The sequence below is a fragment of the Hordeum vulgare genome, chromosome 1H, assembly GCF_904849725.1.
Source record: "Hordeum vulgare subsp. vulgare chromosome 1H, MorexV3_pseudomolecules_assembly, whole genome shotgun sequence".
In the NCBI taxonomy this organism is placed as follows: Eukaryota; Viridiplantae; Streptophyta; class Magnoliopsida; order Poales; family Poaceae; genus Hordeum; species Hordeum vulgare.
In genome coordinates, this window is record NC_058518.1 from 261,778,797 (window position 1) to 261,922,975 (window position 144,179).

The 144,179-nt window shown below is 43.7% G+C and overlaps 4 pseudogenes; 1 reads left to right on the forward strand and 3 right to left on the reverse strand.

Moving 5' to 3' along the window:
• Positions 1-2,086: 2,086 nt before the first annotated feature.
• LOC123398382 lies at positions 2,087-2,950 on the reverse strand (annotated as a pseudogene).
• A 16,530-nt stretch (positions 2,951-19,480) lies between these two features.
• LOC123398392 lies at positions 19,481-20,748 on the reverse strand (annotated as a pseudogene).
• Positions 20,749-47,377: 26,629 nt separating this feature from the next.
• LOC123398402 lies at positions 47,378-69,298 on the forward strand (annotated as a pseudogene).
• A 5,198-nt stretch (positions 69,299-74,496) lies between these two features.
• Positions 74,497-75,154, reverse strand: LOC123398412 (annotated as a pseudogene).
• Positions 75,155-144,179: the final 69,025 nt, after the last annotated feature.

Consider the following 144,179-nt stretch of genomic DNA (forward strand, 5'->3'; position numbering starts at 1 on the left):
TGTATCTTTAACAGTCCACTTCACTCCACAAGGGGAATCATGGATGAAGCAAATCAAGACAAACCAGGCGTACTCCTTCCCAACCATCTGAACACAAAGCTTATCTTATGATTTTCGCTACTTTCTTTAGTTTAGTGATGGGTATCTTAGGGAGTCTAAGCTCATAGTACCCTCTAAGATTGGGGAAGGGAAGTGAAACGTAAGCAAGGTTTCAAAGAAATGATACAAAATGTACCTTTTTCTCCCTCCTCTTTATATTCTCTGAAATGTTCACAAGTTTCTCGGGGTTTTGTTCCAGCCAATCCTAAGTGCTTTGATAGCATGCCAGCCGAGCGACTAGCTTTCACGTAATATGTATTTCCTATCCTAAGGTCAGCTAGTACAAAAGAAGAAAGATTTCCCAGGGTAGCAAACAAGTCCAATTCCGAGTGAAATGGGGTTCTCTTTTATTTGCCAAGTCAGGCAGGATAGTCAAGTTAGAAAATAGACCGTAAGCCATCCTTTATCTTTTCTTTCTAAGAAAGGAACAATAAATAGCTCATAGTTTCATTGCAACTTCCCTAAGAATTGTTCTTCTATCATCAGCAAGAGTTTACTTTGTTGTCGATGCATGCAATAATAGATATATTTCTATACATAGTTGTGCCAAGGCTAAGAAATAAATAATAAATGGATTCCTCCCCCTTTAGCATATGCTTGTGTAGCACTCCTATTTTGAATAAGCTTCAAGGCAAATACTAGAATATGCTTTTCTCCATTCGGAGATTTATATTCTTTCTTCTTATTTTGGAAAATAAGTTTTTAAGTCAGTGAGCAAGCCATACCATTCATCCTCCACCTCCTCGTCCATGAAGCCCGTTGACTTTCTTTTTTCGGTAAAGGCAACGTATGCCCTAAGAGCCTATTTTTCCACATCAAGGGGAAACGAATCAGTCCCACACACAACCCCAAGAGAAAAAACTGGCTGGACCCCTATTCGCGTGCCTATGGACCGACGGTTCCAAACCAGTAACTAGTGCCCCCCTATGGACCACTCCTATGTATCTCCAACATAAAAGGGAGAAAGAATATAGATAGAATATTATGGGCTTGCTCACCCTAAGCAATTGAAGGAAACTCGTATAGAAATACAGGTTTTGCTTCCACATAAGAAAGGTGGCTACAAAGTTGGCTCACGACAGTTCTCACCTCTAGAGTGTAAAATCATGGATGGAGCTTGATGCAGCAGCCACTAGATTACTACCTTTAGTGCTGGCCAATGGATGGTCCTTCTTTCCCTTCCGATATAGAAAAATGATTTATTGGCCTTCTCATTAGTGGTCCCAATTCTTAACTCCAGTATGTATCTCATATCAGGTGCCCTGCTCCTTTTTAGAGATAGATGTGTTTGGACAGTGATAACGCTTGTGATCTCTTTCTTTTTCTATTGGTTAAGGAATTCTAATAATGAAATAACTGATAGAGCTGCTAATGGATTTCATGTCCCTCTTGATCTCCATTCTTGTTGGACATTTTGACTTAGTAGCCATGTGATTTTTTCACTTTGATCCACGTACTTTATTTATTCTTTCACTACTTCATTTCGTCTCTCTTATTCGGGCATTGTATTGGAAACCATTCTTTTAACAGTTGCCATTAGAATAGCATTCCTTCCATTCTGCCAACCAACCATATCTCTTATCCCTAGCTCGACTCTTTTAGAACCAATTTTCATCTTTCCACTCACACCTGCGAAGAGCTCCCCTTCACTAGGTATGGTTGTTTTTGGTTCATAATGGTTGTCTAGGACAACCCGAAACTAGAGCACACACGGGATATGCATTTTTTCTATGGTTTGTGATTGTTGCAACCACCGGTTTCTTTTTTACTTTATCACATATTTCATAAAACGAACTCTTTGTGGATCCCCACCATAGAAGGGCAACAAGAGCTAATGGACTCAAGTTAGGGCAACAAATGATAACGACTTGTCAGGTTCGAACTGACATTATTTATATACTAATTAAGACCTATATTCCATGAAGGAGTCACAAAACTTCTATTAGTTTCTTATCTAAAATTCCATCTATACAGAGCATATGTTGGTTTAGAATTCCTCGGGTTCATTGATTAACTTTTGAAGTTCTAGTTTTTCTAGTTTACTCCTCTTTTTCTCGATCGAGCTGCTTTCCCTCATTCTACTCGTCCAGCCCTCTTCACGAGCTTGTATAATCAATGCCACATAGATAGAAAACTCGATTATCGAATATATAAGGAAAGGGACGATGGTTTGGCACCAGATAACCAGGGTGTTGAAAGAGCAGCTGTGAAAAGCGGAAAAACCATCAAAAAACGATGATCCGTGAAGGTTTCCACAGAAAGATCCCTTGGTTCTCGCAAACAGATAACAATTACAGGTATGTGGGATCATACCAATGGAATGAACGAAATACGAACAATTAACATAATATAGTCATAAATCTTAGGTTGTAACTTGATCATGATCGAATTTGTTGATGTTGCACCCACGAAGTAGGGAAAGTGCCAAACATAGGGAACTACCTCGGGAGGAGTTAGGAGCAGGAACAAGGAGAAGCGAGAACCACTTAAATGGAGGATTCTATTATATTTATGCCTTTGTTCCCCATAGCAACTCGGGTTGGAAAGCACCAAATTTGATGACTTATTAAGGGAAAGACGAAGTAAGAGCATGCTATTGAAGATGTTGCAACATATGTCGGGGGGGGGGGCTCCGTTGATTGTGTGCAAACAAAATACGAGTCTAAAGGTAGGGTAATAAAGGGTTTAGCTAATGGAGAAATTGACTCTTCCGGGAACAAGTAACGCGTAAACCATGTTAAACCAAGACCAATGAATATCCTAACGGAACGGATTCAAACTTATCCTAGAAAAGTTTCCGGTGCAAAATTCAAAAAATGAGTAATTCAAAGGAAAAATGAATTTGAGGCATGTGCCAGACTGAAGAGACCGATTCCTTTCTCCGAGACCTTTTCGTTGTTTGCGTTAGAGAATCCCGCACCCTGTTTGCAATCAATGCAAATTAACATTGCTCAAGACCCCGAGAAGGCCCTGATAGAAGTGGGACCATCTCTTGTGACCTTTGAAGACCCTTTTACATTTCTGTAATTCCTTTATGACAAAATCCCCTGTTAATCCCCGAGCACGCAGTTGTCCAACCTCGGTTTTTAGATAGTGGTTGATTGCCCTAGATTCGTAACTACTACCCTCGCCCCCAACATATTTTCATTACGATTCACTCATTTCGAAGGTTCCTTGTGCTTTTGGTCTTCAAGAAATTCAGAATATTTATGAATTCCCATTTTTTGTGCTGGTTCAAGCGTGTTCCCCTCCAGAAAATATTTAATGGGATCGTCATGAGGAGGTGGGGCATCCTGAGCTGGTGGGGGTCCAGAATCAATTCCAAAGTCAAGTGCCAACTTCATGATCAAAATCAACTATCACCTTCTCGGGACTCGACCTGGAACTTCTTTCACTTTAATATGTCTCATTCAATGAGAAAGCATCTCATCGAAGAGTAGCACTAAAGAAGCACGCTAGACTTCCTACTTTTGGGGTTTTGAAGGTGACCGATACCTTGCAAAAGTGTGATTTGGGCCCATCCTTAGTACTTGATGCACAATGGAGCTAGTTATCCATTTTCAAAAGCGGATTTGGTGGTTCAAGAAGTATAATTATGCATATATTCTTGAAAGAAAGATGAATGGAAATTCGTGTGGACATAACCAAAACGAGGGCTAGTAGCAATTTTCTCAAGAATTGCCCGTGCAGGCGGAGGACAAAGGGTCTTGATCTCACGAAGAATCAGTAGTTGTGTTGTATATTGACTAAGCTTAATACCATTTTCACTACTTTTGGCCACAGGAGAGATATAGTTTTTCTTTAAATTGAGTCCAGACCGATTACTTATATAAAATGACTACAAAGCAAGGCGAAATCATGGAGAATTCAATACTGACGAGAAGGTATTAGTTAGTGGGTGCAAACGAGCTTTTCCAACGAAGCTAGTGTATGACATTTATGAGACAAATAAGCTAATTATGTCATTTTATAAGAAAACAAGCTGATTATGTCATTTTATAGGAAAATAAGGTAAGTATATGACATTTATGAGCTAACCATGGTTATCATGCCATTTGTGACCTAACTAAACTAATTATGTCATTTTGGAGGAAAATAAGGTAAGTATATGATATTTATGAGCTAACCAAGGTTCTTATGCCATTTTTTGATCTAACTAAGCTAATTATGTCAAATTAGATGAAGAATAGGAGGAGGAAGGAGAGGAAGAGGAGGAAGGAGAGGAGGAGGAGGAGGAGGACAAGGACAAGGACAAGGAGAAGCAAAAGGAGAAGAAGAAGGAGAGGGAGGGTAACAAGGAGAGGAAGGAGAAGAAGAAGAGGAAGAACGGGAATAAGAAGAAGAAGAAGAAGAAGAAGAAGAAGAAGAGGTAGAAGAGGAAGAAGACGAAGAAGAGGATGAGGAAGAATAAGAATAAGAAGAAGAAGAAGAAGAAGAAGAAGAAGAAGAAGAGGAGGAGGAGAATAAGCTAAGTATATGACATTTATGAGCTAACCAAGGTTATTATGCCATTTTTGACCTAATGAAACTAATTATGTCATAAGTGAACTAAATAATCTAATATTGTCATTTTGTAGGATAATTAGCTAAGTATGTCTTTCTTGGGGAAAATAAGATAAGTATGTGGCATAATAGGGCTAACTAGCATGTACGAAGCTAAGTATGCATTTGTTAAGAAGAACACTAGAGAAAACTTACCGTCATCATCATCACGGATGTGAATCACTGGGGTTGCTCGGGCGGTTTCACATGGACAAGGTTGCCTTGGAAAAGGGTTGTGCGGTGCGTCTCGGGAGTTATTCTGCAACAAAAGATCATTTGCAACATCTCGTTAGCATGACGACACTCAAATGTTAATACTAATAACCAGTGACCATTCAAGTGAAACTCACCGTTCCAACCACAGAAATGACTGGCATCGATGGAGCGGTCGACCGGTCTTCTCGCACATAGACTGCACATTAGGTTTTGGAAACACAGTCATATTAGTTAGTAATGAAATAGACATTACATGCATGATTTGGCTAATATATAGAAGAAACTTACCACAAGGAGATCGTACATGGCCCGGTGAGCCACCTCATTCCCTGGCCTCTCCTCCTCCAACAACCAAGACGTCTTATCTTCCATGGCCCGAGCCCTCTCCGTCGCCACCTGATCCTCTCATGTAGAAGCTCCTGAATAGCAGCCTGAGTTGTCGCTCTCTCTCTCTCTCTCTCTCTCTGAAGAGTAGCTTGCAACACCACTCCTCATTAGCATTGTCATCATCGATGGCCACACACAAAATGTAATGGAGGAAAGTTTTCTCGGTCTATATAACTAACCTCGATGGCGAGATCGACTAGGCGTCGACGAGGCCTTATCTCCGGAGAGGAGCTCATTTGGCATGCCTTGATCTCTGAGAGAGTGAGAGGACAACGTCTTAGCCCATATCCAATGGCTATTGAGCCATGGGGCCTCTCGCCACCAGATATCATCAACAGCTCTGGATCCAAAGGTTCCTGGCTCGGGTTAAAGTCCACCCCTTTCCTCGCCTTCCCCACCTCCTTGTCTATTTATGACCAACAAGTATGGGGATCAATCGTAGTCCTTTCGATAAGTAAGAGTGTGGAACCCAACGAGGAACAGAAGGATCTGACAAGTTGTTTTCAGCAAGGAAATATCTGCAAGCACTGAAATTGTCGGTAACAAGTGATTGTGTGGTGAGATGATTCGTAGCGAGGAACGAGTAACAAAAGTAGCAACGCTGCAGAAAAGTGGCCCAATCCCTTTTGTAGTAAGGGACAATCCTGGACAAAGTCTTATAGGAGGAAAAACGCTCCCGAGGACACACGGGAATTTCTGTCATGCTAGTTTCATCATGTTCATATGATTCGCGTTCGTTACTTTGATAGTTTGATATGTGGGTGGACCGGCACTTGGGTACTGACCTTACTTGGACAAGCATCCCACTTATGATTAACCCCTCTCGCAAACATACGCAACTACGAACGAAGAATTAAGACAAAGTCGAACCATAGCATTAAACTAGTGGATCCAAATCAGCCCCTTACGAAGTAACGCATAAACTAGGGCTTAAGCTTCTGTCACTCTAGCAACCCATCATCTACTTACTACTTCCCAATGCCTTCCTCTAGGCCCAAATAATGGTGAAGTGTTATATAGTCGGCGTTCACACAACACCACTATAGGAAAAACAACATACAACACATCAAAATATCGAACGAATACCAAATTCACATGACTACTATTAGCATGACAAATCCCATGTCCTCAGGAACCAAAGTAACTACTCACAAAGCATAGTCATATTCATGACCAGAGAGGTAATGAGTAGCATCAAGGATCTGAACATAGACTCTTCCACCAAATAATCCAACTAGCATCAACTACAAAGAGTAATCAACACTACTAGCAACCTTACAAGTACCAGTCAGAGTCGCGAGACGGAGATTGGTTACAAGTGATGAACTAGGGTTTGGAGAGGAGATGGTGCTGATGAAGATGTTGATGGTGACGAGTCCCCTTCGATGAGAGGAGTGTTGGTGATGACGAAGGCGATGATTTCCCCCTCCGGGAGGGAAGTTTCCCCGGTAGGATCGTCCTGCCGGAGCTCTAGATTGGTTCTGCTCAAGTTCCGCCTTGTGGCAGCGGCGAATCCACGAAAAAGCTCCTCCCTGACTTTTTTCTGGACGAAACCCTTCATATAGCAAAAGAGGGGGGCAAGTGGGCCAGCAGGTTGCCCACAAACCCTCATGGCGAGGCCTGGGGGGTGGCCGCGCCATGCAGGCTTGTGGCCAACCCCTCGTGCCCCTCTGGCACTTCTTCGGCCCTGTATTTTTGATAAATCCGGAAAAAAATCCTCGTTGATTTTTACGGCGTTTGGACTTGCGCACAATAGGTATCTCAACTTTGCTCCACTTTCAGGTCAGAATTCCAGTTGTCGTCATTCTCCCTCTTCATGTAAACCTTGCAAAATAAGAGAGAAAAGGCATAAGAATTGTACCGTGAAGTGAAATAACAGCCAATGAAGCGATAAATATCAACATGAAAACATGATGCAAAATGGACGTATCAACTCCCCCAAGCTTAGACCTCGCTTATCCTCAAGCGAAAGCCTAGCTCAATAAATATGGCCACATGTTTAGGAAGAGAGGTGTCGACAAAACAAGATACGAACATGCATGCATCATGACCAAGATCAGAACAGCAATACCAACATATAATCTCTCATGCTAAAGTGATAATTCCTTCACAAAGTAAAGCATGGATCAAGAACCTTACCGAGAAGTAACAACCGATAGCCTTTATTCATTGAAGCAATTGCAATTTATCACAACATCAGAAAGAGTCGAATAAGAGCTTGTAAAGCAAATCCACATACTCAATCATTCTTCCGTTCTCTACAATTGCTACAACTCACGTGGTACTCATGAGATCAAAGTTTCAGCTGGACACAGAGAAAGATAGGGGCTTACAGTTTTAACTCCCAACTGCTTACCTCAAGGGTAATGTTAACAATAATAATTCATGAATACTTACCTCCAAGTTGACATATGAATATAGATCTTTCCCAAGCATATGACGGTAGCCAAGATAAAGGTGAAATAGGGAATTGGTGAAGATCACCATGACTCTTTCAAGGGCAAAAAGTAAAGGTACAAGATAGGCCCTTCGCAGAGGGAAGCAAAGGTTGTCATGCGCTTTTGAGGTTTGGATGCATGTCCTCTTAGTGCGGAGGAACGTCACTTTATATTGCCTCCTGTGATAAAGAACTTTATTATGAAGTATGTTGCTTTTATGTCTTCCTCATCATAGGTTCGTATAAAGCTTATTTTCCACACACTAATAGATCATACATATTAGAGAGAAATTTTTATTGCTTGCACCGATGACAACCTACTTGAGGGATCTTATTCAATCGATAGGTAGGTATGGTGGACTCACAAGGCAAAACTGGTTTGAAGGTTTATGGATGCACAAGTAGTATCTCTACTTGGTGCGGGAGGTGGAAGCAATCGTCACATGCTAAGGGATCTCTAATCATATAACATTGTTCGAAACCAAGAAAACACAATTCATTATGTTGTCTTCCTTGTCCATCATCTACTTCTAGGCATGTAATAGTTTAGTGAGTGTTCACAATCATAGATGGTGTCAGGGATGATATATTTATATGTGAACCTCTTCTTCTTTATCACTTCCTATTAATTGCAACCATGACCAAGGTCTACGTTTGCCTACCCTCAACAAGTTTCAATCCTCATTCTTTTTATATGTGAAGCCATCACTTCCCATAAGATCATTACATGATCTTTCATGCTTTTGTTCTATTCTCACTCTTTTGATCATGGCAAGAGGCAAAGCCCTTCAACTAAGACACTCTTTATTATATGGCTCACGATCTCGAATACATCGGGGGTGACACAAAGCAAAACTCAAGACTAAAACACTAAGACTTTTAATCTACTAGAGAAAGATAAAACTGAAAAAGGAAAACTAAAACAAAGGTAAAGGCAAAAGATGTGATGGTGATACCATACCGGGGCAACTCCCCCAAGCTTGGCACAAGCCAAGGGGATTGCCCATACCAATGCTCAGTTATCTTCCTTTGGTGGTGATGGTGGTGGAGTTGTTGAAGAGGTCTTGAGCTTGTTTAATTTCCACTTGAGTATAAAGTTATGCTCCCTCAGATCATCATTTTACTCTTCAAGCTTCAACACCCTTTGGCATAATTCCTGCTTACTCTCCTGCAAGAAACGAGAAGGGATAAACAAGGTCTTAGGCTTCTTCCTTGAGTCAGGGAGTCTCGACTTCTTGAACTCCACATGCGTGTGTCCAGGTTGAGGTAGAGGAGCCTCCTCTTCATCGGAACTTGTTTGTTCCTTCCCCTTTGGATCATAATCTTCTTCCTCATCAGTGGTCCAACCACAATGATCCAAGTCCCCATAGACCTTAGGATTAGCAAGGTAATCTGCCACAAAGTTGTCCCCCTCTGAATCCTGAGAAGACATCTTGACCTAGATTTGCAGCAGAAAACAGACTCGAAACGAAAAACAGAGGAAATCTGTGTGATGAAGGGGTCAGACCAAACGGGAGTATATAATGATTTTTTTCACACCAGAAGGAGTACCCTGCACGAAAACGGAGTCCCGGAGGCGCACGAGGTGGCCACAAGCCCTCACGGTGCGGCCAGGGGGTAGGTCCGCGCCGTGCAGGCTTGTCGCCTCCTCGCGCACTTTCCGGACTACTTCCAATTTTTGTATTTTTTCAAATATTCCAAAACGGAGAAATTTCTTACTGGAAAAGTTTTGGACTCTGTTTTCTTACCGAATCACATACCTCTTCATTTTCGGAGTCTGAAACAGGCTGATAAATATCTCTTAGGTATTCTTCCGGAGTTATGGTATTGATAATATTGCTTTCAACATTTATAGGAGTACCTCAGATATAATGCTTGATTCTCTGCCCATTTACCACTCTCGGATAATTACCTTCCGTGTTGTTGATCTTGATAGCACCGGAACGATATACTTCCTCAACAACATGGGGACCTTCCCATTTAGAGAGAAGCTTGCCTGCAAAGAATGTTAAATGAGAGTTATATAGCAAGACATAATCACCTACGTTAAACTCACACTTTTGTATCCTCTTATCATGCCACCTCTTAACCTTCTCTTTGAACAGCTTGGCATTCTCATATGCCTGAGTTCTCCACTCATCAAGCGAGCTAATACCAAATAACCTCTTCTCACCGGCAAGTTTGAAATCAAAGTTGAGCTCTTTGATTGCCCAATAAGCTTTATGCTCAAGCTCAAGAGGTAAATGACATGCTTTACCGTACAACATTTTGTACGGAGACATGCCCATGGGATTCTTATAGGCAGTTCTATAAGCCCACAGTGCATCATCGAGCTTCTTAGACCAATTCTTTCTAGACCGGTTGACAGTCTTTTGCAGAATTAGTTTCATCTCTCTATTACTTAGCTCTACTTGACCACTGGATTGAGGGTGATAGGGAGACACAATTCTATGGTTGACATCGTACTTGGCGAGCGTTTTACGGAAAGCACCATGAATGAAGTGTGAACCACCATCGGTCATTAGATATCTAGGGACTCCAAATCTAGGGAAGATAACTTCTTTCAGCATCTTGATAGAGGTGTTGTGATCAGCACTACTAGTGGGGATAGCTTCTACACACTTAGTGACATAATCAACAGCAACTAGGATATGAGTATACCCTTTGGATTTTGGAAAAGGTCCCATATAATCAAAGCCCCAAACGTCAAATGGTTCAATGACAAGTGAATAGTTCATAGGCATTTCCTGACATTTGCTAATATTACCTATTCTTTGACATTCGTCACAAGACAAGACAAACTTACGGGCATCCTTGAAGAGAGTGGGCCAATAGAAACCTGATTGCAATACCTTGTGTGCAGTTCTATCTCCCGCATGGTGTTCTCCGTAGGCCTCGGAGTGACACTTCTGTAGGATCTGTCCATGTTCATGTTCGGGTACACAATGTCTAATAACACCATCTACTCCTTCCTTATAAAGGTGAGGATCATCCCAAAAGTAATGTCTCAAGTCAAAGAAGAATTTCTTCTTTTGTTGGTACGTGAAACTAGGTGGTATGTATTTGGCAACGATATAGTTTGCATAATCAGCATACCATGGTGCAGTACGTGAAGCATTGATGACATCCAATTGCTCATCAGGAAAGCTATCATCAATAGGTTGTGGGTCATCAAGAACGTTCTCCAACCTAGACAAGTTATCTGCTACTGGGTTATCAGCACCCTTTCTGTCGACAACGTGCAAATCAAATTCTTGTAGCAAGAGAACCCATCTGATAAGTCTAGGTTTAGCGTCCTTCTTCTCCATGAGGTACTTAATAGCAGAGTGATCAGTGTGAATAATGACTTTGGAATCAACTATGTAAGACCTGAACTTTTCACATGCAAACACGACTGGTAAAAACTCCTTCTCTGTAGTGGCATAGTTTGTCTGGGCACTGTCTAGAGTTTTACTAGCATAGTGAATAACATTCAACTTCTTATCGACTCTTTTCCCTAGAACAGCACCAACAGCATAATCACTAGCGTCACACATGATCTCAAAAGGTAAGTTCCAATCAGGTGGTTGAACAATAGGTGTAGTTATCAAAGCCCTCTTAAGTATTTCGAAGGCTTCCTCACAATCATCGTCAAAAACAAAAGGAATATCCTTTTGTAAGAGATTGGTAAGAGGCCTAGAAATCTTAGAGAAGTCTTTGATGAACCTTCTATAGAAACCAACATGACCAAGGAAACTTCTTATACCTTTGATATCTGTGGGGTATGGCATTTTCTCTATTGCATCAACCTTAGCCTTATCGACTTCAATACCTCTTTCAGAAATTTTATGTCCTAAGACGATGCCTTCGTTAACCATAAAGTGGCACTTTTCCCAATTCAAGACAAGATTGGTGTCTTTACATCTCTGTAAGACTCGATCAAGGTTGCTGAGGCAATCATCAAAGGAAGACCCGTAAACGGAGAAGTCATCCATGAAAACCTCAACAATCTTTTCACAAAAGTCAGAGAATATAGCCATCATACATCTTTGAAAAGTGGCAGGTCCATTACATAAGCCAAAAGGCATACGTCTGTAAGCAAAGGTACCGAAAGGGCAGGTGAAAGTGGTTTTCTCCTGATCACATTGTGCAACTGGTATTTGGGAGAAACCAGAATATCCGTCTAGAAAGCAGAAGTGTGTGTGTTTGGACAACTTTTCTAGCATTTGGTCGACAAAAGGCAAAGGGTAATGATCTTTCCTAGTGGCTTTATACAATTTCCTAAAATTGATCACCATCCTATAGCCAGTAATAATCCTCTGTGGGATCAATTCATCCTTATCATTAGGGACAATGGTAATGCCTCCCTTCTTTGGAATGCAATGCACCAGACTCACCCAATCGCTCTGAGCAACAGGATAGATAATACCCGCTTCCACGAGCTTTAGAATTTCTTTTCTCACTACTTCTTCCATCTTAGGATTTGATCTTCTTCGATGATCACCAACTGGTTTGAAGTCAGGATCAGTTTTAATCTTGTGCTGGCATAGAGTGGGACTAATGCCCTTAAGATCATCAAGAGTATATCCAATAGCAGCACGGTGCTTCCTTAGAGTTTTTAGTAACTTCTTTTCTTCATGCTCTGAGAGGCTAGCACTAATTATAACAGGACATATCTGTTTTTCATCAAGATAGGCATAATTAAGAGTATCAGGCAACTGTTTAAGCTCGAACACAGGATCACCCTTTGGTGGGGGTGGATCCCCAAGCAGTTCAACAGGCAAATTATTCTTAAGGATAGGATATTGTTCTAAGACAACTCTATCTATCTCATCCCTTTCATCCATATGCATATCATTTTAATGCTCAAGCAAGTATTGCTCTAAGGGATCAGTAGGAGGCACGGCAATAGAGGCTAAGGCAATAGTTTCATCCCTACTAGGCAACTCCTTTTCATGAGGTTGTCTACCAAACTTAGAGAAATTGAACTCGTGTCACACACCTTCAAAGCCAATAGTGACAGTTTGCTTCTCACAATCAATATGAGCATTGACGGTATTAAGAAAAGGTATACCAAATATGATGGGACAAAAGCTATCTTGTGCAGTAGCAAGAACGAGGAAATCAGCACGATACTTCGTTTTACCACACAAGACTTCAACATCCCTAACAATTCCCACATGGGAGATAGTATCTCTATTGGCAAGCTGAATAGTGACATCAATGGGCTCTATCTCAACAGGTGCAATCTCATCTTTGATTTCATCGTATAAGGATTGAGGTATTGCACTAACACTAGCACCCACATCACATAAACCATGATAACAATGATCTCCTATCTTAACAGAAACAACAGGCATGCCAACAACATGCCTATGTTCGTCTCTAACGTGAGGTTTAGCAATTCTAGCAGCATCTTCACAGAAGTGAATATTATGTCCCCCAACATCGTCGGACAGAAGATCTTTGATAATAGCAATGCTAGGTTCAACTCTAATTTGCTCAGGGGGTGTAGGTGTTCTAATATAGCCTCTACGTATCATAGTTGAAGCTTTATAATGATCCTTTATTCTAACAGGGAAAGGTGGTTTCTCAATGTAAGCACTGGGAACAACAGGATCATTATAGGCAATGACTTTCTCTTCAACTGGATTGGGTTTAACTACGTTGACTTCTAAAGGAGGATGATATTTAAACCACTTCTGTTTGGGGAGATCAATATGAGCAGCAAATGATTCACACAATGAAGCTACTATCTCAGAGTCAAGTCCATACTTAGCGCTAAAGTCACTAAAGGTATTTGTCTCAACAAAGGATTTAACGTAATCAAACGTGAAATTCATACCTGACTCCTTACCTTCTTCAAGCTCCCAATCTTGAGAGTTGCGTTTAATTCTCTCCAATAAATTCCATTTGAAATCAATATCTCTCTTCATAAAAGAACCGGTACAAGAAGTGTCAAGCATGGTGCGATCATCATGAGAAAGCTAAGCATAGAAGTTCTGAATGATAATTTCTCTCGAGAGCTCATGATTCGGGCATGAATATAGCATTGATTTAAGCCTCCCCCAAGATTGAGCGATGCTTTATATGTCACGAGGCCAAAAATTATAAATATAATTCCGATCACGATGTACTAAATGCATAGGATAAAACTTTTGATGATATTCCAATTTCAACCGATTGTAGTCCCATGATCGAGTGTCATCACATAGCCTATACCATGTCAATGCCTTATCCTTCAAAGATAAAGGAAAGACCTTCTTCTTGACCTCATCCTCGGGCAAACCTGCAAACTTAAATAAACCACAAACTTCATCTACATAGATTAGATGCAAGTCTGGATGTGATGTTCCATCTCCTCTAAAAGGATTAGCCAGCAGTTTCTCAAGCATACCCGAAGGAAATTCAAAGAAAAAAATTTCAGTAGGTGCAGCAGGTTGAGGAGCAACTATTTGTGCTTCCTTCGTGGTGAAGATACCCTGAACAAGCCCCTCAAAGGATTAGTATCCATAGTGACAAGTGACAATAAATTTCAGCACACTATATGAATGTTTCCTTACCAAGTTCCACTTACCAAAGGCGCTTCACTCCCCGGCAACAGCGCCAGAAAAGAGTCTTGATGACCCACAAGTATAGGGGATCAATCGTAGTCCTTTCGATAAGTAAGAGTGTCGAACCCAACGAGGAGCAGAAGGATGTGACAAGTGGTTTTCAGCAAGGAAATATCTGCAAGCACTGAAATTGTCGGTAACAAGTGATTGTGTGGTGAGATGATTCGTAGCGAGCAACAAGTAACAAAAGTAGCAACGGTGCAGAAAAGTGGCCCAATCCCTTTTGTAGCAAGGGACAAGCCTGGACAAAGTCTTATATGAGGGAAAATGCTCCCGGGGACACACGGGAATTTCTGTCATGCTAGTTTCATCATGTTCATATGATTCGCGTTCGTTACTTTGATAGTTTGATATGTGGGTGGACCGGTGCTTGGGTACTGCCCTTACTTGGACAAGCATCCCACTTATGATTAACCCCTCTCTCAAGCATCCGCAACTACGAAAGAAGAATTAAGACAAAGTCTAACCATAGCATTAAACTAGTGGATCCAAATCAGCCCCTTAAGAAGTTATGCATAAACTAGGGTTCAAGCTTCTGTCACTCTAGCAACCCATCATCTACTTACTACTTCCCAATGCCTTCCTCTAGGCCCAAATAATGGTGAAGTGTTATGTAGTCGACGTTCACATAACACCACTAGAAGAAAAACAACATACAACACATCAAAATATCGAACGAATACCAAATTCACATGACTACTATTAGCATGACTTATCCCATGTCCTTAGGAACCAAAGTAACTACTCACAAAGAATAATCATATTCATGACCAGAGAGGTAATGAGTAGCATCAAGGATCTGAACATAAACTCTTCCACCAAATAATCCAACTAGCATCAACTACAAAGAGTAATCAACACTACTAGCAACCTTACAAGAACCAATCGGAGTCGCGAGACGGAGATTGGTTACAAGTGATGAACTAGGGTTTGGCGATGAGATGGTGCTAATGAAGATGTTGATGGTGACGAGTCCGGGAGGGAAGTTTCCCCCTCCGGGAGGGAAGTTTCCCCGGCAGGATCGTCCTGCCGGAGATCTAGATTGGTTCTGCTCAAGTTCCGCCTCGTGGGGGCGACGAATCCACGAAAAAGCTCCTCCGTGATTTTTTTCTGGACGAAACCCTTCATATAGCAAAAGAGGGGGGCAAGTGGGCCAGCAGGTTGCCCACAAGCCCTCATGGCCCGGCCTGGGGAGGTGGCCGCGCCGTGCAGGCTTGTGGCCAACCCCTGGCGCCCCTGTGTCACTTCTTCGGCCGAGTATTTTTTATAAATACGGAAAAAATCCTCGTTGATTTTATACGGTGTTTGGAGTTGCGCAAAATACGTATCTCAACTTTGCTCCACTTTCAGGCCAGAATTCCTATTGCCGGCATTCTCCCTCTTCATGTAAACCTTGCAAAATAAGAGAGAAAAGACATAAGAATTGTACCGTGAAGTGAAATAACAGCCAAAGAAGTGATAAATATCAGCATGGAAACATGATGGAAAATGGACGTATCATCTATCACGAGCTTGTTGTGGGAGGCGATGTTGGTGAACTTATCTGGATGATCGAGGTCAGACTTAGAGAATGCCTTGGCCTTCTTGTAGGAGACAGTATCGGCCATGGCATAAAGGTCGTGCACCTCTCGCACCTCCATGTTATTGTGATGCGCCTAAAAGAGAGGAACAAAGTATTATTAAAGGGGTCAAGCTAGCATGAAGAATGAATTGCATAAATCATGAAGCACACCACATACCCAGTTCCGCCTGAACTGATATAAGTTGGCGCTGCCTTGATGATGTGTGATGTCAGCTATGCTAATGCACAAAAGTCCTTCCAATGGCGCCAGAAACAGGTGTGTCGACGGCACCATGAATCCTTCAGCTGCGGCTACGCCTTAAGGGACTTCCTAGGAAAGTATGCTAAGGATTTCCCCCGTGGCCTTGGAGCCTTGCGTTGGTGTTCCCTTGAAGCGGAAAGGGTGATGTAGCACAGTGACGGTAAGTACTTCCCTCTGTTTTGAGAACCAAGGTATCAATTCAGTGGAGGAGTATCTCAAGATCCTGCACAAACTCAAAAGCTTGCTCCCAACACTATGAAGGGGTTGTTAATCCCTTATAGATTGTTTGCCAAGTGACAACTGAAAGCAACAAAGTAACAAAGCAAAGTAAAAGCGGAGGTGTAAACGATGGATGTGAATAGACCCGGGGGCCTTAGTGTTTACTAGTGGCTTCTCTCATGAAAGCAAGTAGACGGTGGGTGAACAAATTACTGTCGAGCAATTGATAGAACCGCGCAAAGTCGTGACGATATCTATGCAATGATTATATCTATAGGCATCACGTCCAAAACACGTAGACCAATACTTTCTGCATCTACTACTATTACTCCACACGTCGACCGCTATCCAGCATGCATCTAGTGTATTAAGTCCATAGGAACAGAGTAACGCCTTAAGCAAGACGACATGATGTAGAGGGATAATCTCAAACCAATGATAAAAACCCCATCTTTTTACCCTTGATGGCAACTAATTGATTTGTGCCTTGCTGCCCCTACCGTCACTGGGAAAGGTCACCACATGGTAGAACCCAAAACCAAGCACTTCTCCCATTGCAAGAATCATAGATCTAGTTGGCCAAACAAAACCCAAGACTCGGAGAGATATACAAGGATATCAAATCATGCATAAAATAAATCAGCAAAGACTCAAATATATATCATAGATAATCTGATCACAAATCCACAATTCATCGGATCTCGACAAACACACCGCCAAAGAAGATTACATCCGATAGATCTCCATGAAGATCATGGAGAACTTTGTACTGAAGATCCAAGAGAGAGAAGAAGTCATCTAGCTACTAACTACGGACCCGTAGGTCTGAAGTGAACTACTCACGAGTCATTGGAGGGGCGATGATGATGATGAAGAAGCCCTCCAACTCCAAAGTCCCCTCCGGCAGGGCGCCGGGAAGGGTATCCACATGATATCTCGCGGAAACGGAAGCTTGCGGCGGCGGAAAAGTATTTTTGAGGCTTCTGTGATTTTTTGCGAAATATTTGGGAATATATAGGCCAAGGATCTAGGTCAGGGGGCATCAAGGGAGGCCACAAGCTTGCCCACCGCCGCCTCCCCCTGGTGGCGGAGTGGGGGCTTGTGGGCTCCCTGGAGCCCACCTGGCTTGGCCCAAAGGCCCGCTGATCTTCTTCCGTTCGGGAAAAAATCATTCCGGGGTTTTTCTTCCGTTTGGACTCCGTTCCAAAATCAGATCTGAAAAGAGTCAAAAACACGGAAAAACAGGAACTGACACTTGGCACTGAATTAATAAGTTAGTCCCAAAAAAGATATAAAAGGTACATAAAACAACCAAAGAAGACAAGATAACAGCGTGAAACCATGAAAAATTATAGATACGTTTGAGACGTATCAATGTGGCACACCAATCATTTGGGCATGCCGATCCTTCGCATTGTCGTGGACGGATCGCCATTGGCCTGTGCGCCACTCATCCACCAACGCCTCCCAACGATAGATTTTATCCGCACACCATCTCGGGGGCACCTATAAGTTAGTAAAGATAAATTTGAGCGCTATGCCTACAAATAAAATCAAGTAAACTAAGTAAAAGGCCTTAAGAATAGGTAATTATCTTCTTGTACTGCTCCTTCTTCAGAAACTTTTCGCGGCACGACGACTTGTCCATCTTAATACTACGTGATGTGTCGGGGATATACCCCGCGGTGTAACCCGTCTTGAAGTATGACCCGGCTGAGACTTGGCGACTCACTGGCGATTCATTAGTGACCAGGCGGGCGGCTCATACATGGTCCGGCAGGCGACTCAGACAAGCGACAATGGCCCAAGGCCCGGCGTGCACCCCGACATAAGGTGTCTCATAGAGAGGCCACGAGAGCCAGCTCACAGAGAAGGCCCAAGAAGAGGAAAGACTCCCCCGAGAAGGAAACAAGACCCGGATTAGGATTCAAGAGAGACTAGTCCTAGTCCTACCCCGAGTAGGAGTCTACATGTAAAACCTACCCCTTCTACCTATATAAGGAGAGGTAAGGCACCCAAGAGGGACAAGTTCAAGTCATTAGAGATAGACAGATTAGACATCCTCGAGATTAGAGGTAGCGATTCCTCACTCTTGTAATCGAGATCATCATCTTCATCAATGAAACACAAGCATGTCGTAGTCTTTTACCTCCATCAGAGGGGCCGAACCTAGGTATCCTCACGTCTCTCGATTCCGACCAACCCCTCTCAAGCCGCCACATAGTTATGATGGCACAACACCTAAGTCCTTGCATGAGGACATATTCCGTGACAAAACCACGACATTTGGCGCCCACCGTCGGGCTTGATCGTACAGTGGTATTGTGTTTTTGGAGTAATCCATACCAGGGATTGAGAGGCTCGCGATTCGCCAGATGAAAAAGAGTCGGCTTGGAAAGATCCACATCAACTCCGAGTTCATCAGTCAAGCTTCATCGACACCATGCATATGTGTGCCGGGCTCCGGAAAAAAAATTCTATACCGCACACCAGCATCAGGTCCCGAGACTTGAATCATGCCTAAGACCCAACCAAGCATAGGTGTTTAGTCGGAAGTGCAATCTGGACAGCTGCAAACAAATAAACGTAAAGAAGGAAGGAATCCAGATAGTATATAAGACGGATTTGATCTGTTTTCGGATACGGTGATTTGCTGGCAAAAGCCTAGAGGTCTTTATTGTCTCAGACCAAAACGACCGAGCGTAAAATTTTCTAGGGTGTGTTTGGTTACATTGCCAATCAAGCTTGGCCCAACTAGCCTCACTCTAGTAAGCCGGTTTGAGGGGATGCATGCAAAAAGACCCCACATGCACATAATTTGGTTGCCTGCATGTACCTTAGTTGTATGAGACAACCTTTTTTGACCTGGCGTTTGGTTGCCCGTATTGCTTTAGGCGCACATATGACATGGTGTTTGGTTGCAACATGCATAAGTTGTTGTCACTACTTCTAACTAGTGTTGAGCTTACCACACACAATCTGAACATGTAGTGCCAGCTAGTTAAACAAATGACAGTTTATCCTAACTACTATCAAATGACAGAACAAATAGGTGATAGTTCATCGGTGTTGCTGTTACCGGATCTTCCTCTTCCTCTTCCTCTTCTTCTTCTTCTTCTTCTTCTTCTTCTTCTGCTGGTGTTGCTTCTTCTTCTTCCTCTTCTTTAAATCGTGCACTGACCTGTGTTAAGCAACATTGCCTCAGCCCACTCCAACCTTTTGTTCTTCCAAGCGTCATTGTCAAATGCCTCCACACCATGTACGGAGCTAACAACAAGGTCAGGCTCGACCTCTTCCTCCTCAGGAACGTGTTCATCAAAACCCCACTGGAGGATCCAGTTATGCAGAATGCAACAAGAAATAACAAGCTTAACTTGAGTGGGGTATGGGTGGAATAGCTTCTGATCCAAGATCTTAAACCTATTCTTCAGATCTCAAAATGCCCTCTCAACAGTTACTCTAAGGCTGGAGTGTATGAGATTAAACAACTCATGTGCAGTCCTAGGATAATTCCTACGACTAAACTCGTTGAGATGGTACCTGGTTTTCCTGAAGGGTGGAAGAGCATCTGACCGACATGCATAGCCAGCATCTCCAAGGTAGAACTTGTCGTCGGGAATTTTGATCCCATTAGGTCGATTCATATTGTCACTGAGAATGTTAGCATCATGCGCTGACCCCTCCCAGCCAGCCAACACATATGTGAACTTCAGATCAAAGTCAACAGCAGCTAGCACATTCTCGCTTGTGTAGTGCTTCCTCCCCCTGTATGCTGCAGACTGTGACCTAGGAACTCTGACAGTGACATGAGTACCATCTATTGCCCCAATGCAATCCTGAAAATGGCATCACAAGCCTATGTTAGTTCTCAACTTGAACAATACAAGCATATCAAGCCATGAAAAGTGTATATTGTCAATGCTCACCTTGAAGTATGGATACCATCTTGGGCTTCCTCGAATCTTGGTGGAGTCCGGCCAGATGGTCTCCTGATCATCTCTCCTCTAAGCTCCCCAACAGCAAAAAGCACCTCCTTGAAGTACCTAGAGATGGTCTCCATTGATCTCCTGAACATGTTGTGAATGACCATGAACCTCTGGTTATGGCCAACAACATGTAGGAACATTGCCACTTACTCTTTCACACAGGTGTTGATGTTATCTTGTAGCAGCCCCCTGGTCCTAAAGGTCTTGACAAGCCTGGCAAATGGTGCTCTTTTCATTCGAAGCATCCACAGAGCCTCGACGTCGTTGCAGTTGTAGATGTAGTTTAGATTTTGGATCCTCTCATGATCCCAGATAAACATTGGACCATAGAGGATCAAAGGTCTCTCAACACGACAAACACCTCTCTCCTGTATGAACATGACCAATGCCTGAATCACACATATCAGTGTTGCTGCCTGAAATATCAGACTCATCCATGCGTACATAACCTAGTTGACATCGACGGTTCGTTCAATGGGAAATCGATCCTACACCTTGTCAAACGGCCTAACCACCGACCTAACAAAGAGGGGAGGGGTTCTGCTTACCGGTATCCAAAACGAGGACGATGTAGGGGGGGCCATGGCCAACAACAACGGGAGCATCAGATCCGCTGCAAACGTCGTCGCCTCTTCCACCACCGCCGCCTCTAGCGCAGATCTGAAATTGCAGTCGCCGCTGGTGGTGAGGCAGTAGGAAGAAAGTGGATATGGGTGAGCGAGTAGAAAGGGGGGTGAGGCTAATTTGACGCCGGGACGGCGTGCCGGATTTCCCATCTCCCGCCATCCCCCTCACCCTCGCGTCGCACCCGTCCGTACGACCTCACGCCGCACTCAGCCTGGCTCGCGAGAAACTGCCGATCCACGCGTTTCCAGTGAGCCAGGCTGTGGGATGCTTTGAGGGACGTGCCCATATGGGACCGTGTCTGCCAGCAAGCACCAGAAAGAACCACCGAAAGGATGCTCAAGTGGACGCATAGGTTCCACAAACAGCCTTTCTTTGTTTGAAATCTATCAAATCAAAACACCGGGCGTCAGTGGCAAAGATAATTAGGCGCCATGTTATCAGCTAACCTGCACAGAAATCAATGTCAGAGACAAGATGTCATACAACCATGACACCACCACTTTATGTAAGAGCAAGTACGATAGAGCTGAATCAGCTCGCTATAAGGAATAAAGTAGTATATTTTTGCTTAGTTGAAGGAGAGAGAAGGTAAGCGGGCTCTTAGTTAAGAGCCAGCTATAGCACGTGCTCCTAGGCACTTTGTAAGAATGAAAGATGAACCATATAATAAAGGAAAACACTTCCTATCTATAGACTGATAGGAGACCAACGTCAGACCAATGGACTGGCCTTCATTCAGTTGGGATTGAACAATCACAGATTGTGCATGCACGTTAAAAAAAGAGAAAAGAACACCCCCTCGTCCAGAAACAAATATATGCCCATAACATCGCCCTAATCACTCTCCCGATATTCCCGTTGATTCTAATCTCTTCCATCTCGCACACAGTGCCTAGATCCCCTTCTCCCATGGCCTCGCATGCGCCTGCCTCCTCCTCTCCTCGAGCAGCACGGCCAGTTCCTTCCCTTCCTCCGTGCAAGAGCATCACTCCTCCATACGTGGCGCCATGCCCATCTCCAACCGGGTGTCCGCAGTCCGCTGGTGTTGTTGCCTAACCATGCTGCGGGAGGATCACTAGATGGCCGGAGGAAGTGAAACCGGTTCGACGAGGTTGCACGTCGGTGACCTTCCATTCCTCCGATCTCCATATCTCATGGCGACTATGCATGTCTTCCAAGCAAGGCCACCAATCCCGCTACCCTAGGTACTAATTTGTCTTATTTCTTGTCAATTTCGCAGTTCAAAACTGTAAAATGCAAAACAATTGATACTCTTGGAAGTAGATTTATCACTCTCTTACCTCCTCCATGACTCATGACGCTTGAGGCTGTAGAGTATATACATCCCAAGGACGACATAGTGAAGAAGATCGAGGGGCTTGGGCAGGGGCACTGCAGCTTCTACCCGTCAGCGCAATGGATCACGCCTTCCATGGATCAGCGCCATGGATGCAATTTATATGAACTAGTGTAACTATGATGAAATATTTTTCTTTTTAATGGAAGTGAAATAATATTCTTTTTGGAAGCAATTCTATCTAGTTGGTGGAAACAAGATTATGATGCTTCCTAAACATGTGAAATTAATATTTTTCATTTTTGACAAAAGAAGGTTCCAAGCAGTCGTCTAGTCGATGGAAGCAAGATCATGATGCTTCTAAAACATGTGGAATACTTTTCCTTTTTGACGACACAAGTTTCGAAGCAATTGTCTAGTCGATGGAAGCAAGATGATGATGCTTCCGAAGCATGTGGAATATTTTTATTTTTTGAGAGAAGAAGGCTCGAATCAGTCGTCCAGTCAATGGAAGCAAGATTGTGATGCTTCCAAAACAAGTGGAATATTTTACTTTTTGACATAAGAAGGTTCGAAGCAGTCATCTAGTCGAAGGAAGCAAGATCGTGATGCTTACAAAATATGTGGAATATTTTTCCTTTTTATTGGAAGAAGTTTCAAAGCAATTCTCTAGTCGATGCAAGCAAAGATCGCGATGCTTCTGAAAGATGTGGAACATATTTCTTCTTTTTTTACACAAGAAGGTTTGAAGTAGTTGTCGATGGAAGCCAGATCATGATGGTTTTGAAACATGTGAAATATTTTTCTGTTTTGACAAAAGATGGTTTGAAGCAATTCTCAAGCATATAGAAGCAAGAGCATGATTCTTCTGAAACATGCGAAATATTTTTATTTTGGATGGAAGGATATTTGAAGCAATTCTCTATTTGTTTAGTCGATGGGACAAGATCTTGATGCTTCTGAGACATAATATGCCGACATGACAAAAAAAACAAAAATATTGGAGCAGACATTGACAACATAAGCAAATTTTCTAACTAATGTAAACACAACTAATTACAAACAAAATTACAAGCGCATGCATCTGATGCAAATTTGGTGTTGCCATGTTGGTTAAAAGTTTTGCTTCCTGAAAAGCAAGTTTCCTAAAACTGCAAGTTGCATCCTAAATGCAAGGACCAAGAATGCATATCCTCAAATAATTCCGTGTAATTAACGACCCACTTAACGGCGTGATTTGTGCAGACAATTAATGCTGGATTTTGTACGTAGAAAGTAACTGTCCAAGCTTGTTTCCAGGGGTCAGAGCACACATCAGATTAAATCAATCGAAGGGCTCATGACAGGTCTGCTGGAAGGTAATCTGATGCCTAACGGTGCCCTATAATAAATAATTAATACACTTTTTAAACCAACTATTATATATGTTATCTACAAGATGAGGTATAGGTAAAATGACATGATCTTACAGCCCGCAGCCGTGTCTTGCTCTAAAGGGGAAGAAGAGAACAACCCAGTGCCCACGGAGAGAGGCAATGCTCAGTAGATTCATGGTCCAAATATCCAATCCAAACTGCGGTTGCTATGAATATTATACGCCGAAATCAGCACGTGAGTCAATTTACTGCGAGAACAGTTTTATGCCATGGATATGGGCCAAGCGCCCCTAGGCTCAGCTGGTGTCCATGCAGGTCGCCGATGTACTTCGCTCCGCCGCTGGGTGCTCCGTCTCTCCATTGAGTCGGCCTGCTGCTACCCCTCGTTATGAGTTCTTGCGCCGCTTGCATCGCCGCGCACAAGCCGCTCCGCACACCCCGCCTACTCCACCTCGCGTGATGGCCCGCACCTAGTCTTACCGCTGCCCGCCATGGCCTCGCCCGTTCGACGAGCCGCCGGCCACGCCTCACCCCCTAGCCTGCTGCCATGAGCCGCCGCATACGCCACTCGCCACACCTCGCGCCCCGAGCCAGGTCTCCGTTGCGACCTCACTGTGACTCGCCACTACTCCCCATCGCCGAGCCGCCTGGGCTGCTCTGCCGCGCCCTCGGCTTCGTCGCACACAAGCCGTTGCGCCTCGCCTCCATCCGCACCCACGGGCCGCCTTCTCTGCTCTGACGCGCGCAATCAATAATGACGTTTCTGTAGAAGCCAAGAGACGAACGAGTCAACGGACTCTAAACCGTCAGCCTGTACACAGATTTTGCATAAGAGTTTACTCTAACTTGCAAAAAAGGCAGCACCGTCCATTCATGGATCATCAGTATTCCCTAAAAAAAAGTCAGGTGTTATCCTTCCTATCAATTTTTTCAGTCTACATTATTTATCCAAGAACAATTATTTTGCACTGCAATATGTTATGCACAATGTTTTTTCAGTATAAAGAAGACGTTATATTTTGCACATGAAGATCGGCGAGCATCAACGGCACCGCAGCCGACTCGCACATCCGCATTGGTTTACAATGCCACGTGTGATTCACGTGACCGTGTCGGCCTCCAACGCCGCGGCCTACCCCCGCATCCGCATCGACTCGCCGAGGTCGCGTCCGCTCGCTCGAGCCGCCCAACGGACGTGCATGAGCCGCCACCCCAGCGACCTGGTCCATATCAAATATGTTAGAAGATTTTCTGATGTTCATCCGTAAAAATTATCAAATGCTATCCGCTTTATTTATTCTATCAATGTAATTTTATTTTGAAAACAATTACTTTGTCCAACAATATTTTTATGCAGGGCAATTATTCATTATCAAAGTGGTACGATACCGCGGAGATGGAGGCACGCTAACATCAGTCTGGACCGGCGTTCGTCCGTGTCTCACTACGCCGGCTTACAATGACGTGGGGAACTCTCATGTCCGCGCGACCAAGACTGCTTACAATGACGCGGCCAACTCTCACGTCCGCGTAACCTAGACGACTTACAATGATGTGGCCAACTCTTAGGTCCGCGCGACCAAGACGGCTTACAATGATGCGGCCAACTCTCACGTCGGCACGACCAAGATGGCTTACAATGCAGCGATCGATTCTCGCGTCCGTGCCAAATCGCCGACAACTCTCGCATTCAACTCAACACGGCGGTGCAGTGCTCGCTTATACAAGCCGTCCAACAAACACGCGCAAGATGCCGCCCTCCGGTGCGAACGACATCAACATATTGGTGTTGTGCTCGGTTATACGAGCCGCCCAACAGACACGCGCAAGACGCCGCCCTCGCGGTCCGACGACATCAACATATCGGTGCAGTGCTCGCTTATACAAGCATCCCAACAGATGTGCGCAAGCCGCCGTCCCCATGGTCCGTTTTCCATCAACATATCGGTGTAGTGATCGCCTATACGAGCTGCCCAACGGACGCATGCAAACAGCCCCCGCGGCCAGTTTCCAACGACGTTGGAGCAAAGAAAAAGAATGAAATGCCATTCATGTCTTATACAACATCATCAAAACACGCACCAGTCCCTACTCGCGCCTGGTTGCTCAATCAATAACGCATTGGTCAATACTATCTAGTTCAACATATCAAAAGAAACAGGAGAGTTTGTCCTAAAGGAAACATCCTTGGTGAAGCTACAATTTGAGCCGTCCATCATAGAGTCGGCAATTCAAAGCAAGCGGCATAGAAAAAGGAAAAATGGCCATGGAGGAGCCAAGAGAGCCGGACTACATGAGAATAAAGCATGGGCCAAGAGATATATGCACTCAATTTTTTCATGATATTTGCCAAAGACATGTGATGAGCATCACAAAGGTCATCAATTCACTACGTCGTCTCGAGTCTGGATAAAATCCATCATTCAAACCATCAACATTATGCCGACTTATGTCACAATCAAGTATGAAGACTCTCAAGCTGCCTCCTTGAGTCGACTTAAGACTCGGGGACTACACAGACATGGCTCGGCACATTCAACTGGGCTGAACAATTCAAGATTCCCGGGTTACTACAGGAAATTTAAGCCGGTCCCGGGGGTTGTTGCCTCATTAGCTGGAGATTTAAAGTCGCCCAAGAGGACGAGCCGACATGATGCGATCGTTCAAATATGGGTGCCCTGCCTCGTTGGCGGGTTATTTTAAAAGCCGCCCAACAGGATGAACCGCTGTGAGGAGCTCATTCAAACATGGATGCTTTTAGTATCAAAGAGGATGAGCCGCCACGCTACGATCGTTCAAACATGGATGCTGATAAGACAAAGAGGACAATTTGCCATGATGCATGGTTCAAACATAGGCACCAGTTGTGGTCAGGAGTATCAAGCCGGCTTATCTGGGGCTACTAGTCCTTAGATTGTTTAGCAGTAATAGCATTGTCTTCTGCAATCCTATGCTCGGCTTTTTCCTAATCATAGGCCACTTGGGGGCTGCTAACTCATTGAGTTCAGCTTTCTCACCCTCTTGGCTTGCGAAAAATTACCGCTTTACAATGGTTATATTGGACTGTATGCCTTTGTGACTCCCCTTATTGGCCCCATGCACTCTTGGCGAGTCAATCCATTGCGGACCCTAACCTTGTCAAAGTTAAAACATTGAGGTGCCATGTGAGAGCCGGCATATGGAAAATAGACAAACCATGGGTTCATGAAACCTGCTTAATTGAAGCCTAACTTGAGCCTGATCCGCGAGTCTAAATTATAAAGGTTATTGCACAAACCTATCTCCGAGTATGACTAGAGCCTTTCAAACCCGTCTACCTTTCGTGACTCACGAAGTCGGCCTATTAAAAGTGACTGCATGTCGTATTATGGTGTTACCATTTCTCAGAAAACCGGCACTATTCTATCATATGCATGCATCATCGTGCATTGCATCATGCATCATACATACATATCATGTCGGTCTTCAAACCAGGTCAAAGCATAAACTTCTGCATGAGCAAATAAAATTTTGATAGCCAATATGGCTGGATTTTCTTCATGGTTTATCATAACCATTGTTAAATGATTGGGGTTTTTAAGCCAGCTAGGAAGAGTTGACTATTTTTGAAGAGTTGTCCTATCACATATAATGTCGGGTCATCTAATTCACTGACTCTTTGATGTTTTTTCAACTTGTGCTGTGTAGTAAACTACAACTCTTATGGATTTCTCAAACATATATTTGTCAGGTTACATTGCAACCACGGTCAAGGATTTCTTTTATCACAAAGGCATCGTCAGTTCACAGAGTGGATATGATTTTATTCTACAATGGAAGGAATAGTCCCAAGTCGCTGCACGCATATGACCCGACACTTGGGGGCTACATTAGTCAAATCAAGATTACATTAAAGTATGAAAGTTCCATGTCCCTGCAAGCATGCACCATGACACTTTAATAATGCAAACTACTTTGTCAAATCATCACATCATCAACAGACCCGGCTATCTCAACGAGATAAGTCGGCCCTTGGGGGCTACAGGTCGCTCTTTATTCAAGTATGGATTCAAGGAAGAACCAACTCATCATTTTTATAATGACCCGACACTTGGGGGCTACAACATTCAGTTACTCAAACAGATTATGAGGTCCAAATTGAAGACCTGGGCCATCACTCACTAATGAGCCGGCCCTTGAGGGCTACAACAGTTGGAGCTTTATAAATATAAGATGATTACAAGTCCGAGGCTGCTGTAGGCAAGACAATCCGATACTTGGGGGCTATAGCATTCAGTTGCTCAAACTGATTACGAGGTCCAAATTGAAGACCCTGCCCATCACACACTGATGAGCCGACCCTTGGGGCTACACCAGCTGGAGCTTTATAAATATAAGATGATTACAAGTCCCAGGGTACTACATGCAAGACAACCAAACACTTGGGGGCTACATGGTCAAAGATATTATTGCAAATCACCAAGTCATCACGAATTGATAAACTTGGATCTTGGGGGCTATAGGTAATATGGATATATCAAAAAAATTCAAGAGCACTTTCAAGATGTCAATTCTGAGCGAGACTAGTCTCATCGTCATAGAGGTGAAGCATTGAGAGACTGGCTCAACATATTTTTATCTAGTTGAAGCATTGAAAGACCGGCTCAACACCACATGGATTTATTTATCACTAATAATTTGATCAAATCAATTGGAGTTCATTTGTCTAACCGGGCATTGCCAACAATCATGACCCGACATTATCAATCATAACCCGTCAACTTCGACGATTGCAACCTGACAAGTTCTAAACATCCTCAAGCCAGAAGTATTCAAAGCTAGCTGAGCACAACAAGGATATTTTATGTATAATATTTTCATCAAGCCAAAGCATTGGAGGCCGAGTCAATGGCATATGTATTTGATTACAAAGGACACGTACCTGCAAGATGATTTTGAAGACGGCTCAAAGAAACCAGGATTTTCGAGGAGCTACTTCATTGAAATAAGGTGTCCAAGGAGCAAGCCGGTCCCTTAAACATATTTATTATTCTTATCTCAGGAGTTTACGATGAATAAATTCAAGCTAACCCGGTGGCTAGTGTCGGGGATATACCCATGCGGTGTAACCCAGCTTGAAGTATGACCAGGATAGGACTTGGCGACTCACTGGCGATTCATTAGTGACCTGGCGGGCGGCTCATACATGACCTCGTAAGCGACTCAGACAAGCGACAAAGGCCCAAGGCCCGGCGTGCACCCCGGCGTAAGGCGGATCATAGAGAGGCCAGGAGGGCCGGCTCACACAGAAGGCCCAAGAAGAGGAAAGACTCCCCCAAGAAGGAAACAAGTCCCAGATTAGGATCCAAGAGAGACTAGTCCTAGTCGTAATCCTAGTAGGACTCTACATGTAAAACCTACCCCTTCCACCTACATAAGGAGGGGTAAGGCACCCCAAGAGTGACAAGTTCAAGTCATTAGAGATAGACAGATTAGACACCCTCGAGATTAGAGGTAGCGATTCCGCACCCTTGTAATCGAGATCATCATCTTCATCAATGAAACACAAGCAGGGCGTAGCCTTTTACCTCCATCGGAGGGGCCGAACCTGGGTAAACTCGTGTCTCTCGATTCCGACCAACCCCTCTCAAGCCATCACATAGCTGCCATGGCTCGACACCTAAGTCCTTGTATGAGGATGCTGCCTCTTGAGCTTGCGTTGGTTTTTTCCTTGAAGATGAAAGGGTAATGCATCACAGGAGCAGTAAGTATTTCCCTTAGTTTGAGAACCAAGGTATCAATCGAGTAGGAGAATCGCGCTAAGTCTAGAGTACCTGCGCAAACACAAAAGAGCTTGCACCCAACGCTATAAAGGGGTTGTCAATCCCTTCAAGATTGATTGCAAAGTGAAATCTGAAGGCGGAAAGTGCAACGAAGTAAAAGTGTAAGGCTGAAAATATGATGTGAAGTAGACCCGGGGGCCATAGTGTTCACTAGAGGCTTATCTCAAAATAGAAAATATTACGGTGGGTGAACAAATTACTGTCGAGCAATTGATAGAACCGCGCAAAGTCATGACGATATCTAAGGCAATGATCATACATATATGCATCATGTCTGAGACAAGTAGACCGATACTTTCTACATCTACTGCTATTACTCCACACATCGACCACTATCCAGCATGCATCTAGTGTATTGAGTTCATGACGAACAGAGTAACGCCTTAAGCAAGATGACATGATGTAGAGGGATAAACTCAAACCAATGATAAAAACCCCATCTTTTTACCCTTGATGGCAACAACACGATGCATGCCTCGCTACCCCTTTTGTCACTGGATGAGGTCACCGCACGGTATGAACCCAAAACCAAGCACTTCTCCTATTGCAAGAATCATAGATCAAGTTGGCCAAAGAAAACCCACAACTCGAAGAGAATTACAAGGATATGAAATCATGCATGTAAGAGATCAGAAGAAACTCAAATAAGATTCATAGATAATCTGATCATAAATCCACAATTCATCAGATCTCGACAAACACACCGGAGAAGAAGATTACATCGGATAGATTTCCATGAAGATCATAGGAACTTTGTATTGAAGATCCAAGAGAGAGAAGAAGCCATCTAGCTACTAGCCATGGACCCGAAGGTCTATGGTGAACTACTCACGCATCATCAGAGAGGTCATGGTGTTGATGAAGAAACCCTCCGTATCCGAATCCCCTTCCGACAGGGCACCAGAACGTGCCCCAGATCGGATCTTGCGAAGACAGAAGCTTCCGGCGGCGGAAAAGTATTTTCATGGATCTCTCGCGCAGTTTTGGATTTTTATGAATTTATAGGCGGAAGAGGTAGGGAGACGAGCCACAGGGGGCCCACAAGCCTGCTAGGCGCGGGCCCCCCGGCCGCACCTAGGGAGTTTGTGGGGTCCCTTGGTGGCCCCTTCCTTGCTTCTCAAGTCTCGTGCGTATCTTCTGTTCCGAAAAAAAATCTTTTTGGAAGTTTTATTTCGTTTGGACACCGTTTAAAATCCTCCTCTGAAAAGGGTCAAAAACATAGAAAAAATAGGAACTGTCACTTGGCACTGAGTTAATAAGTTAGTCCCAAAAAAGTTATAAAAGGCATACAAAACATCCAAAGTTTGACAAGATAATAGCATGGAACCATAAAAAATTATAGATACGTTAGAGGCGTATCACAGGACATATGCCGTGACAAAACCACGACACGATGCGTAGTAGTCTCAAACAGCCTGGACCCGAGCCTCGTGGCGTAAGTTCTGTAATAGGCGCTTGCACTCGGTTTTGATAACCTTGGTTGCGGCCTCCTCATATCCCTCCTCACATGTGTAGAAGATCAGCAATAAAATGAGACAACACTGATTATTTCAATAACTAGCTATATTGTTAATTTTAGATTATGTAAAAAGAGAAATTACCCAAAAGTTGTTGATCACCATCTCGACCCTCGTGCGGCGCAAGACACCATCGATCAACTCCTCCGGCGGGGCCTGGACATCCTTGTAGTGCTCCCAGCTAAATCCTAGTTGAGGAACGTGACCCTCACCGGGCAACGTGACAAACCCCGGGATTTTCTTTTCGGAAAAGCACACCGAGGACGGTGTTCGACTTGTGGACTCCAAGGGGGTGATGGCAACCCTTGTAGTATGACAAGGTCAATGCATTAGATATTTGAAGAAACGTAAAAGCAAAAGGTACAAAAAGAGTAAATCCACTTACTTATCCCCAGCAAGCCTAATCAACAGCCTCTACTCACGGATCGCCGACATGGCCGGGAGACGTGTACCGCAACGTTGGTACACAGTGCCCCCAACCACCTCGCCCTCACTATCAGTACACTCATCCCCGCTGTCGGCATCAAAACCGGAAGATCTCGGGTAGGGGGTCCCAAACTATGGACCTCAAATAGATGGGTTGCAGGACAAAGGGGAGATAATGTTTACCCCTTGGTTTGGTCCCTCTTGAGGAGGTAAAACCCTACGTCCTACTTGATTATATTCATGTGGATGATGATTACAGAGTCTACCTCGAGATCATGTATACTCAACCCTAGGTGGAATCCTCCTTCTACATGGACGAGGACCCCCGATTTATATAGTCACCGAGAGAGCCTCGGGTTACATGCAACTGACCTAGACTACTTTTACTTGGTTGCCATGCCTGTCTTCGAGGTTCTCCTTCTTGAATACGAGACGATCGCATAGCCATCCTATGATAGGCACAACCCATCAGGCCTACCTCTTCGAAGTAAGCCAACTACCCGAGGACCCCTTAATTCCGGACTCCCTCAGCAGCACCCAAATTAGCCTTCAATGTCGATATGTGTGTTCTTCAAATGATTAGGCCCAAAGAGTTCGTCTTGCAAGACGAGTTCCTTCGTCTCCTCCGAACAAGAAATTATGGTCTTGGTCTTCGGCTGGCTCACAACTACTGAAGCATCACGGGGCCCACTGCTTTTAATTCTGCACAAAGACTGAGAATATTTCTCGATTATCACGCGCTTTTGTAGAGGATGACACCTCACGCAATCCTTAATGGAACCGCTCCTTATAACAAGCGGGGGGTAGCGCCCTTTATAAACAGATCTAAATCCGTCTCGAGGCCCCATCGCATCTTCGCCTTGCCAAGAAACCCTAGAGCTCCTAATACTGCTGGGATCTTGGGTGGCTCCTCTTTCCGCCACCTCGATCCTCTTCTGGATGATTGGGCTAGTTGCTTTGTCTCCATCATCCGCCTGCGTGAGCTCGAGACGCAGCGATATCTCCCCCAATCAGATCTTGCACCCATTCGTGTCGGGGTGAGCTTCATTAATGGGAAGGCCTTTGCAGGAAGCTTCCCTTCCCCACACGGGGGAGAACGGGTTTGCCATGTTCCCTTCCTGCTGCAAGGGGTGGGATTCCCCATTCTTCCCTTCTTGAGGGGTTTATTGGAATTTTATGGTCTACAGCTCCACAACCTCACTCCTAGTTCCATCCTCCATATCTCATGCTTCATGGCTTTATGCGAGATGTTCTTGGGTTGCGAACCCCACTTTGATCTCTAGAGAAGGTATTTCTGCGTCCTTCCTTGAACCACAGTGTCGGGACCCCGATCCTAGGCCATAGGAATCTAGCGAGTAACACATCGCATCTCTTTGCGGTCTCACGCACGGTTATCCCCACGCCTGCAGCCTTACCTTAGCCGGGACAGTTTGCGCCTTTTGACTCGCGTATGCAATTGTGTTGCTAGCAATCCAATGACAAAGAACCCGAATCGACATGTCTAGTCATAAACCAAAGTGGTAGTTTCGCACAGGGGCATGCATACATGAACGAGCAAAGCAGGTGTCGGTCACCAGCGAATGTAGACGAGTCGTAGCAAGCTCCAAGAAATCCATTACATCGCGTGACATTTCCGCAACGGGGACAAACACAGCAGCTAAGAAGGACACATGCCGGTCAACCAATGTGTTCGGAGCAGTAGTTAACTACCATGGCTTGTTGGATCACAAAGGGGCATTTCCCTGTAAGGAATGCTACTCTACCGCTAGGTAATCGAACCCCATACATATCAAGTACAATACACGCACGCATGGCATACCGATATGTATAGATACATTGATGGCATCACAACATAACCATAAACATACAAACTTTATTTAGAAGGCTCGGAAGAGCCACACACATAATATTACAAGGTAGGGGTCTCACGACCCATCATCACAAGTCATACACACAATTCTGACAAACCAGCGGAAGAGTAAAGTTGTCTGAGTACAGACAGAAGGAAAGACAAAGGCACATGGCCTAAATATCTACAGACCCATCCTAGGGCCAGATCGTAGCTGGGATACCAGCTACTCGTCGTCGTCGATGTCTAGGTAGAACCCACCATTAGGGTCATTAACAACCTCTGCAAAAATTTATTAAGCAAACGTGAGTACAAAAGTACTCAGCAAGACTTTAGGATAAACTATCTAACCATGCAATGTACCAATAAGGAATTATGGGGTTTCATGCGGAAAGCCAGCATTTGACTCATGGCTAGACAACTTGCATTTTTAAATAGTTTTGACAACTTTGATTTATCGCACACGAGTCCACTAACACCACAACAATACTCCATCATGGAATCAATCCGTCTCCATACGGAAATGCCGTGCACGACACTCACGCTTATCTTGACAATTTTATGAGTAGCCATTATAGTTATCTATGAACAACATATGTCTCCAAGTAGTCCATATCCGCAGACGCGGCTATTTGAATAGATCATAACCCTGCAGGGGTGTACTTCTTCACACACGCTCTCGCCACTTATCGCCATGTGCACGTCATGCACCTCGGCAATCTTCAAGCGGAAGCCCAGCGAGGGAGTCGGCCACGACCGTTAACCACTGTAATACTTAGTCCAGGCCTATCGCCTATCTGAGGGTAACCCGCACGGAAGTCCGGCCGAGGTTTCGGCCACGGCCCCAAACAATGGGCGCAGGGTAACCAAGCCCACCATCCGGGTGCCACTTGGTACACCGTGCCACTGCCTACCGCATCATATCCCACCTCTCAGGTCAGCGCTACGCACGGCCTCCAGCAGGACTATAAACACTAGAAACTACTTGCAACTCCTGGACCGAGTACTAGGCGGTTAATAAGTCGAGCGGGGTCATATTTTAGGGCCCAGCATGTGGTAGTATCTCATCTTGGATTACATACACGGAACTCAGTTCCTAAAGACGGTTCCAATGAGACAACCCGCCATATACTCCTACATAGCCTTTCACCGGTACCTTTACCAAATCAGGTTCAACACACAACCTTTACTTACTAAACACATTCTCACAATTCTGTTCATCACCCAGATGACAGACCATACACAACTGTAAGCATAGCATGCATAGCAGGATAATGCATATCATGGCTCAAGCATCTACCAGGTATGCTAGGTTGCAAGGTTCAGCTATTTACTGTGTCAAAGACAGGTCATGCTAAGGAAGTGGGTTCAACTAACGTGGCAAAAGCATTTGAAGCATTTGATCCTAATGCAATAAGTAAGTGCAGGAGCGAAAACATGGGATTTATCGGGATGATCAAAATGGTTGCTTGCCTTGTTGCTCAGCAGAGGGACAATATCCGTCAGTCGGATATTCGGTGGAATCCGGAGGAGCGGGGCCTACCGGTAAGAACAATAACAATCAAGAACAATCATATGCAACAAGATGATGCATGAGCATGGCATAAAAATGAAAGGTGGTAGGCTAATGTGACTACCATTTCTTAAGTTGAAGTTGATTTGAATCAAGATTCAAATATCACTTCAAACAAGGTATTTTCAAATACCCTTTTAATTGATTCGACCTGATGCTCAGGTAATCTTGTTTTAGCATGCATGAAGATGGTATTTTGAGGTGCTGATTGTTCCTGATCATTGTTTGGTCATAATTTTGAAGTGGAATTCAAATGGATTTCAAATTCCAAATCTATATTAATTAATATGGTTATCCTAATCATCATTTAATCTGTTTGGTGATGTTAGCATTTTCAAACATGTTTGAAAATACAAAATCAGATTCCTTGGATTTTTCTGATACTTTTTCATATATAAATTATTTTCATTGGAGTTACAAATTATTTTCTATGATTTTTAGAAGTTTTGGGCATTTTCTGGAATACTTTTAAATCAGAAAAACTCTTTATTGCGTCGTAACCACGTGAGCATGGCGTCAGCAGGTCAACTGACCTGGTCAGGTCAAACCTGACAGGTGGGGGCCACTGGTCAGCGTCTCAAGAGTTAATCCCGTGCTGACCAGCCCCTAAGTGGGTTTGACCCACTGCTAGGGCCCACTGTTAGTGGCTAATTAGCGTTAAACAATCGGGATTAGGCCGGCCACGTCGTCCCCCGCCGGAGACTAACCGGCGGCGACTAGATCCGCGGCGGATCTTCGCCGGAGACGCATCAAATCGCGTTGTGGTGCTCGGGATCGAGTGGCGAGAGCACTGGGATGATCCCCAGGCTCGGCCTCATCCACTACGGGCATCAGGAGGGGCTGAGGGTGGCCGGAGCATGCCGGCGACGAGCCGAGGTGGCTGCCGGAGCTCGGGTTCATGGGTCTCGGGGCTAGAGTGCCGAGGAGAGAGGGGAAACAGAGGGGAAATGCTCGCAAGCTCACTGTGGAGGCAAAGCTGGGCTCAGACTGCTCGGGGAGGGGTTATAGCCGGCGATCCACCGTCGATTTGCCGGCAGCCGAAGGTTGAAGACGACGGCACTGGGGGCGTTGCAGGGCTCGAGGAGGACGGTTTCGTCGACGTGTGTGTCGAGCTCGACGTTGCAGAGAGGATGGAACAATCGAGAAGGCTTCCCTGTGGCCAGAGAGCTCGGGCTCCTCGAGCTCAAGCTTCTGTCAATGGCGGCAGGAGGAGAGGGAAGAAACCGAGAGGAGGGGGAGGAATGGAGAGCGGGGATGGATAGGTATGCGCTCGGGGTAGTCATCCCCGTTGCCGCGCTGTCCTGGGGGGCACCGGAGGTCGCCACGGCGAAGCAGGAGGTGGAGGGGCCGCCGTGGTCGATCTCTCCTCTGCCAGCAGACACAGGAAGAAGACGACCCTGCCCTTGGTGGGCTGGGCCTCACAGGTGAGCGTAGCTTACATTTTTCTTTCATTTTTTGCTATTTCTGTTTTCTAATTTACTTGCTGATTTTATTTGCTATTTATTTTGGCTTCAAAAAGCAATTCAAAAATTAGTTTGAAAAGCCCTGAGTGATAGTTGGAATATTCCCAACTACTCCTCAGGTTTGCAACATTTTTGAAACTTGAAAATATTTGAATTCAAATTTAAGTTTGAATTCAGGAGCTTTCTGAATTAAAAATAAACGCCAAGGTGTTTTTGAAAATAGTTTTCTCCCCTGATAATTTGTTTTCAATATTTATCAGAAATATTGAACTTTTAAGAAGGCCATTTTGGGTTCCTTGATTTTGACAAGATTTGAATTTTCCTTGAATTAGAAGTGGCTAGGGTTTTTGGCTTTGAGTTTCACCACTTCTTTGAGTTTGTTTCAATTTCTTGAATGCAATGGAAGAAAACATGAGCACAAATACTAAACCCTAGTTAGGGATCCAGGGATGTGACAACTCACCCCCACTCAAAAGAATCTCGTCCCGAGATTTAGAAGTCGTCGGGAATAGCGCGAGATACTCAAGTCGGAGACGATCCTCTCTTTACCATGTTGCCTCCTTTTCAGAATGATTTGACAATTGAACTTTAAGAAACTTGAGATTTTGATGTCGAGTTGTACGCTCAGCTTGATCAAGAATATGCACAGGGTATTCTCGGTATGAAAGGTTATCTTGGAGATCAAGCGTTTCGTGGTCCACTTCACGGATAGGATCCGAAAAGCAACGCTTGAGTTGCGAGACGTGGAAGACATCATGAACCTTGGAAAGATGCGGAGGAAGTTCCAACTGGTAGGCAACTTCTCCTTGTTTGGAAAGAATGCAAAAAGGACCAATGTAACAAGGAGCCAACTTGCCCTGGATACCGAATCGATGGGTACCCTAGAAAGGTGTAACCCGGAGGTAAGCCGTCTCTTCAATTTCAAAGGTCACAGCCTTATGATGACGATCATATTGGCTCTTTTGACGAGAGTGAGCTGTTTTCAACTTTTCATGAATAATGCGAACGTGCTCTTCTGCATCCTGGATCATATCCGGGCCAAAGAGTTGCCTCTCTCTGGTTTCTGACCACTTAAGAGCTGTTCGACATCTTCGTCCATAGAGAACTTCAAAAGGAGCTTTGTCCAAGCTTGATTGATAACTATTGTTATAAGCAAATTCAGCGAATGGAAGGCACTTCTCCCAATTCATACCGAATGATATAACACAAGCTCGGAGCATATCTTCTAGGACTTGATTCACTCTTTCTACTTGACCACTTGATTGAGGATGGAAAGCAGTGCTAAAAGATAAGTGAGTCCCCATAGCATTCTGAAAACTTTCCCAGAAGCGAGAAGTAAAGATACTTCCATGGTCTGAGTTAATCTCCAGGGGAACACCATGAAGAGACACTATTCGAGAGATATATAACTCTGCTAGCTAGCTAGCTGTTATACTCTCATGAACTGGAAGAAAATGAGCTACTTTGGAAAGACGGTCAATGACCACAAAGATAGCATTATTTCCTTTCTTGGTCTTGGGAAATCCGGTGATGAAATCCATACTGACTTTATCCCATTTCCATTCAGGAATAGCTAAAGGTTGAAGGGTGCTAGCAGGCATTTGATGTTCTGCCTTAACTCGACGACAAACGTTGCAGTTTAGCAACGAACTCAACAATTTCTCTCTTCATCCTAGTCCACCAAAACCTCTGGCGTAGGTCATGGTACATCTTAGTACTACCAGGATGAATGGTGAGAGGAGAATCATGAGCCCCCTTAAGGATTAATTGCCTTAGATGTGGATTCTTAGGAACCACTAGACGATTCTGGAAGAACACAACACCTTGATCATTCATGGAGAATTCATTAGCGTTTTCGCTAATAATATTCTCCTTGATCCGTGATATACCCTTATCACGCTTCTGCCATCTATAATTTGATCCTTAAGAGTAGGATTCGCCACCAGGGTAGAAAGGAATCCTTGAGGAACAAAATGGAGATTTAACTTCCGAAATTCCTCAAAGAGATGTGGTTGACCTCGTTGTAGCATCCAATTGTTACAATAAGACTTACGACTTAGTGCATCAGCCATAACATTGGCCTTCCCCGGGGTGTAAGTTATCCCTAAGTCATAATCCCTGATCAACTCAACCCACCGTCTTTGCCTGAGATTCAAATCCGGCTGGGTGAAGATATATTTCAGACTTTGGTGATCGGTGAAAATTTCGCAACGATGACCATGCAGGTAATGTCGCCAGGTTTTAAGTCCATGGACTACAGCTGCAAGCTCAAGATCATGTGTGGGATAATTATCCTGATGTGGACGCAACTGTCGAGATGCGAATGCAATCACATGACGATCTTGCATGAGAATGCCACCTAATCCTTGTCGCGAGGCGTAGCAATAGCAACACAGGTGCGAAAGTCACGCGTCTTTTCAGTTCCTGAAAACTATGCTCACACTGTGGTGTCCACTCGAACTTTTTATCTTTCTTGAGGAGTTTAGTTAGAGGCTTCCTAACCTTGGAGAAATTCTTGACAAAGCGGCGACAATAGATCGCTAGACCAAGAAAACTCCTAACTTGCTTAACCGATTCAGGTTGAGTCCAATCAAGGACAGCTTGAACTCTCTCGGGATTGACAGCAATACCCTTACCAGAGATTACATGACCTAGATAGGTCAGTTATGGTAACCAAAATTCACATTTTGAAAACTTGGCATAAAGGCGATGCTCTCGAAGTTTGATCAATACAAGCCTTAGATGCTCGACATGTTCTTGTTCGTTCTTCGAGTAGATGAGAACATCGTCGAGGTATACTACGACGAATTTATCCAAATACTCCATGAAGATTGAATTCATCAAGCGAGAGAAAGTGGCTGGTGCATTGGTTAAACTGAAGGACATGACGGTGTACTCGTATTGGCCATAACGAGTGACAAAAGCCGTTTTTGGAATGTCCGCGTTCTAGATCTTGATTTGATGGTATCCTAACCTCAAATCCATTTTTGGGAAGACTGAGGATCCAGCAAGCTGATCATACACGTCATTGATCCTGGGGAGCGGATACTTGTTCTTTATGGTGACCAGATTAACTGGTCGGTAATCTACAACCATCCGATCCGTTCCGTCTTTTTTCTTGACAAAGAGGACGGGACAAGCCCAAGGAGAAGAGCTAGGATGAATGAAACCTTTATTCAAGGCCTCATCTAGTTGCTTCTTAAGTTCGGCTAGCTCCAAGGGTGCCATCTTATATGGTCTTCTTGCTATTGGAACAGTTCCCAGAACAAGATCTATCACAAACTCTACATCTCTGTTAGGTGGAATTCCTGGCAGTTCCTCTGGAAAAACATCCAGGAAGTCACGGACTACCGGAATGTCTTCAAGTTCCGGAAGAGGGTTGGCATTGAGGGAAGAGAGTTGGCATTTGGCAACTCGAGTAGAGACATTGACTATCTCACCCGAGGGATGGGTAAGATGAACATTCCTGGAATGAGTATCAATCTTGGCATAGTGAGGTGACATCCAGTCCATACCCAAGATGATATTGATATCTGAAGATTTCAAGGCTATCAATGATGCTATAAAAACTAACCTGTCTACTAGAATCTCATTGTCATAGGTTATCCTGGAGGTTTGCCACTTACTACCAGGAGTTTGGACAACCAATGGAATTGGCATATCACAGAAGGACATGTTATGCAACTGTGCATAACTTTCTGAAATGAAAGAATGAGAAGACCCAGTGTCAAAAAGAACAGACGCTGGGTGATGATTAACAAGGAGCTTACCCAGTATGACGTCGGGATCCTGTGCAGCTTCTTCTACTGAAACATAGTTCACACGACCACGTGCAGGAGTTGGCTTCACATAGTAAGCTTTGCCCGACTTGCCTTGCCCAACGGACTTTCCGGGTTGCTTGGCACCCACATTCTGAGTACACTCATGGGAATAGTGCCCTGGTTCTCCACACTTGTAACAGATAAGCTGATTGGCACGTGGTGCAGCATTGCTAGCTGGACCACAATAGGTTTTTGCTGGAGGGTTGGTCTGATTCGTCTGAGGCGCCACATAGGATGGCCTCGGAGTGTATCTTGGCGGCAGAGAACTATTTGGAACCCACAGCCTGCGTTTTGGAAACGCGGAACCAGATGACGAGCCAAAGTCACGGGGGTGCTTCTTTGTGGCTTCATAGTCGGTATGACCAGTCTCGGCACTGATCGCCTTGTTGACCAGGGCTTGGAAGCTTGTACATTCATGGAGGCGCAAATCACGACGAAACTCAGGGCTCAGACCCTTACGGAATCTTGCTTGTTTCTTGGCATCAGTAGACACCTCCTCTGTTGCATAGCGGGCGAGGTTACTGAACTCGCGGCTATAGGCATCCACGGTCAACTTTCTCTGGGTGAATGCACATAACTCCTCTCTCTTTCTGTCCATCAGGCCCTCTGGAATATGGTGCAGACAGAAGGCTGCACTAAAGTCTGCCCATGTAGCTGCTGGTTCAGCAGGACGCATAGCTTCAAAGTTCTCCTACCATAGATTGGCGGGTCCTTCCAGAAAGTACGCCACAAAGGTCACCTTGCCGGCCTCAGAAACATTCGCAGAGCGAATCTTACGTGAGATACTGCACAGCCAATCATCAGAGTCGAGGGGATCGATGGAGTGATGGAACTTTGGAGGATTTACGTTCACAAAGTCATTGAGGGACACGGCATCATTCCTAGGCCGACGAGTCGTATTTTGCTCAATATGCTCTAACAGTCGGTTGGTCTCCCTTTTGTTTCTCTCTGCCTCAAGCATAACTTCCGCCAGAGAGGGCGGGTGAGGCAGTTCTTCCTGCGACGCTTGACTACCCTCGCCTTGCTCATGAGCAGGGGCACGGTTCAACCTCGTGAACACCATCCTGACAAACAAACGCATAGCTTAGACCAATATCATCAGCAATACTAGCTATCGATTAAGAATGCACTGAACACATGGAATGCGGAAATGAATATCCGAACAGCATGGTAACAAGCAACTGCTATATATACACCATGGTTCATACACACCATTACACAGTTCAGTACAACCTTAACCGAAGAAAAAACTACTGAAAATATGAAACTACTAATCAGAGGCTTCCAAGCTTCATATACATTATTTATCTATGCCTCTGGAATTCATTTCACGACACAACCATACTTCACAAGTCACACAGGACTGTGAAAGTACAGCTACTACCATACTATCCTTCCACTCACGGTTCAGGCATCCGCATAGAACATCTCATAAAGATTGCCTCCATGGCCTGGAAGCTCAACCTGCGGATCACGAAATATTCCAACCTGAGATCCCTGGGATCCGTAAGGACACGGATGTGGCCTTGGACCCCTGACTGGTGGTAGTAGAGGTCCCCGAAGAGGGGTGACTCCTCCTATAGCAGGCCAGTCAACATGAGCTGGAAGATGGTTCCTAACAGGGTCCATCATCTCCATATCTCCATACCCTGTCTGAACTACAGGTGGCATCTGCGTCAAAGCCGTCCACAGACGGGCACGTGTAGCATACAGCTCCATACGAAGGGCACGAGCATCCATGTCTCTATTCTCTAGCATCTCAGCAGTGGACTGCAGCAGCGGATCCTCCATAGAGGAATCAAAGTAGACCCCACTGAGGTATCCTTCTTCACCTGGCTGAGAGGCAGGAACATAGCAGAACTCTGAATTCTGCAGCAGTGCATGTCTAGCCCTCATGATGGTCGGCATTGAATAGGCAGCATCTTGTACTGCCATGTCAATAGTGACTCCCAATCCATAAGACCAATGGATTGGCTCCTCAGCTCCAGGGTAATATGGGAATACCCTAACAGTGCAGAGGTACTGGCTCTGATTAAAATCCCGGTACTGCTCCTCCATTGTGTACTCTGGCACCAGCGGTAACCGGACACTGACATCATCCTGACTAGCATGGTCGTATGACCCGACACATCAATGCACCTAGTCAGACGAACCATATGACGAGAAGGACGGCCAGGCATATGAAAATAGAGAGTAATGCAAAGCATTAGAGCTCTGAAGACAAAATTGGGCAGCATAACGGCTGTAAATGCTCAAAAACAATTTTGAGACAACCCAAAAAAATAGGATAGCGTAACCACTCAACTATCAAGTTCAATTCTGTGATCATCAAAACTTACTTCCTTTCCCTAGGGATAAAAGAAACCAAAAATAACTCTCGACCCGTTGTCCTATAGTCTACCGATCAGGAACACGAGCCTAAGAGAAGGTAAGTAACCTAGTCCTTAATCCCCGCAGAAAAGACGAGGATGACCAGAATAGAATAACTTGAGAAGAGAACAAGAGTCTTACGTTCCCTTCCACAAACAATTCCCTTATATATAACTAAATCAATTCTAGACTCAACTTCGACCAGTTTGGCTTAGTAATCCCATAGTCAGTCAGGCTCTGATACCAACGCTGTCGGGACCCCGATCCTAGGCCATAGGAATCCAGCCTGTAACAGATCGCATCTCTTTGCGGTCTCACGCACGGTTATCCCCACGGCTGCAGTCTTACCTTAGCCGGGACTGTTTGCGCCTTTTGACTCACGTATGCAATTGTGTCGCTAGCAATCCAATGACAAAGAACCCGGATCGACATGTCTAGTCATAAACCAAAGTGGAAGTTCCGCACAGGGACATGCATATATGACCCAGCAAAGCAGGTGTCGGTCAACAACGAATGTAGACGAGTCGAAGCAAGCTACAAGGACACCATTACATCGCGTGACATTTCCCCAACGGGGACAGACACATCAGCTAAGAACGACACATGCTAGTCAACCAATGTGTCCGGAGCAGTAGCGAACAACCATGGCTCGTTGGATCACAAAGGGGCATTTCCCTGTAAGGAATGCTACTAAAGCCTACGGCTAGGTAATCGAACCCCACACATATCAAGTACAACACACGTACGCATGTCATACCGATATGTATAGATACATCGATCGCATCACAACATAACCATAAACATACAAACTTTATTTAAAAGGCTCGGAAGAGCCACACACATAATATTACAAGGTAGGGGTCTCATGACCCATCATCACAAGTCATACACACAATTCTTACAAACCAACGGAAGAGTAAAGCTGTCTGAGTACAGACAGAAGGAAAGACAAAGGCACATGGCCTAACTATCTACAGACCCATCCTAGGGCCAGATCGTTGCTGGGATACCAGCTACTCGTCATCGTCGATGTCTAGGTAGAACCCACCATTAGGGTCATTAACAAGCTCTGCAAAAATTTATTAAGTAAACGTGAGTACAAAAGTACTCAGCAAGACTTTAGGATAAACTATCTACTCATGCAATGTATCAATAAGGAATTGTGGGGTTTCATGCGGAAAGCCAGCATTTGACTCATGGCTAGACAACTTGCATTTTTAAATAGTTTTGACAACTTTGATTTCTCACACACGAGTCCACTAACACCACAACAATACTCCATCGTGGAATCAATCCGTCTCCATACGGAAATGCCGTCCACGACACTCACGCTTATCTTGACAATTTTATGAGTAGCCATTATAGTTATCTATGAACAACATATGTCTCCAAGTAGTCCATATCCGCAGACGCGGCTATTTGAATAGATCATAACCCTGCAGGGGTGTACTTCTTCACACACGCTCTCGCCACTTATCGCCATGTGCACGTCATGCACCTCGGCAACCTTCAAGCGGAAGCCCAGCGAGGGAGTCGGCCACGACCGTTAACCACTCTAATACTTAGTCCAGGCCTATCGCCTATCTGAGGGTAACCCGCACGGAAGTCCGACCAATGTTTCCGCATGGCCCCAAACAATGTGCGCGGGGTTCCCAAGCCCACCATCCGGGTGCCACTTGGTACTCCGTGCCACTGCCTACCACATCATAGCCCACCTCTCAGGTCAGTGCTACGCACGGCCTCCAGCATGACTATAAACACTAGAAACTACTTGCAACTCCTGGACCAAGTACTAGGCGGTTAATAAGTCGAGCGGGGTCATATTTCAGGGCCCTGCATGTGGTAGTATCTCGTCTTGGATTACATACACGGAACTCAGTTCCTAAGGACGGTTCCAATGAAACAACTCGCCATGTACTCCTACATAGCCTGTCACGGGTACCTTTACCAAATCAGGTTCAACACACAACCTTTACATACTAAACACATTCTCACAATTCTATTCATCACCCAGATGACAGACCATACACAACTCTAAGCATAGCATGCATAGCATGATATGGCATATCATGGCTCAAGCATCTACCACGTATGCTAGGTTGCAAGGTTCAGCTTTTTACTGTGACAAAGAGAGGTCATGCAAAGGAAGTGGGTTCAACTAACGTGGCAAAAGCATTTGAAGCATTTGATCCTAGTGCAATAAGTAAGTGCAGGAGCGAGAACATGGGATTTATTGGGATGATCAAAATGGTTGCTTGCCTTGTTGCTCAGCAGAGGGACAATATCCGTCAATCGGATATTCGGTGGAATCCGGAGGAGCGGGGCCTACCGGTAAGAACAATAACAATCAATAAAAATCATATGCAACAAGATGATGCATGAGCATGGCATAAAAATGAAAGGTGGTAGGCTAATGTGACTACCATTTCTTAAGTTGAAGTTGATTTGAATCAAGATTCAAATATCACTTCAAACAAGGTATTTTCAAATACCCTTTTAATTGATTCGACCCGATGCTCAGGTAATCTAGTTTAGGATGCATGAAGATGGTATTTTGAGGTGCTGATTGTTCCTGATCATTGTTTGGTCATAATATTTGAAGTGGAATTCAAGTGGATTTCAAATTCCAAATCTATCTTACTTAATATGGTTATCCTAATCATCATTTAATCTGTTTGGTGATGTTAACATTTCCAAACGTGTTTGAAAATATCAAAATCCGATTCCTTGGATTTTTCTGATACTTTTTCATATATAAATTATTTTCATTGGAGTTACAGATTATTTTCTATGATTTTTAGAAGTTTTGGGCATTTTCTGGAATTCTTTTAAATAAGAAAAACTCTTTATTGCGTCATAACCACGTCAACATTGCGTCAGTAGGTCAACTGACCTGGTCAGGTCAAACCTGACAGGTGGGGGCCACTGGTCAGCGTCTGAGGAGTTAATCCCGCGCTGACTAGCCCCTAAGTGGGTTTGACCCACTGCTAGGGCCCACTGTCAGTGGCTAATTAGTGTTAAACAACCGGGATTAGGCCGACCACGTCGTCCCCCGCCGGAGACTGACCGGCAGCGACCAGATCCGCGGTGGATCTTCGCCGGAGACGCACCAAATCACGCTGTGGTCCTCGGGATCGAGTGGCGAGAGCACTGGGATGATCCCCAGGCTCGGCCTCATCCACTACGGGCATCAGGAGGGGCTGAGGGTGGCCAGAGCATGCCGGCGACGAGCCGAGGCGGTTGCCGGAGCTCGGGTTCATGGGTCTCAGGGCTAGAGTGCCGGGGAGAGAGGGGAAACAGAGGGAAAATGCTCGCAAGCTCACGGTGGAGGCGAAGCTGGGCTCAGACTGCTCGGGAAGGGGTTGTAGCCAGCGATCCACCGTCGATTTGCCGGCGGCCGAAGGTTGAAGCCGACGGCACTGGGGGCGTTGCAGGGCTCGAGGAGGACGGTTTAGTCGACGTGCGTGTCGAGCTCGACGTTGCGGAGAGGATGGAACACTCGGGAAGGCTTTCCTGTGGCCAGAGAGCTCGGGCTCCTCGAGCTCAAGCTTGTGTCAATGGCGGCAGGAGGAGAGGGAAGAAACTGAGAGGAGGGGGAGGAATGGAGAGCGGGGATGGATAGGGACGCGCTCGGGTAGTCATCCCCGTTGTCGCGCTGTCCTGGGGGGTACGAAGGTCGCCACGGCGTAGCAAGAGGTGGAGGGGCCGCCGTGGTCGATCTCTCCTCTGCCAGCACGCACAGGAAGAAGACGACCCTGCCCCTGGTGGGTTGGGCCTCACAGGTGAGCGTAGCTTAGGTTTTTTTTCTTTTTCTGCTATTTCTATTTTCTAATTTACTTGCTGATTTTATTTTCTATTTATTTTGGCTTCAATAAGTAATTCAAAAATTAGTTTGAAAATCCATGAGAGATAGTTGGAATATTCCCAACTACTCGTGAGGTCTGTAACATTTTTGAAACTTGAAAATATTTGAATTCAAATTTAAGTTTGAATTCAGGAGCTTTCTGAATTAAAAATAAATGCCAAGGTGTTTTTGAAAATAGTTTTCTCCCGTGATAATTTGTTTTCAATATTTATCAGAAATATTGAACTTTTAAGAAGGCCATTTTGGGTTCATTGATTTTGACAAGATTTGAATTTTCCTTGAATTAGAAGTGGCTAGGGTTTTTGGGTTTGAGTTTCACCACTTCTTGGAGTTTGTTTTAATTTCTTGAATGCAATGGAAGAAAACATGAGCACAAATACTAAACCCTAGTTAGGGATCCAGGGATGTGACACAGAGGGACCGCAATCCGGGAAGTGGACAGAGCCGAAGTGTGGCGTATAGCCGCCACCGGATACCCAATTGGGACTTCGAAGAAGGAAGTCAACGACTGATCCTCGAAGTGATTTTATATCGAGGACGTTCCCCTATTCGATCCAATTTGGAGGGGCCTTCCCGAATACTCCATAGAACCTTTGAAAAAGAGTTATAGCTGGAGGCATAAGAGTCTCTCCAAATTAGAGAGTTCCGAAGTAAAACAACTATCCGCTAAGGTCAAGGTGCTTTCTCATTGTGGGCTAACCATCATTGATGTGATGGGCACAATGATTACCCAGTGCATCGAGCCGCTACAACAACGCACACATCCTTTGTGGTGCTACAGCAGGACAAGCGATTCCACTCGATCTAGAATGTTAGGACTGAAAGACTAGAAAGCCTTAGCACCCATCCTAGCCGATCTATTCAAAGGGGAAAAAGAAGGTCTTAACCGCCCCTTCACTAAGGAAGGCTAATCGACATACAACCCCGTTGAATACATAAGTATGCTCATGTTCAAAGTTTCGGGCGTTCACGCCCTTTACCGTTGGACTTATAACTTCTACCCCTTCCTTGCAGCATTGGAAGCGCTCGATCGAGAAGGTGAAATGTCCCGCGCCTCATCCTAAGGATTATGCCCATGACGATTATCCCCGGTTTCATGAAGACCCGGACGTTTCGATCACTTTCGAGGGCGGGGTGTTTTACCACGATGGAATTGACGAATAGAGGGTAGCCCTTGTAGCTGACTACCCTAGTCCCCTTCCCTCTTCGGGGAGTAAGAGAAACACGACGGCCCAACAAGGGCTGCGCCTAAGGGTAGTCGGAGCACTCGCCAGATTACTCCCCGAACAAGATCAGCTGGGGTTTTGTCGAATGAGGACAGAATTCAGGAACAAAGGGTGGCGGGAGAAAATCCATCTGCTGCTCCACCGGCAAAAAGTTATACAGACTAACTTATATTCCTTACGAAGATATGTGTCCTTCCATACTTTCATGACCCTTGACCCACTAATGTAGGAGATGTGCGCAATCTTCCCCGCCCGAGGACGGTGTCGAGGTATTAGGTAGTCAACCAAACCCCAGCGCGTCGGTGGGCACCAGACTGCCAAACACGGGTCCAATCCCCGAGTGTTTGGATGAACTGTCAGTAATGAACTCCGAATACGGGAGTGCCATGAATCATCGGCAGCAGAAGGAGGTTCTACGTCATTCGGTATTTTTCGAACATGAGTTTATTGCTCTTAGTTTGGACGATGCGTACCTCGGAGTCGTGCGAGCCGAACTTAAAGAAGTGGCCGGGCAAGTGTGTGCCCACGTGCAGGTAAGTTATCGACCTTAAAATATCCGAACAAAATTTCGGACACAGTAGCCCCCGAGCCTTAATTTGGTCAAGATGGCCGAATTAAGGGTCACCAATAAGTAATGTATCGATCTGCAGGCTTTGAAGCAGGAAAACGAGAGTTTATCCAAAGATCTCCATCAGAGACAAGCTGATTTAAAGGCTAGTAGGGCCAAGCTAGAGGATGTGGAGAAGTTTACTAGAGAAGCCCATGGTAAGGGAGTTTATATAGCTTGCCCTCGTGGACATTATAAGTCTTTGATCGGTGGATAATACATCGCGCGTCGGTTTGATCTTCGGGAGCTGCTTGCATAATAGATAAGCAAGGAAGGGTTCGGTCTATGGCGCGATTATGGCCATGACCTCATGGGCCGTGGGTGTTTCTTTGATTGAAGACCCGCCGTTGACTTAATCGGCATGCTCGGTCGTTGGGGGTACCACTAGCTCTTCGCTATCAGCCCCTATGTGGATCATCTCATCTTGCCATACTACGGTTGGCTTGAACCACCGCTCCATAAAGATGTTGCTAGGGACGGGGTCACGCTTTGCACCTAAGCGGGCGCGAACGTCCGTTGCTTGGTTGTTGTCTCTTGAGACATGGTGGAACTCTATTCCTTCAAATCATGATGATATTTTGAGGACATAGTGTAGGATCAAAAGTATGTCTAGAGGGGGGTGATTAGACTACTTGACCAGATAAAAACTAAGCCTTTCCCAATTTTAGCTGTGAGCAAGTTTTAGCAATTATGGAAAGTCAAGTACACCCTACACATGCAGTTCTAAGAGTATAGCAGCGGAATATAAAACATGCAAGTGTAAAGTAGAGGAGTAAGGTTGGAATATCAAACACATGAGGTTGACACGGTGAATTTTGGTATGGTTCCCATAGGTGGCGCTATCGTACGTCCATGTTAGTGGAGACTTCAACCCACGGAGGGTAACGTTTGTGAGAGTCCACAGAGGGATCCACCCACAAGGGGACCACGAAGAAGAGGTCTTGTCTATTCCACCACGGCTTCGGCCCACGAAGGACTAGCCATACTCATGGTAGATCTTCACGAAGTAGGCGATCTCCTTGCCCTTACAAATATCTTGGTTCAACTTCACAACACGAAGTAGGAGGCTCCCAAGCGACACCTAACCAATCTAGGAGGCACCACCCCCCAAAAGGTAGTAGATGTGGTAAAACAATGAACTCCTTGCTCTTGTGCTTCTAAAGATAGTCTCCTCAACACAAAATCACTCTCTCACAGAATAGGCACGGGTAGGAGAGATTGATTTGGTGGAAAGCAACTTGGGGAGGCTAGATATCAAGTTTCAAATGATTGGATTGGAATATCTTGGTCTCAACACATGAGTAGGTGACTCTCTCTCGGAAAAAATGGATCTGGCAATGAAGTGTCTGCTTTGAGTGCTTCTCTCTCGAATGAGAAGTGGGTGAAGGGGTATATATAGGCTATCCCCAAAATCTAACTGTTACACCTTAAGTGACCAACTCGGTGACATAGAAGTCATGAACTCGGTGGTACCAACTTGCACTAAAGGGAGAAACTTTTGAATCATGGTGGAACCGATATACACAACTTGCTGACACCGAAAAGGTGGCTAACAGTCAGATGACACAACTTGGTGACACCGATACACAAACTCGAAAATTCCGATTTTGTGTACTGAAGGAACAGAAAGTTGGTCACCTACTAGGATGAAAATCGGTAGGGCCGAAATGAGAAACTTGGTGGCACCGATTTTGAGTATGAGGCTTTGGATAGAATGGTTATGTGGAAAAAGGACTGAGTGTTTTTGGTGGCTATCTTTGGTCGCTTGAGAAACCAGTTCATTTTAATACCTCACCCCCTTTTAATAGTATTGGCTTTCCTATGGACTCAAAAGTGATTTCCTACAAATATAAAATGAAAAGTATTCTAGCTTGAAGCTTGGGACAATCTTATTCCTTTCTTGCATCAAGGGGCATCTCCACATAAGCCTTTAGCCAATGCATCTTTTGAACTTTTCTGAAATATACTTGGATAAACATATTAGTCCAATGATGCATATGTTGTGATCAATTATCAAAACCACCCTAGGGAGCAATTGTGCTTTCACAGCATTCCTATAAGCCGCCGTTTTTGGATTCTTTGCATTGAATTTGCCGTTGATTTGTAAAATGGAAAGATTAGAGTCTTCTCGCACCTTGATTCGCTGAATGCCCATTGAGGCCACCATTCGAAGACCGTGTAATAGGGCTTCGCATTCGGCTATGTTTTTTGAATCGTGTACATGATTTGTAGCACATACCGAACATTATCCCTGGTGGGGGATGTGAGAATCACTCCATACCCCAGTCGAGTTGGAGTTTTGGACCCGTCAAAATACATGGTCCAATGAGCATAAGTGTTATACTCTCTAGGGAGTTCAGCCTCGGTCCATTCAGCCACGAAGTCGTCCAGGACCTGAGATTTAATGGACCGTCGAGGTTTGTAGGTGATCTCGAAAGGCATGAACTCGATGACCCATTTTGCTATTCGACGAGTGGAATCTTTATTGTTTGTAATATCGTTTAGCGGAACTTCCGAAGTCATAGTGACTGCACAATCCTGGAAATAATGCCGAAGCTTTCGTGCTGCCATGCACACTGTATAGGGGATCTTTTGGTAGTGTTGGTACCTGGTTTTGCATGGGGTGAGAACTTCAGATACATAGTACATCAACCTTTGAATCCGTAGTTGTTGGCCCTCAACTTCTCATTCTATGATGAGTATCGCGTTGACGACTTGATTGGTGGCCGACATGTATAGCAACATCGGCTGCTGCTAGTCTGGGGTTGTTGGCTAATATCGCCATGATGTCCTCCAGAGACGTTGTGGCCTCATCGTTCCACTAGAAATCTTTGGTTTTCTTTAGCAATCGAAATAGTGGCAGGGCCTTCTCGCCTAGATGGGATATAAATCGGCTTAGGGCCGCCATGCAGCCTGCTAGCGTTTCGACGTGATGTAGCTTTGTTGGTATCGCGAGCTGTGACAATGCTCGTATTTTGGCCAGGTCGGCTTCGATTCCTCTTTGCAATACAATAAATCCAAAGAGTTTGCCGACGGGGATGCCGAAGACGCATTTATCCGGATTAAGCCAAATTTCGTATTCCCGTAAGTTGGCAAAGGTATCCCTGACGTCATCCACCAGCTCGTTGACGTGTATGGTCTTGATGACCACATCGTCTACATATGCCACTATTTTTTTTTCCGATTTGTTTCCCCAAGCAAGTCCGAATCATGCGCTGATAAGTGGCGCCCGCGTTTTTCAGCCCAAACGGCATAGTGTCAAACAGAATGGCCCGTAGGGTGTTATGAATGCGGTTGTTGCCTAATCAGATTCTTTCATTTTGATCTGGTGGTATCCAGAGTCGGCGTGAAGGAAGCATAGGGAATCATGGCCGGTTGTGGCTTCGATAATATGATCTATTCGGGGAAATGGAAAGGGATCCATTGGGCAGGCTTTCTTTAGTTCTTTAAAATCAACACATAGCCGCCAGGATTTATCCTTCTTTGGTACTATCACTAGGTTTGCCAACCAGTCAGGGTGTTTAATGTCCCTCATGAACCCGACTTCTAGTAACTTGGTGAGCTCTTCACCCATAGCTTGGCGTTTAGGTTCAGAAAATCGGCGCAAGGTCTATTTGACAGGTTTGAAACCAGAGATTTTGTTCAGGCTATGCTGTGCCAGCCCTCGAGGGATTCCTGGCATGTCTGACGGGTGCCAAGCAAATATGTCCCAATTTTCACGTAGAAAAGCATGTAGTGCTTTGTCGATTTAGGGCTCCAGTTGTGCCCCGATTGACGCTGTTTTATTAGGGTCCGTCGGGTGTACCAGGAATTTGACGATTTCGTCGGCCGGTTTGAAATATGTGGACTTGGGCTGCTTGCTACGGATCACATTGTTTTTGTCCACCACGTTGCGTAGTGTCGTGAGTTCTTCTGCGGCGAGGGTCTCTCCCAGCACTTCCAAGGCGAGGGATGTCGTATTGTTTTCGGCCCGATGGGCTCTTTTGGGATCACTACTTACCATGATCACTCTGATTGGCCCTGGCATTTTGAGTTTCATATATCCGTAATGCGGTATGGCATGGAACCGTGTGAAGGCTTCACGTCCCAACAGTGTGTGGTAACCGCTGTGGAACGGGATGATATGAAAGAGTACCTCTTCGGATCGGTAATTATCGGGTGTAACAAATTCCACGTCGAGTGATACTCGTCCTATGCAGCGGGCCTCTCTCCCGAGGAAAATACCCCGGAAGGTAGTTTTGCTCGGCTCGATTCTAGATCGGTCGACCTTCATTTTTTCCAGCTTGTCCTCGTAAATGAGGTTGAGGCCGCTGCCCAGTAATCAGTACTTTGTCGAGTCTGAAGCCGTCGATTACAAGGTTTAGGACTAGGGAGGCAGGTAGCCGACCTGTACTGGGCATTGGCTCGTACTACTGGTCGGACGTGAATACATGATAGCTGTGTTCGACCATGGGTTTACCGCTGCTACATGATGGATTTGATGGATCTCACACAAGGCTCATTTTCTATGATTTTTTGAGGCGAACGTCTCATAGATCATTAAGATCTCTTTGGTTATGTTCAGCGGTGCTGTTGATTGGCGCTCCGAGGGTGTATTCGTGAGGATAGTTTCTCCAATTTTTGCGACCTGCCTGAGGACCCAAGATGCTCTAAAGCTATGGGTGGAGATTGATTCATGCGGAGCGGAATGTATGGGGCATGGCTCATCCAATAGTACGTCAAGATCGATTTAGCCCGCGTCTGAGTTCTATTTGCCCAGTTTCTGGTTGTGACCGGCCCTGTAACCGAGCGTGCACGTCCAGTGTGGATTGGTCTGGCGAGGATAGGGTCATTGCACATTTGCTGAATTTGCAAAGTACTTTCCGTGGCGCAATATTTGAGCACTATGCTCGACACCTTGATGAAGGATTGAATCCGGCGATGTGAGAGGGCGTTGAGGATTCCCTCACCATGGCAATGCTACTTGAAAGCGTGAATAAGCTCCTGCTCGTCGCGGCCTCCGATCTTGTTGCCAAGGAGGATTCTGGCAAAAAGTGGTGTACTGATTCCCCTGGCTTGAGCGTGACTTCGTACGTGCCTGGAGAGACGTGCTATTCCGTCTTATGCTCGGTATGGGTGGTGGGTGGGGAAAGATTTTGGATTCCCGTGATTTGCGTGTAGGAAACCTTAATGGTTGTGTTCCCAACTAGGTCGCGTGTTGGTCCTGACACTGGCCATGACGAGTTGTCACGGCGAGATAGATTTTGTGGACTATTGGATAAGTCCAAAAGATCGTTGACCCGGATGTAGGTCATCCTTAGCTCAGCTGATTCATTCAGGGAGCCCCTGCTCGGGCACTCGATGATCTTTGTCAGGTGCGTAATGGGTGAGATATAGATTTCCCTGTCGTCGGATCTTAATCCGATCTGGTCATAGACCTTTACTTGGTCGTTCGTCATCCCCATGACTTGCATCTGATCATGTAGCTTGTGTAACATGGGGATTTCAGTGGGGCTCACACCGCTTGATTGTTTGGGTTCAACCGGTGTCGTTGATCCCCTGGTGGTGCTCGAGGTTGTTTGCTGAGTGTAAAGGTCAAGCTGCGCTCGTGTGTGTTCAGCACTCCGAGCTCTAAGGCTGAGGTGGGGACGAAGGTCATCCCGATGGTGAGGTCTACATCTCCCGACGCCGAAGTGTCGAGGGCTGCGAGTTCCTCAAAAGGAGCTAAGAGTCTAGTTAACGAAAGATCTCCCCGGGGTCAGTGATGAACTCTAGGTTCCCGAACGTGACTTCTTGACCGGGGGCAAAGTTACCGACCAGGCTGAGGTGGCCGGCCAGATTCGCATGTAGAACCACGCTTCCGAAGGCGAATATTTTTCCGGGGACGAAGACATCCTTGTTGATGGTATATTCACTGATGACTAGGTGCTCCATCGATCCTTCGGTGATCCAATCAGTGGAACTTTCAATGAGAGCACCATTTTCGGCGTCAAAACCGGCTGATCTCGGGTAGGGGGTCCAAACTGTGGACCTCAAATCAATGGGTAGCGAGAGAGAGGGGGAGATAATGTTTACCCAGGTTCGGGCCCTCTTGAGGAGGTAAAACAATAGTCATGTTTGATTATATTGATGTGGATGATGATTACAGAGTCTACCTCGAGATCATGTATACTAAACCCTAGGTGGAATCCTCCTTATACATGGACGAGGACCCCGAGTTTATATAGTCACCCGGAGGGCCTACCGTTACTTGCAACTGACCTAGTCTGCTTTTACTTGGTTGCCACGCCGGCCTTCGCGGTTCTCCTCCTTTAATACAAGACGATCACACAACCCGACCCATCATAGGCACAGCCCATCACGCCTACCTCTTTATAGTATGCCGACTATCTAAGGACCCCTTAATTCCGGACTCCCTCACCCTCCACAGTCAGCATGGCCACCCGGCCCCTTGGTTCAATCCGGCTAGCTACCCCGTAGATCTCGAGTCTCCTCGGACGTAGCCCCTGGTACATGAGTCTCGTGGGTAGAAGCCTGTGGAACCGGAGTCTCATGGGCCAAAGGACCGTCGCCCAAGGCTCCTGGTCGAGAGTCCATGTAGCCTCCACCTCGAATGGATCCACCCTAGTAGTCATGTGCTCGGATGAATGAGTTGGGTGTGGTGGCGAGGACGGCATAGCAGTCCACCTACCTCTCCCGAGGCCACGTCATGTACCCTTCGCCTTCTTCCCTACCCAACCTCCTCTCCGAGTGGGAAATGAAGCCCATGAAGAAGCGTCCGCGGGTGTCCCCACACTGTGTGACAACACTCTATGGAGAGATCAGGGTGGAATGGAAGTACCCCTCCCGTGGGCCGTCGATGAAGAAGTACCCGCCAAGCAATCTGGACTCGTGCCTGATGACCCACAAGAATAGGGGATCTATCGTAGTCCTTTCGATTAGTAAGAGTATCGAACCCAACGAGGAGCAGAAGGATCTGAAAAGTGGTTTTCAGCAAGGTAATATCTGCAAGCACTGAAATTATTGGTAACAAGTAGTTGTGTGGCAAGATGATTCGTAGCAAGTAGCAAGTAACAAAAGTAACAACGGTGCAGCAAAGTGGCCCAATCCCTTGTGTAGCAAGGGACAAGCCTGGAAAAACTCTTATAGGAGGTAAAGCGCTTCCGAGGACACATGAGAATTTCTGTGAAGCTAGTTTTCATCATGTTCATATGATCCGTGTTCGCTACGTTGATAGTTTGATATGTGGGTGGACCGGCGCTTGGGTACTGCCCTTACTTGGAAAAGCATCCCACTTATGATTAACTCCTGTCGCAAGCATCCGCAACTACGAAAGAAGAATTAAGACAAAGTCTAACCATAGCATTAAATTAGTGGATCCAAATCAGCCCCTTACGAAGCAACGCATAAACTAGGGTTTAAGCTTCTGTCACTCTAGCAACCCATCATCTACTCACTACTTCCCAATGCCTTCCTCTAGGACCAAATAATAGTGAAGTGTTATGTAGTCGACGTTCACATAACACCACTAGAGGAAAAACAACATACAACACATCAAAATATCGAACGAATACCAAATTCATATGACTACTTATAGCATGACTTATCCCATGTCCTCAGGAACAAAAGTAACTACTCACAAAGCATAATCTTATTCATGACCAGAGAGGTAATGAGTAGCATCAAAGATCTGAACATATAATTTTCCGCCAAGTAATCCAATCAGCATCAACTACAAGGAGTAATTAACACTACTAGCAACCTTACAAGTACCAATCGGAGTCGCGAGACGGAGATTGGTTACAAGAGATGAACTAGGGTTTGGTGATGAGATGGTGCTGATGAAGATGTTGATGGTGATGAGTCCCCTCCGATGAGAGGAGTGTTGGTGATGACGATGGTGATGATTTCCCCCTCCGGGAGGGAAGTTTCCCCGACAGGATCGTCCTGACGGAGCTCTAGATTGGTTCTGCTCAAGTTCGGCCTCGTGGCAGCGGCAAATCCTCCCGAAATCCCCCTCTTGATTTTTTCTGGAACGAAACCCTTCTTGTAGCAAAAGAGGGGAGCCAGAGGGCCAAGTGGGAGCCCACAAGCCCCATAGGCGCGGCCAGGGGGAGGCCACGCCTAGCAGACCTGTGGCCTCGTGCTCGCGCCCCTCTGGTACTTCTTCGGCCCAGTATTTTATACAAATCCCAAGAAAATCCTCGTTGATTTTCACGGCTTTTGGAGTTGCGCAGAATAGGTATCTCAAACTTGCTCCTTTTTCAGGCCAGAATTCTCCCTCTTCATGTAAACCTTGCAAAATAAGAGAGAAAAGGCATAAGTATTATACCGTGAAGTGTAATAAAATCCCAAAAAGCGATAAATATCAACATGAAAGCATGATGCAAAATGGACGTATCAGTGCCCACCATCTTTCAACACCTGCTAGGACAAAGAGTAAAACAAATTAGTACAACATTAAAAATTGAATACATGACATGAATAATAATATGTACATATATAATTTAAGTTGGGATGCATACAAACTAATAATAGTCTGGATCGTCTATATATGCTCCGGTATCAATAAATGCATTATCATCATCACTATCACGTGTGTCATCATGAATGACATGCTCATCGGGTTCAGTGGCATCAACATGTGGAAGGACTTTCTGTAATCGGTCAACCATTGATAGGTCATTAGCAGCAGTAACCTCTTCTAGTTCCATCTTTGCTCGTTTCGGTTCAAGGGTGAAGTCGGATTCAGTCTCGCTATCTACTTCCATGTTCTGGGATGAAGTAGAGCAGTTCTTGAAACGTTTTTGAAAGACGTATTTCTTGGAAGAATTCTCCATCATATGTGTCTAGTTTAATGTGAGGTTCATAATCCTCTGCATTGGGGTAGTTGGTATAGCATGTGGCATCACTTTATAATCAACATCCCAACCATTCACATTCTCATCAGTTTGCGAGGCCCACGGTAGATAGTAAACTTGGGTCACCTGTTGAGCCATAATATAGACATCATGAACATCTAAATGGGTACTTTGTTTGATTTCCACTAGCCCTATATGTTCATGAGTCCTTCTAGTCTCCTTCGGCTATAACCAATAACATTTGACGACTACGACGTTAGGTGGGTTTTCACCATAGAACTGAAGTTCATAAATTGTTTCAACTCTTCCATAATACTCGGTACCTCCTTTGCCAATAGCAGAGACACCACAATTTGTAGATTTTCGGTCAGGCATAGATAGCTCTCTGCCAAAGGTACGAAAGCGATACCCGTTGATGTTGTATTTCTCAAATGAACGGACCTTATAGTCAAAACCATTAGTGGCTTGTCTCAATTTTGTGTCCATAGACTCTCAATTAGCCTACAAGTTTATTATGAGAGGATTGTTGCATTAGCCGCAAATTAGAGCAAGAAATGAAATGGCCCATTATTGATAATTATCTTTTGTTGGAACCAAGAGATGAAACCGGGATAGATGCCTCCATGCTTTGCCAAAAGCTCATACTCTTCGACATAATCCTATTGGATCACCGCTCCATCCTAGAATTTGGTGACGTATCAACTGTATCAAATATCCAGGAATAAGAGAAGTTCAAGGGAATTAGCAGTTGCGGAGAAATGTACCGAGAACTTAATCGATGTACGGCCACACTTGTGTTAGGTTGTTAAAGATATACAACGAAATGGTCCGCCATTCTTCGACATCCAACGTTATTTGTTTCGAAGCACCGGTTGGTGCGAGCTTCCCTTTGAATAGGATGAGGTTTGATCCACCTTTTTTAGGCTCACCATCATTGTACCGAGGCTTCAGATTATGGAAATGACGATTTCTTGCTTCGTAGTGTGCTGTCATGAAGTTTGCCACCTCCTCAGTAATGAATTCCTCAGCCATCGATGCTTCAATTCTACGTTTAGTTTTACATTTTTCTCGAAGCGTCTTCTGCATCCTATCAATTGCAAAGCACCAAATATTTTGCATGCCCCCCCCCAATCTTGCGATGGTCGGGATATGTAAAATCAAATGTTATTGGATTAAAGAATCCCGGTGGAAAGATCTTGTCTAACTTGGAGGGCAACTCCTGTGCCAACTCCTCCATGTCATCTACCATGCAAGGCGATAGTTATTTCGCACAAAGAACACGAATGAAATAGGTCAGCTCGTCCAGTACTGGCCATTCGTCCCGAGGAATAAAGCCACGAAACATCACTGACATTACCCGCTCAAGCCATACGTGCCAATCATGACTGTTGAGACCAAATATTTTCAATTTCTTGAGACTCGCTCCAATCTTAAGACTCGCTGCATACCCATCGGGGAACATCAACTGCATTTTGACCCACAAGATAATTTCCCTCATAGCTCCCCTTTTTTAGATTGAACCAGGCCTTTGGCTTCGACCAGTTCTACTTTCCTTTCGATTTTCGCATGTTTTGTAACGGTTTACCACATAGTGTGCTGATCGACTCTAGCCTTAGGATTATCCTTTGACTTCCCCTCTATGCCGAGCAATGTAGCAAAAATGGCCTCTCCGATATTCCTTTTTAGTGTGAATCATGTCGATCTTGTGTGGAAGAAGGATGTGTTTGAAGTAAGCAGACCCCACAAGCATGTATTGTGAGTCCAAGCGTGTTTTGAATTATTCCCCTTGAAATACCATGGACGCTCTAGATCAGGCTCGAGAGCGTTTAACTCATCCAGGATATGTTGGCCTGTCAACGCAAGTGGTGCTGAGTTTTTGACAACTTTACCTTTGATAAAGTTTTTCTTGTTTTTTCTGAACTCATGGCAAGGATCCAAGAACTGTCTATGCAAGTCAAAGCAAGAATACTTCCGACCCGCCTACAGCCAATGAAACTCAAGAGTTGCCTTGCATGTGGGGTAGAGGAACCTTCCATGCACATACGAGCTAGCGAATAGCTCATACGCCGGCAAGTCATGCATCAAGTACATGTACCACATATGCATTTTGAAGTTTTCTTTTCTAGCAGCGTCGTATGTCTTGAACCCATTCTCCGAAGATCCTTGCAATTCATCCTTAAGCAGCTGCATGTACACATTCATATTCTTCCCAGGATAGTTGGGTCCTGGAATTATCAATGTCAGGAATATGTTCTTTTTTTTGCATATTCCGTCTGGGGGAGATATAGTGGAATAACAAATACATGCCAACTGCTGTATTAGCTTGCCATCATAGCAAAGGGATTGAACGTATCCATGCCGCCGTAGACTCAAGGATTCCTTGGATCTACCGCTTTATGTGGATGTAATGCAACGAAGTGCATCCATGCTTCCGCATCCGATGTGTGTACCAACATGTTATTCCCATGTGCATCTAGTTTGATTCTTTTGCCCAATTTGTTCCATGTCATTTGTATGGCCATCTCTTCGACCATGAAAATACGTTGAAGTCTTGGTATGATTGACATATACCAAAGAACATTAACTAGGATTTTGGTCTACCTCTTCCCACCAATACCGTTGTCTACCACAACATACATGGAGATGGGACAATAGTTCAAGTACGCATGCTCAAGCCTAAATAAGGCACACCCATTCTCACATGCATCTATCTTCTCATAGGGCATCTTAAGTACACGAAGTATTTTGTCCGACTGCTACAGGTTTGCAGGCATGACATGGACTTTGGGTAGAAAGCATCAAAATAGTGTCATCATCGCGTCGTAGCATTCTCTGTCCAAGTTGAATTGAGGCATTAGAGGCATTACTTGTGCAATGGCATCCATCTGAAAAAGCTCGGTGTGTGATGTTTGCTGTGTATCCCTTGCAATGGCACTAGAAATAGTTGTGTCGACGGCACCAGGAATCCTTCAGTTATGGCTACGCCTTAAGGGACTTCCTAGGCAAGTATGCAAAGGATTTCCCCCGTGGCCGTGGAGCCTTGCGTTGGTCTTCCCTCGAAGCGGAAAGTGTGATGTAGCTGCACAGCGACGGTAAGTATTTCCCTTAGTTTGAGAACCAAGGTATCAATCCGGCGGAAGAGTATCTCAAGATCCTGCACAAACACAAAAGCTTGCACCCAACGCTATGAAGGGGTTGTCAATCCCTTATAGATTGTTTGCCAAGTGAGAGCTGAAAGAAACAAACTAACAAAGCAAAGTAAAAGCGGTGATGTAAACGATGGATGTGAATAGACCCGGGGGCCGTAGTGTTTACTAGTGGCTTCTCTCATGAAAGCAAGTAGACGGTGGGTGAACAAATTACTGTCGAGCAATTGATAGAACTGTGCAGAGTTGTCACGATATCTATGCAATGATTATTTCTATCGGCATCACGTCCGATACAAGTAGACCAATACTTTCTGCATCTACTACTATTACTCCACATGTCGACCGCTATCCAGCATGCATCTAGTGTATTAAGTCCATAAGAACAGAGTAACGCCTTAAGCAAGATGACATGATGTAGAGGGATAATCTCAAACCAATGATAAACCCCCCATATTTTTATCCTCGATGGCAACTGCTTGATGTGTGCCTCGCTGCCCCTACTATCACTGGGAAAGGTCACCACATGGAAGAACCCAAAACCAAGCACTTCTTCCATTTCATGAATCATAGATCTAGTTGGCCAAACAAAACCCAAGACTCGGAGAGACTTACAAGGATATCAAATCATGCATATAAGAAATCAGCAAAGACTCTAATATATATCATAGATAATCTGATCACAGGTCCACAATTCATCGGATCTCGACAAACACACCGCCAAAGAAGATTACATCGGATAGATCTCCATGAAGATCATGGAGAACTTTGTATTGAAGACCCAAGAGAGAGAAGAAGCCATCTAGCTACTAACTACGGACCCATAGGTCTAAAGTGAACTACTCACGAGTCATTGGAGGGGCGTTGATGATGATGAAGAAGCCCTCCAACTCCAAAGTCCCCTCCGGCAGGGTGCCGGGAAGGGTCTCTAGATGAGATCTCGCGGAAACGGAAGCTTGCGGCGGCGGAAAAGTATTTTCGAGGCTCCCCCGATTTTTTGCGGAATATTTGGGAATTTATAGGCCAAAGTCCTAGGTCAGGGGGCGGTCAGGGAGGCCAGAAGCCCGCCCATCGCCGCGTCCCCCTGGTGGCGGAGTGGGGGCTTGTGGGCTCCCTGGAGCCCACCTAGCTTGGCCCAAAAGCCCCCTGGACTTCTTCCGTTAGGGAAAAAATCATTTCGGCGTTTTTTCTTCCGTTTGGACTCCGTTCCAAAATCAGATCTGAAAAGAGTCAAAAACACGGAAAAAACAGGAACTGGCACTTGGCACTGAATTAATAAGTTAGTCCCAAAAAGATATAAAAAGGTACATAAAACATACAAAGAAGGCAAGATAACAGCGTGAAACCATCAAAAATTATAGATACGTTTGAGACGTATCAAGCATCCCCAAGCTTAACTCCTGCTCGTCCTCGAGTAGGGAAGTGATAAAGAATGAATTTTTGATGCTTTCATGCTACCTAGCATAGGTGTCCGTTGTAATTCCTCTTATGTGACGTGAATGTTCAGATCCATTAGATTCAAAACAATAGTTTGCTATTGACGTGGAAACAATAATAATTCAAGAAAACTAGCAAAGTAATCATGAACTTTCAAAATAACAAGGCCAAAAGAAAGTTATCCCTACAAAAGCATATAGTCTGGCTATGCTCTATCATCATTGCACAACAAATTTAAATCATGCACAACCCCGGTATTGGCCAAGTAATTGTTTCACACCTTTACTTTCTCAAACATTTTCAACTCTCACGCAATACATGAGAGTTAGCCATGGTTATAGCACTATAGATGGTGTGGAATGTGGTGGAGGTTGGAAGACAAAAAGGAGAAGATAGTCACATTAACTAGGCATATCAATGAGCCGTGGAGATGCTCATCAATAGATACCAATGTGAATGAGTAGGGATTTCCGTACAAATGATGCACTAGAGCTACAACTATGCGAAAGCTCTTAAAGAAAACTAGTGGGTGTGCATCCAACTTGCTTGCTCACGAAGACCTAAGGCAATTTTGAGGAAGCCTATCATTGGAATATACAAGCCAAGTTATATAATGAGAATTTCCCACTAGCTATATGGTGGTGACAAAACGAGAGACTCTCAATCATGAAGATCATGCTGCTTAATATGCACAAGTGTGGAAAAAGTGGTAGCATTGTCCCTTCTCTCTTTTTTCTCTTTTTTTGGGTGGGCTCTTTGGCCTCTTTTTTTTATGGGCTTCTTTGGCCTCTTTTATTTCCTCACATGGGACAATGCTCCAATAATGATGATCATCACACTTTCAACTCAAAAGTTAGAGCAACTATGACTCTATATGGAATGCCTTCGGTAGTGTACCGTGGGAATGATCTAGCATGGCATAGACATCAATGGAAACATCATGCTAGCTATCTTACAATCATGCAATGGAAATATAGACGTGGTGGCACATGTCATGGTGGTAGTTGGTTGGCAATATATCTCGGAATGACTTTGAAAAAGCCAGAATAGGTAGGTATGTTGGCTGTTTTGAGGGAGGCTAATGGTGGGTTTTATTCACCGGCGAAAGTTGCGCGGCACTAAGAAGATGGTGATGGTGGAAGGTGAAAGTGCATCTAAACCATGGACTCAACATTAGTCATGAAGAATTCATATACTTGTTGCAAAAATTTTATTAGTAATCGAAACAAAGCATTCAACGCATACTCCTAGGGGAAGGGTTGGTAGGTATAAACCATCGCGCGATCCCGACCGCTACACAAAGGATGACAATCAAAAGACTAATCATGCTCAGACTTCATCACATAGCGGTTCACCATATGTGCATGCTACGGGAATCACTAACTTCAACACAAGTATTTCTAGATCCACAACACCTTACTAGCATGACTTCAATATTACGATAACCACAACTCAAAACTAATTGAAATGAATCAAACTTCTCTAACTATTCAATGCACATGAAGGTGGAAGTTTTCGTATCCCTTTGGATAACTACCCCTTTTGAGACTACTTTCAAAGCATATATCAACTACCAATCTACGCACTGCTGTGCTCTAAAAGATATAAGTGAAGCACATAGAGCAAAAGTATCTAGCTCAAAAGATATAAGTGAAGCAGATGTGACCTGAATTGTCTACCAGAAGATATAAGTGAAGCTCGACAAAATCATGGTGTGTGCATGTCTCCCTCTCTAGGTGTGAAGCTAGGATGATTTTGACACAACAAAAACAAAAGACTCCTACGATACAAGACGCTTCAAGCAAAAACACATAACATGTGGTGAGTAAAAATATAGCCCCAAGTAACGTTACCGATGGATTGAAGACGAGAGAGGGGATGCCTTCCCGGGGCATCCCCAAGCTTAGGCTTTTACGGCATCCTTGAATCTCTTGGGGTGCCTTGGGCATACCCAAGCTTGAGCTCTTGCCACTCTTTATCTTTTTGTTCATAAGAACTTCACCCAAAACTTGAAAACTTCACAACACGAAACTTAAACAGAAACTCGTGATAACATTAGTACAAGAAAGCAAACCACCACTTCCTTAGGTACTGTAGCAACTTAAATTCTACTTGTGCTGACGTTGGGTTACTGTAATTTCAATCTTCCATGGCTAATACCCCCCGATACTATCCATAGTTTCATCAAAATAAGCAACCAACACAACAAAAACAGAATATGTTAACAACAGACCAGTCTATAGCAATCTGTATGTGTCGTATACATCTCGTACTTCAGAAATTCTGAACAATTACGACAGTCTAAAGAATTTGTGTAGCAATCAACAGCAAAAAGAATCAACTCAAAAATCTCTTACAGAAGAAAATGAAAATTATTTTCGTGAGCAGAAAGTTTCTGTCTTTTCCACCGTGACCAAACGATCATCCTCAAGACTAATCATAACGGTTTTGCTTGGCACAAACGCAAAAAGAAACACAAAAAAAAACTATCATAACAGAATTATGAAAGTGTGGAAAACAGAAAACAGAAAGAAAAGGGATAGATTCGTTAGGTTGCCTCCCAACAAGCGCTTTTGTTTAACGCCCTTAGCTAGGCATTGATAACTCAATGATGCTCACACAAAAGACAAGAATTGAAGCACAACGAGAGCATCATAAAGCATGTGAACATCTCATCTAATTCAAATATACTTCCTATGCATAGGCATTTTATAGGAAAACATATTGTCAAGACAACCAATAGTTGCCATATGCAAGGAAGAAGAAAGAGACAATAGCAATCTCAACATAACGAGAGGTAATTTGGTAACATGAAAGTTTCTACCAAAATATTTTCCTCTCTCATAGTAATTACATGTGGGATCATATTCAAATTCAACAATACATCTATCCCAAAGGATATTCTTTTCATGATCCACATGCATGCAAAGTTGACGCTCTTCAAAAATAGTGGGATTATCATCAACTCACTAGCAATTGTTCCACATAAGTGGGTCTCTCAAAGAGATTAGCTAGTGGATGAGGATCCATATCACTAGATTTTCACCAAGAGAAGATGCAAGCATATTGATGGCACATAGCACACAAGCGAACAGAAAGCAAGCGAGAGAAAAGGGAAAACGAAAAGGCAAACGAAAAAGGAAAGGAGAAAGGCACATGAAAACGGCAAATGTGAAGTGGGGTAGAGGAAAACGAGAGGCAACTCGCAACAAAAGTAAATGCAAGATATGAGTTTGTGAGACCTACTTGGATAGATCTTGATCTCTCCTCCCCGCCAATGTCGCCAGAAATACTTCTGATGTTTGCTGTGTATCCCTTGCAATGGCGCCAGAAATAGTTGTGTCGACGGCACCAGGAATCCTTCAGCTACGGCTACGCCTTAAGGGACTTCCTAGGCAAGTATGCAAAGGATTTCCCCCGTGGCCTTGGAGCCTTGCGTTGGTGTTCCCTCGAAGTGGAAAGGGTGATGTAGCACAGCGACGGTAAGTATTTCCCTCAGTTTGAGAACCAAGGTATCAATCCGGCGGAAGAGTATCTCAAGATCCTGCACAAACACAAAAGCTTGCACCCAACGCTATGAAGGGGTTGTCAATCCCTTATAGATTGTTTGCCAACTGAGAACTGAAAGCAACAAAGTAACAAAGCAAAGTAAAAGCGGAGATGTAAACGATGGATGTGAATAGACCCGGGGGCCATAGTGTTTACTAGTGGCTTCTCTCGTGAAAGCAAGTAGACAGTGGGTGAACAAATTACTGTCGAGCAATTCATGGAACTGTGCAGAGTCGTGACGATATCTATGCAATGATTATTTCTATAGGCATCACGTATGAAACAAGTAGACCGATACTTTCTGCATCTACTACTATTACTCCACACGTCGACCGCTATCCAGCATGCATCTAGTGTATGAAGTCCATAAGAACAGAGTAACGCCTTAACCAAGATGACATGATGTAGAGGGATAATCTCAAACCAATGATAAAACCCCATCTTTTTACCCTTGATGGAAACAGCTTGATGTGTGCCTTGCTGCCCCTACTGTCACTGGGAAAGGTCACCACATGGCAGAACCTAAAACCAAGCACTTCTCCCATTGCAAGAATCATAGATCTAGTTGGCCAAACAAAACCCAAGACTCGGAGAGACTTACAAGGATATCAAATCATGCATATAAGAAATCAGCAAAGACTCAAATATATATCATAGATAATCTGATCACAGGTCCACAATTCATCGGATCTCGACAAACACACGGCCAATGAAGATTACATCGGATAGATCTCCATGAAGATCATGGAGAACTTTGTATTGAAGATCCAAGAGAGAGAAGAAGCCATCTAGCTACTAACTACGGACCCGTAGGTTTGAAGTGAACTACTCACGAGTCATTGGAGGGGCGATGATGATGATGAAGAAGCCCTCCAACACCAAAGTCCCCTCCGGCAGGGAGCCGGGAAGGGTCTCCAGATGAGATCTCGCGGAAACGAAAGCTTGCGGCGGCGGAAAAGTATTTTCGAGGCTCCCCGATTTTTTGCGGAATATTTGGGAATTTATAGGGCAAAGATCTAGGTCAGGGGCCGGCCAGGGAGGCCACAAGCCTGCCCACTACCGCCTCCCCCTCGTGGCGGAGTGGGGGCTTGTGGGCTCCCTGGAGCCCACGTGGCTTGGCCCAAAAGCCCCGTGGACTTCTTCCGTTCGGGAAAAAAATCATTTCGGGGTTTTTCTTCGGTTTGGACTCCGTTCCAAAATCAGATCTGAAAAGAGTCAAAAACACGGAAAAATAGGAACTCGCACTTGGCACTGAATTAATAAGTTAGTCCCAAAAAGATATAAAAAGGTACATAAAACATACAAAGAAGGCAAGATAACAGCGTGAAACCATCAAAAAATATATATACGTTTGAGACGTATCAGTGTGCTCATGGAGAGGACATTTTGAAGACTCCAACAATTCGTAGAAGGCCTCCATCAGATTCCTCCGTCTCATCATCTGAAACTCAAGAATGATCAATGTCTTGCACCATGTCTTCGATCTCGGTACCATGTTAATCGATGCGATGATGAAGCACCTCAGCTCTGGTGCGTTGGGTAGACTCACCATGAAATGTCCACACCATATTATCACACGTAAAACCCCTCTTCTACAGGTGTTTACCCATTTCATCATTTGTCTTCTTTTTAAAGTTGTCGCACCCAGGACAGGTGAGGGAGTATGGAAATGAGGGGTCCTCAGGTAGTCGGCTTACTAAGAAGAGGTAGGCCTGATGGGTTGTGCCTATGATGGGTCAGGCTATGTGATTCTCTCGTATTCAAGGAGGAGAACCTCGAAGACTAGCCTGGCAACCAAGTAAAAGTAGACTAGGTTAGTTGCATGTAACCCTAGGCCCTCCCCGTGACTATATAAATCGGGGGTCCTCGTCCATGTAGAGGGAGGATTCGACCTAGGGTTTAGTATACATGATTTCGAGGTAGACTCTCTAATCATCATCCAAATCAATTTAATCAAGCAGGACATAGGGTTTTACCTCCTCAAGAGTGCCCGAACTAGGGTAAACATTGTCTCCCCCTCTCTCCTGCAACCCATCAATTTGAGGTCCACACTTCGGGATCCCTACCCGAGATGTGCCGGTTTTGACACCAACATTGGTGCTTTCATTGAGAGTTTCACTCATTGGATTGTTGGAGAATCTATGGTGCACCTAGTCATCAGCGAAGATATCATTAACGGGGATGTCTTCGTCCCCGGACAAATCTTCGCCTTCAGAAGCATGGTTTTGGATGCCAATACGGCTAGTCACCTCGGCCTAGTCGAGAACTTTACCCCTAGTCAGGAAGTCAAGTTAGGGAACCTAGAGTTCACCACTGACCCGTGGGAAGATCCTGCATTAACAAGACTCTTAGCTCCTTTGGAGGAACTTGCAGCCCCCGACACTTTGGCATCGGGAGCCGCAGACCTCACCACCAGGATGACCTTTGTCCCCACCTCGGTCTTAGAGCTCGGCGTGGTGAACACACCGGAGAGCGGCTTGGTTGAGAACACTCTGGAAGCTACCTCGAGCGCCACGAGGGTATTAGCAACACGGGTTAAACCCGAACAATCATGCGGTGTGAGCTCCACTGAAATTCCCATGTTGCACAAGCTAGTCGAGCACATGCAAGTCATGGGGATGACGAACGACCATGTAACGGTCTATGACCAAATCAGACTCAGATCTGACGAAAGGTAAACCTATATCCTAACAGATATCGTCGAGTGCCAGGGCACAGGCTCCCCAAATCAATCACCTGAGCTCAGGACAGTCTATGTCCTGGTCACCAATCCTCCGGACTTATACAACAGTCCAGAAAATCTATCTCGCCATGACAACTCGTTGGGGCCAGCGGTAGGCCCAACACGCGGCCTAGTTGGGAACACAGCCATCAAGGTTTCTTGCCCGCAAATCATGGGAATCCAAAATCTTTCCCCACCCACCATGGATACCGAGCATAAGACGGAAGATCATGGCTCTCCGGGTACGTACGAAGTCATGCAGAATCCAGGGATATTAGTACACCACTTTTGGGCCAGATTCCTCCTTGGCAACAAGACCGGAGGCCGTCACAAGCGAGAGCTTATTCATGATTTCCAGCTGCATTGCCACGATGAAGGCATCCTCAACACCCTCTCCCATCACCGGATTTAACCTTCACCAAGCAATCGAGCATAGGACTCAAATATTGCGCCAGGGGAAGTACTTTGCAAATTCAGCAAATGTGCAACGACCCTAGCCTCACGAGACCAATCCGGACAAGACACACACCCTCGGTTACGGGGCCGGTCACAACGAGAAACTCGGCAAAAAGAACTCAGACGCAGGCTAAATTGGTCCTTGACGTACTATTGGATGAGCCATGCCCCATACATTCCGCCCTGCCTGAATCAATCGCCACCCATAGCCTTAGAGTATGTTGAGTCCTCAGGCAGGTCGCCAAAAGCGGAGAATCTATCCTCTCATCAACACGCTTGGAGCACTGATCAACAGCACCGCCGAACACAACCAAGATCTTAACAATCTATGAGACATTCGCCTCAAAAAATGAGATAAAGAGAGCCTTGTGCGAGCTCCATCAAATCCATCACGTAGTAGTGGAAAACTCATGGTGAAACATACCTATCACGTCTCACTAGTACGACGAGCCGATGGCCAGTACAAGCCGGGTACCTGCCACCCTAGTCCTAAACCTATAATCAATGCCTTCAGACTCGACAAAATAATGATGGACGGGGGCAGCGACCTCAACCTCATTTACGAGGACAGACTGGAAAAAATACAGTTCAACCGGTCTTGAATCGAGCCAAGCACAACTACCTTCCGGGATATTGTTCTCGGGAGAGAGGCCCGCTGCATAGGACAAGTAGCGCTCGAGATGGTATTCGGTACACCCGATAATTACCGATCTGAAGAGGTACTCTTTCATATCGTCTCGTTCCATAGCGGTTACCACACACTATTGGGACATATGAAACTCAAAATGCCAGGGCCAAAGGGAGTGATCACTGTAAGTAGAGATCCCAAAACAGCCCTCCAGCCTGAAAACAAAACGGCATCCCTCGCCATGGAAGAGCTGGCAGAGACCCTCGCCGCAGAAGAACTCACAACACACCGCGCCATGGTGGACCAAAATGATGTGATCCTCAGCAAGCGGCCTAACTCCACATCCTTCAAACCGGCCGACGAAATTGTCAAATTCTAGGTACACCCGACGGACCCTAATAAAACAGCATGAATCGAGGCACAACTGGAGCCTGAAATCGACGAAGCACTACGCGCTTTTCTATGCAAAAACTAGGACATATTTTCTTTGCATCCGTTAGACATGCTAGGAATCCCTCAGCGCTGGCAGAGCATAGCCTGAACCTAATCACCGGTTTCAAATGAGTCAATTAGGCCTTGCGCCGATTTTCTAAACCTAAACACCAAGCTATGGTCGAAGAACTCGCCAAGTTACTAGAAGTCGGGTTCATCAGGGACATTAAACACCCCGCTGGTTGGCAAACCTGTGATGGTACCAAAGGAGGATAAATTCTACTGGCGATGCGTCAATTTTAAAGACCTAAACAAAGCGTGCCCAAAGGATCCCTTTCCATTGCCCTGAATAGATCAGATTATCGACGCCACAGTCGGCCATGATTCCCTATGCTTCATCGACGCCTACCCCGGATACCACTAGATCAAAATGAAGGAATATGATCAGACAACACGCACATTCATAACACCCTACGGGCCATTCTATTTTAACACTATGTCGTTCAGGCTGAAAAACACGCTCACCACTTATCAGCGCATGATTCAGACTAGCTTGTGGAAACAAGTTGGAAAAAGAGTAGAGGCATATGTAGACAATGTGGTCTTCAAGACCAAACACGTCAAACAGCTGGTGGACGACCTCAGGGAGACCTTTGCCAATTAGCGGGAATACGACATTCGGCTTAATCTGGATAAATGCATGTTCGGTGTCCCCGCCGGCAAACTCCTTGTATTTATTGTATCGCAAAGAGGAATCCGGCCAAAATATGATCATTGTCACAACTCGCGATTCCAACAGAGCTAGAACACGTCCAAAAGTTGGCAGGCTGCATGGCGGCCCTAAGCCTATTTATATCTTGTCTAGGTGACCAGGCCATGCAGTGCATCGGTTGCTCAAGAAAACCAAGGAATTCAAGTGGACCGATGAGGCCACAGCGGGTGTGGAGGACATCAAGAAGATATTAGCCAACAACTCCATACTAGTAGCACCCTTCAAAGGGGAGCCGATGTTGCTATACATCTCAGCCACCAATGAAGTCGTCAGCGCAGTACTTGTTGTAGGACGAGAAGCCAAGGGCCAACAGCTACGGATTCAAATGCCAGTATAATATGTATCTGAAGTCCTCACCCCATGCAAAACCAGGTACCCACAGTACCAAAATATTGCCTATACAATGTTCAAGGCATCACGGAAGCTTCATCACTATTTCGAGGAGTGTGTGGTAAATGTGACTTCAGAAGCTCCGCCGAACGATATTATAAACAATAAATATGCCACTAGCCAAATAGAAAAATGGGACATTGAGCTCCTGCCTTTCGAGATCACCTACAAACCTCGACGGTCCATCAAATCCCATGTCCTGGCTGACTTCGTGACTGAATGGACCGAGGTCGAACTCTCCAAAGAGTATAGCACTTATGCTCATTGGACCATATATTTCGACGGGTCCAAAACTATCGTTGGATTGGGGTCTGGAGTTGGATTGGGGTCTGGAGTGATTCTCACATCCCCCAACGGGGATAATGTTTGGTATGTGCTATAGATCTTGTACACCATTTCAAACAAAGCAGCCAAATAATAAGTCCTATTACGCGATCTTCGGATGGCGGCCTCAATGGGCATTCAGCGGGTCGAGGTGCGAGGAGACTCTAATCTCGCCATTTCACAAATCAATGGAGAATTTGATGCTAAGAATCCAAAATTGACGTATTATTGGAACGTTGTCCTCAAAATATCATCACGATTTGAAGTACTAGAGTTCCACCATGTCTCAACACACAGCAATCAAGCAGCAGACGTTCTCGTCCTCTTAGGTGCAAAGCGTGACCCCGTCCCTACCAACATCTTTCTTGAGTGGTTGTTCAAGCCATCTGTAGTATGGCAACACGAGATGGTCCGCACAGGGGCTGACGGCGTAGAGTTGGTGGTACCCCGAGTGACCGAGCATGACGATCAAGTCATCGATGGGTCTTCAATCGAAGAAACGCCCTCGGCCCGTGAGGTCATGGCCATAATATTGCCATGGACCGAACCCTTCCTTGCTTATGTGTTATGCAAGGAGCTTCCCGACCAAACCAAGGCGCGACGTATCATCCGCCAATCAAAAATTTATAAGGTCCACAAGGGCGAACTATATAAAAAGAGCACCACAGGAGTACTTAGCAATATCTAAGGAAGAAGGAAGACAACTTTTGGCCGAGGTACACGCCGGTATGGGCAGTCACCACACAGCAGCACGGGCCCTAGTCACCAAGACGCTTCGAGCCGGATTCTACTTGCCAACTGCCCGAGAGGACGCCCACCCACTCGACCAGCGTTGTACGGGATGCCAACTCTTTGCAAACAAAAGCCATATGCCCCAATAGCTCTTCGGACTATTCCGATCACTCGACCTTTTGCAGTCTGGGGTCTTGATACGGTCGACCCACTTATAGGGGGGGGCGAGAAAAAGAAATACCTCCTCGTTATGGTTGACAAATTTTCCAAATGGATCAATGCAAAGCGGTTCACCTTGGCCAAGGCTAAACGAGTAACTGATTTTATCTCTAGTGTCGTACACCGTTACGGTGTTCTGCACAACATAATAACACACAACAGATCCAATTTCACCGCCGAGGAGGTAAAAGATTGGTGCACAAACTTGGGCATAAAGCTCGATTACGCCTCCGTATACCACCCGCACACCAACGGACAAGTCCAAAAAGCAAACATGCTCATTATGAGTGGCATTAAACCTATGTTGTTGCACCCTTCAAGACTATGATTGCCAACGGGTGGAGGAGCTCGACTCCGTGTTGTGGGGCTTGCGCACCACCTCGAATTGATCAAAAGGGTACACTCTCTTCTTTATGGTGTACTGGCCAAAGTAGCCCTCCCATATGATATTATACATGACGCACCTCGAGTGCGTATGTACGAGGAAAAAGAAGCTGAGCTAAATCGGCAAGACGACTTAGATGCATTGGAAGGCGAGTGCGACATAGCTCTAGCCGATCGACTTTATATCAACCAAAAGCTCGGCACTATCAGAGCAAGGAAGTCCGGGCAAAGGCATATAACATGGGAGAACAAGTCCTACGCCTCCTTGAGAAACAGAAGTATAAACTTTACCCTAAGTGGGAGGGCCCTTTTATAATCGATGGAATTTTCACTGGAGGAGCTTATCACCTGTGCATATCCAAAGACAACCGCCTCGAGCCGAACCCATGGAATGCAGCTCGCCTTTGGCGTTTTTTATGGCTAGAGCACTATCATACTCCCCTTTTCTCTCGCTTTCCTTTTCCGGTATCACCCGCATTTTTATCTTTTCCTATAGGTATAATTAGCTGCTCTCGAGGAATGTTCGGCTTAACCAAACACCCTCGGACATTTACCATATTATCCATGTTAAACGGAATGACCAAGTAGCACCTCGGGGCTTCCGAAAGAAATTGTTCCATATATTTGTTATACCTACTTGTCATGTATACATCTCGAAATAAAAACATTGTTTCTTGCCATTTTATTCATCAATTGGACTTAAGATTCTAGCAATGCTGGGTTGCCTCTTTTGTGTGCTTACTCTCTATGTTCCCGATGTATTCAGCTAGAGGGTAAAGGGAGCAACACTGCGATTGTTATGACCGGTTCACTCGGACATATACCGCAGACGGGTAAAGCCAAAAGCTAGCACTTCTTGAGAAACAAATTGATCGGCTCGGACGATGCCAACCTATTCGACAAATTTTTCATCATCAAACCGCTGGCTGTGTTGAGTGGATAAACAGCCTCATCGACTACAACCTATGTTGTAGCCCTGGAAAAAGGAACCCATTAAGGAACTATTTTTTTTTGAAGATGTTTCTTATGCCTAGTCGTAATATAACATTATCCACCCATATAACTTTTGTCTGTTAGTACCACATGGTCGGATTGCCTAGTTATCAGAAATTTGATTCCTACCTTTGCAGGATACAAAGTACGAAACACTGCCCTGTTTATAACAGGGGAGGTAGAAGTCTATGGCCGTTTATAGATATTTTTTTTAAAATATGGAGGGAAGTGCCTTAACACACAAATATCATTAGAGGCGATTACACACTTGTAGACAGATCTAGGTGATCTATTATAACATCTAATGCATAGTCCTCCTGCAACAAGCGCGTGGCGGGCATCACTTGATCGTACACGAGACATGGAGGAATCTCCTGCCCATCTGGTCCCACTGGTCCAACTCGAGTCATTTTCTCGGGATTTAGGTGGGTAAAGCGCGTCTTCATCATAGCCCATGCCTCTCGAGCACCTTCTCGACAGGCTGAGGCCTTCCACAATTCTAAGCGACTACGGGCTCCGGTAAATTGCTCGGCAAGATCAACCATCCCTTGTGGAGGGTTTCGGTTCGGCCATAAGGCTCGGACCATACTCCGCATAGCCTTCCGCGCACGGTCATGCACAATGGATAGCTCCTTTGAAAGGTCACCCCCAAAGTAAGTGGCCTCCTTTTCAGGACGCCCAGTCAAAAGACCTAATCCAAGGGAGGAACAAATTTTCATGACCAACACAATAAAAATTGAATCAGTTCGAGGTCAGAGTTTTTTCTTACCCAACATGCTTATTTTTCATTCCTAGTTCTCTTCTCGATATTGCACCAACTGAGTTTTCAAACTCTCAACTTACTGAGCTTGTTTTTTTCTATTCCTTGAGATTGTTGTTTTCTTCATGACATCGCCTCAGTACGCACTCATCGGCTTCAAGCTGATTCAGCATATCGTTGAGCTTCTCGAGAGGCATCCAGATCTTTCTGCATTTGGCCTATTGATTCACCTGCTATAGCAATTTTTTTGTCTATTAATATATATTACAAATAAACTTCTACATATACCAAATCCACTCCCTTATCATGGGCTTCTTTAGTAAACTTCTTCAGAATCCTCTAGCTCGGCCCTACTGGCCCATAAATCAGCCTGGCTCTCATGGAGATCTTTGGATAAACTCTCGTTTTCCCGCTTGAAAACCAGCACATCGAGACATTACTTATTGTCGAACCTTAATTCAGCCGCCCCGATCAAATTAAGGCTCGGGGGCTACCGTGTGTGAACTTTTGTTAGAATATTATAAGGTTGATAACTTACGTGTAGGTGGGCAGACACTTGCCCGACTACTTCTTAAAGGCCAGCGCGCGCGGCTCCAATGTACGCATCGACCGAACTAAGAGCATTAAACTCTTGATCGGAAAATATCATATGATGTAGAACCTCCTTCCGCTGCCGATTATTCATGGCACTCTCGTATTTGGAGTTCGTTGTCGACAGTCCGTCCGAAAACTCTGGGGATCGGACCCGTGTTCGATACTCCGGCGCCCACCGACATGCTGGGGTTTGGTTGACTACCTAATACCTCGACACCGTCCTCAGGCAGGGAAGGTTGCGCACATCTCCTACGTTGGTCGGTCAAGGGTCATGAAAGTATGGAAGGACAAATATCTTCGTAAGGAATATAAGTCAGTCCTTATACCTTTTTGTCGGTGGAGCAACAGATGGGATTTCTCCTGCCACCCTTTGTTTGGGAATTATGTCCTCGTTCGACACAACCCCAACAGGTCTTGTCTGAGGAGTAGTCCGGCAAGCGCTCTGACGACCCCTAGGTGTAGCCCCTCGTTGGGCCGTCGTTTTTCTCTTACTCCCCAAAGAAGGAGGGAACTAGGGTTGTCAGCTACAAGGGCTACCCTCTGTTTCTCAATTCCATCCTGGTAAAACACCCAGTCCTCGAAAGTGATCGAAAGCTCCTTGTCTTCATGAAATTGGGGATCGTCGCCACGCGCATAATCCTCGGGCTGAGGTGCATGACATTTCATCGTCTTGATCCAATGCTTCCAAGGCTGCAAGGAAGGGGTACAAGTTATAAGTACAACAATGAAGGGCGTGAATGCCCGAAACTTTGAACATTAGCAGACTTATGCATTCAATGGGGTTGTATGCCGAATAGCCTTCCTTGGTGAAGGGGCGGTTAAAACCTTCCTTTTCCCTTTTTAAGAGATCGGCTAGGATGGCTGCTAAGGCTTTCTGGTCTTTCGGTCCTAACATTCTGGATCAAGTGGAATCTCTTATCCCGCTATAGCACCAAAAGGGATGTGTGCATTGTTGGAGCAGCTTTACGCATTGGTTAATCGGCGCGGCCATCACATTAACGATGGTTATCCCGCAATGAGGAAGCACCTTGACCTTAGCGGATAGTTGTTTTACTTCGGAACTCTCTTCTTGGGAGAAACTCTTTGGCCTCCAGCTGTAACGCTTTTTCAAAGGCTCTATGTAGTATTCGGGAAGGACCCTCTGGATTGGACACAATAGGGGAACGTCCATGATATAAAACCACTCCGAGGGCCACTCGTCGACTTCCTTCTTCGTAGTCCCAATTGGGTATCCGGTGGCGGCTATACGCCACACTTCAGCTCCGCCATTTCCCAGATTATGGCCCCTCTAGTTCGAGGGACGACAAAGAAATACCTTCTCCAAAGATCAAAGTGGGGTTCGCGACCAAAGAACATCTCGAAGAAAGCCACGAAGGCTGAGATATGGCGGATCAAACCAGGAGTCACTAAAGGAATCAGACTCTTTGCCGTCTGCCATAACGGACGGCAAAGAGGTGATCCATCGACGGCAAAGGTCTTTTCCGTCAGCCTCCTATCGGCAATGTTCCTACGACAACTTTCGGTGGCATATCACCTTCTTTGCCATCAGTCTCCCTGAAGTTAACGGCAAAGACCTTTGCCGTCAGTCTATTTCTCTGAGCAGACGGCACACATGCTTAGATGGCAGCTCACAGGCAACGCCTCCGTTAGGGCTAACGGAGGCTTTGCCGTCTGCCTTCCTCCCTCTCTATGTCGTCTGCCTCCCTCCCTCTGTGTGTCTTCTGCCTCCCTCCCTATCTTTGCCGTCTACCTCCCTCCCTCTCTTTGTCGTCTGCTTCTATGGGCCAGAACAGAGTTGGGCCAACGCAGGAATCATCCCTTTGCCGTCAGCCTCCCTGCCGCTATGTTGTATGCCTTCCAAGGCAGCGGACGACAAAGAGATTATATGGCCAGCTGTTGCTACCCCACGTTGCACAACTTGGTGCCACGTGGCACCTTTGCCGTCTGCTGCCTGATGGCAAAGGCCTTTGCCATCACGTGGCAGACGACAAAGAGCCCATATTGTCACAATTTTGTTTTGTTATTTCACATCACACACTTATATATATAATTCATAGAACATATATGATATATAGGTCACAACACATATATGATATACCTATAAAGTTCATCAATGCCATTTGTTCATCAATGTACATCCCATATAGCGAAAGAACCAACATATACAAAGTTTCATCCATATATATGCATATACATATAGTTCCACATATACTGTTCATCCATATATACATATACATATAATTCCACATTGTTCATCAACTCAAATGACAACTAGAACTAAAGCACTCCATCAATGCCAGCTTCCATGCATGTAGTACATCCAATCTGCAAAATGGGAATAAGAAAGTCAGAAGAAGAAGAACAACAACAGATATATATGACAAATAAGCTAAATTGAAGAAGAAAGAGAAGAAGCAAGAAGAGAAGAAGGAGAAGAAAAACTAGAAGAAGGAGGATCAGGAGGAGAAGGAGAAGGAGGAGGAGAAGAAGAATAAAAGAAGAAGAGAAGAAGAAGGAGGAGAAGGAGGGCTTCTTCTCCTTCTTCTCTTCTTCTTCTCCTCCTCCCTCTTCTTCTCCTTCTCCTTCTCTTCTTCTTCTCTTCTTCTTATTCTTCTTCCTTCTTTTCATTTCTCCTATTCTCCTCTTCTTGGAGCTAAATTAGCTCACTATGTCTTTTTGGAGCTAAATGGGCTAATTATGTCATTCTAGAGGAAAACAAGCTAAGTATATAATATTAATGAGCTAACCAAGGTTCTTATGCCATTTTGAGCTTATTATGTCTTTTAGGATCTTAATTATTCATTTTATTGAGCTAACCAAGGTTCTTATGATGTTTTTACCTAACTAAGGTAATTATGTTATTTTGGAGGATAATTAGCTAAGTATGTCTTTGTTGGGGAGAATAAGCTAAATTGAAGAAGAAAGAGAAGAAGTAAGAAGAGAAGAAGGAGAAGAAGAAGAAGAAGGACGAGGAGGAGGAGGAGGAGGTGGAGAAAATAAGAAGAAAAGAAGAAGAAAAGAAGAAGAGAAGAAGAAGGATAAGAAGGAGGAGAAGAACAAGGTGAGAAGAAGAAGGTGAAGAAGGAGAAGAAGGAGGGCTCCTTCTCCTCCTTCTCCTTCTTCTCTTCTTCTCCTCATCCTCCTTCTTCTTCGTCTCCTCTTCTTCTTATTCCTTCTTTTCATTTCTCCTCCTCTCCTCTTCTTGGAGCTAAATTAGCTAACTATGTATTTTTGGAGCTAAATGGGCTAATTATATCATTCAAGAGGAAAACAAGCTAAGTATATAATATTAATGAGCTAACCAAGATTCTTATGCCATTTTGAGCTTATTATGTCTTTTAGGTGCTTAATTAGTCATTTTATTGAGCTAAACAAGGTTCTTATGATTACCTAACTAAGCTAATTATGTCATTTTGGAGGATAATTAGATAAGTATGTCTTTTTTGGGGAAACTAAGCTAAATTGAAGAAGAAAGAGAAGAAGCAAGAAGAGAATAAGGAGAAGAAAAAGAAAAATAAGTAGGAGGAGGAGGAGAAGAAGAAGAAAAGAAGAAGAAAAGAATAAGAGAAGAAGAAGGATAAGAAGAAGGATAAGAAGGAGGAGAGAAGAAGAAGGAGAAGGAGAAGAAGGAGGGCTCCTTCTCCTTCTTCTCCTCCTTCTCCTTCTTCTCTTATTCTTCTCCTCCTCCTTATTTTATTCTTCTCTTCTTGTTCTTATTCTTCCTTCTTTTCATTTCTCCTATTCTCCTCTCCTTGGAGCTAAATTAGCTAACTATGTCTTTTTGGAGCTAAATGGGCTAATTATGTCATTCTAGAGGAAAACAAGCTAAGTATATAATATTAATGAGCTAGCCAAGGTTCTAATGCCGTTTTGAGCTTATTATGTCTTTTAGGATCTTAATTATTCATTTTATTGAGCTAACCAAGGTTCTTATGATGTTTTTACCTAACTAAGGTAATTATGTTATTTTGGAGGATAATTAGCTAAGTATGTCTTTGTTGGGGAGAATAAGCTAAATTGAAGAAGAAAGAGAAGAAGTAAGAAGAGAAGAAGGAGAAGAAGAAGAAGAAGGACGAGGAGGAGGAGGAGGAGGTGGAGAAAATAAGAAGAAAAGAAGAAGAAAAGAAGAAGAGAAGAAGAAGGATAAGAAGGAGGAGAAGAACAAGGTGAGAAGAAGAAGGTGAAGAAGGAGAAGAAGGAGGGCTCCTTCTCCTCCTTCTCCTTCTTCTCTTCTTCTCCTCATCCTCCTTCTTCTTCGTCTCCTCTTCTTCTTATTCCTTCTTTTCATTTCTCCTCCTCTCCTCTTCTTGGAGCTAAATTAGCTAACTATGTATTTTTGGAGCTAAATGGGCTAATTATATCATTCAAGAGGAAAACAAGCTAAGTATATAATATTAATGAGCTAACCAAGATTCTTATGCCATTTTGAGCTTATTATGTCTTTTAGGTGCTTAATTAGTCATTTTATTGAGCTAAACAAGGTTCTTATGATTACCTAACTAAGCTAATTATGTCATTTTGGAGGATAATTAGATAAGTATGTCTTTTTTGGGGAAACTAAGCTAAATTGAAGAAGAAAGAGTAGAAGCAAGAAGAGAATAAGGAGAAGAAAAAGAAAAATAAGTAGGAGGAGGAGGAGAAGAAGAAGAAAAGAAGAAGAAAAGAATAAGAGAAGAAGAAGGATAAGAAGAAGGATAAGAAGGAGGAGAGAAGAAGAAGGAGAAGGAGAAGAAGGAGGGCTCCTTCTCCTTCTTCTCCTCCTTCTCCTTCTTCTCTTATTCTTCTCCTCCTCCTTATTTTATTCTTCTCTTCTTGTTCTTATTCTTCCTTCTTTTCATTTCTCCTATTCTCCTCTCCTTGGAGCTAAATTAGCTAACTATGTCTTTTTGGAGCTAAATGGGCTAATTATGTCATTCTAGAGGAAAACAAGCTAAGTATATAATATTAATGAGCTAGCCAAGGTTCTAATGCCGTTTTGAGCTTATTATGTCTTTTAGGAGCTTAATTAGTCATTTTAATGAGCTAACCAAGGTTCTTATGATGTTTTTACCTAACTAAGCTAACTATGTCATTTTGGAGGATAATTAGCTAAGTATATCTTTGTTGGGGGGGAAAATAAGCTAAATTGAAGAAGAAAGAGAAGAAGCAAGAAGAGAAGAAGGAGAAGAAAAAGAAGAAGGAGAAGGAGAAGGACGAGGAGAAGAAGAATAAAAGAAGAAGAAAAGAAGAAGAGAAGAAGGAGGAGAAGAAGGAGAAGAAGCAGGAGAGAAGAAGAAGGAGAGCCCTCCTTCTTCTCCTCCTTCTCCTTCTTCTCTTGTTATTCTCTTGTTCTTCTCCTCCTTCTTCTTCATCTCCTCCTTCTCCTTCTCTTGTTCTTCTCTTCTTCTTATTCTTCCTTCTTTTCATTTCTCCTCTTCTCCTCTTCTTGGAGATAAGTTAGCTAAGTTTGTATTGTTGGAGCTAAATGGGCTAATTATGCATTTTAGAGGAAAACAAGCTAAGTATAATATATTAATGAGCTAACCAAGGGTCTTATGCCATTTTGAGCTTATTATGTATTTTAGGAGCTTAATTAGTCATTTTAATGAGCTAACCAAGGTTTTTATGATGTTTTTACCTAACTAAGGTAATTATGTCATTTTGGAGGATAATTAGCTAAGTATGTCTTTGTTGGGTAAAATAACCTAAACTGAAGTAGAAAGAGAAGAAGAAAGAAGAGAAGAAGGAGAAGAAAAAGAAGAATGGGAAGGAAGAGGAGAAGAAGAAGACAATAAGAAGAGAAGAAGAAGGAGAAGAAGAAGGATAAGAAGAAGGAGAAGAAGGAGGAGAGAAGAAGAAGAAGGAGAAGAAGGAGGGCTCCTTCTCCTTCTTCTCCTCCTTCTCCGTCTTCTTCTCCTTCTTCTTCTCTTCTTCTTCTTATTCCTTCTTTTCATTTTTACTATTTCAATTCAACTTATTATGTCATTTTGGAGCTAAATTAGCTAAGTTATGAAACTAGTGGTTTCACTAACCATTTTGGAGCTAAATTAGCTACGTTATGAAAATAGTGGTTTCACTAACCATTTTTCCTAGTAGAAATCAAGTAGGAGCTTATTATGTCATTTTGGAGAAAACATACCACAGTGGTCATCAAGGAGGAGAAACACTAGGGTTGCTCACGTCGGCTTTGTTTGGAGACGGTTGCCCTGGAGAAGGGTCGTGCGATGCCGCTCGGGAGTTATTTTGCAAAAAATATATTTTGCAATGTCTCAATTAGCATGATGACACTCAATTTGCAATACTAGTTTGTAATGACCATTGAAATGGAACTCACTGTGGCAATCGCAAAGAAGACGGGCATCGACGGAGGGACCGGTCTTCTCGTACATAGACTGCACATTCGGTTTTGAAGAGTCAGACTTATTATTTAGGAATGAAATAAACATTACACACATGATTTGGATAATGTAAAAAAGAAAATTACCACAATAAGCTCGTACATGGCCAGGTGAGCCGCCTCATTTCGGGCCTCTCCTCCTCAATCAACCGAGCCGTGGTGCGGTCCCTCTCCTCAGGAGCAGAATAAAGAGCAACCTGGCTTGCCAACCTCTCTTTCTCAAGAGCAGCCTTGTTTGACGCTCTCTCTCTCTCTCTTAAGAGCAACCTGCAACACCATTCCAGATTACCACAATAATGATCGATGGCCACACACACAATGAAATGGATGAAAGTTTTCTGAGTCCTTACAACTAACCTCAAAGGCAAGATTGACTAGCCATGGACGAGGCGTTATCTGAGGACAGGAGCTCGACTGGCACGCCTTGATCTCCGGGAGAGTGAGTGGATAACATATTATCCTATATCCAATGGCTATCGAGCCATGGGGCCTCCCGCCACCAGATATCATCACCAGCTCTGGATCCAAAGGCTTCCCTGTGTCCCCTTTTCCAAGTCCTCCCCTTTTCCAAGCCTTCCCTGTGTCCCTGTATTTCACGAGCTTGTGGTGGGATGAGATGTTGGTGAAGTTGTTTGAATCATCCAGGTCAGACTCAGAGAATGCCTTCGCCTTCTTGTAGGAGGCAGTATGGGCCATGCCATAAAGGTCGTATAACTCTGGCATCTCCGTCTTATTGTGATGCGCCTAAAAGAGAGGAACAAAGTATTAGTAAGGGGCTCAATCTAGCATGAAGAATGAATTGCATGAATCATGAAGCAAACCAAATACCTAGTTTCGTTCGAACTGAAGTAAGTGGGCGCTGCCTTGATGGTGTGGCACACCAACCATTTGGCTACGCCGATCCTTCGCATTGTCGTGGACGGCTCGCCAGTTGCCTGTGCACCACTCATCCACCAACGCCTCTCAACAGTCCATCTTATCCGCACACCATCTCGGGGGCACCTATAAGTTATTAGAAATAATTTTGAGCGCTACGCCTATGAATCAAATCAAGAAAACTACATACAAGGCCTTAAGAATACGTAATTACCTTCATGTACTTCTCCTTCTTTAGATACTTTCCGCGGCACTCCTTCTTCTGCATCTTAATACCCCGCACGGCGTAGTAGTCTCGAATGGCCTGCGGCGGAGCCTCGTGGTGTAAGTTGTGTAATAACCGCCTACACTCGCCCTGGATAACCTTGGCCGCCTCCTCCTCATATCCCTCATCACACCTATAGAAGGTCTGCAATCAAACGAGACAACAACGATTAGTACAATAATTATCTATATTGTTAATTTTAGATTGTGTAAAAGGATAATTTACCCAAAAGCTATTGATCACCATCTCGGCCCTCGTGTGGCACAAGACACCATCTATAATCTCCTTGGGCGGGGCCTGCACAGTCTGGTAGTACTCCCAGGTAAATCCTAGTGTAGGAACCTGACCCTCACCAGGCAACGTGACAAACTCCGGGAAATTTGTCCGGCAAAGCACACCAAGGATGTTGTTCGGCTGGCAGACTCCACTACAGTGTTTCCATCCCCTAGATAAGGTCAATGCATTAGATATTTTAAGAAACTTGAATGCAGAAGCTAAAAAAGAGTAAATGTACTTACCTATCCCCTTTAGGCTTAATCACCGGCTTCTGCTCGCGGGTAGCCGACGCGACCGGGAGACGTGTACTACCACGCTTGTACACGGTGGCTCCGTTCACCTGCACGTCGCCCTCACTATCCGTAGACTCATCCCTGCCATCAATAGAACAGCCACCCGGACCCTCGGACCAATCCGACAGCTCGGTCCGATCCGGCCAGGCACCCCATCTGGACGTCTCCACATCGGCCAAAGCGTGTGTGGCAGGAGTCTCCTGGGACGTAGCCTCAGGAACCGGAGTCTCGTGGGCCGAAGGCACCTCGACCCGAGGCTGATCCTGGACCGGAGTCTCATGGGTCGAATGCCCGTCCACCCGAGGCTCCTGGACTGGAGTCCCCATAGCCTTCTCCGCAAATGGGTCCGCCATAGTAGTCTCGTGCTCGGGTGAATGAGCTGGTGGTGGTGGCGAGGACGGCTCAACAGTCCACCTACCTCTTCCGCGGCCACCACCTCTCCGTGTACCCTTCCCCTTCTTCCCAATCTGACCAACTCCTCTCCCAGTGGGCAATGCCGCCGACGAAGAAGCACCCGCGGGTGGTGTCGTCAGACTGTCTACCAAGGCCCTACGGAGAGATAGGGGTGGAATGGAAGTACGACCATTCGTGTGGGCCGCCGAAGAAGAACCCGTCGAGCGATCTGGACCCGCGCCCACCATCTTTCAACACCTGCTGACCTGCCAGGATAAAGATTAAAAGAAATTAGTACAACATAAAAGAATTGAATAACTGACATGAATAATAATATGTACATATATAATTTAAGTTGGGAATCTTACAAAGTAAGAATCCTCATAAATAAATGCATCATCATCATCACTATCACGCATGTCTTGATGAATGACGTGCTCATCGGGTTCAACGACATGAAGTTGTGGAAGGCCTTTCCGTAGTCGGTCAACCATTGACAGGTCATCCGCATCACTAACCTCTTCTAGTTCCAGCTCTGCTGGTTCCGATTCAGGGGTGAAGTCAGATTCATTGTTGCTGTCTACTTCCATAATCTGGGGTGAAGCACGACGGTTCTTGAAACATTTCTTCGAAAGACGTGTTTCTTGGAAGAATTCTCCATCATATGTGTTTGGGTTAATGTGAGGTTCATAATCCTGTTCATTTGGGGGAGGTGGTCTAACACGTGGCGACACTTCATAAACAACATACCAACCTTCCAGATTCTTATCAGTTTGGCATGCCCACGGTAGATAGAAAACTTGGGTCGCCTGTTGAGCCATAATATAGACATCAGGAACATCTAAATGGATGTTTGGATTGATGTCGACTAGTCCTATATGTGTTCATGAGTCCTTCTAGTCTCCTTCGGCTGGAACCAATAACATTTGAAGACTACGACGTTCGGTGGGTTTTCACCAAAGAATTGAAGTTCATAAATTTCACCAACTCTTCCATAATACTCGATACCACCTTCGCCGATAGCAGAGACACAAAATTTCTAGATTTCCGGTCAGGCATAGATAGCTCTTTGCCAAAGGTACGAAAGAGATACCCGTTGATATTGTATTTCCCAAATGAACGGACCTTTTAGTCAAAACCATTAGCGGCTTGTCTCAATTTGGTGTCCATAGACTCTGAATTAGCCTACAAGTTTAATACGAAACGATTGTTGCATTAGCCGAAAGTTAGACCAAGAAATGAAATGGTCCATTATTGATAATTACCGTTTGTTTGGACCAAGAGATGAAACCGGGATAGCCGCCACCATGCTTTGCTAGAAGCTCATACTCTTCGATGGAATCATTTTGGATCACCGCACCATCCGAGAATTTGGCGACGTATTGGCTGTATGAAATATCCGGGAATAAGAGCAGTTCAAAGGAATTAGAAGTTACGAAAAAATGTGCCGAGAACTTACTCGATGTACGACCACACTTCTGTTAGGTTGTTGAAGATATACAACAAAATGTTTTGCCATTCTTCGACGTCCAACGTTATTGGTTTCGAAGAACCAGCTGGTTTTTGAGCTTCCCTTTGAATAGGCTGAGGTTGGATCCACCTTTTTTAGGGTCTGCATCATTGTACCGAGGCTTTGGATTATGCAAATGATGATTTTTGGCTTCGTAGTGTGCAGTCACGAAGTTTGCCACCTCCTCAGTAATGAATGCCTCAGCCATCGATGCTTCAATTCTATGCTTATTTTTACATTTAGCTCGAAGCGTCTTCTGCATCCTCTCAGTTGCATAGCACCAACGATTTTGCACGGGCCCACCGAATCTTGTCTCGGTCAATAGATGTAAAATCAAATGCTCCATTGGATTAAAGAAGCCCGGCGGAAAGATCTTCTCTAACTTGCACAACAACTCCGGTGCAAACTCCTCCATGTCATCTAGCATGCCAGGCGACAATTCTTTCGCACAAAGAACACGGAAGATATATGTGCCAGAACTAGCCATTCATCCTCAGTAATAAAGCCATGTAGCATCACCGACTTTACCCGCTCAAGCCATATGTGCCAATCATGACTCTTGAGACCAAAGATTTTTTAATCTTTCAAGACTTGCTCCCCTCTTTGGATTCGCTGCATATCCATCGGGGAACATCAAGTGCATTTTGACCCACAAGATAATTTCCCTCATAGATGGCCTTCTAAGATTGAACCAGGCCCTTGGCTTCGACCACTTCTGTTTTCCTTTGCCTTCTCGCATGTTTTGTAACGGTCTGTTACATAGTGTCTCTTGATCGACTCTAACCTTAGTATTATCCTTTGTCTTCCCATTTATGTCAGACAATGTACCAAAACTAGTCTCTCTGATATTGTTTTCAGTGTGCATCATGTCGATATTGTGTGGAAGAAGGAGGTCTTTGAAGTAAGGCATATCCCACAAGCATGGATTGTGAGTCCAGGTGTGTTTTGAATTATACCCCTTGAAATAACCTAGACTGTGTCGATCAAGCTCGAGATCGGTTAACTGATCCAGCATCTGTTGGCCTGTCAACTCAGGTGGTGCCAAGTTTTTGACAACTTTACCTTTGGTAAATTTCTTCTTGTCTTTTCTGAACTGATGGTTAGGATCCAGGAACTGTTTATGCAAGTCAAAGCAAGAATACTTCTGACCCCCCTGCAACCAATGAAACTGAAGAGCTGCCTTGCATGTGGGGCACGGGAACCTTCCATGCACACACCATCCAAAGAATAGCGCATACGCCGGCAAGTCATGCATAGAGTACATGTACCACACATGCATTTTGAAGTTTTCTATTCTAGCGGCATCGTATGTCTTGACCCCATTATCCCAAGCTTCTTTCAATTCATCCTTAAGTGGTTGCATGTACACATTCGTATTCTTCCCCGGATAATTGGGCCCTGGAATTAGCAACGTCAGATATATGTTCTTTCTTTGCATAATCTTCCCGGGGGGGAGATTGAATGGAATGAAAAATACAAGCCAACTACTGTATTGGGTTGCCGTTATGCCGAAGGGATTAAAACCATTCGTGGCAATGCAGACTCGAGGATTCCTTGGATCTGCCGCTTTATCCTGATGCAATCCATCGAAATGTCTCCACGCTTCCCCATCCGATGTGTGTACTGCCATGTTATTCCCATCCATATCTAGTTCGGTTCTTTTGCCCATTTTGTGCCATGTCATCTGTCTGGTTGTCTCTTCGACCATGAAAATACGTTGAAGCCTTGGTATGATTTTCATATATCGAAGAACACTAATTGCGATTTTGGTCTGCCTCTTCTCACATATACCATTATCTACCACAAGATACCTGCAAGACTCACAATTGGGACAATAGTCCAAGTGTGCATACTCCTTCCTAAATAAGACAAATCCTTTCTCACATGCATTTATATTCTCATAGGGCATCTTAAGTACACGAAGTATTTTGTCCGACTGGTACAGGTTTGCAGGCATGACATGGCCTTTGGGTAGAAAGCGTCCAAATAGTGTCATCACCGCGTCATAGCATTCTCTTCCCAAGTTGAACTGAGCCTTCAGAGCCATTACTTGTGCAATGGCATCCAGTTGACAAAGCTCAATGTGCTTGTGGAGAGGATGTTTTGTAGACTCCAACATTTCATAGAAGGCCTTTCCAGATTCCTCCATCTCATCTGCCGAATCTCGAGCATCATCAAAGTCTTGCACCATGTCTTCGATCCCGGTACCATGCTCGTTGGTGCGACAACGAACCACCTCAGCTCTGGTGCGTTGTATAGACTCACCATGAAATGTCCAAACCGTATAATTAGGCTTAAAACTCCTCTCTGCAGGTGTTTAATCAGTACAGCCTCTGTCCTGTTTTTATAGTTGTCGAATTCAGGACAAGGGCACCAGTTTGTTTTCTGGCCATTTGCAAATGCGGTTTTCACAAACTCATTGGTTTTTAGAAACCATTCTTCCGTCATCTCTTACTGACTAGGGTGACCGGTGTACATCCACGCACGATCACTCATCTTGCCTAGTTACTAAACACACAAGAAATATATTTATATATAATTGAGCATATATATTCATCAGTTAATCAAGTTCGCCAGTTTTATTACGTCCGTGCAACCTACACACTAATAGGTAAAGATAGGTCCTAATCCCACCCGAGTATGTGTAGATTGGGTTCGTTTTCCCATGCTCTCCACCGGATCGAATGCAAAATTTCGGCACCACCTCCCCACTGTTCTCCTCATACATGTCTCCGCAATAAATAGAGAGGATGTGTATCCGGAGAACAACAGGGAGGCACTGACGAAATTATGCATCGGATCAGGAACAAAGCATACAGGAAAACGAACCCAATCTACACATACTCGGGCTGTACATGGATAACGTTGGACAATTCGAAAGAATCACGATTATAACTATATGCAAATGCATGCATATTTATAACTGTAACCCTTTCGAGCAGGAGACGCATACTGGTCATGCATACTGATAAATTAATTTAATTACCTATATCTAGAAAAATATACGACCTAACACAAATATAAGACCTATATAGATGTCTTCTTGGGTTCCATAAAAAAATATTTCATGTCGTGGTGTCGTCGAGATGTCGTGTCGGGACGTCGTGTCGGGGTTCCGGGGCATCGTGTCGGGTGTCAGGGTTTCATTTTCTTCTTCATCATCTTTTTTTCTTCATATTCTTCCTTTTCTTCTTCTTATTCTTCTTCTTCTTCCTTCCTTCCTTTTCTTCTTCTTCTTCTACATCTTCTTCTTCTTCTTCTTCTTCTTCTTCTTCTTCTTCTTCTTCTTCTTCTTCTTCTGCTTCTTCTTCTTCTCTTCTTCTTCTTATTCTTCTTCTTCTTCTTCTTCATCTTCTTCTTATTCGTTCTTTTCCTTTTTCCTCTTCTTCTTCTTCTTCTTCTTCTTCCTTCTTTTCCTTTTTCCTCCTCTTCTTCTTCTTCATCATCTTCTTCCTTCTTTTCCTTTTCCTCTTCTTTATTCTTCTCCTCTCTCCTCTTTTTCTTCTTCTTCTTCTTTTTCTCCTCCTCCTCCTCCTCCTCCTCTTCTTCTTCTTATTCTTCTTCTGTTATCTACTTAACCTAGCACTAAACCTATCGCTAAACCTATATAGCACTAAATAATAAAAAAATAACAAAAACAGAGTCTACCACTAAGTAACTAAAAAAGAATCTAGCTACCACTAATTAACAAAACAGAATCTACCTCTAATTAACAAATAACCTAGCACTAATTAACTAAACCTAGCACTAAATCTACTATTTAACTAAGTCAACTAACTAAACTACCGCTAAATCTACTAATTAACTAGCCTACCAACTAAACTATATATACCACTAAATCTATTAATTAGCAAAAAAAGAAAAAATCACCTTGCACGGGTAGTGGGCAACCGGGGCGGTGGGTGACCTGGCCGGCTCGTGGAGGAGCGGGTCTGCGGGGAGGAGAGGGCAGTGGCGGACGAGGGGTGGCGGAGGGGGGCGGGTGGTGGAGAAGAGGCGACCTCCGGCGGCGGTGGTGAAGGAGGAGGTCCCGGTGAGGAGGAGGGGCGATAGTGGAGGAGGGGCGCAGGGAGGAGGGCACGATGGTGGCGCTGGGAGGAGGAGGGCGCGGTGGTGGAGAAGGGGCGAGCTCCGGTGGCGGAGGTGGATGAGGAGATCCCGGGGAGGAGGAGGGGTACAGGGAGGAGGAGGGCGTGGTGGGGGCGTAGGAAGGAGGAGGGTGTGGTGGCGTTGGGAGGAGGAGGGCGTGGCGGCGGTGGGGGTTTCGAGGGTGAGAGAGAGGGGTGGGGCGCGACGACCGTTAGGGGAGAGAGGGGTGTGGGGGTGGGGGGCGACGGCCGTTAGGAAGCACCCTCTTTGTCGTCTGCCCCCCCCCCTCCCTGACGGCAAAGAGGAATAAAGCAGAGGGAAAAGAAAGAGGTTGTTAGGGGGAGAGAGGGGGTGCGGGGTTGGCCGCCCCGACCTCTTTGTCATCTGTCTGAATGCTCATTGCAGTCAGCTGGCGGACGGCAAAGAGAATGCTAATGGCAAAGGTACTATTTGCCATCAGTCAGCTCTTTGTCGTTTGGTTTTTGGTAGCTGATTGCAAAGAGGGTCTTTGCCATCAACCAACAGATGCCAAAGAAATAACAGATGGAAAATTCTCTGATTCCAGTAGTGAGTGAGGTTGTGGAGCTACAGCCCGTAAAATTCCAATAAACCGCCCAAGAAGGGGGGAATGGGAATCCCACCCTCGCACCAGGAAGGGAACAAGGCAAACCCGTTCTCCCCCGTTCAAGGATGGGAAGCTCTCTCCAAAGGCCATCCCGTCAATGGAGGTCAGCCCGGCACGAGTGGCTGTGAGATCTGATTGGGGGAGATATCCTTGCGTCTCGAGGTCATGCAGGCGGAGGAGGGAGACAGAGCAACTGGCCCAGTCAACCGGAAGAGGACCAAGGGGGCGCAAAGAGGAGCCAGCCATGATTCCAGGAGTATGAAGAGCTATATGTTTATTGGCAAGGCGGAGATGCAATGGGGGCATCGAGACGGATTTGGATCTGTTTATAAAGGTTTCTACCCCCACTTGTTATAAGGAGCTGTTCCGTCAAGGATTGCTAGAGCCATGATTCCAGGAGTATTAAGAAATATTGTTAGTCTTTGTGTAAGATTAAAAGCCGTGGGCCCCGTGATGCTTCGGTAGCCGTGATCCAGCCGAAGACCGAGACCATCATTTCTTGTTCGGAGGAGACGAAGGAACTCACCTTGCAAGCCGAACTACTTGGGTGTAATCATCCAAATACGCTACACATCAACGTCGAAGGCTACTTCGGGGGCTACTGAGGGTCTCCGGTATTAAGGGGTCCTCAGGTAGTCAGCTTACTACGAAGAGGTAGGCCTGATGGATTGTGCCTATGATGGGCCAGGCCGTGTGATCGTCTTGTATTCAAGGAGGAGAACCCTGAAGGCCGGCGTAGCAACCAAGTAAAAGTAGACTAGGTCGGTTGCATGTAACCCTGGGCCCTCACAATGACTGTATAAACCGGGGGATCCTCGTCTATGTAGAGGGAGGATTCGACCTAGGGTTTTGTATACATGATCTCGAGGTAGACTCTGTAATCATCATCCACATCAATATAATCAAGCAGGACGTAGGGTTTTACCTCCTAAAGAGGGCCGATCCTGGGTAAACATTTATCCCTCTCTCTTCCCAGCAACTGATGATGAGGTAATGTATATACTTCTCGCTCCCTCGTTGGTTACCCAAGTGCAAGTTTGAGATGTAGTGAGTAGCATGTTTCCCTCACACAAGGACTGCAAGGTTTATCGAACCAGGAGGACTCCGAGGTTCAACAAGTAGGTGCCCTTTGCTCTCGCGCTTACAGAGGACGTGGACCTACACACACAAACAAATAACTTTGCTCCCAACGAGTACAGAGAGGTTGTCAATCTCTCCGGCCTTGTAGTTTGCAAAGGATCGATACACAAGCGTAAGAGCGATAGTGATGATAGCAACGGGAAATTAAATAAAACGGTAAATAGTAGTTGTGTAAGCAATTATGGTAATGTGGACCAGAGTCTCATGATGTTCACTAGTGATGTCTCTCTCGCAAAATACGGTAAATAGCTATGCCACATAAACAAATTATAGACAAGCAATTGACAGAATTATAAACGCAATGCGATGCTTATCATGCTCATTGGTTATTCCGAGGCTCAAAGTAAAAGGTAATAGGCCAAAACAAGTAGACCGTTTATTCATCAACATCTACTTACTAATCATCCACCTAGAGATATCTATCCAAAACATCTAGCCGGTATTAAGTTGCGAGTCCCACACAAAGTATAAACTCAAAGCAACGGACAATCGCATTAACGAACTATGCATAAGGTAAACAATACTTGCAACCGCGGTCACAAGCACCGTTGTTTTCTCCTTGGTGGCAAAAACACATCCCCTAGTCTCATGTTTCTGTCACTCAAGCTAGACACCGAGGGGCATGAACCCACAATCATGCATAACACTCCCTCTTGGAGTTACGATCTACTACTCCAGCAAAGTAATAAACGGCAATGGAGAACATGCATGAATCACTAAGAACATAAGATAAAAGGATAACCGAATATATAACTCAGAATAATCTGAACATAATCTCATAATCCATCGGATCCCATCAAACTCAACATAGCAATAGAAAGAGGATTACATATATTCCTTGATCATGTAGGGCAGCTCACAAGGACTAACCATTGAAGCGCAATATTGGAGAGAAGGCATCACATAGCTACTGGTCATGGACTCATCGTCCAAGGAGGACTACTCACAGCACGTCCGAGAAGCGTCCATGGCGGTGGAGAATCTCCCGGAGATCAATCCTCCCTCCAGCAGGGTGCCGGGAAGGGGTCTACTTGCGCTCTCGATCTCGAAAGCGCTGCGGTGGCGGAACGGTGGAAGAATTCGCGATAATGGATGTTGTGGAAGGATTTCCTCGCGGAGGAGTAAATATAGGCCAAAGGAGGGCACTGGAGGAGGTGGGAACCACCTAGGCGGCCTGCCCGCGCGGCTAGGAGCCAGGCCGCGCCAGGTGGTCGCCTAAGTGGCCCCTAGCCCCACTCTAGCCTATCTTCGGTGATTTTCAAGCTCCCTTCACGCTGATTTTTATATATTTTTTATGGAATTTTTGGGGCTTCGAAAAATTGGGTAAAAGCCCCTGCAAAAAAGACATCAGCAGACAGAAACTAGCACTTGGAGCACTAAGTCATCACCAGCACTCCTCTCATTAGAGGGGACTCATCACCATCAACATATTCATCAGCACCATCTCATCTCCAAACCCTAGTTCATCACTTGTAACCAATCTCCGTCTCGCGACTCCGACTGGTACTTGTAAGGTTGCTAGTAGTGTTAATTACTCTTTGTAGTTGATGCTAGTTGGATTACTTGGTGGAAGAGTTTATGTTCAGATCCTAGATGCTACTCATTACCTCTCTCGTCATGAATATGATTATGCTTTGTGAGTAGTTACTTTTGTTCCTGAGGACATGGGATAAGTCATGCTATAAGTAGTCATGTGAATTTGGTATTCGTCTGATATTTTGATGTGTTGTCTGTTGTTTTTCCTGTAGTGGTGTTATGTGAACGTTGACTACATAACACTTCACCGTTATTTGGGCCTAGAGGAAGGCATTGGGAAGTACTAAGTAGATGATGGGTTTCTAGAGTGACACAAGCTTAAACCCTAGTTCATGCGTTGCTTCGTAAGGGGCTGATTTGGATCCACTAGTTTAATGCTATGGTTAGACTTTGTCTTAATTCTTCTTTCGTAGTTGCGGATGCTTGCGAGAGGGGTTAATCATAAGTGGGATGCTTGTCCAAGTAAGGGCAGTACCCAAGCGCCGGTCCACCCACATATCAAACTATCAAAGTAACGAGCGCGAATCATATGAACATGATGAAAACTAGCATGACAGAAATTCCCATGTGTCCTCGGGAACGTTTTTCCTCCTATAAGACTTTGTCCAGGCTTGTCCCTTGCTACAAAAGGGTTTGGGCCACTTTTCTGCACTGTTGCTACTTTTCTTACTTGTTGCTTGCTACGAATCATCTCACCACACAACTACTTGTTACCGATAATTTCAGTGCTTGCATGTTTTTCCTTGCTGAAAACCACTTGTCAGAACCTTCTGCTCCTCGTTGGGTTCGACACTCTTACTTATCGAAAGGACTACGATAGATCCCCTATACTTGTTGGTCATCAAGGGCCCACGAGCCTGCTAGGCGCCCCCCTAGGGCGCACCTAGTGGGCTCGTGACCTCCCACGAGACCTCCTGCCTTGGTTCTCAAGTCTTCTGGGTATCTTCTGTTATGGAAGAAATCATCCCGTAGGTTTTATTACGTTTGGACTCCGTTTAATATTCTTTTCTGAAAAAAGTCAAAAACATAGAAAAACAGAAACTTGCACTAGGCACTGAGTTAATAGGTTATTCCCAAAAATGATATAAAATGGCATATAAATGCATATAAGACATCCCAAGTTGATAGTATAGTAGCATGGAACAATAAAAAATTATAGATACGTTGGAGACGTATCAAGCATCCCCAAGCTTAACTCCTGCTCGTCCTCGAGTTGGGAAGTGATAAAGACCGAATTTTTGATGTGGAATGCTACCTAACATATTTGTTCATTATAACTTCTTTGTTGTGGCATGAATGTTCAGATCCATAAGATTCAAAACAATAGTTTAATATTGACATGAAAACAATAATACTTCAAGCATACTAGCAAAGTAATCATGAACTTTTGAAATAACAAGGCCAAAGAAAATTATCCCTACAAAATCATATAGTCCGGCTATACTCCATCATCCCCAAACAATGAATTTAACTCATGCACAACCCCAGTATTGGCCAAGTAATTGTTTTCGCACTCTTACTTTCTCAACTTTTTCAACTCTCACGCAATACATGAGCGTGAGCCATGGATATAGAACCATAGGTGGAATAGAGTGTGGTGGAGGTTGTGAGGCAAAAAGGAGGAGATGGACACATCGACTTGGCGTATCAATGGGTTATGGAGATGCCCATCAATAGATATCAATGTGAATGAGTAGGGATTGCCATGCAACGGATGCACTAGAGCTAAAAGTGTATGAAAGCTCAAAAAGAAAACTAGTGGGTGTGCACCCAACTTGCTTGCTCACGAAGACCTAGGGCAATTTTGAGGAAGCCCATCATTGGAATACACAAGCCAAGTTATATAATGAAAATTCCCACTAGTATATGGAAGTGACAAAACAAGAGACTCTCTATCATGAAGAACATGGTGCTATTTTGAAGCACAAGTGCGGAAAAAGATAGTAGCATTGTCCCTTCTCTCTTTTTCTCTCATCATTTTTTTTGTTTGGCTCTTTGGCCTCTTTTTTTTCATTTCATTTTTTTGGTGGGCTCTTTGGCCTATTTTATTTTATTTACTCACATGGGACAATCCTCTAATAATGATGATCATCACACTTTTATTTACTTACAACTCGATACTTAGAACAATAATGACTCTATATGAAATGCCTCCGGCAGTGTACCGGGATGTGCAACGATCTAGCTTAGCATATGACATTGAAACATCTCGCTAGCTATCTTACGATCATGCAATGGCAAGATGAAAGTGATGGCACATGTCATGAGACGGAACGGTGGAAGTTGCATGGCAATATATCTCGGAATGGCTATGAAAATGCCATACACTACAGGAATCAGCTTCTTTGCCGTCTGCCATCACAGACGGCAAAGACTAAATCGCGGACGGCAAAGAGAATACCAGAGACAGCAAAGAATCTCATGGCCGGCAAAATTTCTGCGTCAGCCTACGACGGCATCGTACCTTCTTTGCCGTCTGTCCCCACAAAGGGGACGACAAAGCTCTTTGCCGTCAGCTTTCCATAGGAGCAGTCGGCAAAGTGTTTGAGATGGCAGCCGACAGGCGTTGCCTCCGTTAGGGGTTAACGGAGGCTTTGCCGTCTGCCTCCCCCTTATTATTTGTCGTCTGCCTCCCCCTTATTCTTTGCCGTCTGCCTCCCCCTTATTCTTTGCCCTCTGCCTCCTCCTCCTCCCCCCCTCCACTCTTTGTCGTCTGCCTCCTCCCCCCTCCTCCGTGCCCTCTTCTTTTCCGTCTGCCCACCCAGGAGGCAGACGACAAAGAGCCTATATAGACACCCCAGGATGCACAGCTGGGTGCCATGTGTCACCTTTGCCATCTGCCAGCTGATGGCACAGGTCTTTGCCATCAGCTGGCAGACGGCGAAGAGCCCATATAGTACCTGTTTTTTTGTTTTATATTATTTCACAGCACACACACACACACACACACACACACACACACATATATATATATATATATATATATGTATATATATATTTGACAGCACATTTATATAATTCACCACACATATATGATATATAGTTCACCACACTTACACTTGCCAACACATATATATAATTCACCACACATATATGATATACATATAAAATAATGTACATCCCCATATATCGAAAGAACCAACATACAAAGTATTGCACTGTTTATCCATATATACATATACATATAGTTCGACATTGTTCATCAACTCAAATGAAAACAAGATGATATACATATAAAGTTCATCCATCGACATTGTTCAACTCCATGAATGCCAGCTTCCATGCATGTAGTATATCCAATCTACAAAAATGTGAATAAGAAAGTCAGAAGAAGAACAAAATATGATCTTTTTGAGCTAATTATGTCATTTTTAGCGGAAAACAATCTAAGAATATAATATTCATGAGCTAACCAAGGTTCTTATGCCATTTTTAGCTTATTATGGCATTTTGGAGCTAAATGGGTTAATTATGTCATTGTTGGGGAAATTAAAGCAAGGATAATATGAAAGAGGATAAGAAAGAGGAGGAGGAGGAGAATAAGAGGAAATCAAGAAGAAGGAGAAGAAGGAGGAGGAGGAGGAGGAGAAGGACTAGAAGGTCCTTGTCATTCTCCTCCTCCTCCTCCTCCTTCTCCTTCTTCTCTTCTTCTTCTCCTTCTTCTTCTTCTTTCTTTTCATTTTGCCTATTTCTTCTCCTCTTATCCTCTTGTTGGAGCTAAATTACCTAATTATGTCTTTTTGGAGCTAAATGGGTTAATTATCCTATTTTTCAGGAAAACAAGCTAAGTATATAATATTCATGAGCTAACCAAGGTTCTTATGCCATTTTGAGATTATTATGGCATTTTGGAGCTAAATGGGCTAATTATGTCATTGTTGGGGAAATTAAAGCAAGTATAATATGAAAGAGGAGAAGAAAGAGGAGGAGGAGGAGAACAAGAAGAAATCAAGAAGAAGGAGGAGAAGTATGAGAAGGAGGAGGAGGAGAAGGACTAGAAGGTCCTTGGCCTTCTCCTTCTCCTCCTCCTTCTTCTCCTTCTTCTCTTCTTCTTCTTCTTCTTCTTCTTCTTTCTTTTCATTTTTCCTATTTCTTCTCCTCTTCTCCTCTTGTTGGAGCTAAATTACCTAATTATGTCTTTATGGAGCTAAATGGGCTAATTATCCCATTTTAGAGGAAAACAAACTAAGTATATAATATTCATGAGCTAACCAAGGTTTTTACGCCATTTTGAGCTTATTATGGCATTTTGGAGCGAAATGGGCTAATTATGTCTTTTTGGGGAAATTAAAGCAAGGATAAAATGAAAGAGGAGAAGAAAGAGGAGAAGAAAGAGGAGAAGAAAGAGGAGGAGGAGGAGGAGAAGAAGAAGAAATCAGTAAGAAGGAGGAGAAGGAGGAGAAGGAGGAGGAGGAGAAGGACTAGAAGGTCCTTGGAGTTCTCCTCCTCCTCCTCCTCCTCCTTCTCCTTCTTCTCTTCTTCTTCTTCTTCTTCTTCTTCTTCTTCTTCTTTCTTTTCATTTTTCCTATTTCTACTCGTTTTGTTGGAGCTAAATTACCTAATTATGTCTTTTTGGAGCTAAATGGGCTAATTATCCCATTTTAGAGGAAAACAAGCTAAGTATACAATATTCATGATCTAACCAAGGTTCTTATGCCATTTTGAGGTTATTATGGCATTTTGGAGCTAAATGGGCTAATTATGTCATTGTTGGGGAAATTAAAGCAAGGATAATATGAAAGAGGAGAAGAAAGACGAGGAGGAGGAGAAGAAGAAGAAATCAAGAAGAAGGAGGAGAAGGAGGAGGAGGAGATGGACTAGAAGGTCCTTGGCCTTCTCCTCCTTCTCCTCCCGCTTCTCCTTCTGCTCTTCTTCTTCTTCTTCTTCTTCTTTCTTTTCATTTTTCCTATTTCTTCTCCTCTTCTCCTCTTGTTGGAGCTAAATTACCTAATTATGTCTTTGTGGAGCTAAATGGGCTAATTATCCCATTTTAGAGGAAAACAAGCTAAGTATATAATATTCATGAGCTAACCAAGGTTCTTATGCCATTTTGAGCTTATTATGGCATTTTGTAGCTAAATGGCTAATTATGTCTTTTTTGGCAAATTAAAGCAAGGATAATATGAAAGAGGAGAAGAAAGAGGAGGAGTAGGAGAAGAAGAATAAATCAAGAAGAAGGAGGAGAAGGAGGAGAAGGAGGAGGAGGAGAAGGACTAGAAGGTCCTTGGCCTTCTCCTCTTCCTCCTCCTCCTTCTCCTTCTTCTCTTCTTCTTCTTCTTCTTCTTCTTCTTCTTCTTTCTTTTCATTTTTCCAATTTATTCTCCTTTTGTTGGAGCTTAATTACCTAATTATGTATTTTTGGAGCTAAATGGGCTAATTATCCCATTTTAGAGGAAAACAAGCTAAGTATAGAATATTCATGAGCTAACCAAGGTTCTTATGCCATTTTGAGGTTATTATGGTATTTTGGAGCTAAATGGGCTAATTATGTCATTGTTGGGGAAATTAAAGCAAGGATAATATGAAAGAGGAGAAGAAAGAGGAGGAGGAGGAGAATAAGAAGAAATCAAGAAGAAGGAGGAGAAGGAGGAGGAGGAGGAGGACTAGAAAGTCCTTGGCCTTCTCCTCCTTCTCCTCTTGCTCCTCCTCCTCCTCCTCCTCCTTCTCCTTATTCTCTTCTTCTTCTTCTTCTTTCTTTTCATTTTTCCTATTTCTTCTCCTTTTGTTGGAGCTAAATGACCTAATTATGTCTTTTTCGAGCTAAATGGACTAATTATCCCACTTTAGAGGAAAACAAGCTAAGTATATAATATCATTGATCTAACCAAGGTTCTTATGCCATTTTGAGGTTATTATGGCATTTTGGAGCTAAATGGGCTAATTATGTCATTGTTGGGGAAATTAAAGCAAGGATAATATGAAAGAGCAGAATAAATAGGAGGACGAGGAGAAGAATAAGAAATCAAGAAGAAGAAGGAGAAGGAGGAGAAGGAGGAGGAGGAGAAGGACTAGAAGGTCCTTAGCCTTCTCCTCCTTCTCCTCCTCCTCCTCCTCCTCCTCCTCCTCCTTCTTCTTCTTCTCTTCTTGTTCCTCTTCTTTCTTTTCATTTTTCCTATTTCTTCTCGTTTTGTTGGAGCTAAATTACCTAATTATGTCTTTTTGGAGCTAAATGGGCTAATTATCCCATTTTAGAGGAAAACAAGCTAAGTATATAATATTCATGATCTAACCAAGGTTCTTATGCCATTTTGAGGTTATTATGGCATTTTGGAGCTAAATGGGCTAATTATGTCATTGTTGGGGAAATTAAAGCAAGGATAATATGAAAGAGGAGAAGAAATAGGAGGAGGAGGAGAAGAAGAAGAAATCAAGAAGAAGGAGGAGAAGGAGGAGGAGGAGGAGGAGGAGGAGAAGGACTAGTAGGTCCTTGGCATTCTCCTCCTCCTCCTCCTTCTCCTTCTTCTCTTCTTCTTCTTTCTTTCTTTCTTTTCATTTTTCCTATTTATTCTCCTCTTCTCCTCTTGTTTGAGCTAAATTACCTAATTATGTCTTTTTGGAGCTATATGGGCTATTTATCCCATTTTAGAGGAAAACAAGCTAAGAATATAATAACCATGAGCTAACCAAGGTTCTTATGCTATTTTTAGCTTATTATGGCATTTTGGAGCTAATTGGGCTAATTATGTCATTGTTGGGGAAATTAAAGCAAGGATAATATGAAAGAGGATAAGAAAGAGGAGGAGGAGGAGAAGAAGAAGAAGAAGCAGAATAAATCAAGAAGAAGCAGGAGAAGGAGGAGAAGGACTAGAAGGTCCTCGTCCTCCTTCTCCTTCTTCTCTTCTTCTTCTTCTTCTTCTTCTTCTTTCTTTTCGTTTTGCCTATTTCTTCTCCTCTTATCCTCTTGTTGGAGCTAAATTACCTAATTATGTCTTTTTGGAGCTAAATGGGTTAATTATCCCATTTTTGAGGAAAACAAGCTAAGTATATAATATTCATGAGCTAACCTAGGTTCTGATGCCATTTTGAGCTTATTATGGCATTTTGGAGCTAAATGGGCTAATTATGTCATTGTTGGGGAAATTAAAGCAAGTATAATATGAAAGAGGAGAAGACAGAGGAGGAGGAGGAGAACAAGAAGAAATCAAGAAGAAGGAGGAGAAGTAGGAGAAGGAGGAGGAGGAGAAGGACTAGAAGGTCCTTGGCCTTCTCCTTCTCCTCCTCCTCCTTCTCCTTCTGCTCTTCTTCTTCTTCTTCTTCTTCTTCTTTCTTTTAATTTTTCCTATTTCTTCTCCTCTTCTCCTCTTGTTGGAGCTAAATTACCTAATTATGTCTTTGTGGAGCTAAATGGGCTAATTATCCCATTTTAGAGGAAAACAAGCTAAGTATATAATATTCATGAGCTAACCAAGGTTCTTATGCCATTTTGAACTTATTATGGCATTTTGGAGCTAAATGGCTAATTATGTCTTTTGGGGAAATTAAAGCAAGGATTATATGAAACAGGAGAAGAAAGAGGAGGAGGAGGAGAAGAAGAAGCAATCAAGAAGAAGGGGGAGAAGGAGGAGAAGGAGGAGGAGGAGAAGGACTAGAAGGTCCTAGGCCTTCTCCTCCTCCTCCTCCTCCTTCTCCTTCTTCTCTTCTTCTTCTTCTTCTTCTTCTTTCTTTTCATTTTTCCCATTTATTCTCCTTTTGTTGGAGTTAAATTACCTAATTATGTATTTTTGGAGCTAAATGGGCTAATTTTCCCATTTTAGAGGAAAACAAGCTAAGTATATAATATTCATGAGCCAACCAAGGTTCTTATGCCATTTTGAGGTTATTATGGTATTTTGGAGCTAAATGGGTAATTATGTCATTGTTGGGGAAATTAAAGCAAGGATAATATGAAAGAAGAGAAGAAAAAGGAGGAGGATGAGAAGAATAAGAAATCAAGAAGAAGGAGGAGAAGGAGGAGGAGGAGAAGGACTAGAAAGTCCTTGGCCTTCTCCTCCTTCTCCTCCTGCTCCTGCTCCTCCTCCTCCTCCTTCTCCTTCTTCTCTTCTTCTTCTTCTTCTATCTTTTCGTTTTTCCTATTTATTCTCCTTTTGTTGGAGCTAAATTACCTCATTATGTCTTTTTCGAGCTAAATGGGCTAATTATCCCACTTTAGAGGAAAACAAGCTAAGTATATAATATCATTGATCTAACCAAGGTTCTTATTCCATTTTAAGGTTATTATGGCATTTTGGAGCTAAATGGGCTAATTATGTCATTGTTGGGGAAATTAAAGCAAGGATAATATGAAAGAGGAGAATAAATTGGAGGAGGAGGAGGAGAAGAAGAAATCAAGAAGAAGGAGGAGAAGGAGGAGAAGGAGGAGGAGGAGAAGGACTAGAAGGTCCTTGGCCTTCTCCTCCTTCTCCTCCTCCTCCTCCTCCTTCTTCTTCTCTTCTTGTTCTTCTTCTTTCTTTTCATTTTTCCTATTTCTTCTCGTTTTGTTGGATCTAAATTACCTAATTATGTCTTTTTGGAGCTAAATGGGCTAATTATCCCATTTTAGAGGAAAACAAGCTAAGTATATAATATTCATGATCTAACCAAGGTTCTTATGCCATTTTGAAGTTATTATGGCATTTTGGAGCTAAATGGGCTAATTATGTCATTGTTGGGGAAACTAAAGAAAGGATAATATGAAATAGGAGAAGAAATATGAGGAGGAGTAGAAGAAGAAAAAATCAAGAAGAAGGAGGAGAAGTAGGAGGAGGAGGACTAGAAGGTCCTTGGCTTTCTCCTCCTTCTCCTCCTCCTCCTCCTCCTCCTTCTCCTTCTTCTCTTCTTCTTCTTCTTCTTTCTTTTCATTTTTCCTATTTCTTCTCTTTTTGTTGGAGCTAAATTACCTAACTATGTCTTTTTGGAGCTAAATGGGCTAATTATCCCATTTTAGAAGAAAACAAGCTAAGTATATAATATTCATGAGCTAACCAAGGTTGTTATGCCATTTTGAGGTTATTATGGCATTTTGGAGCTAAATGGGCTAATTATGTCATTGTTGGGGAAATCAAAGAAAGGATAATATGAAATAGTGGAATAAAGAGGAGGAGGAGTAGAAGAAGAAGAAATCAAGAAGAAGGAGGAGCAGGAGGAGAAGGAGGAGGAGGGGAATGACTAGAAGGTCCTTGGCCTTCTCCTCCTTCTCCTCCTCCTCCTCCTCCTCCTTCTCTGTCTTCTCTTCTTCTTCTTCTTCTTTCTTTTCATTTTTCCTATTTATTATCCTTTTGTTGGAGCTAAATTACCTAATTATGTCTTTTTGGAGCTAAATGGTCTAATTATCCCATTTTAGAGGAAAACAAACTAAGTATATAATATTCATGAGCTAACCAAGGTTCTTATGCCATTTTGAGGTTATTATGGCATTTTGGAGCTAAATGGGCTAATTATGTCATTGTTGGGGCAATTAAAGCAAGGATAATATGAAAGATGAAAAGAAAGAGGAGGAGGAGGAGAAGAAAAAGAAATTAAGAAGAAGGAGGAGAAGGAGGAGGAGGAGAAGGACTAGAAGGTCCTTGGCCTTCTCCTTCTCCTCCTCCTCCTTCTCCTTCTTCTCTTCTTCTTCTTTATTTTCATTTTTCCTATTTATTATCCTCTTCTTGGAGCTAAATTAGCTAACTATGTCTTTTTGGAGCTAAATGGGCTAATTATCTCATTTTAGAGGAAAACAAGCTATGTATATAGTATTCATGAGCTAACCAAGGTTCTGATGCCATTTTGAGGTTATTATAGCATTTTGGAGCTAAATGGGCTAATTATGTCTTTTGGGGGAAATGAAAGCAAGGATAATGTGAAAGAGGAGAAGAAAGAGGAGGAGGAGGAGAAGAAGAAGAAATCAAGAAGAAGGAGGAGAAGGAGGAGGAGTAGAAGGACTAGAAGGTCCTTGGCCTTCTCCTCCTTGTCCTCCTCCTTCTCATTTTTCTCTTCTTCTTCTTCTTCTTCTTTCTTTTCATTTTTCCTATTTCTTCTCCTCTTCTCCTCTTCTCCTCTTCTTGGAGCTAAATTAGCTAGCTATGTCTTTTTGGAGCTAAATGGGCTAATTATCTCATTTTAGAGGAAAACAAGCTAAGTATATAATATTAATGAGCTAACCAAGGTTATTATGGCATTTTGGAGCTAAAAGGGCTAATTATGTCTTTTTGGAGCTAAATGGGCAAACTATGTCATTGTTGGGGAAATTAAGGCAAGGAGAATATGAAAGAGGAGAAGAGAAACTTACCGTAGTGGTCATCAAGGAGGAGAAACACCTGGAGAAGGGTCGTGCGATGTCGCTCGGGAGTTATTCTGCAGAATAGACATTTTGCAATGTCTCAGTTAGCATGATGACACTAAATTATTTATACTAGTTTATAATAAAACTCATTGTGTCAATCGAAGAGAAGACGGGCATCGGCGGAGGGACTTGACCGCTCTTCTCGCACACACCCTCAAGAGTGGGTCGTATTAGTTAGTAATGAAACACACATTACACACATGATTTGGCTAATGTGAAAAAAAACTTACCACAAAAAGCTCGTACAGGGACCGTTGACCCGCCCCATTCCGTGACCTCTCCTCCTCAATCAATCGTGCCGTGGTCTGATCCCTCTCATCAAGAGCAGCCTGACTTGCCAATCTCTCTTTCTCAAGAGCAGCCTCAAGAGCAGCCTGGCTTGCCAATCTCTCTTTCTCAAGAGCAGCCTGGTTTGCCAATCTATCTTTCTGAAGAGCAGCCTGAAACACCATTCCTCGTTACCACAGTAATGATCTATGGTGACACACATAATGAAATGGATGAAAGTGTTCTTAGTCCGTAAAACTAACCCCGATGGCAGGTTTCACTGGCCGTGGACGACGCATTATCTCAGGACAGCTGCTCGACTAGCGCGCCTTGATCTCCGGAAGAGTGAGTGGACAACGTATTATCCCATCTCCAATGGCTATCAAGCCATGGGGCCTCCCGGCACCAGATATCATCACCAGCTCTGGATCCAAAGGTTCCTTGCTAGGGTTAAAGTCATCCCCTTTCGTAGCCTTCCCCGCGTCCCTCTATGCCACGAGCTTCTGGTGGGATGATATGTTGGTGAAGTTATTGGGATCATCCAGGTCAGACTCAGAGAATGCCTTCGCCTTCTTGTACGAGGCAGTATGGGCCATGCCATAAAGGTTGTACAAGTGTGGCATCTCCGTCTTATTGTGATGCGCCTAAAAGAGAGGAACAAAATATTAGCATCAAGAATGAATTGCATGAATCATGAAGCAAATCACATAACTAGTTTCGTCCAAACTGAACTAAGTTGGCGCTACCTTGATGGTGTGGCACACCAACCATTTGGCTACGCCGATCCTTCGCATTCTCGTGGACGGCTCGCCAGCTGCATGTGCACCACTCATCAACCAACGCCTCCCAACAATCCATCTTATCCGCACACCATCTTGGGGGCACCTGTAAGTTATTAGAAAGAATTTTCAGCGCTACGCCTATGAATGAAATCAAGAAAACTACGTAGAAGGACTTAGGAATAGGTAATTACCTTCATGTATTGCTCCTTCTTCAGAAACTTTCCGCGGCAATCCTACTTCTGCTTCTTAATACCATACGTGGCGTAGTAATCTCGAATAGCCTGCGGCCGAGCCTCGTGGTGCAAGTTCTGTATTAACCGCCTACACTCGGCCTCGAGAACCCTGGCCGCCTCCTCCTCATATCCATCCTCACACCTATAAAAGGTCTGCAATCAAACGTGAAAACACCGATTAGTACAATAATTAGCTATATTGTTAATTTTAGATTCTATAAAAGGATAATTTACCCAAAAGCTCTTGATCACCATCTCGGCCCTCGTGTGGCACAAGACACCATCTATAATCTCCTCCGGCGGGGCCTGCGCAGCCTGGTAGTGCTCCCAGGAAAATCCTAGTGTAGGAACCTGACCCTCACCAGGCAACGTGACAAACCTCGGGAAATTTGTCCGGCAAAGCACACCAAGGACGGAGTTCGGCCTGCGGACTCCAAGAGGGTGTACCCATCCCCTGCAGTATGATAAGGTCAACGCATTAGATATTTGAACAAACTTGAAGGCAAAAGCTAAAAAAATAGTAAATGTACTTACCTATCTCCTTCAGGTTTAATCACCGGCCTCTTCTCGCGGGTAGCCGACGCGACCGGGAGACGTGTACTACCACGCTTGTACACGGTGGCCCCGTCCACCTGCACATCGCCCTCACTATCTTTAAGCTCATCCCCGCCATCCCCGCCCCCTGAGCCACCCGGATCCTCGGTCCAATCCGGCAACTCGGTACGATCGGGCCAGGTCTCCCATCCGGGCCTCTCCACGTCGGGTGAAGCCTCCGGAACCGTAGTCTCGTCCGCCTGCTCCTGGGCCGAATGCACCTCGACCCGAGGCTGCTCCTGGACCGAAGTCTCATGGGACGAATGTCCGTCAACAACAGGCTCCTGGAACGGAGTCCCCGTAGACTCCTCCGCAAACGGGTCGACCATAGTAGTCTTATGCTCGGGTGAATGAGCTGGTGGTGGTGGCGAGGACGGCTCAATAGTCCTCCTGGATCTTCCGCGGCCACCACCTCTCCCTGTACCCTTCCCCTTCTTCCCTACCCGACCAGCACCTCTCCCAGTGGGCAATGCCGCCGACGAAGAAGAACCCACGGGTGGTGTCGACAGACTGTCTGCCAAGGCTCTACGGAGAGATAGGGGTGGAAGGGAAGTACCACCCCTCGTGCGGGGCGCCTGGGAAGAACCCGTCGAGCGATGTGGACTAGCGCCCACCATCTTTCCACACCTGGTGACCTGCCATGATAAAGATTAAAAGAAATTAGTACAACATAAAAAAATTGAATAACTGACATGAATAATAATATGTACATGAATAATAAAGATTAAAAAATATATAATTTAAGTTGTGAATCTTACAAACTAATAATCATCATCAATAAATGCATCATCATCATCACTATCATGCATGTCTTCATGAATGACGTGCTCGTCGGGTTCAACGGCGTGAAGTTGTGAAAGGCCTTCCTTTAATCATTGAAGCAATTGCAGGTCATCCGCATGAGTAACCTCTATGAGTTCCAGGTCTTCTGTTTCCGGCTCAGGGCTGGAGTCGGATTCATTGTCGCTGTTTACTTCCATGTTCTTGGGTGAAGCACGGCGGTTCTTGAAACGTTTCTTGGAAAGACGTGTTTCTTGGAAGAATTCTCCATCATATGTGTCTGGATTAATGTGAGGTTCATTATCATGTTCATTTGGGAGAGGTGGTCTGACATGTGGCGGCACTTCATAAACAACATACCAACCTTCCAGATTCTTATCCGTTTGGCATGCCCACGGTAGATAGAAAACTTGGGTCGCCTGTTGAGCCGTAATATAGACATCGGGAACATCTAAATGGGTGTTTGGATTGATTTTGACTAGTCCTATATGTTCATGAGTCCTTCTAATCTTTTTCGGCTGGAACCAATAACATTTCAAGACTACGATGTTCGGTGGGTTTTCACCATAGAATTGAAGTTCATAAATTGCTTCAACTCTTCCATAATACTCGATAACACCTTCGCCGATAGCAGAGACACCACAATTTGTAGATTTCCGGTCGGGCATAGATAGCTCTTTGCAAAAGGTATGAAAGAGATACCCGTTGATGTTGTATTTCTCAAATGAACGGACCTTATAGTCAAAACCATTAGCGACTTGTCTCAATTCGTCGTCCATAGACTCTGAATTAGCCTACAAGTTTAATACAAAACGGTTGTTGCATTAGGCGCAAGTTAGACCAAGAATGAAATGGTCCATTATTGATAAGTACCGTTTGTTTGAACCAAGAGATGAAACTGGGATAGCCGTCTCCTGTCTTTGATAGAAGCTCATACTCTTCGACGGAATCATTTTCGATCACCGCTCCATCCGAGAATTTGGCGATGTAACAGCTGTTTGAAATATCCGGGAATAAGAGCAGTTCAAATGAATTAGAAGTTACGGGAAAATGTGCGGAGAACTCAATCGATGTATGGCCGCATTTCTGTTAGGATGTTGAAGATATACAACGAAATGTTCCGCCATTCTTCGACATCCAATGTTATTGGTTTCGAAGCAACGGCTGGTGCGAGCTTCCCTTTGAATAGGCTGAGGTTGGACCCACCTTTTTGAGGGTCTGCATCATTGTGCCGAGGCTTCGGATTATGCAAATGATAATTTTTGGCTTCGTAGTGTGTTGTCACAAAGTTTGCCACCTCCTCAGTAATGAATGCCTCAGCCATCGATGCTTCAATTCTACGCTTATTTTTACATTTAGCTCGAAGGTTCTTCTGCATCCTCTCAGTTGCATAGCACCAACGAGCTTGCACGGGCCCACCCAAGCTTGCCTCGGTCGGTAGATGTAAAATGAAATGCTGCATTGGATTAACGAAGCCCGGTGGAAAGATCTTCTCTAACTTGCACAACAACTCTGGTGCAAACTCCTCCATGTCTTCTACCACGCCAGGCGACAATTCTTTCGCACAAAGAACACGGAGGAAATAGCTCAGCTCTGCCAGTACTAGCCATTCATCCTCAGGAATAAAGCCACATAACATCACCGGCATTACCCGCTCTAGCCATATGTGCCAATCATGACTCTTGAGACCAAAGATTTTTAATTTTTCAAGACTCGCTCCCCTCTTTAGATTCGCTACATACCCATCGGGGAACATCAAGTGCATTTTGACACACAAGATAATTTCCCTCATAGTTGGCCTTCCAAGATTGAACCAGACCTTTGGCTTCAACCACTTCTGCTTTCCTTTGCCTTCTCGCATGTTTTGTAACGGTCTATGACATAGTGTCTCTTGATCGACTCTAGCCTTAATATTATCCTTTGTCTTCCCATCTATGTCAAACAATTTACCAAAAATAGCCTCTCCGATATTCTTTTCAGTGTGCATCATGTCGATATTGTGTGGAACAAGGAGGTCTTTGAAGTAAGGCAGATCCCAGAAGCATGGCTTGTGAGTCCAGGCGTGTTTTGAATTATACCCCTTGAAATACCCTAGACGCTCTCGACCAGGCTCGAGGGCGTTTAACTGATCGAGGATCTGTTGGCCTATGAACGCAGGTGGTGCCAAGTTTTTGACAACTTTACCTTTGGTAAAGTTCTTCTTGTCTTTTCTGAACTGATGGTCAGGATCCAGGAACTGTCTATGAAAGTCAAAGCAAGAATACTTCTGACCCTCCTGTAACCAATGAAACTGAAGAGCTGCCTTGCATTGGGGGCATGGGAACCTTCCATGCACACACCATCCAGAGAATAGCGCATCTGCTGGCAAGTCATGCATGGAGTACATGTACCACACATGCATTTTGAAGTTCTCTTTTCTAGCGGCATCGTATGTCTTGATCCCATTATCCCAAGCTTCTTCCAATTCATCCTTAAGCGGTTGCCGGTACACATTCATATTCTTCCCCGGATAATTGGGACCTGGAATTATCAACGTCAGAAATATGTTCTTTCTTTGCATAATCTGCCCGGGGGGGGGGGGGAGATTGAGTGGAATGACAAATACATGCCAAGAACTGTATTGGGTTCCGTCATGCCGAAGGGATTAAAACCATCCGTGGTGGCGCAGACTCGAGGATTCCTTATATCTGCCGCTTTATCCTGATGCAATCCATCGAAATGTTTCCACGCTTCCCCATCCGATGTGTGTACCATCATCTTATTTCCATCCGCATCTAGTTCGGTTCTTTTGCCCAATTTGTGCCATGTCATGTGTCTGGATGTCTCTTCGACCATGAAAAGATTTTGAAGTCTTGGTACGATTGGCATATACCGAAGAACACTAACTGCGATTTTGGTCTGCCTCTTCTCACCCATACCGTTGTCTACCACAAGATACCTGCAAGACTCGCAATTGGGACAATAGTCCAAGTCTGCATACTCCTTCCTAAATAAGACACATCCTTTGTCACATGAATCTATCTTCTCATAGGGCATCTTAAGTACACGAAGTATTTTGTCCGACTGGTACAGGTTTGCAGGCATGACATGGCCTTTGGGTAGGAAGCGTCCAAATAGTGTCATCATCGCGTCGTAGGATTCTCTTCCCAAGTTGAACTGAGCCTTCAGAGCCATTACTTGTGCAATTACATCCAGCTGACATAGCTCAGTGTGCTCATGGGAGGACGTTTTTAAGACTCCAACATTTCATAAAAGGCCTTTCCAGATTCCTCCATCTCATCTTCAGAATCCCGAGCATCATCAAAGTCTTGCACCATGTCTTCGATCCCGGTACCATGCTCGTCTGTGCGACGACGGACCACCTCAGCTCTTGTGCGTTGTGTAGACTCACCATGAAATGTCCACACCGTATAATAAGGCTTAAAACCCCTCCTCTGCAGGTGTTTAATCATTACAGCCTCTGTCGACTTTTTATAGTTGTCGCATCCAGGACAGGGGCAATAGTTTCTTTCCTGGCCATTTGCGAATGCGGCTTTCACAAATTCCTTTGTTTTTACAAACCATTCTTTGGTCATCTCTTTCTGACTAGGGTGACCGGTATACATCCACGCACGATCACTCATCTTGCGTAGCTACTAAAGACAGAAGAAATATATTTATATATAATTTAGCATTTATATTCATCGGTTAATCAGGTTCGCCATTTTTATTACGTCCAGGCAACCTACATGCTAATAGGTAAAGATAGGTCCTAATCCCACCCAAGTATGTGTAGATTGGGTTCGTTTTCCCATGCTCTGCTCCGGATCCAACGCAAAATTTCGGCAGCACCTCCCAGCTGTTCGCCTGATACACGTATACGCAATAAACAGAGAGGATGTGCATCCGGAGAACAACAGGGAGGCACTGACGAAATTCTGCATCGGATCCAGAGCACAGCATACGGGAAAACGAACCAAATCTACACATACTCGGGCTGTCCATGGATAATGTTGGAAAATTCGAAAGGATGGCGGTTATAAATATGCAAAGACATGCATATTTATAGATGTCGCCCTTTCGAACGGGAGACGCATACTAGTCACGCATACTGATAAATTAATTGAATTACCTAAATCTAGAAATTTTCATCTGGAAACCGAGCCACCGTAAATGAAGGGGCGGGGAGGAGATGAAATTTGTACTGACCCACGAATGGAGGGGCGGAACTTGTACAACACACGGGCAGGTCTTCGCACAGCAGACCTCACAGCGACGAGACAACTATCACATGTAAATCCACCCGATCAACACAAATATTCCAATTATGTCATTTTAGAGGAAAACAAGCTAAGTATATAATATTCATGAGCTAACCAAGGTTCTTATGCCATTTTGAGGTTATTATGGCATTTTGGATCTAAATGGGCTAATTATGTCATTGTTGGGGAAATTAAAGCAAGGATAATATGAAAGAGGATAAGAAATAGGAGGAGGAGGAGAAGAAGAAGAAATCAAGAAGGAGGAGAAGAAGGAGAAGGAGGAGAAGGTATTTTTATTCTCTTCTTTTCTTCTTCTTCTTCTTCTTCTTCTTTTTCATTTTTCCTATTTCTTCTCCTCTTCTCCTCTTGTTGGAGCTAAATGATCTAATTATGTATTTTTGGAGCTATATGGGCTAATTATGCCATTTTAGAGGAAAACAAGCTAAGAATATAATATTCATGAGCTAACCAAGGTTATTATGCCATTTTGAGGTTATTATGGCATTTGGGAGCTAAATGGGCTAATTATGTCTTATTCTCTTCATCTCTTCTTCTTCTCTTCTTATCTTCTTCTTTTCTTCTTCTCCTTATTATTGTCTTCTCTTCTTCTTCTTCTTCTTATTTTTCTTCTTCTTCTTCTTCTTATTCTTCTTCTTCTCCTCCTCCTCCTCCTGCTCCTCTTCTCCTCTGCTCCTCCTCCTCCTCTTCTTCTTCTTCCTCTTCTTTCTATTAAGCTAACTAACCTAACGAACCAAGCTAACTAAACCTATCGCTAAACCTATATAGCACTAAACATCAAAAAAATAACAAAAACAGAATCTATATCACTAAGTAACTAAAATATAGCTCCTTCTTTTCCTTTCTCCTCTTCTTTCTAATCCTCCTCCTCCTCCTCTTCTTCTTCTTCTTCTTCTTCTCCTCCTCTCCTCTACTACTCTTCTTCTACTCTTCTCTTTTTCTTCTTCTTCTTCTTTCTCTTCTTCTTCTTCTTCTTCTTCTTCTTCTTCTTCTTCTTCTTCCTTTTATTCCTCTTCTTCTTCTTCTTCTTCTTCTTCTTCTTCTTCTTTTCTTCTTCTTCTCCTCCTCTTCTTCTTCATTTTCTTCTCATCTTGCACTAACCAAATTAACCTAAACTAGTAGTAGCCTAATAAACTAACTATCTAAATTAACTATCTAATTTAAAAAAAACTGAAAAAATAGGACACCGGAGGCACTCACCAAAGTTGGGGACGGCCAGTGAGGGAGGGGCGTCACCGGGAACCGGTGAGGGGAGGGGCCTGCGCAGGGAGCCGGTGAGGGGAGGGGGCGGCGTCGGGGCAGGTGAGGGGAGGGGGCAGCACAGGGGGTGGCGCAGGGAGCCGGTGAGGGGAGTGGGCGGCGCCGGGGCATGTGAGGGGAGGGGGCGGCGCAGGGGGTGGCGCAGGGGTCGGCGTAGGGGGCGGCGCTGGGGTGGCCGGCTGCCGGTGGTGCAGGAGGGAGGCGCGCACGACGGTGGAGAGAGAGACAGAGTGGGGAGTGGGGTAGTGGAGCGAGGGGCTAGGGGGAGACAACCGTTATAAGGACGTCAGCTTTGCTGTCTGCCCCCGGACGGCAAAGGGCCCCACGGCGGATGGCAAAGGCCAGGCGGACGGCAAAGAGCCCGTCCGTTGGACCTGGCCAGGCCCAAGGTCTAGTGGGACCCATCTGCCCTCTTTGCCGTCTGCCCTAGGTCTCTTTGTCGTCCGCAGGCAGACGACAAAGCCCTGGCCGATGGCAAACATTCTGTTTACCATCGGTGATCCCTTTACCGTCCGCTTTAGGTCAGTTGACGGCAAAGATCTTCTTTGCCATCAGCCAACTGACGGCAAAGAAATGGCTGATGGCAAATTACTGGATTCCAGTAGTGATAATAGGTAGGTATGGTGGCTCTTTTGGGAAGGTATATGGTGGGTTTGTGCACCGACGAAAGTTGCGCAGCACTAGAGAGGCTAGCAATGGTGGAAGGTGAGAGTACCTCTATACCATGGACTCACAATAGTCATGAAGAACTCATATACTTATTGCAAAAGTTTTATTATTAATCGAAACAAAGTGCTAAATGCATACTCCTAGGGTAAGGGTTGGTAGGTGTTAACCATCGCGTGATCCCGACCGCCACACAAAGGATGACAATCAATAAATCAATTATGTTCCGACTTCCTAACATAGCGGTTCACCATTCGTGCATGGTAAGGGAATCACTAACCTCATCACAAGTATTTCTAGATTCACAACACCCTACAAACATAACTCTAATATTACCATATCCATATCACAAAACTAATTGTGAGGAATCACACTTCTCTTACTAATCAATGCTCTTGAATATGAAAGTTTTTATTATATCCTCTTTGGATGCCTATCATATTTAGGACTAATTTCGTAGCACACGCCAATTACCAAGTTACTTAGAGAGAGCACTCTCAAAATGATATAAGTGAAGAGCGAGAGTTTTTATTTCTATAAAATATGACACCGCCGTGCTCTAAAAAGTTTTAAGTGAAGCACTAGAGCAAAATCATCTAGCTCAAAAGATATAAGTGAAGCTCATTGAGTATTCTAAAAAATTCACGATGAGTGCATGTCCCTCTCAAAAAGGTGTGCAGAAAGGATGATTGTGATAAAACAAAAAGCAAAGAGTCCTATAATACACGACGCTCCAAGCAAAACACATATCATGTGGTAAATAAAAATATAGCTCCAAGTAATGTTACCGATGGACTGAAGACGAAAGAGGGGATGCCTTCCTGGGGCATCCCCAAGCTTAGGCTTTTTGGTGTCCTTGAATTTGGCTTGGGATTACTTGGGCATCCCCGAGCTTAGGCTCTTTCCACTCTTTATTCCATTGTCCATAAGAACATCACCCAAAACTTGAAAACTTCACAACACAAAACTTAAACAGAAACTCGTGATATCATTAGCATAACAAAACAAACCACCAACTTTTTAGGTATTGTAGTAAACTTAATTTCCATTTAGATTGATGTTATATTACTGTATTCTCACTTTTCCATGGCTCGTACCCCCCGATACTAACCATACTTTCATCAAAATAAGTAATCAACACAACAAAAACAGAATCTGTCAAAAACAAAACAGTCTGTGGCAATCTGTATATTTCGTATACCTCTTCTATCCCAAAAATTCTGAAAAATTATGAAACTTAGGGAATTTGTATATCAATCATCATCAAAAAGAATAAACTCAAAATCTCTTTCTAGATAGGAATTAAAAATAATTTCGTGAGCACAAAGTTTCTGTCTTTTTCAGCATGGTTAAACAACTATCACCAAAACTAATCATAAAGGTTCTACTTGGCACAAACACTAATTAAAATAAAAAAACAAAGTCATAACAGAATCATGATGGTGTGGACTCAACAAAACGTAAATTGAAAAGCAAAAATAAATTTATTCATTGGGTTGCCTCCCAACAAGCGCTATCGTTTAACGCCCTTAGCTAGGCATAAGGCAATAGAATCAAGTATCGTCATCCTTAGTGCTCAAACCATAAGTAGCTCTCATAATGGATTCATAAGGCAATCTTATTTTCTTTCTAGGAAAGTGTTCCATGCCCTTATTTAATGGAAATTGAAATTTAATATTCCCTTCCTTCATATCAATAACAACACCAATAGTCCTAAGGAAAGGTCTACCAAGAAAAATGGGACATGTTGGATTGCAATCAATATTAAGCACAATGAAATCTACGGGCACATAGTTCACACATTTAACCTTCAAAATATCTTTCAAAATATTATGTTAACTTCAATATTATGTTAACTTTCAAAATATCTTTCACACATTTATGTTTCTATTAGTTTTGTGTCAAGACTATAATACCATTTTGCACCAAGTTGAGTGTCTTCTATAAAAATTAGAAATCTTATCCTGGGCTAATTAAAACAATTGATTTCATAATTATTAAATTTTAAAATAGAAATAGAGAATTCCAAATCCTGAAAAATTCAAGTTACAAATTTCATGAAATTACGTATTTCTACTTTTAATTAAAACCGAAGAACTTCACGATAATAATTCTAGACAATTTAATTATACTAATGTGAAAAAAAGTTCTCTCCTAAAAATCTAGTAATAGTCACATTGCATGATATATCAGTGCAGTGTAGCCGCATTTAATTGTTAATCTTCATGCTCGAGCAAAGATGAATTGACATAATTACATAGCGAGTAGCTGTTCTGCTTTCATTTACTAATGGGAAACACTTTCTATCTATAGGTTGATAAGACGCTAGTGTCAGACTAGTCGTAATCCGTCGATCTAGCTGAAATATGACGGCCTAAAGTTGCGCTTCTTATATGTATGTAGTAAATAGTGAAAAAATTAAAAAAAAAATCAGCAGGAAGCTAATCACCACAACGCTCGCACGTAGCCCTCTTCCCTAATCCCTCCAGATTCCAATCAGGTGGCACTGTCCCAAGTTGTTCCTCCACACCGAGCGCACATCGGCTTTGCATGTCCAAGATCCCATGCCCTCCTTGTCCAGCAGCACAACATTCTCACCGGCCAGCTCCATACCTGCTCCTCCTTCTCTCCTTGTCGTTGAGTAGCACGTCCACCGCATCCTCCTCTCCACTGATTTGACCCGGCCCCTTGGCAAGATAGGAGGTGCACCATCCTAACATTAGTGGGTTGAGGACTTGAGGCCCACATTCTCAACTGTGATTTGTGCTTCAACAGGTTACCAATCGGATGGATCGAGTGCCGGAGTAGCACGTGTTGGCTGAAGAACCGGCAGTGGCTTGGAAAAAATTGTCCCCTAATCGAAGCGCCATCTCGAAATCGAAGGTATTGCTCTGCGTCGATAGCCCCTGATTGTTTGCAACACAATATTTGCAATGCAATATTGTTTGTAAATCATCCAACAGCCGGTTACTCATTTTATTTATGTTCATGGTCTGCCTAGTATTGATATGTTCATGTCTTAGGCCATTCATGTGTTGATGGAGTCACAACTAGATAACCCATAGCCATGTAAGCAACAATCATCCCTATTCCTCTTTCCATATTTTGTGCTTCTAATGGACTTGATAAATGGTGAGAGAAATTTTCTTTGAGTGCTTCTTTATAAATATGTAAGCACAGATGGCAGAAAATCTTTTCTTGTTTTGTTTTTCGAAATTTCATGCTTCCACCAAACAATAATTATGCACTAGTTGCATTATTTTCTAGCTTCATACCTATGTGCTTCTACATTGTACTTATTTTGCCACCGTCGTCTAGAAAATTGCTTCCATGCCTTCAACTTATAATGGTTTTTAATAGGTTCAGTTTGTATCGTGGCAACATAAACAGATCGATGCTCATAATGGTACCATGCCTTCATCTTATATTGTATGATATCTCTATGTGCATATATTACTTTGTTCTCTTCTTGGGGGGCTGATTTCGTTCTTTACAATATGTACTGGATCACTAAATCATCAGGAATATATGTGTATTTGGATTGTGCATATATTGATTTTTTCTATTTTATCTCTATGTGCATATATTGCTTTGTTCTCTTCTTGGGGGCTGTTTTCGTTATTTACAATATGTAGTGAATCACTATATCATCAGGAATATATGTGTATTTGGATTGTGCATATATTGATTTTTTTCAAATATCCATATGCTTCGAAGTACTTCTTATGTATTGAGAGCACTATTTTATGCTTCTTATCTATTGCGCTTCTATATTGTAATACATATGCTTTTTTGGTCCATAGAGTATGATTCATTTAGTGAATAATAACCAGTTCAATAGCACCAAATTCGGGGCTTCTTGTTAATCATGCTTCCTTGATTTTTATGCATGCTTCTCATGTAGACATGTAGTTCCGCAAGAGAAGAATGTTTTGTGAGCACTAAATTTGGGCACCCAAATCTTGCCTGTCAAGCGTGTAGATTTATCATATCAAATTCTATTGTTTTAGTGTTTGGTAGCATGAAATCAGTTATTTGTGCTAGCCATGCTTTGTACCTTATGATTTCTCACATATGTTTTGTATGCTAATGAGGGGACACTAGGGGATCAAAGTTGGATGCATCTACTTCACCGACGATGAGTCGAGTTCACACAAAGAACCACATGGCTCACATGTCCAAGCTATTAGGGTATACAACCTCAAGGACGGCACAGTGAAGATCAAAGCGCTCGGGCAAGGGCACCTCAGCTTGTACCCATTAGCGTTGTGGATAACACCTTCTATGAACATGATGTATAAGTAGTGAAATTCGACGGATGGAAGCAATTATACTTTACCTTAAAGCACTCTTCATTTGACAATAGCATTTTATATCTTCCTTTGCAAACAAATCGTTCATTTGAATTAGACCTAGTGTAATTGTGACTCCATTTGGCAGTAGTATTTGTTTCTTGCTTTCTTTCTTTGCAAACGTACCCTTCATTTGAATCAGAACCTTGTGCAATTATGACTCGAAATATGTTTCTCTTTAGAGGAAGAAATATTTGGTTGGAAACAATTCTCTAGTAGATGGAAACAAGATTGTGATCCTTCTCAAACAAGTGGAAGATTTCCTTTCTGATGGAAGCAGGTTTAAACTAATTCTCTACTTTTTTAGGGGAACAATTCTCTAATTTCTAGAAGCAAGGTACTCATGCTTTTGAAACAAAATATCACATTACAAGGGACATCAACTTTCAAATAAATCAAAGCAGCTATCATTTACCATGGAAGCAAATTCACCAATGAATGAATGATAAATTTATTTGTTGTGAACTGATAGACAACATTACAAACAGGGATAGATGTATAAAATCAGGATAACGTAAGGAAGCAAGCTATCATATTTGATTTATTTCCTTCAAATCCAAATCAGTTGCCTAAAAATCAGCAACCGTGAGTGATTTTCGGATGCACTCAAACCTCAACATGCGGCAATTGGATTCTATTTTGGAAACCCACATTAATTGTTTTTGATTTGGAAAGTGCCTAACAGGTTGGGAAGCATGCAACGGTGCTTCATCCGCCATCCATACAGACTCACATCTAACGGCCATGGGGTGGTCTGATGGAATGCTAGGGATCAGTAGTCTGATCCCTAGCGGTTCCCTTTATTAATCCTTGTCATACTCTAACATGGCCGAGGAAACACAACACGTTAACTTTTCTTAAATGCAAACACTGATCTCATTAATTACGATTATTGACTTTATGCACAAACCACATAAGAGCACTGTGTATCACTGTATTGGAGATATTATTCCTCAGTAGTAATTTGTTAAACTATCAATGCTCCCGACAGCAACTCACATGTGCTTAGTGCTGAAAATATGGTATTCTTGACCCTTTTTATGGTTTGTATTAGTTATATTTTACTATAAATCATTCAACCTTGATCATGTAATGGAATTATCATATACACACTTAATCAGCCTTTATTTTCACTAAGTCTTTGTAGCTGCATCTTTTATTTTACCTTTTACCATTTTATCTTTCCAGTGTAAGTTGGCTTGCAAGTTCACATTCCTTTATTTTGAAGCAACACTTCGTTGAATACTTTGCCACTCACTACATCAATTAAATTCACTGTCGAGTGCATTGAATAAGTATGGACAGCTCTTTACTATGGGCATACTATATGCAAACACATTGTATTGTGAAATTGTTGCCAATTTAATGAAAAATTGCACGAATCCCAAAACGAATGATGAATGGCTTTCGCCATGTGCTCTTCGTTTGTCTCCTAAATACATGGCCATAAGCTTCTTGCAGGGTTTAGGGTTTTGTATTCTATGTCATCGCATCCCCAACGAATTTCCGAAGGACGAAGACAATGGCGAAGTCATGCCAGATAGCCACGTAAATTAGATTGAGTTGAAGTTTGCATAAAGGAAAGTTTGAGTTGAATAGATAATCTATGTAAGTTTGAGTTTTAGTGGATAATCTACTCTTATATAAGTTGAATTTGAAGTGAGCATAAATGTAGAATTAATTTGTGGTGGAAAATTCAAGTTGAGGTCAATTCAAGCTGAGTTCAGATAGTCAATTCAATCTTAATCAGGACGCTTCTCAAATCTACATCAACTTAATTTCACCATTACAATTCAAGCTGAGTTCAAATAGTTAATTGCAGCCTCAACATATTGTTTGTCGATATCCAAATGAACCGAAAGATCGCCTTGCCTCTCTAATGCTTGTTTCTTCAAGTGAGGAACCTCGTAGTGGATAGACCCCTTGTGCTTGATGATCTTCCTCATGCACGCTTGATGACTCAACTAGATCCTATTGAGCTTTAGATTGGGGTACTCAGCAAGGGATTCATTAACCTATTGCACAAAATATACAAGTACTCAAATTAGTACATAGACCAATAGGAAACCAAATTATGCATATATTTGTAAGGAAAATTGTGCTAAACCGTTTGGACAATCTCAGGGAGGGTCTTGGGCATCTTCTTATGGAACATTGGTTGAATGGAGGCAAACCATCCAAGATCTATTATGTTCAGGTTAGGTGAATTAGGTGGTTGATATATCATCTTAATATCCCAACCACACCTAGCTGCTTCCAGCATAAAAAGTGGATCATCTGACAAAATGTGAGTCCTAGCGTTGTCCTATTGTACGTAGATGGTGTTCCATCTATCGCTCTCACACCACTTTTCCTTTATAGCCGTGAGTACATATTTCAGTAAGTACTCCCGACTTTTGTTCCTATCGACGCTATCGGGTAGCTTCAGCTCCCATGTCCCCCTCAACCTATGGATATAGAAATATATAAATTAATACAAATGAGCATGAATGAATTTAGCTGAACTTAGTAACATGAAGAAGTACCAACCTATTTGACTTCTTTTGTTAGCTTGACCCCACTCTGTATAAGCCCAAACACCGATATTTCCATCAAAAACACAATTGCCTTGAGCATCATACCTTGGTCTTACCATTGCCGACAAGAACATGATTTTTTGAATGTGTTTTTTCTGTTTACATTCACAGTGTGGTGCCTCCTCTCTATGACTCAAATACATGTTTTGGGTCTTGCATGTGTGATAGAACCATTTCTCATCGACATGAACTACATCCATATCAGCCCTAAAGGTGGTATCACCGCACATGCTACACGGCTCAAGATGCCTTAGGCAATACTCCACACGAGCCCTATTGTTTGCATCGGTCAAAGAAGGCTTCAATTCGCTCGTTATTCATCTAATTTGCTTCTCCTTCAGCCTAGAAAAATAACAAGAATATTTCAACCACATTCTTATGATCAAAATTTACAAAAATATCAAAGTACAACTCTCACTTTCGCCAAACAGTGGTTCTTGACATGTTCATATGTCCAACAACTTGTTCTAAAGTTGTTCTCTCTCGAGGTGGATGGCTTCCAATGCATCTATGTTTAACTCAATATTCTTCCTTCCAGATTTTAGCTTTTTATTGTTTTTCACCGAAGTAATGTCACCACCTTTTTTAGCCTCCTTCCATACCCTTTGCATTACCCTCCTAGGACATTTACAAATAAGTGCAACATCTTTAGAAATCCCACGCTTTAATCTATAACCCGCACCATTACGCTCAAGGATCATTGCGTATATATGACGCTTGTCATTTGTGAGGAGGTGTCTTCTTGTTTTCCATAGAATCCACATCAATTCAAACAAAATTGAGAGAATCAACACTAAATATATAGAATATTACTGCAATATGCTCTAGTTGTGCTTAGTCAAATGGAGAGGTGTTTTTTGGATTTGTACAGGCTCTTGCCTAGGAGGGTACTCGTCGGCATGAGCAAAATTGGCGTTGTATCCCTTGCATCGGTAGACAATGTTACTTGCATTGTCATCTCCATGATCTACAACAACAAAAATTAGATGGAGGTCTGCATGATCTACAAAAAAATATGAGTTGTGACAAAGGGAATACAGGATCAACAACAACAAAAAAACCTGAGTAGGGACACAGGGAGTACATGATCTAATTCGTGATGTAGAGGTAGGAAAACTAGATAAACAGAGGAGTACATGATCTGGAAACATTAGGTTTTAGAGTTTACCTATTGTGCTACCGAACAAACTCTCTCTCGTCCCTTCAATTCGTATGCCATCAACACCGCTGCTGAAGTTGAATCCAATGGACTCGCTGCCGCTGAACGAGATCCCACTACCACCATTGATGAGACTGAAACCAACGAAAGAAGATCGCAAGCTCCCGCCAGAGGCCGTCCCACCACTGCTCGTCTCGCCCGATGATACGTCCATTTTGCATCATGCTTTCATGTTGATATTTATTTCTTTTTGGGCTGTTATTTCACTTCACGGTACAATACATATGCCTTTCCTCTCTTATTTTGCAAAGTTTACATGAAGAGGGAGAATGTCGGTAGCTGGAATTCTGGCCTGAAAAAGGAGCAAGTTTGAGATGCCTATTCTGCGCAACTCCAAAACAGTGAAAATCAACGTGGATTTTTTTGGGAATATATAAAAAATATTGGGCCGAAGAAGTGCTAGAGGGGCGCTAGCAGGTGGCCACAAGCCTGCTAGGCGTGGCCACCCCCCTGGCCGCGCCTAGGGGCTTGTGGGCTCCCTGCTGGCCCACTGGCTCCCCTCTTTTGCTATATGAAGGGTTTTGTTCTGAAAAAATTCAGGAGGAGGCTTTTCGGAGGATTCGCCGTCGCCACGAGGCAGAACTTGAGAAAAACCAATCTAGAGCTCCGGCAGGACGATCTTGCCGAGGAAACTTCCCTCCCGAAGGGGGAAATCATCGCCATAATCATCAGCAACACTCCTCTCATCGGAGGAGACTCATCACCATCAACATCTTCATCAGCACCATCTCATCTCCAAATCCTAGTTCATCTCTTGTAACCAATCTCCGTCTGGCGACTCCGAATGGTACTTGTAAGGTTGCTAGTAGTGTTAATTACTCTTTGTAGTTGATGCTAGTTGGATTATTTGGTGGAAGAGTTTATGTTCAGATCCTTGATGCTACTCATTACCTCTCTGGTCATGAATATGATTATGATTTGTGAGTAGTTACTTATTGTAAGTGCATATATTGCCCCTTAGTGATTTTGGTGGTTTGAAGACTTATAGGTTAAGTATCTAATGTGTTTATAAGTGTACACATGATCTATAAGTCATTGAGGAGTTTGAGATATTTGAAGAATATCGACCCCTAAAAATGTATATCTTCAGTTGAAGAAATTGGTCTGAAGCTGAAGAAATGAATCGCGAGGAATCTGAGATGAAAATGATATTCCTCATGAAGACACTGATATTGAGAAGACCGCTGGTTCCTGAAGAAAATCATTCTGAAGAAATTGAAGCGTGAAGATTTACGTTTTCTGTTTTACTTTCTTCGTATTTGATGAATAGGAACACCGTACTGTTAAAGGGGGTCAAAGTAACACTATGGAATGGATTTCCTCATGATGCTCAACCCAAGCCTAATCCTACCAAAAGCCTCAAGTGAGGAATATGAGTGACATGAGGACTCTCACAGTTGAGGGTCCCGGCCGTTTCGATAACCACGCCAAGTCACTGGTCTTATCCACTCCAACGGTCATATTATTTAAGGGCATTACTGTCAAATCATGTCGGGATGCTCCCAGGCTATAAATAGCCACCCCCCACAACCACTAGCTGGTTGGCTGCTCCGTTAGAAACTGACACTTGTCATAAGAGCAACCCAAATTCCTTAGAGCCTTCGAGAGTAATTCATCAGTGAGGAAATACACCACCCACCGAAACCACAAACCAAACCTAGTGATTGAGCATCACTGAAGAAGTTGTTGCTGTGTGGGAATGAAGCCTTTTACCTTTGAGGACTGTGCATCGTCTAGACGGTTAGGCGTCATGGTCTAGAGCAATCCAGCAGTCAATTGTGGATCGCCGGGTGACCGAGTTTGTGAGGGTTTGGAAGTCTGCCCTGAAGACTTACCACGAGTGTTGGGCGAGGACTGTGTGTTCTTAGCTCAAGGAGAATACGGTAGGGACTGTGTGTCCCGGGACTGGGTGTCCTTTGGTTTCAATACCAAGCCGCTCCGAACCAGATGTACAACTGTCACAGCAGTTGGAACTGGGTCATCAACGACTGTCTTCTCTGAGAATCGGGTTCTAATTCCTCAACTCTTTACTTTCTCTGTATTATGTGTTGATGACTTTCACTGTGACTGTTTGAAGAATTTGTTGAAGACTTTCTCTGAATTTCCTCAACCCCAAATTCTTCACAATAGTTAATCATCATCTGTATTCTGCGTGCCTGCTTACTGTGCAATCTGTTTTCACATTCTTCACTCTGAAATACTGCTGGTGTGAACGTTTGCATGTCTGATCCTTTACTGTTTCTGTTGTAAGTTAGTCATCAGTGAGGAATTTCCTCAAAAGGAATTTCCTTAGTGATGAAATTCTAAAAATCTCCTATTCACCCCCTCTAGTCGATATAACGCACTTTCAATTGGTATCACAGCAAGGTACTCCCTTGTTCTGTGTGATTTTGGTTTAACCACCTTGAGTTTTAGTTATGTCGACTGCAGGCATGTTCAAGGTGACTGCAGCATGTCCCACCTACGAAGAGAAGAACTTTCCTTTCTGGAAGAACAAAATGCAAATGCATCTACAAGCTATTGACAATGATCTCTTGTATATTGTGGAAAATGGCGTCCCCATCATTACTGCCAGTGTCACTGCAGCTGATGTGAAGAAATTCAAGCAACTTGATTCTCAAGTGAAGAACATCATCTGTGGCCATCTGAGCCCTGGCAAGTTTGGAAGAGTAAGTGCTTTGGGCTCTGCAACACTGATCTGGGAGAGACTGTGCAAGGTAAATGAAGGAGTATCAACCCAGCGTGACTCTCGTGTTGATATTCTTCGCAATCTCTTCAATCGCTTCAAGAGACATGACAATGAATGCTGCCAAGACACCTTTGATCGCCTCAGTGATATATCAAATGAACTGCAAGCACTGGGAGCTGGAGACATCACTGGTCACGAAGTTGTGAAGAAACTGCTGAGATCCTTAGATTCTTCATTTGACACTCTAGTTCTGATGATTCAAGAAAGACCAGACTACAAGATGCTAGATCCAGCTGATATCCTTGAAAGGCTAAATACTCATGAATTCCAGCTAGAAGAAAAGAGAGATCTATATGGACAAAGCTATTCCAGACCACGTGCACTGAAGGCTAGAGCAATTTCCTCATCTGAAGAAGAAGACACAGATGACAGCAGTTGTGACCCTGAAGAATTTGGACAGGAGCTTGCAATGCTTGTGAGGAAATTCCAGAGATTTACACGACGAGGCAAGTTCGGTAAATCATCAAGAAGAGACATGAGGAAATCAGAATCTGCATCTGAGGACTAGAAGAAACGGACCTGTCACAAGTGCAAGAAATCAGGTCATTACATTGCTGATTGTCCCCGCTGGGGAAAGGAATCAAAGAAGAAGAAATACAATGATGACAGTTCTGATGACTTGAAGAAGAAGAAGAAATCTTCAAAATCCTCATCTTCAAAGTCCTCTTCACACAAGAAGACTAGCTTAAGTAAGTCTCGGGCACTTATTGGCAAGGAAATGGATTCCAAGGCAGAATCAGAGGAATGTGATGAAGAAGAAGGCTCTGGAGAAGACTCAGAATCCAGACAGGCTAGTCTTGCACTAGCAACCACTTTCGTCAGCAAGTCAATCTTCAATCTTGAAGAAAATGATTGCACCATCCATACTGATGACTATGCTGATGACATCGCTCTAACCTATTGCTTCATGGCAAAAGGTTCAAAGGTATCAAATAATGCCTCCTCCTATGATTCAAGTGACTGTGAACATAATGAATATAAGAAACCCAGTTACAGTAAACTTGCTATCATTGCCACTAAACAACAAACTGCTCTGGAAAAGCTTCAAAAACTGCTAGACAAAAGTGATGATCTGTTGAATGATGAAATGTATCTTAATCAAATCCTCGCTGATGACATGAAAAATCTTCAGTCTAGATTCGATATTCTTCACGATTGTTATGATACACTCCTCACTGATCATGAGAAGCTTTCCTACGAATTTCTTCAAAGGAAGCTTGATCTTGAGAAGCTGAGGATGTCTCATGATGATCTTCGCATGGAAAATGATTCATTACTAGCTCAACAGATGAGCGCTAGTTAAGTTGAATTTATTCCTCCATGTCTTAAATGCATTGAACGTGAAACTGCTAATTCCTCACCAGAATCATCAAATGCTACAAATTCTTCAACTGCACCTGTTGTGTCTATTTCCTCACTTGAGGAAAACACAAATGTTACTGATGAAAATGCAGGGTTGAAGGAATTGTACGTGACAGGCATGTACAAAAGCCTCAAGGGACACCAAACCCTTTGTGATGTGCTCAAAAAGCTGATCTTGAACAGGAACCCGAGGGAAGAAGGAATTGCCTTTGAGAGGAAATTAAATGCTGATGGAACTTATTGGAAACCTGAGCAGTATCCCAAAACCTCATGGGTTGCTGCTACTGGGCCTCCTTTTGATCCATCTAATCTAACTGGCTTCTCATGTGAATTATCCTATTCCTCGGATGAGTCATTTGATTCCAACTATAAACTATTCAAAAATGTGAAGTATTTGCTCGATATGTTGGAACTAACTGCAGGAATGGCCCTCCTCTGAGGAAAATCTGGGTTCCCAAAAGTTGTCTTGAAAATCTTCAGGTGAATGTCCTCAGGACACCACCTCTGAACAATCTGAACCCCAGATCAAATTCCTCAGGAGGACCAAAGTCTTCAAGAGGATCAAAATCCTCAACTGGTCTAAACTATGCTCGTACCCGTGCTTATGCGTCTAACATGCACGGAAACTACAAGGAATATGAATATGAGCGTTACTCCTTACATCATTACGTTCATAAATCCTCAAACCAGTTCTCTGCATACTCATATGAGTACTTTAACCCCCCTACTGTTAAGAGAAGTGCATTAGCTTCAATGCCACCTTTCTCATATGGTGCTCGCCGGATGATGAACGCTTTGCCACCCCTTCAGATGTGGGTGGTGAAGAAATCAAACTAATCACTTCTGCAGGTCAGGTCTCCAGATGAAAATCATCATCTGAAGAATTTGCTGGAAACCTGAGGAAATGCTTGATAGGACGCAAGCTAATGATTGATGAAATAGAAATATTTCACACGTCCTTACATTTCTGTTATGATGAAATTACTGAACTGATGAAATTAGTATCATATTCTTCAAATTTGAAGCATATGAGATGGTAAGCTGTACTAATTCATCTGCAGGATGACAAACCCAAAAATACTGAGTGGGTTCTCGGTAGTGGCTGCACACATCACATGACTGGTGATAAAAGCCTACTGATGAATATGCCACTAACTCCATCACCTCTGAAGCAAATCACATATGCTGACAAAGGTAAAAGCAAGGTATTGGCACTTGGCAAAGTAGCTATTTCCAAGGATAGGCATATGGACAAAGTGATGCTTGTTGAATCCCTTGGTTTTAACCTCATGTCAGTCTCGATGCTTTGTGATCTTGATATGATTGTTATCTTTGGTAGATATAGATGTGTAGTCATCATGGAATCTGACAGATCCAAAGTCTTCGAAGGTGTAAGAAGAGGGGATTTGTACATTGTTGATTTCTCTACAGGTCCTCAACCAGCCACTTGCTTAATAGCAAAAACCTCATAAGGATGGATGTGGCACCGAAGATTAGGTCATGCCGGCATGAGGAATCTGCACACGCTTGCAAAGAAGAAGCATGTCATCCGCATCGAATCAGTCAAATTCCTCAAGGACCATCTCTGCGGTGCTTGTGAATCTAGGAAAATGACCAGATCCAAGCATCCCTCTAAAACCATCATGACTACTACACGTCCATTCGAATTGCTTCATATGGATTTATTTGGACCTACTCACTATGCCACACTAACCAATGCAGCATCTTTATATGGCTTCGTCATAGTTCATGATTATTCCAGATATACTTGGGTGCATATCATAGTGTATAAAACTGAAGTGCAGGAAATCTTCAAACGATTTTCTTCAAGGGCCTCGACGAACTTTGGCATCAAGATCAAACACATCAGGAGTGATAATGGAACCGAGTTCAAAAACACTGGTCTTGATGATTATCTTGATGAACTTGGTATTACTCACGAATTGTCTGCTCCTTATACTCCTCAGCAGAATGGTGTCATCGAAAGGAAGAACAGGACTCTGGTTGACATGGCAAGAACTATGCTTGAAGAATATCAGACTCCTCGTCGCTTCTGGCCTGAAGCAATCAACACTGCATGCCATATCATCAACAGGGTATATCTTCACAAATTGCTCAAGAAAACCTCATATGAACTCCTCACTGACAAGAAACCCAATGTAAGTTATTTCAAAGTCTTCGGTGCAAAATGCTGGATTAGAGATCCTCACCATAGCTCAAAATTTGCACCTAAGGCACATGAAGGTTTTATGCTCGGTTATGGAAAGGACTCGCACACTTACAGAGTCTTCAACAACTATCACAACAAAGTTGTTGAGACTATAGATGTGTGGTTCGATGAAACTAATGGCTCGCAAAGAGAGCAATTGCCTTCTGATCCAGATAAGGTGTCTCCTGAGGAAGCGATAAAGCTTAACCCTACTGAAGACATTGTCCCCACTGAGGAAATTGGTGAAGAAACGATCCCCATCGCCGATAAAAACCAAGAAGATGCTCCTGAGGAAATTGCAACAGCACCACCTCCTCAGCCCAGACAAAATCCTCAACCAGCACATCCGAGGATTGCAAACGAAGTAGAACTTGACAAAATCCTCAACGACATCAACGCGCCAGGTCCTCTCACTCGCTCAAAAGCTTCACACTTAGTTAACTTTTGTGGGCATTTTTCCTTTGTATCCATCACAGAACCCTCAAAAGTAGTTGAGGCTTTTCTGGAACCGGAGTGGATCCAAGCCATGCAAGACGAACTTCTTCAATTCAAGATGAATGACGTATGGGAGCTCATCAAACGACCAGATCCTCGCAAGCATAACATCATCGGAACCAAGTGGATTTGCCGAAACAAGAAAGATGAGGACGGTCAAGTGGTGAGGAACAAGGCACGACTTGTAGCTCAAGGCTACACTCAGGTTGAAGGAATAGATTTCGATGAAACTTTTGCACCTGTTGCTAGACTTGAATCTATTCGAATACTACTTGCTTATGCTAATCATCATAACATCACCTTATATCAAATGGATGTGAAAAGTGCATTCCTCAATGGTAAGCTTGAGGAAGAAGTATATGTTGCTCAGCCCCCAGGTTATGAGGATCCAAAGAATCCAGAGAAAGTCTTCAGACTCAAAAAGGCTCTGTATGGCCTCAAGCAAGCCCCTCGGGCATGATATGATAAATTGAAGGAATTCCTCATGAAGAAAGGCTTCAAACCTGGTTCACTCGATCCAACTCCTTTCACAAAATCCTATGATAATGAGCTGTTTGTATGTCAAATATATGTTGATGATATCATATTTGGCTGTACTGACAAAAGATACAGTGATGAATTTGCCTACATGATGAGTGAAGAATATCACATGTCCATGATGGGGGAGCTGAAATTCTTCTTAGTTCTTCAAATTCGTCAACAAAGCAATGGAATCTTCATATCAGAGGAGAAATACCTCAAGGATGTTCTGAGGAAATTCGACATGCACGAATGCAAAGGTGCCAAGACTCCAATGCCTACCAAGGGCCACCTCGGCACTGATGAAAATGGTAAAGATTTCGATCAGCAGGTATACCGTTCTATGATTGGCTCTTTATTGTATCTATGTGCATCTAGGCCAGATATAATGCTTAGTGTTTGCATGTGTCCACGTTTTCAAGCAAAACCGAAGGAATCAGACCATAAGGCTGTGAAACATATTCTTCGATACTTAGCTCACACACCAACACTAGGATTATGGTATCCCAAGGGCTCCAATCTTCATCTGGTAGGGTATTCTGATTCAGACTATGCTGGTGACCGTGTGGATCGCAAGTCAACTTCTGGCACATGCCATTTCCTCGGAAGATCACTAGTTTGCTGGTCCTCAAAGAAGCAGAACTGCGTATCACTCTCCACTGCCGAAGCTGAGTACATTGTTGTTGGTTCTTGCTGTGCTCAATTGCTATGGATGAAGCAAACCCTCAAGGACTACGGCATCAACATGAAGAATGTGCCTCTCTACTGTGACAATGAGAGTGCTATCAAGATTGCATACAACCCAGTACAACACTCGAAGACCAAGCACATCCAGATTCGTGATCATTTTCTTCGGGACCATGTCCTCAAGGGCAATATCCTCATCGACCATGTGAAGACTGATGATCAACTGGTAGATATCTTCACTAAGCCCTTGGATGAGAAAAGGTTTTGCAAGTTGCGGTGTGAGCTAAATATCTTAGAGTCTTCAAATGTTTTGTAAAAACATGCACACATCCTAACACTTATGCAAAGTTGATGACTTAGATGTGCAACACATGATGAAACGATTTTCTTCAACTGGTGAAGAAAGTCACTCTGAATGTGAAGAAATTAACGAAGAAATTGATTCTCAGGGCCCTACGACAATTGTACGCGGCGTCTGTAATCAACATTCTTATATGGTGGGTAACGCCACCGCCCAATGTGAAATTCCTCAAGTTGATTTTCTTCAAATGATCAATTTCCTCACAATGCATTTTTCTTCAAAACAGTTATTCTTCATTGTGATGATCTATTACAAAATCTTCAAAAACACTTGATGACTTTCATTTGCCTAGGTAGACTGTGATTTCTAGTCCTCAACAACATTCACTTATTGCTATTTCTTCAAGTTGATGTTTCTGCTAAGTGAATCTGATCGGACCCTACTTTCCCTCTATGCTATACTTATCCAGTCTATTCAATTCTTCATATGCGTTCTACTTGAAACTTTGTTCAAAATCCTCACTGCATCTTTGTCAGCTGATGATTTTGTAACGAAAATCCTCAAATCTTAAAAAAAATTATTTTCTTTAAAGAAACAGTAACTGAACCCCCACTTCCCACGATTGGATAACCACGTTCTCCACTATCTCCACCGCATCATACGGGAGCTACACGTGTCCTATGGAGACGTAGAGGCAGGGGCTATCTGGTCCGAAACTTTCGCGCCAAAGATTAACTTCTGGGCTATAAATATGTCCTTATCCCCCTCGGTATCCTCTTCTTTGCCTCATCGCTCTCCTTCCACAACACACTCCACCAAACCCTAGCGCCACCGCTGGTAGTCTTGTCGCCGGTAAGGAAGAGTTGCACTGCCTCGACCTTTTCATCGCCAGAATCACGCCGGAGTCGGACCATCTACGTCCGCCGCCGCCGTAGACGTCCTCTGCCGCCAAGTTAGGGTGCATTGCACACTTGACCGAAGAGCCTCTCCAACACTACTTCTATGTTCTTCGTTCGCACCTTCCATGGTAAATATATCCCATTTTTACAGCAGATTAGATCTGAAATTTTACCTCTTCTATGTGAAATCTGTTTTTCCTCAAGATACGATGCGCACATGATTCCTCAAACACTACCTATCGCCGCAATCATTGATGAACTAGCTAAGCATCTAAGATTTTCACGAGATTCCTCAATTGTGCGAATTTTCGGATCTGTACAACTCTGGAACCCAAGAACAGTATGCTTAGGCAAATTCCTCAACCACTGGTTATATTCCTCAAACTGTCAAACTTTTTCATTTTCTTCAAATTTGAGAATGCATATGACCTCTCCAAATTCCTCGCAACTATACTCTGTTCACAGGTACACACATGTCAGCTGATGAATCTCTCGGTTCTCATCACATTAACTCATTTGCAGCGTTTCTGGAAGAAACTCTTCAAGGCTCATCAGAATCCTCAAGAGTTCAAATTCATCAGCAAATTCCTCGACTGAAGAAAATGGAGGAAGAGAGAAAACAGAAGGGAGGAAAGAAACTGGAGCAGAACACAGTTGCTGATATTCCTGAGGACATATACTTGGACTATTGTACGCCTGATGAAGAACATGAGACAATGGCCAGGAGAAAGATAAGGCTGCAGAAGATTGAACGCAGATGGGCGAAGGAATGGAAGGAGTACAGGTTTGTGACTCCAAAATATGCGAAGAAATTCGCTTTGAAGCCTCCTAGCAGAAGGGCCCCACTTGAGGATCATCAAGTAGCACATCCCTCAAGTCTTATGACAATTGATGACTACCCAGATGAGTAAGAAAGGCATCTGGCCAAGCTCAAGAAGCAAGCTGAAGCTACAGTAAGGAAATTCAATGAATCCCCAGCTGCTGCCTCCGGTGCTGCTAATTCCTCAGTGGCAGAAACCTCAAGCTCAGAGATTCCTCACACGCAGTCTGTGCCAACAAAGCAAAGGGCTCTAAAGCCTCAAGAGAAGTCTGTTCAAGCTTCTATCAAAACACCCTCAGCTCCAAAACCCTCAGCTCCAAAACCCTCAGCTCCAAAACCCTCAGTTCCAAAACCTTCAGCACCGAAACCATCAGCGCCAAAACCCTCAGCACCAATCTCCTCTGCACCAAAATCCTCAGCTCCACCTCCAAAGCCTCAAGAAAAACCAGTACAGAAGCATGTCGTGAAGCCTCCGACCGCCAGCTCCAGCTCCTCAGTCCCAGCTGCAGCTAGCTCGGAGACAAAGTCTTCAACACCACTTGTGAAGACTTCGACAACTGCTCAACCTGCACCTCTGCCCAGCCCCATCAAAATCATCGTAGTCCCCTCTGCATCAGAGGGAAGTGATGATTATGATGATGAAACCCTACAAGCCATCATCAGGAACAAGCAAGAACGGGTAGCACAAGCATCAGGCAGTGCTATTCCTCTGGCCATGGACCCCAAGGTCCTCCTCGACTACATCAATATATGGTATGAGGACCCAAACACACCCATTGATGATTTGAAACTTCCTCCTGGCATCAGCCACATGGTGGCTACCTTCATAAATGAAGCCAAGTGGAAGGAACAGCAGGCCAGGCAGGCAAAGATTGCAAAGGCCAAAAAGGAGAAATTCCTCAGGCAGAATCTCCTCAAGCTGACTCCTGATGCACTGGTGTCAACCCAAGCAGAGCTGCAAGTATTGACTGACAAGTATGACAAACTGTCAGATTGCAAAGGCATCAAGCGCAATTTCATCAAGCTAGCCACTAGTGTTGTTGATGACTACAACAAGAGAAAAGCACCACCAGCACCAACTCCTCAGTCCCTGGTTGAGCAGCCAGTAGATGCATCTCCTGATGAGGAGGAAACTCCTCAAGCTGAGGAAGAACACCAGGAGCGCCGTGCTGATGAACCGGCCATTGAAGAAATCATCACGGAGACTGCAACTGATGAAATTACAACGACTGATGAGACTGCTCCTGATCCAGCTGCTTCATCAAAGCAGGCTGATGACTCTGTTCCAGCTGGTTCCTCACTACCAGCTGAAGAATCTGCAGAAAGAACACCTTCACCAAAAGCTTCAAAGGTGAAGAAGATAATCCCGTCTACATCAGACGCGAAGAAGACAAGAGCTGCTGAAAAGGAAGCAAAGAAGAGAAAAGCCTCCTCAGCAGTAGAAATGACAGAGGCAAAGCGCCTCAAAGAAACTGAAGAAACTGCACCTCTGGATCCAGTACCTCTAAATGTCGCCCCCTCATATGAGATGGTCATCATTGATGACCCAGCTACAAGGACTGATGAGGAAATGAAGGATGTCGCCTCTGAGGAACACACTGATGAGGAAATCTAGATTGATGACAGTCCTCAACCCCTCATTCCTCAGACAGAGACCACTCAAGCATCAGCTGATGAGACTACTTCTGCCACAAAGCCAGCTGAAGAAAAACAAGCTGAGGAAAATATACATTCTGAGAAGACTCCTCAAGATGAGGAACAGGCTGACCCAACTCCTCAAGCTGAGAAAGAAGCAGAAATTCCTCAGCCTGAAGCCTAGCCAGAACAAGCATCATCTCCCCAGCAAGAAGTACCAGCTGATGAAATTCCTCAACCCGAGGACAAAGCTGAAGAAAATGTACCCGCTCAAGACAATGAATTCATTGTTCTCAACCCAGAGACTGCCATGGTTGTTTCCCCTCCCATTCCTCAGCAGAATCTTAAGAAAGTTCAGCGCCAGCCATTCTCCAAGCGTCCAAAGTTTCAGAAAGAAGATTTCTTTGAAGAACGCAAGTATTTCATCGGAGAGAACCCTTATGACAAGCCTCAAATGAGGCATCTGAAGTTTTGGACAAGAACTCAGATGAACTACTATTCCTGAGTGCTCTGTGGCCGCAACAAGATATTCCAGCACAGGCACATTCCTCATGTTGAGATTGAAGCAATACCCTTCCTGGAACCAGTCCTCAGTGTACTCCACGATGCAGGTTTGCTCCCTATGTGCTCAGACATACCAGATTGGAATAGTGAGCTTATTCTTCAGTTCTATGCAACTCTGCACATCTCTGTCAACGCTGATGACATCAACACTTGGGTGTTCGACTTGATGTCCTAAAATACTCACTACAAAGCTCCGGCTTCTGAACTCCTCAGAGAATTGCCCGTACCAATTCCCTCAAATGGAATGATGGAAGTCCTCATGAAGCCTTTGGCTGCAGGAAAATCCTCAAGAACCACATTCCTCGTCCATGAGCTCAAGTACACACCACGGTCTGTCTACAGAATCCTCTGCAGTGTGCTTGCGCCAATCAAAGGCCATGACGATGAAGAAGATGTTGTAGGCCTCATGAAGAATATCCTCTTCAACATCATTCATGGTATTCCTATTAATATCCATGATTTCTTCTTGCGGACTTTGGCTGACAATGCCATGTGCCCCTATGACCACAAGATTTATGCCCCATGGATCATGATATTCATCAGGACAAGGACATGCATCAACTTTCATGCTGATTGTCAAAACCATGTTGGGTATATGCCTCCTATCAGGGTCAACAAGAAGACTTTTGAGCCCATTGACGGAAAAGGAAAATCTGTGATTGAAGAAGGCAGCAGGCCCCTTGATGGCCAGTTCAGAGAGCCAAAAGCATATTCTTCATGGGACAATACTGAGACTCGTCCACCAAGCCCAGTTCCTCCTCGCGTGCTGAATACCAGAGAGCTCCTCCTCAGTCTTCGCCAGAAGGTGGATCGCAACCACAAATGGGTCAAACGCCAGTTTGGTGCCATTGTGAAAACCCTCACTGAAACTCAGAACTCTGTGAAGCTTAATCATCACTATCTGCATGAGGTTTTCGATCACACCTGGGCTACACTTGCACATCTGAATACCCAGACTGAGCTTGAAGAAATGAACTTTGAGCAGGACTTTGACTGGTCGTGGCCTCCCAAGAGGAAGTTCAGGCCCATTCCAGTGCCAGACCTTGAAGACATCTCCTTTTCTTCATTCCGCACTACTGAATATGATGAGGAACAACTCGACACAGCAACCGGCCCAAGGAAGAAGACTACCCCCAAGAAGCGTCACGGCTCTTCATCAACCGCCAAGAAATGAAGTCTTCACACGCGTTAGTCCTCAGTTTGTCCCTTTTTGTCACTTGATGACAAAGGGGGAGAAACTCGAGAGTTAGTCTTCAAGCGGGATATTTTTGGGGCTTATGAACTATATTTAAGTTACAAACTCTTGGTTCTTTTGAAGTTTTTATGTAATGAGTTGTAACTTAAGCCCGATGGTACTCTGACGCTTTTGAACGTTTTTTGTTCGCATGCTTATTCCTCAAGTTTTAATGTACGCATGCTGGAATTCGTCAGATACCATTTGCCATCATGCATCTTCATTTTCTTCATATGATATGTTATATCTATGCATGATTTACAAGACTCAGGGGGAGATCTCCATGATATAAATCATCAATGTGCATCTGCTATAAAAGCAAAATCCTCAAGGTATGCACATCTTCAGGGGGAGTCTCTGTGAATCTTGTTTTCAAAATTCCTCAAATGAGTATTTACACTCCATATTTTTGATCCCTCTTGAAGACTTAACCTAATTGTCATCAACCACCAAAAAGGGGGAGATTGTAAGTGCATCTAGTGCCCCTTAGTGATTTTGTTGGTTTGAAGACTTATAGGTTAAGTATCTAATGTGTTTATAAGTGTACACATGATCTATAAGTCATTGAGGAGTTTGAGATATTTGAAGAATATCGACCCCTAAAAATGTATATCTTCAGTTGAAGAAATTGGTCTGAAGCTGAAGAAATGAATCGCGAGGAATCTGAGATGAAATTGATATTCCTCATGAAGACATTGATATTGAGAAGACCGCTGGTTCCTGAAGAAAATCATTCTGAAGAAATTGAAGCGTGAAGATTTACGTTTTCTGTTTTACTTTCTTCGCATTTGATGAATAGGAACACCGTACTGTTAAAGGGGGTCAAAGTAACACTATGGAATGGATTTCCTCATGATGCTCAACCCAAGCCTAATCCTACCAAAAGCCTCAAGTGAGGAATGTGAGTGACATGAGGACTCTCATAGTTGAGGGTCCCGACCGTTTCGATAACCACGCCAAGTCACTGGTCTTATCCACTCCAACGGGCATATTATTTAAGGGCATTAGTGTCAAATCATGTCGGGATGCTCCCAGGCTATAAATAGCCACCCCCCACAACCACTAGCTGGTTGGCTGCTCCGTTAGAAACTGACACTTGTCATAAGAGCAACCCAAATTCCTTAGAGCCTTCGAGAGTAATTCATCAGTGAGGAAATACACCACCCACCGAAACCACAAACCAAACCTAGTGATTGAGCATCACTGAAGAAGTTGTTCCTGTGTGGGACTGAAGCCTTTTACCTTTGAGGACTGTGCATCCTCCAGACGGTTAGGCGTCATGGTCTAGAGCAATCCAGCAGTCAATTGTGGATCGCCGGGTGACCGAGTTTGTGAGGGTTTGGAAGTCTGCCCTGAAGACTTACCACGAGTGTTGGGCGAGGACTGTGTGTCCTTAGCTCAAGGAGAATATGGTAGGGACTGTGTGTCCCGGGACTGGGTGTCCTTTGGTTTCAATACCAAGCCGCTCCAAACCAGAATTACAACTGTCACAACAGTTGGAACTGGGTCATCAACGACTATCTTCTCTGAGAATCGGGGTCTAATTCCTCAACTCTTTACTTTCTTTGTATTATGTGTTGATGACTTTCACTGTGACTGTTTGAAGAATTTGTTGAAGACTTTCTCTCAATTTCCTCAACCCCAAATTCTTCACAATAGTTAATCATCATCTGTATTCTGCGTGCCTGCTTACTGTGCAATCTGTTTTGACATTCTTCACTCTGAAATACTACTGGTGTGAACGTTTGCACGTCTGATCCTTTACTGTTTCCGCTGTAAGTTAGTCATCAGTGAGGAATTTCCTCGAAAGGAATTTCCTCAGTGATGAAATTCTAAAAATCTCCTATTCACCCCCCTCTAGTCGATATAACGCACTTTCACTTATGTTCCACTGGACATGGGATATGTCATGCTAATAGTAGTCATGTGAATTTGGTATTCGTTTGATATTTTGATGTGTTGTATGTTGTTTTTCCTCTAGTGGTGTTATGTGAACGTCGACTACATAACACTTCACCATTACTTGGGCCTAGAGGAAGGCATTGGGAAGTAGTAAGTAGATGATGGGTTGCTAGAGTGATAGAAGCTTAAACCCTAGTTTATGCGTTGCTTCGTAAGGGGCTAATTTGTATCCACTAGTTTAAAGCTATGGTTAGACTTTGTCTTAATTCTTCTTTCATAGTTGCGGATGCTTGCGAGAGGGGTTAATCATAAGTGGGATGCTTGTCCAAGTAAGGGCAGTACCCAAGCGCCGGTCCACCCACATATCGAACTATCAAAGTAACGAACGAGAGTCATATGAACATGATGAAAACTAGCATGACAGAAATTCCCGTGTGTCCTCGGGAGCGTTTTTTCCTCCTATAAGACTTTGTCCAGGCTTGTCCCTTGCTACAAAAGGGATTGGGCCACTTTTCTGCACCGTTGTTACTTTTGTTACTTGTTGCTTGCTATGAATCATCTCACCACACAACTACTTGTTACCGATAATTTCAATGCCTGCAGATATTACCTTGCTGAAAACCACTTGTCAGATCCTTCTGCTCCTCGTTGGGTTCGACACTCTTACTTATCGAAAGGACTACAATAGATCCCCTATACTTGTGGGTCATCAAGACTCTTTTCTAGCGCCATTGCCGGGGAGTGAAGCTCCTTTGGTACGTGGATCTTGGTAAGGAAACATTCATATAGTGTGCTGAAATTTATTGTCACTTGTCACTATGGAAACTAATCCTTTGAGGGGCTTGTTCGGGGTATCTTCACCTCGAACGGAAGCACAAAGAGTTGCTCCTCAACCTGCTGCACCTACTGAAAATATTTGCTTTGAATTTCCTTCGGGTATGCTTGAGAAACTGCTGGCTAATCCTTTTACAGGAGATGGAACATCACATCCATTCTTGCATCTAATCTATGTAGATGAAGTTTGTGGTTTATTTAAGCTTGCAAGTTTGCCCGAGGATGAGGTCAAGAAGAAGGTCTTTCCCTTATCTTTGAGGGATAAGGCGTTGACATGGTATAGGCTATGTGATGATACTGGATCATGGAACTACAATCGGTTGAAATTGGAATTTCATCAAAAGTTTTATCCTATGCATCTAGTACATCGTGATCGGAATTATATTTATAATTTTTTCCTCGTGACAGAGAAAGCATCTGTCAAGCTTGGGGGAGGCTTAAATCAATGTTATATTCATGCCCCAACCATGAGCTCTCGAGAGATATTATCATTCAGAACTTCTATGCTCAGCTTTCTCATGATGATTGCACCATGCTTGACACTTCTTGTACCTGTTCTTTTATGAAGAGAGATATTGAATTCAAATGGAATTTATTGGAGAGAATTAAACGCAACTCTGAAGATTGAGAGCTTAATGAAGGTAAGGAGTCAGGTATGAATTTCAAGTTTGATTGCATTAAATCCTTTGTTGAAAAATATAAATTTTGTGATTTTAGCGCTAAGTATGGACTTGACTCTCAGATAGTATCTTCATTGTGTAAATCATTTGCTGCTCATATTGATCACCCCAAAGAGAAGTGGTTTAAATATCATCCTCCTTTAGAAGTCAATGTAGTTAAACCCAATCCAGCTGAAGAGAAAGTCATTGCCTATAATGATCCTTCTGTTCCCAGTGCTTACATTGAGAAACCACCTTTCCCTGTTAGGATAAAGGATCATTCTAAAGCTTCAACTGTGATACGTAGAGGCTACATTAGAACACCTACACCCCCTAAGCAAATTAGAGTTGAACCTAGCATTGCTATTATCAAAGATCTCTTGTCCAATGATGTTGAGGGACATAATATTCACTTCTGTGAAGATGCTGCTAGAATTTCTAAACCTCACGCTAGAGATAAACATAGGCCTGTTGTTGGCACGCCTGTTGTTTCTGTTAAGATAGGAGATCATTATTATCACGGTTTGTGTGACGTGGGTGCTAGTGTTAGTGCAATACCTCAATCCTAATATGATGAAATTAAAGACGAGATTGCACCTATTGATATAGAACCTATTGATGTCACTATTTAGCTTGCCAATAGAGATACTATCTGCCCTGTGGGAATTGTTAGGGATGTTGAAGTCTGGTGTGGTAAAACGAAGTATCCTGCTGATTTCCTCGTTCTTGCTACCACTCAAGATAGTTTTTGTCCCATCATATTTGGTAGACCTTTTCTCAATACCGTCAATGCTCATATTGACTGTGAGAAGCAAACTGTCACTGTTGGCTTTGAAGGTGTGTCACAGGAGTTCAATTTCTCCAAGTTTGGTAGACAACCTCATGAAAAAGAGTTGCCCAGTAAGGATGAAACTATTGCCTTGGCTTCTATTGCCGTGCCTCCTACTGATCCCTTAGAGCAATACTTGCTTGAGCATGAAAATGATATGCATATGGATGAAAGGGATGAGATAGATAGGGCTGTCTTAGAACAATATCATATCCTTAAGAATAATTTGCATGTTGAACTTCTTGGGGATCCTGTGTTCGAGCTTAAACAGTTGCCTGATACTCGTAAGTATGCTTATCTTGATGAAAAAGAGATATATCAAGTTATTATTAGTGCTAGCCTCTCAGAGCATGAAGAAAAGAAGTTACTAAAAACTCTCAGAAAGCACCATGCTGGTATTGGATATACTCTTGATGATCTTAAGGGCATTAGTCCCACTCTATTCCAGCACAAGATTAAAACTGATCCTGATTCCAAACCAGTTGCTGATCGTCAAAGGAGATTAAATCCTAAGATGAAAGAAGTAGTGAGAAAAGAAATACTAAAGCTCCTGGAAGCGGGTATCATCTATCCTGTTGCTCATAGTGATTGGGTGAGTCCGGTGCATTGCGTCCCTAAGAAGGGAGGCATTACCGTTGTCCCTAATGATAAGGATGAATTGATCCCACAGAGGATTATTACTCGCTATAGTATGGTGATCCATTTTAGGTAATTGAATAAAGCCACTAGGAAAGATCATTACCCTTTGCCTTTTATCGACCAAATGCTAGAAAGACTGTCTAAACACACACACTTCTGCTTTCTAGACGGTTATTCTGATCAGGAGAAAACCACTTTCACCTGCCCTTTCTGTACCTTTGCTTATAGACGTATGCCTTTTGGCTTATGTAATGCACCTGCCACCTTTCAAAGATGTATGATGGCTATATTCTCTGACTTTTGTGAAAAGATTGTTGAGGTTTTCATGGATGACTTCTTCGTTTACGGGTCTTCCTTTGATGATTGCCTCAGCAACCTTGATCGAGTCTTGCAGAGATGTAAAGACACCAATCTTTTCTTGAATTGGGAGAAGTTCCACTTTATGGTCAATGAAGGCATCGTCTTAGGACATAAAATTTCTGAAAGAGGTATTAAAGTCGATAAGGCTAAGGTTGATGCGATCGAGAAAATGCCATACCTCACAGATATCAAAGGTATAAGAAGTTTCCTTGGTCATGCTGGTTTCTATAGGAGGTTCATTAAAGACTTCTCTAAGATTTCTAGGACTCTTACCAATCTCTTGCAAAAGGATATTCCTTTTGTTTTTGACGATGATTGTGAGGAAGCCTTAGAAATACTTAAGAAGGCTTTGATAACTGCACATATTGTTCAACCACCTGATTGGAACTTACCTTTTGAAATCATGTGTGATGCTAGTGATTATGCTGTTGGTGTTGTCCTAGGGAAAAGAGTTGATAAGAAGTTGAATGTTATTCACTATGCTAGTAAAACTCTAGACAGTGCCCAAAGAAACTATGCTACTACGGAAAAGGTGTTTTTAGTAGTCGTGTTTGCATGTGAAAAGTTCAGGTCTTACATAGCTGATTCCAAAGTCACTATTCACACTGATCATGCTGCTATTAAGTACCTCATGGAGAAGAAGGACGCTAAACCTAGACTTATCAGATGGGTTCTCTTGCTACAAGAATTTGATTTGCACGTTGTCGACATGAAGGGTGCTGATAACCCCGTAGCAGATAACTTGTCTAGGTTAGAGAACGTTCTTGATGACCCACAACCTATTGATGATAGCTTTCCCGGTGAGGAACTGAATGTCATCAATAATTCACGTAGTGCACCGTGATATGCTGATTATGCAAACTATATCGTTGCCAAATATATACCACCTAGTTTCACATACCAGCAAAAGAAGAAATTCTTCTTTGACTTGAGACATTAATTTTGGGATGATCCTCACCTTTATAAAGAAGGAGTAGATGGTGTTATTAGACGTTGTGTACCTGAACATGAACAGGGACAGATCCTACAGAAGTGTCACTCCGAGGACTACGGAGGACACCATGCGGGAGATAGAACTGCACACAAGGTATTGCAATCAGGTTTCTGTTGGGCCACTCTCTTCGAGGATGCCCTTAAGTTTGTATTGTCTTGTGACGAATGTAAAAGAGTAGGTAATATCGGTAAACGTTAGGAAATGCCTATGAACTAGTCACTTGTCATTGAACCATTTGATGTTTGGGGCTTTGATTATACGGGACCGTTTCCAAAATCCAACGGGTATACTCACATCTTAGTTGTTGTTGATTACGACACTAAGTGGGTAGAAGCTATCCTCGCTAGTAGTGTTGATCACAACACATCTATTAGGATGCTTAAAGAAGTTATCTTCCCTAGATTTGGAGTCCCTAGATATCTAATGATTGACGGGGGTTCATATTTCATTCATGGTGCTTTCCGTAAAACGATTGCTAAGTACGATGTCGACCATAGAATTGCGTCCCCCTATCACCCTCAGTCCAGTGGTCAAGTAGAGCTAAGCAATAGAGAAATTAAACTAATTCTGCAAAAGACTGTCAACAGGTCTAGAAAGAATTGGTCTAAGAAGCTCGATGATGCACTGTAGGCTTATAGAACTGCCTATAAGAATCCCATGGGCATGTCTCCGTACAAAATGGTGTACGGTAAAGCATGTCATATACCTCTTGAGCTAGAGCATAAAGCTTATTGGGCAATCAAAGAGCTCAACGTTGATTTCAAACTTGCTGGTGAGAAGAGGTTATTTGACATTAGCTCGCTTGATGAATGGAGAGCTCAGGCATATGAAAATGCCAAGTTGTTCCAAGAAAAGGTTAAGAGGTGGCATGATAAGAGGATACAAAATCGTGAGTTCAATGTAGGTGATTATGTCTTGCTATATAATTCTCGTTTAAGATTTTTTGCAGGCAAGCTTCTCTCTAAATGGGAAGGTCCCTATATTATTGAGGAAGTATATCGTTCTGGTGCTATCAAGATCAACAACACGGAAGCTAATTGTCCGAGAGTTGTAAATGGGCAGAGAATCAAGCATTATATCTCACGTATTCCCATAAATGTTGAAAGCAATATCATCAATACCATAACTCTGGAAGAATACCTAACGGATATTTATCAGCCTGTTTTAGACTCGGAAAATGAAGAGGTATGTGATTCGGCAAGAAAACAGACTCCAAAACTTTTCCACTAGGAATTTTTCTCCGTTTTGGAATTTTTGAAAAAATAGAAAAATTGGAAGTAGTCCGGAAAGTGCGCGAGGAGGCGACAAGCCTGTCAGACGCGGACCCACCCCCTGGCCGCGCCTGGGGGCTTGTGGGCACCTCGTGTGCCTCCCGGACTCCGTTTTCGTGCGTAGTACTCCTTCTGGTCTGGAAAAAATCATTATATATTCTGCCGTAAGGTCTGACCCTTGTATCACGCGATTTTCCTCTGTTTTCGTTTCGAGCCTATTTTCTGCCGCAGATTTAGGTCAAGATGTCTTCTCAGGATTCATAGGGGGAGAACTATGTGGCTGATTACCTTGCTAACCCCAAGGTCTATGGGGACTTGGATCGTTATGGCTGGACCACTGATGAGGAAAGAGATTATGAAGCCAAGGGGGAGGAAGGAGCAAGTTCCGACGAGGAGGAGGCTCCTCTACCTCCACCTGGAAACACCCATGTGGACTTCAAGAAGTCGATCCTCCCTGACTCAAGGAAGAAGCCTAAGACTCTGTTTATCCCTTCTCGTTTCTTGCAGGAGAGTAAGCATGAACTATGCCAAAGAGTGTTAAGTCTTGAAGAGGAAAATGATGATCTGAGGGAGCAGAATTTTATGCTCAAGTGGAAATTAAACAAGGTCAAGGCCTCTGCAACAACTCCACCACCTTCACCGCCAAAGTAAGACAATTGAGCATGGGTATGGGCAATCCCCTTGTCTTGTGCCAAGCCTGGGGGAGTTGCCCCGGTATCGTATGACCATCACATCTTTTGCCTTTACCTTTGTTTTAGTTTGTTCCTTTTCAGTTTTCTCTTTCTCTAGTAGAATAAAAGTCTTAGTGTTTTAGTGTTGAGTTTTGGTTTGTGTCACCCCCGATGTATTCGAGCTCGTGAGCCATATCATAAAGAGTGTCTTAGTTGAGGGATTTGCCTCTTTTCATGATCAAAAGAGTGAGAAAAGAACAAAAGCATGAAAGATCATGTAATGATCTTATGGAAAGTGATGGATTCACATATAAAAAGGATGATGATTGAAACTTGTTGAGGATAGACAAACGTAGACCTTGGTCATTGTTGTAATTAATAGGAAGTGATAAAGAAGGAGAGGTTCACATATAAATATATCATCTTTGACACCATCTATGATTGTGAACACTCACTAAACTATTACATGCTTAGAAGTAGATATTGGACAAGGAACATGACATAATGAATTGTGTTTCCTTGGTTCTGAACAATGTTATATGATTAGAGATCCCTTATCATGCGACGATTGCTTCCACCTCATATTAGCCAAAACTCCCGCACCAAGTAGAGATACTAGTTGTGCATCCATAAACCTTCAACCCAGTTTTGCCATGAGAGTCCACCATACCTACCTATGGATTGAATAAGATCCCTCAAGTAAGTTGTCATCGGTGCAAGCAATAAAAATTTCTTCCTAATATGTATGGTCTATTAGTGTGTGGCAAATAAGCTTTCTATGAACCTGTGATGAGGAAGACATAAAAGCGACAGACTGCATAATAAAGTTCTTTATCACAGGAGGCAATATAAAGTGACGTTCCTCCGTACTAAGAGAACACGCATCTAAACCTCAAAAGCGCATGACAACCTATGCTTCCCTCTGCGAAGGGCCTATCTTGTACCTTTACTTCTTGCCCTTGAAAGAGTCATGGTGATCTTCACCAATTCCTTATTTCGCCTTTATCTTGGCTAACGTCAGATGCTTGGGAAAGATCTATATTCATATTTCAACTTGGAGGTAAGTATTCATGAATTATTATTGTTAACATTACCCTTGAGGTAAGCAGTTGGGAGGCAAAACTATAAGCCCCTATCTTTCTCTGTGTCCAACTGAAACTTTGATCTCATAAGTACCACGTGAGTTGTAGAAATTGTAGAGAACGAAAAGATGATTGAGTATGTGTATTTGCTTTACAAGCTCTTATTTGACTCTTTCTGATGTTGTGATAAATTGCAATTGCTTCAATGACTAAAGGTTATCGGTTGCTAATTCTCGGTAAGGTTCTTTATCCATAGTTTTCATTGTGAAGGAATTTTCACTTTAGCATGAGAGATTATATGTTGGTATTGCTGTTCTGATCATGATCATGATGCATGTATGTTCGTATCTTGTTTTGTCGACACCTCTCTCCCTAAACATGTGGGCATATTTATTGAGCTCGGCTTTCGCTTGAGGACAAGCGAGGTCTAAGCTTGCGGGAGTTGATACGTCCATTTTGCATCATGCTTTCATGTTGATATTTATTTCTTTTTCGGATGTTATTTCACTTCACGGTACAATACTTATGCCTTTTCACTCTTATTTTGCAAGGTTTACATGAAGAGGGAGAATGCCGGCACGTGGAATTCTGGCCTGAAAAAGGAGCAAATTTGAGATGCCTATTCTGCGCAATTCCAAAAGACGTGAAAATCAACATGGATTTTTTCGGGAATATAAAAAAAATACTGGGCCGAAGAAGTGCCAGAGGGGCGCGAGCAAGTGGCCACAAGCCTGCTAGGCGCGGCCACCCCCCCTAGCCGTGCCTAGGGGGCTTGTGGGCTCCCTGCTGGCCCACTGGCTCCCCTCTTCTGCTATATGAAGGGTTTCGTTCTGACAAAATTCAGGAGGAGGCTTTTCAGAGGATTCGCCGCTGCCACGAGGCGGAACTTGAGCAGAACCAATATAGAGCAATGGAAGGACGATCCTGCCGGGGAAACTTCCCTCCCGGAGGAGGAAATCATCGCCATCGTCATCAGCAACACTCCTCTCAACGGAGGGGACACATCACCATCAACATCTTCATCAGCACCATCTCATCTCCAAATGCTAGTTCATCTCTTGTAACCAATCTCCGTCTCGCGACTCCGATTGATACTTGTAAGGTTGCTAGTAGTGTTAATTACTCTTTGTAGTCGATGCTAGTTGGATTATTTGGTGGAAGAGTTTATGTTCAGATCCTTTATGCCACACATTACCTCTCTAGTCATGAATATGATTATGCTTTGTGAGTAGTTACTTATGTTCTTGAGGACATGGGATAAGTCATGCTAATAGTAGTCATGTGAATTTGGTATTCGTTCGATATTTTGATGTGTTTTATGTTGTTTTTCCTCTAGTGGTGTTATGTGAAAGTCGACTACATAACACTTCACCATTATTTGGGCCTAGAGGAAGGCATTGGGAAGTAGTAAGTAGATGATGGGTTGCTAGAGTGACAGAAGCTTAAACCCTAGTTTATGCGTTGCTTCGTAAGGGGCTGATTTGGATCCACTAGTTTAATGCTATGGTTAGACTTTGTCTTAATTCTTCTTTCGTAGTTGCGGATGCTTGCGAGAGGGGTTAATCATAAGTTTCCTCCTATATGACTTTGTCCAGGCTTGTCCCTTGCTACAAAAGGGATTGGGCCACTTCACTGCATCGTTTTTACTTCTGTTACTTGTTGCTTGCTACGAATCATCTCACCACACAACTACTTGTTACCGATAATTTCAGTGCCTGCAGATATTACCTTGCTGAAAACCACTTGTCAGATCCTTCTGCTCCTCGTTGGATTCAACAATCTTACTTATCTAAAGGACTACGATAGATCCCCTATACTTGTGGGTCATCACCCAACCGGTCTTTCTTCTTCCTCTTCTTCTTCTTCTTCTTCTTCTTCTTCTTCTTTCGCCTCCTCTTCTTCTTCTTCTTCTTCTTCTTCTTCTTTCTCCTCATCCTCCTCATCCTCCTCCTCCTCTTCTTCTTCTTCTTCTTCTTCTTCTTTTCCTTCTTCTTCTAATTCTTTTCTTCTTTTACTTTTTTATTTTTCATTTTTTTCCTTCTTCTTTTCTTCTTTTTTTCTTCTAACCTAACTAACTAACCTAATTAGTCTAATAAACTAACCTAATAAACTAACTAAATTAACCTATAATAAAAAACTAACCTAATAAACTAACTAAACTAATTAACTAAATAAAAAAGAAAACGAAGAAGAGATAGTCACCAGCAGGGGGCGGCGTGGGCGGCGGTGGACGATGATAGGGGGCGTGCGGCAGGGGGCGGCGTGGGAGGCGGCAGGG